Genomic DNA, 110,551 nt, shown 5'->3' with positions numbered 1-110,551 from the left:
AGTTGTTTTATTAATCTCTCTAAGTCTCAATCTCCTCATTTTAAAGTAAGAAAAGTTAGTTAAGTTGAAGTAAGAAAATTATTGCAAACTGGTTGTAGGTTTGAGAAAATTGGTTTAGGAGGAAGGCAGAATTCCTTCTGGAGAAATAACTGAGATTATGTTTAGGAAAAACACCTAAATGAATTTATGTGTTTACTAAAGTCAAGATTCCACAGACATGTAGAAGGGAAGAAGTTTAGATGGAGAAGTATTAAGTTGCTCTGCTTAGTAAAGTAATAGAAATGTTTAGCTTTCCCCTGATAAAATGAAACTTTGAGAGAGAGTTGAGAAAAAGTAAAGGGATGAAAGAGAGGGTTTCACTCAAGATGAGATTACTCCGAGTATCTGCTCTGCTAGCTTTTCTGATCCTTTTCTTCGAAAACCATAAATCTGATCATGTTGTCCCTCCTTCCCAAGCACAATGCCTGATACTTAAAAGTTTTTCAGTATCAACTAGCTGAATAAACGAATGAATACATGAATGCATGAGCAGATGTCAGGTGAATCCCTAAAGAAAAGGACAACCAAGAAATTCTGTAGCAAGGGTGGCTTTGGGCAATGATGTTTAATATTCATTTTTAAGTAGTTGCCTATTTTGTGTTATGCTGTAACCCCCATCCCCGCCCCCCACCCCAAATAACCTTCAGTAAAAGCTTGCTACATAAAACTGTCCTGTTTGGAGGGAGCATTTAAAGAATGAAAGAAGAAAGAAAGTATTAGGGCCAGGCAAAACCACGTCCAAAGATGGCAACAGTAACCGGAGGAAAGCTAATGACCAATGAGATCCGGAATTGAGTGGGATCAGGCGTTCCCGGTGAGAAGAGACCAGAATTCTCTGATATTTTGGGAAGGGTTTGATGTCTTAACCCTTCTTTCTGATTATTAAAGGGAAGAATAGGCTGGAGGACTTTGGGGCAGTCACAGCCTCTCATATTACATAAAGATGGTGAGTACTTAACTCATAGAGTTGTTGTGAGGATTAATTGGGGTAATTCATGTAAAGTGCATAAAGCACAGTGTCTGGCACATAGTAAGCACTCAATAAATTTTGGTTTTTTTCCTTCACTTTCCTCCACTCCCTCTACTCCCCTTCTGCCAGGCTCCATTCATTCTTTTCCAAGGACATGCAGGGGGCGTGTCCACTCTCGCCCCCCAACCCGCCTCCCACAAGCCCCGCCCCTCGTCCCTCCCAGGATTGGTTCCTAAGAGGCGGGGCCTAGCGGAGAGCCCAGTACAAAGCGATGGGGGCGGGGCGCATGCGCGGGCTGGGCTGGGTGGCGGTGGGGAGGAAGAGCTGCCGGAAGTAGGCGGCAGTGGTGGCGGTCCCGCCGGCTGCAGCTGCCGGGGAAACCAAGGCGCGGGACGCACAATTAGTCGACAGGCAGGCCGGGCTGACCATCTCTCCGTCCGGCACCCAGGAGGCCCAGAGCCCCCTCTGTCTGGACCAAGGGTCCCTGGTCCAGCAGCCTCCTCTGACTCGGGCCTTTCCCTAAGCCCGCCAGGGGGCGCCGTACTGAGGGGCTGCAAAGTGGAGGGCGGGCGGCGTTGACTGGAGAAGGGGCGCGGGGCCAGGCGGAGGAGAGAGCTCCGCTCCACACAGAAGGTGCCCCTGGACGGGGGACTGGGAGTCGTCACCCCAGGACTGAGGCAGGGCCTTCTGGGGGCGAGGAGGGCGCATCGCCCTCTGCCCCCGCCGGCACCCTGGCCGTCATGACGGGCAAGTCGGTGAAGGACGTGGATCGGTACCAGGCGGTCCTGGCCAACCTACTGCTGGAGGAAGATAACAAGTTTTGTGCGGACTGCCAGTCTAAAGGTAGCGCATCCCTCCAGGCGGGCGCGGGGTCCAGCTGCCGCGCGGCGCGTGGGGGTGTTCTGCGTGAGGAGGGGGCTTCTGGAGCTTAGGCCGCCCCAGTCATCTTTGAATAGTTAGGCGTGCTGCTCTTTGCTGATGAGCCCGCTAGGTTGTCTGCAGTCGGGAACTGGTGTGGGGAGAGGTTGCAAGGCGGGGGGAAGGGTGGTGGTGGTGGAGGTGCGTGGTGTGTGCAGGTGAGAATGTCTGTATTTCAGGGCTCTGAATGAGTTCAGTCCAAAAGCAGTACAGAGCCCTCAGCCTCTCACTTACAAACCTGGGGATGAACTGCAATGTGTGTGTGTGTGAGAGAGAGAGCGAGAGCGCGAGAAAGAGGGAGCGAGAAAGAGGGAGGGGGTGGGGAGGGAAGTGAGATGACGGGGCCGAAAGCTGCTTAAATAATTTTTAAAGGTGGTGATTCTTGCTGTCTGCTATTTGGTTAGCAACTGCTTCTGTCATTTACAGCCTTGCTGAGATCTGACAGTGCTTAGATGGGTTTCTTCTTCCTGGAAGTATGCAGTGGGAAAATGCCTTATGCAGTGCGGATTTCTAGACAGCCTAGCCCTGGCTTGTGGAGTGCGCTGGAGGCCTAATGTGGCAGAAACTAGCAGATATTGGCTGTAGTGCAGGATCCATTTAATCAATCAGTGGCGAGAAGGAAGCAAGGGATGCACCGAATTTGTTGCTTCCGTGGTGATTACGCTTCTTAAGGTGAAACTTGATCATAACAAATTGGCAGAACCATTTAGCTTTGTTTTCTTTGCCCTCAAAGAGTCATGGTTTGATACAATTAAAAATCGACATGATAGGAAAGCTTGCTTATGAATGAAATGTTTGCACTCTAAGTTATAGATTCATGCTTCTATAAATATTTTGTGTACTTTTTTCTGATTTCTTTAGTATATAATTGAAAGAGTTGGGAAATTTCTTTTCCTTTTGGTTAGGGAGAAAAGGATAATTATATTTTGAGGGCCCTTGCTATTTTTACTTTTGTTCCTAATGCAGTGGATTTGCCAGGACTGTTTGCTATATAGCAGTTGGGTATTTATCATAAAACAGATTCAAATGTATTTGCATTTATCTATATTGAGAAAGGAGGTACATGCTTGAGTGACACTTTCACTTAACTATATTTTATTTTGGAAAAATAAAATTATGTAAGAGAACAGGGAAATGATATATTGATTTAGACATCCAATAGTATGTTTTAGTGACCTTTCCCAACAGATAAATGGCATGTGCTTCAGTAAGATAGCAGGTCCCCAGACTTCTTTCCTGAATGCTTACATTAGCAAGAATTCATTTTAAAAGGTAGTTTAGAGTCAATTTATGTTGAGTAGGTTAATTTGTTATAATAGATTCTTGTTAGATTTTGTTTTAGATCTATTGGAAGATTCGATTTTAAAGTTAGGAGTGCATCCTGGCTTTACTTAAATTCCCTTAGGTCCTGGGTTGACAAATCTTGAGTCATGGTAAAGCAACCCACTGGAGTGAGCATTGCTACATTTGAGGAGTCAGATGCCATTTTGATGATTAGCACTACCCCGCCAGCCCCTTCATTTCTCCTACTATTCTTACGCGTACTTACTCATATTCCAGTAAAATTCAGCATATAAAAGTGGTTGATTCAGCACTTCCTCCAAATTTTCCTTTGCTCCTTATTAACAGAGTTACTAGGGATCAGGCAATGAAACAGTAACTGTTGGTTTTTAAATTTTATTATCTGCTTTGTTGTTAGAATCCTGGCTTCTGAAACAGTTTATTTGCAAAAGTGAGTTCTGAAATTTAACTTGGTTGCTTCAGTAACTTTGGCTATTGTATTAAAAATGAGATGACAATGTATCAGTCATCTTTCAATTCAGTCAAATAAGGCATTTGGTGAGACCTCAGTTTGTAAATTATTTAGGCCCTGTTTCACTCTTTCAACCCCTCTTGCTTGTTTTCTCCCCTCTTTTTTTCTAATTTTGGTTGTTGCAGTGATCATGTGAACAACTATCAGGTCATAGAAAGAAGAGACACTTGCATCAATAGATTAAGTTACCTGTATAAAAAATACATTTAGTTGGAAGAGGAATTTACAAAGTGTTGGCTAAAATGAGATTTGGGTTTGAGTTCATTTGTCTTTACTTCTCAGGTCCTTTATTGCTTAGAAAATTGAGAGCTAACTGGTGAGTGATTGCTAATCCATTAATTTGATGATAAAGCCCTGTACTACAGACCCCATGTGTAGGTATTTCAGTAATGTTCCAAAATAACTGTTTGATGGTGACTCTTCTTTTTAAAAGCCTTTGCTTATTTAATAATCATATTTCTTTATTAATTGATTTCTTAATTTATTTTTAAAATAGACTTTACTTTTTAGAGCAGTTGTAGGTTTACAGAATTATGCAGAAAATAGAGTTCGGGCACATTAATTGACTTTTTATGTATGTAATCTGAACATCAGAATAGAGAACAAGGATGTTTTCTCTTTACATAGTTAGAAGAGTTTTTTCTTTTCGTCCTGGGGCTTTTAACTCTTTTGAGCACAAGGTTTTGCACTCACCAGTTCTGGGACTTCTATTGGAGTGATGTTTTATGGGAAAGGAAAGTTCTTTAGTACAGCCTAAAAAATGTTTTGCTCTTTATCCAAAGCCCACAAGTTAATGTGTTCTTTAAGGTAAATTGTTGGCCTAATTTAAGCAGTGAAAGAACAGAGGACAAACATACTAAAAATTCCATATATGCCAGTGGCAACCCTAGCTAGTTGAGGTCAGGCTCCATTTTTTTGGGGGGGGGGGGGAATGCATGGTCTGGGAATCGAACCCGGGTCACCCACCTGAAAGGCGAGCATTCTACCACTGACAGGCTCCATTTTTGAGTAGACCCTTGGTGGGGTCCTAAGTGTCCAAGAGTTGGTCTTCAACTCCACAGTCCAGGAATAATTCCTAAGCAACCTCTTTGGAGACTGTGGTTTAAATTAGACACTTAGTCTCTGTGACAAGATCTACCTCTCTAATGACTTGTGTCCACTCATGAAACTCCCTCTTAAGTATCAAGGTATGAGGAATTGAAAGCTGTTTGATGAGTAGTGAATTAGAATGGAAGAAAGTTGATGGACTTGAGGAATACTCATTCCAGACTGTGAAATACCACAGAATTCTTGCATCCAACAGAAACCTTGCAATAATTATAAAATTTCCCTTTAATCTGCTATGTCCTTTGAGATGCTTCACCTTAAATCACTTAACCACTGCCTTTTTACCAACTCCCATTATATGTATATATGTTATATAACATGGGCAGGCACCAGGAATCGAACCCGGGTCCTCTGGCATGGCAGGCAAGCATTCTTGCCTGCTGAGCCACCGTGGCCCTCCCTCCCATTATATATTTTTAAATTTAAGGTTTTTTTTTAAGGTTATACTTTGATGTGGTTCAAAATTCAAAGTGCCCAAAAGAGAATATGTACAGTGAGAGTTGTGCTCCTACTCTTGATCCCTTAGATAGCATTTTCTCTTCCTGAAGGTGACCAGTGTTAGCAGTTTCTCATGTGACTTTTAAGAAACAATCTATGCCTAGACACACAGCTACATTTAAATATATTCTGTTGCAGCTCTTTCATGCTTATAGTAGCATACTGTCCACAATTCTTGGCACCTTGCATTTTTCAAACAGTAAACAGATTCTTTCTCCATATACACTGAAGAGCTGCTTTATTTTTATTTATTTATTTATTTTGCATGGGCAGGCACTGGGAATTGAACCCAGGTCCCCAGCATGGCAGGTGAGAACTCTGCCTGCTGAGCCACCGTGGCCCACCCCATTTTATTATTTTAAGGCATTTTCTCAACCCGGTTTCTATACACAGGTATAACGATCTACCCAGGTTATCTTGATTAAGTTGAAAGATAGTCTTAAGTGATTTGGAAGACATCTGCTCTTTTGAGGGCATTTTAGAAAGTGTCCTATACTCATTCATAGCACATATAAGCCCACCTTTCAGGTGGCAGAAAAGCAGAATAATAGAAGCGGCTGTAGACATCATATTGAAACATCGGTTAACTCTTCTCCTCCACTTATTAGAGCCTTATGAGTTTCAGCACATGACCTAACTTTCTCAGCTAATTTTCCTTGTTTGAAAAGTGAAAATGCCTTGTAAACTAACATGTAGGTATTGTTACTATTGCTGACCTAATTTATTTGATCTTTATTTTATTAGTTTCACTTTCTTATTTAGGTTCTAATTTGATTCAGAGAGAACTCTCTGAAGATAACAAATGGCTTCAGTGCTGTAAGGTTTCATATGTCCTTTCAGCATGACCATAATTGCTTAGGTAGTATATGAAGACCAAAATGGTTGAGAGGCCAAATTGACAGGGGTGGGAGACTGGCATTGTTACTATTGTGGTAATTTTTTTTTAACCAGTTTGTTCTTTTATGGAAAGCCAGTTCTGATAAAATTAATTGGCTTAGCATTTCAGAGCCTAGTTTTCCAGATGAATTTCAAGTCAGCTTAAGTTTTAAAAATTGCTTTATTCCCTTGGGTGTATATGAAAAACCCACAGCTAATGTCCTACTTATTGGTGAAAGACTGAAAACTTTCCCTGTAATATCAGGAACAAGATAAGGGTATCTGCTGTCACCACTGTTATTCAACATTGTGTTGGAAGTTCATGCCAGAGAAACTAGGCAAGAGAAAGAAATAAAAGGCATCTAAATTGGAAAAGAAGAAGTAAAACTTCCCTATTTGCAGATGACATGATCCTATATACAGAAAATCTTGAAAAATCCACAACAAAGTTCCTAGAGCTAGTAAATGAGTTCAGCAAAGTGGTGCAAGATCATGACCCAGCAATCAATAGAGTTCTTCTACACAAGCCATGAATAATCAGAAGAAGAAATCAAGAAAAAACATTCCATTTACAATAAGCAACAAAAAGAATCAAATATCTAAGAATAAATCTAACCAAGAACATGAACTCAGAAAACTATAGAACATTGCTAAAAGAAATAAAAGAAGACCTAAATAAATGGAAGGGAATTCTGCATTCATGGATTAGAAGACTCATTATTGTAAAGACATCAGTCCAACCCAAAGCGATTTATAGATTCAATGCAATCCTAATCAAAATTCTAATAACTTTCTTGCAGAAATAAAAAAGCCAATCTTCAAACTTTTTCGGAAAGACAAGAGACCCCGAATAGCCCAAGCTCATCTTGACAAAGAAGAATGAAGTTGGAGGACTCATCTGTCCAATCATAAATCTTATTGCAAAGCCATAGTAATCAAAACAGCATGGTGCTGGCACAAGGACAGCCATATAGATCATTGGAATCTAGTTGAGAGCTCAGAAATCGACTCTTACATTTATTACCAACTGATTTTTGACCAGGTGGCAAAGACCTTTTCTCTTTTATTATTCTCTTTTGGGAATGAATAGCTTCTTCAACAAATGGTGTGGGAAAAATGGATCTCCATTTGCAAAAGAAAGGAGGACCCCTACCTCACACCTTATGCAAAAATCAACTCAAGATAGATCAAAGAGGGCCACGGTGGCTCAGCAGGTAAGAATGCTTGCCTGCCATGCCCGAGGGCCCGGTGCTTGCCCATGTAAAAAAAAAAGATAGATCAAAGACCTAATATAAGAGCCAAGACCTCTAGAACACCTAGAAGAAAATGTAAGGAAACATCTTCAGGATCTTGAATTAGGCATTGGTTTCTTAGCTTTGCACCCAAAGCATAAGCAACTGTAGAAAAAATAGATAAATGGGACCTCATCAAAATTTTTAAAGTCTGTGCCTCAAAGGACTTAAATGAAAGTAAAAAGGCAGCTCACACAAAAGGAGAAAATATTTGGAAACCACATATCTGATAGAAGTTTAATACCCAGAATATGTTAAAAAAAAAAAAAAATCCTTTAACTTAACAACAAAAAGACATACAACCCAATTTTTAAAAATGGCAAAAGACTTGAATTAGACATCTCTCTAAAGGAGATACACAAATGGCCAGAATGCCCTTGGAAAGATGCCCAGCATCATTAGCTTTTAGGGAAATGCAAATAAAACCACAATGAGATGCCGTTTTATACCAACTAGAATGGCCACTGTTAAAAAAACCCCAGAAAATTACAGGTGTTGAAGAGTATCTAGAGAAAGAAGAACACTCATTGATTGTTGATGGCAATGTAAAATGATGCAGCTACTATGGGAGACAGTTTGGCAGTTCCTCGGAAAGTTAAATATAGAATTACCATATGAACTGGCAATCTCACTACTTGGTATATACTCAAAAGATTTGAAAGCAGGGACTTGAATCGATACTTTCACACTGATACTCATAGCAGCATTATTCACAATGCCAAAAGATGGAAGTAACCCAAGTGTCCATTAACCATGTGCTGGTTTGAAAGAATATATGTCGCCTAGGAAAGCCATGTTTTAATCAAAATCCTATTTCATAAAGGTAGAATAACCCCTATTCAATACTGTATGTTTGAAACTGTAATCAGAGCATCTCCCTGGAGATGTAATTTAATCAAGAGTGGTTGTTAAGGTGGATTAGATGACGACACGTCTCCACCCATTTGGGTGGGTCTTGAGAAGTTTCTGGAGTCCTATAAAAGAGGAAACATTTTGGAGAATGAAGGAGATTCGGAGAGAGCAGAGAATGCTGCAGAACCACGAAGCAGAGAGTTCATAAGCCAGCGACCTTTAGAGATGAAGAAGGAAAACGCCTCCCGGGGAGCTTCATGAAACCGAAAGCCAGGAGAGAAAGCTAGCAGATGATACTGTGCTCGCCATGTGCCCTTCCAGCCGAGAGAGAAGCCCTGACTGTTCACCATGTGCCTTCTCACTTGAGAGAGAAACCCTGAACTTCATCGGCCTTCTTGAACCAAGGTATCTTTCCCTGGATATCTTTGATTGGACATTTCTATAGACTTGTTTTAATTGGACATTTTCTCGGCCTTAGAACTGTAAACTAGCAACTTATTGAATTCCCCTTTTTAAAAGCCATTCCGTTTCTGGTATATTGCATTTCGGCAGCCAGCAAACTAGAACTGATAAGTGGCTAGACCAAATGTGGTATATATACACGCTGGAATATCATTCACCCGTAAAAAGAATGAAGCTCTGATACATGTGACAACATGGATGAGGCTTGAAGACATCATGTTGAGTGAAATAAGCCACACAGAAAAGGGCAGATACTGTAAGATCTCACTGATATGAAACAGTATAAGCAAACATGTGGGTCAGAATCTAGAATATAGATTACCAGGGGATGATGTGGGGATAAGTAATGGGAAGTTAAGGCTGAAAATGTACAAGTTCCTATTTGGAATGATGGAAACATTTTGGAAATGGATGGTCGTGATGGTAGCCGACAGCATTATGAACATAATAAACAGCAATGGATTGTATATCTGAATGAGGTTAAAAGGGGAAATGTTAGATTGTATATATGATAATAGAATAAAAAAATTGAAAATCCTTAGAATTGCATTACACAAACAGTGACCCCTAAGTTAAACGATAGGCCATAGTTAATGGTACAGTTATAAAAATGTGCTGTCATCAGTTGTAACCAATTGTCTACACCAATGGAAGGTATTAATAATAGGGCAGTATGTGGGAATTCTGTATTTTATGCAAGTTTGTTCTGTAAACCCACAACTTCTCTAATTAAAAAAATGCTTTATTCTCTAAAAATACTCTGGTTACTGGAAGCCACTATAAGGATGACTCACCCAATAATTCCCTAGTCTTTAAGCCAAAACCATTTCCTATTTATGGGTGTTCTGACACTTCACAAATGTACTTTGTGGTACCCTTGAGGATGGTCTCTGAATATTTCCTGACTTTTCAAACTTGTATGAGAGTAGACCAAGAAGTTTCTATGTGTAAAAATTTTCTATTAGTAGTACTAAATTTTAACTCTTATAAATTAATTTCTAGCTTTGCTTTACATTTGTTTTCCTTTGATAGGTAGATTATTGCTTGTTAAATATTATTCCTTTGAATGTGAATTTTACTGTCAATTTTAAATTATTTTATCTGTGGCATATTTTGAGAGAAAAAAAATTCCACTGGATATAGACAACTTAAGGATTTCTTCTGTTTGTAGTAAAAATCTTTCTCCGGCCAAGATCAGTAACTTTTTGGTTTTTACAGCTAATGCACCTTAACTTTGACAGTCATGGTGAGGTTTGACACAGTTTTGCTAAAAGTAATTTGCCAAAGTCCCCATTAGATTGCTTTTTATTATCAAAATGTTAAACCTATTCCCTGGAAGATACTTTCCTATTCATTCTCCTTGTCCTTTAAATATCATTTTGTGTCAGTGGGATAGAGTACAAAATACACATCCCTTAGGGGGATCTCTTTGCAAGCTCAGGAAATATTTCTTGAGCACCTGTTTTGTGTCAGACATTGCATGAGTATATATAAATGAAAAGACAAGCTCTTTGATCTCAAGGATTGTATAGTCTAATAGGAAAGCAGATGTGTAAACTGATATATGAGGCAATGTAATGATTATCATTATGGCATTGTGTGCATGGAGAAAGAAAGCATTGAAGAAGGCAAACAAGTCTGCCTCAGGAAGCCATGGCTTCAAAGAGAAAATTAGGCTGTGTGTTGAAGGATGAGTAAGACTTCGCAGGTGAATTTAGGGGACTTTGCGTTCTGGACAAAGAAAATATGTGGAGAGGCTCCAAGGAGTGCTGTATCGTGGGGGGTTGGGAAGAAAGATTCTTTAGTATATTTTTGCAATGTGTTGGAGAATGGCGAGAGGTAAGGTTTGATAGATAGGCAAGGGCCAATAAGGTTAAAATCCTGGCCCTGCAGTTGATTAGCGCTGTGGCGTTGAGATAATGAATATGCATAAAGTCTCATACTCCCTGTTGTATAAGAAGCCCATAGTTTTGGAGGTTCACCTGCCCAGGTAGAATTATATGTATTGCAGACAGGAAATGCTTTTTTTTTTTTAACTTTTTTAATTAATTAAAAAAAATTAACAAACAAAACATTTAAATATCATACATGAAATACTTTTAATTGCCAATCATTAAGAAAAGTCTGAGTACCATGCGTACAAAGTCTCCATGGAAGTTGTATTAAAAACTTCCATTGGTGCATTGTCTTCGAAAAGCCTAGCGAAATGCCAGCTGTAGATAATGTCATTTCTGGAGATGATGGCATTGATTTTTGAGACTGAATGTATTCTTATGCTCCAGCAGGTCATCATTTTGAATATTTGATATCTGCTCTTGGATACTCAGTGCTAAGGATGCATAGACAAGTAGCTTCAGCAGCACCTCTCAGTACACTTTTCAGCAAATCTATTCCGTTCAAATAATCTGATGTCATTATGGTATGTAGGTGGCAGCTTTTTCAGGCAGTTATCTATTAACTTTTTGGCACATGAGTCACTCTCTGTTTTTTCTCTTCTGCCTGAAATTCCATCTTTGAAATAATGTCATGCAATGGATCATTACAACACTTTACTCATTATGTACATTGCAGCTGGCTTTGTTTGTTATGTTGATAGAATCTTCCTGTGCCATAGAGAAGGGATGAAATAACTTATTAAATTTAAATTAAATTGACTCAATTGCTCTAAATGATAGCTCCCGTGAAAAAGACACCATGCAGGAATTTGCATAACACATACATATGTTCTACATTCCAATCATGCAATACCTAACTTTTGTTACTGTGTCTGCTTAAATCCTTATCACAGTTGTAGTTCTGTTTGAGCAAGAGGTCAGTTTAAGTAGATAACTACGAAGAAGTTCTGTCTTGGCCCTGGAATGTGACAGTTCAACATACCACATTGAAAAGATAGGAACCAAGTCTATGTAGAGTAGAATACTTTAAAGTTCATCCATCTTTACCAAAGTCTTCTATCATTAAGGCAATATTCCTGTATTGGTTAATTTTTTAAATCATAATTTCCCACAATTGACGTATCCACTAGAATGCAAGCTCTATGAGGGCAGGGGTCTATGCCTGTTTTGTTCACTCTCATATTACCAAGACCTAGAGCAGTGCTTGGCACTCTTCATGCTTTCCATAAATATTTGTTTGAATGTATGAATTGATTTTGGTGTCTCTAAATCTTTTGTTTCTTATTGGAAGAAATCTTTTAAAGGGTACCTGAATAATTGTTTAATTCTTAGGAAAGCTATTAGTTTTTTGGAATAAATAAGTTTTAAACTGTGTTTTAAAGGATGTATCAGTCAGGTTTTAAAAACAGAGGGAATTCAATATAGGGAGTGTGTTACAGATAATGTTAAGAACTGAGAAGTTAAATGGGCTGGTGAGGCAATCCAGAGATTAGTTGTTAGTCCCTTAAGGACAATAGAAGATGCTGATATTCCCAGAGGACGAGAGCCTGAGCTCTATGGTATGAGCCAGAAGCATGGGTAGAGGAGCTGTCTGGTGGCAGCTGGAGCCCAGGCAGAGTAAGGGAGGTGGCATTACTCTGACTTCTACACTCCCCCTGCCCTTTTATCCCCGCTAGTGCCTCCCATTGAGAGAACCTACCCAGAAGTCTGTTGGCAAGGGAACCTGGGAAATGTAGTTCCCTCTCTGTGGTTGCAGAGTGGAGCAAGGAGAGGATTTGAAAGCAAACAGGCAAAGTCCTGAAGGTGCTTACAAAATCTCCAAGATGTAATTCTTTCTCCTTGTAAATAAACAGTTGAATTATTTGGGACAAAGAGATAAGAAAGGTTTTCAGACAACTACAACATTTTGTGCTTCTGAAGGATCTGAACTGTCACTGAAACAATAGTTAGTCCCAGAAAGTAATGTGACAACTTAGCCACAAGTCGTAGAGTATATGACTAGGCAAATTGGCTTCTGTTGAATCTACATTAGATGGTTGGCCATTACCCAGAGCCATTTATCGTTTGGTTACTCAGAAAACGGGTTCTCACCCTATCAATTCTGAAAAACCTTTACACATGATGTATACACCTTGTCCCATCTACATCTGGATGATTTGAGTTGGTAACACTAAGAGGTATAAAGATAATTTTGAAGATTGCAGCCTGGTACAGTTGTTCTTTCCTTCATAGTTAGGTAATTAAGTTGGGGCTTATTTGTCTTGTGCCACATACTGTTTTAACTAGTCTTACTGTTTTCTTCTTCCACGACTTCAGATAGGTTTGCAATGGGTAAGGGATGTGACATCACTGATCTATTCTCTTCTATACTGGCCCTGACAAGTATTTGGTACTGTAAGGAATATTTCTGCTACTTTGTTTAAATGCAATGCTTCCTACATTATTGCAATTAATTGTCTTCTTGATTATGAAAATGTTTAATGAGTTACATGATTGCAAGTTCTGCCCTTTCTGAAAGTGCTTTTTTTGTCAACCAGGTCACCTGCATTTGGGTCCTTGCTACATTAATGAAATTGGTAGAACTAGGCTAGCAATGGTTTTCAGTGAAGTGTATTTTGCTTTTAGGCTGTTATTTTCTGTGCAAACACAGATAAGGAATCCTCATTGTTTGAGCTGTTACAGTCTGTAAAAATTACAGAGGTTTTGTTGTTTTTCTCTTTTCTATAAAATGAATTTCCTCTTGGCAGGTGCTTCTATATTCCATAGATGCAATTAAAATGTAATTTGGTATTTTAGAAAGCATATCCAACTGCTTTCCAGAGTACCAGGGTTTTTTTCAGCCAGTCCATTTCAACTTAAGAGGTACATCTAGGCATTTTTAAAGCCTCATGTTTAATAAGTATGATATTTTGTTACTGTATTTGACTCTTCCCTTTCCCAAACTTTCTCCTTCCCTACCCTACTCTTCTGGATCCTGTATTTCCCCACAGGCTTTGTGGCTGCCAGTCCATTGATGGCTGAACTGCAGGTCCCTCCTCAGTGGAAAACCCCACAGATGAGCCAAATCTACCTACAGCTGTGGCCATCCTTCAGCGTAAGGTTGCCCTAGTGGTTGTTTCCAGTTTGTCTAGCTTTTGCCCTGCCTCTTATGCTCCCTCATGTGTGGCTGAAACTTGCCCTGAAATTCTGCCCTTGTAACATATTGCTGGTTAGTAACAGGATTTTATTACTGTTGCTTTTCATTTTCAATTAATGTTAATTTTCTGAGATTCTTGTTGACCATAGCCCTGTTTTCCCCCAATTTGTATATTTCCTACGGGTATTCTGGTTTGCTTTTAATGACATATGGAATACAGTTTATTTACACAGTACTGGATTTCGCGAGGCTTCATGGAGAATGTTTTATTGATTTATTTTTCACTTCAAGTCACAGCTTTCAAAAAGAAATTTCTTAATATGAAACAATGAGAACCAGGTCTCCTAAGACTTTGTGTCATTTCTCCTTACCCCCAAAAAACAAATGCATAAACATTTCTCATTTCATAATATATTGAAAAACAGTTAGCAAATGTAGAAGTGGGAGAGGACCTACTGTTAGCTATAGCTGATAAACATGCCCTAACAGTGATTTAAGCAAATAGAGCATCTTTTCTTTTCCTTTTTTCAAAGAGCCGTGTTGCCTTTTGCAGCGGTGGCTAGTGATGGAAAGACCTTAAATCCCCAAGCTTCTACCCCACAGCTTACATCTATAGGTATGGTTTTACATGTTAATCCTGCATTACTTCACCTTATTTGTCTGAAGTACACACCCAGTGAATTTTAACTTCCTCTTTTCTTGCCTCATTGGAAGTCCCCGAATGTGTGGATTTAGAAATGAGTTCTCTAGTTTTTCTAGCTTTGAATTTAAAATCTGTCTTGGGATGCATTGTTTAGATGGTTGTTTTTGTTCCTATGCCTTGGAAAAGTAATTTCCTAAAGACCTTTCCCAATGAGCTGGTAACAGCCCGTGCTGCACTGTAAAGACTGGTGGGTGGGTGGGTGGGTGTGGTGGTTTTGTTTTTTTGATACTTTACCTCTCCCCTTTTTACTGACAAACTCTCAGATGAGAAACAGGAAGGAAACTCTCTGTTCTCACCATGATTTTTTTTTTTCTCTTTCAAAATAGCTGTAAACAACAGAGTTAATGGAACCCAATTTAAGAGTGACAAATGATTTGAGGGGAAAAAAAAGAATTTAAAAATTCAGCCTATCCTGCTATGCCAAAAACCATTTTTACTGAAAGAATAGCTCTTTGGAACTGGAGTTGAGCTTTGTCTACCTGAAGGTAGGCGTAAGAAGTTTGGTTAGAGTAATTGTTTCAGGTGAGGAAACATTCAAGGAAAAGTCTTTCCTACAGTGTGGATTGATCTGTTAACCTTCCCAGCTCATACATGATAGAAAGAAGTGGAGCATTGGAATCAGGAAGACTCTAGCTGATTTATCCTGAACACTCTGACTTGGTTCTCAGCCTAGTCTGTGAAAAGAACTGGCCCGACACAAGTGACTCAAATCATGGGTCTGATATTATGGGCAGAGTAAAAATAGAACCCAGTTTCATTAGACTTCTCATGCATTTGAGAAAAAAAAAGATTTGTTGCCATGGGAACAGACTCCTAGACTAGTTCTTTTTTTGTCTTGTGGGTTTTTTTGGGGGGTGGGGGGCAGTAGCCTTTGTATTTGTTACCTAAACATCATTAAATGCTGTAAACCTTTATTTTTTTCTGATTATGAAAGTTAGCCATATTGCTGATAAAAATTATTGGAAAGTATGAACAAGTATAATTGTGGAGAAGGTATTTCCCTGTAAACCTTATCACCCACTTTTTTAGTTGAATTTATACCATACAGTAATTTTATATCATTATTGTTTTGCTCAACATTTATCATAAGCATTTGTTTAAAACATTTAATACCGATCATTTGAATATATCATTATTTATATAACTTTTGCCCATTTGTTAGACATTTTGGTTTTTAGTTTTTTAGTATTAATGTTACAATGTGAAATTTTGTGTTGCTATTACATTTTTAGGTTATATGCTCAGATTCAAGTAATTATATGGACCCTCAAATTTTAAGAAGTTGTCGGGAGATTCCTCTAGGTTGAGCCCAGGTAGCAATGGCCTTACTATAGGGTTGTCATTCTGAGCTGTTTTATTGGCATGGACTTGTGTTGAGGAAAGGAATGGAGAGATGGGGAGAGTCCCAGTTTGACCATAAAATAAAGGCCAGCTTCATGAAACATGCACAGCAAGATGGGCCAGTGCTCCCACATCAAATACCTAACGTGTAGAAATGTTGTAGTGCCATTGATTAGCGTCTTGTATGGTTTATACAGGCCTCCTTCATTTAAATTCAGCCCCCTGATAAGGTAAATTATAGGCCCTACATTTTTAGACATTTGTCTCATGTATCTCTGTATACCCGGTGCACAGTGTCTGGCACATATTGCCATGTCGCCATCCTGGTCAGTATTATTCTGTTAAGGTGTGTACAGATCACATTCTTTGTTTTGTTTTCTGGCAGTCACTTCATACTATTAATTCATGTAGTAGAATATCTGTGACATTCTAGGAAGTTGGACAGGTGAATCTCATGGTTGCTTTGTGATAATTGTTCATTTATACCATTTCCTTTGTGTGCTTCTGGCATCTGTGTCGCATCGAAAGCTAGAGCCAGTCACAATGCTAGTAGTGCTGGGCCCTTTCAGCCGAAAGTTTTAGTGTAACACGTCTTGGGAAAAATCTAGCATGGGGTGTGAAACAGGAGGCTAAAATAGCACTCCTTTAGCCCTTTTGTGGGATGGGAGTAAATATTTAGACACTGTTCTCAGGTGCCATAGAAATTAATAACAACCTTGCTGCAATTTCAGAATCTTTCCTTGTACCCCTGGAACAGGTTTGTTGAATTTGAGGAACCTTAGTTTGGCTCTTTCAGAAGCTGTGATTTTTTTCCTAGAGACCTACATAAAGTTTCCTTTGCAGGATCTTTTTATCCACCTGGCTGGCTGGCATCTCTGCCTATTTCCCTTGCTTCACACCTTTTGATCTGCACCTCAGTGTATCCAGGTCTGAAATGGATCCCTCACAGAGCAGGAAACACCTAGGTTTCGAAACATGACGGAGATTTTTTTTTTTTCTTCTTTTTGAAAGGCAAATCTCTATGTTTGACTTTACTCTCTTACACCAGGGCTGTTTTGATGACTGGCATTCAGTGTGCCACTGGCCTTACCATCCTGTACTTTGATCCCAAAATTCATTTATATTCTGCGGTTTGTTTAGAAATAGAGGTCTAGCTTGTTTGGATACAGTTGCGATTCGATTAAACTGGCACTAATTTTTCAGTCTGTTTGCCTTGGGTTGGAGCTTCTCAGATCTGTCAGGAAAACTGCTGCAATCATTTTTGGGGAGTTCACATGTTTCTGTTCTTGCGGAAGGTTTTATATAAGGTCTCTGCTGGGTAAAAGGTATGCGTTTTCTTTGAAACAATTGAAGAACATTTTCTGCCTGGTCACTTTTTCTTGAGCTGTAGTGTGTTACACTCTTCTCCCCTTCTGGCCTTCCTTTGAGGAAGAGGAGTGAAGGTGTGTGTGTGTGTGTGTGTATGTGTGTGTGTGTGTGTGTGAATAAGCCTTCATACCCAGTAGCAGAGAATGAATTGTTCGTTATAATGAAAAAGAAAATCTAAAGAATAGGATCTCAGTTTAGTGACCGTTTATTGTGTGTGGTTCCTCTAGAGAAACGTCTCTCAACCTTAGCACTATTGACATTTTGGGTACTTCTTTATTGTGGGGGGCTGTCCTGTGCATGGAAGGATATTTAGTAGCATCCCTGGCCTCTGCCCACTAGATGCCAGTGGCACTTCCTCCCCTCCAGATGTGACAATCAACAATGTCCCTAGACATTGCCATTTCCCCGGAGGGGCAGGGGTGGGCAAAATGGCTCACTGACCTTGCCTACCATGCAGGAGGCCCAGGTTCGATTTCCAGCCCATGCACTTGTCAAAATAAAAATTTGCTCCTCTTGAGACCACTGCTCTAGTGGTAGTGTTTGAATGTGGACTTTTTAAAGATCCACTTTTATATTATTCCTTTATTGCTTAACTTTTTTAAACAGTTAACATATATTAAGTGCTTACTCTATATAGATGAATGCCAGTACTTTTAATTATAACATTTTTTTAAGTCCAAAAATCAAAGTTTTATTATTTATCAATAAGAATCAGTTTGAAAATACAATGGAAAAATAGCCCATTCATAATAATCAGATCTCTAAAAATACCTGGAAATAAAATTACTAAGAAATGTTCAAAACCCATAAAAAATTATAATAGTTTACTGAAGGACGTGTCAAGATTTGCATAGATGGATAATTAAATCTGCATAAGAAGTCTCAATATTGTTAAAGACAAAGCCAATTCTTCCCCAAATAGTCTGCAAATGAAATACAATTAAAAAAAATTAAAATCCCAGTGGAGTCTTTTTTTTTAATTTAAAATGTTATTTCTGTTTTATGTGGAAGAGTAAGTGTTTGAAAATAGCCTTATAATTCTGGGGGGAAAAAACTGTAAGAAAATAAAACCTGGTCTACAAGATATTATAAAGAGCTATAAAATTATAAAGGGCAGAGTGGTGCCAACTAGGAAAAGACACCTAGAGAGCGAAGTAGAATAGAGTCCAGAAAATAACCCACGTCTATCCATATGGGATTTCACACATGCTGAAGGTGACATTTCAGATTAGTGGGGGAAGACTGAATTATTCAATAAACATTTCAGGGATAACAGTCTATTTATAAAATTAACAGAGTTTTCAAGATTTAAATGAAAAAAAAAAAAAAAAACCAAACCAAAGCAACAACCACCAAAAAATCATTTGAAAAAAGTACAAGAAAAATATCCTTAGGAACTAGGAGTGGGGAAGAATTTCTTTTGACTGATATAAAAATCAGGAGCCATGAAGAAAATGATGAGTTGATTAGATTACATGAAAATCAGAAACTTTTGTAAAACTCTGCTTCATCTTACTCCATCCTTCTCCCCTAGGAATTTCCTGAAGTTAATAGGTGAAGTAATAGCAGTGGATGGGAGATGGGAGCTGGAAGGCAAGGAGAGCGAGTCCTGGCAGGACACACAAGGAGTCTTTGCTATGCTTTGCTTTGAGCTTGGACATTGCTCCCTGTTCAGATAAGCACAGCAGATTTCCCACTTGGAGTCTGATAAATTTTGAAATGTCCTTTAAGTTCCTAGTGGGTTTTTTGTTTTTTGTGTGTGTTTTTTTTATTGTGAAAAATAACATATATACAAAAAAGCAATAAATTTCAAAGCACACTGGAACAATTAATTGTAGAACAGATTTCAGAGTTTGGTATGGGTTGCAATTCCACAGTTTTAGGTTTTTACTTTTAGCTGGTCCAAGACACTGGAGACTAAAATATCAATATAATGATTCAGCAGTCATACTCATTTGTTAAACCCTACGTTCTCTGTATAACTCTACCATCTCCTTTGATCTTCCTCTCAATCTTTAGGGGTATTTGAGCTTTGCCCTTTCTAACTTTTTCACGTTGGAAGGGGCTGTTGATAATATGGAATAGGGGATGGAATTAGTTCATGCTCTGGAGAGGCTGACCCTTCTGGGTTTCAGGACTTATCTGGCTTAGGAACCTATCTGGAGGTTATAGGTTTCTGGAAAGTAATCATAGTGCATGGAACCTTTGTAGAATCTTAGATAAAGCTCTAGGTGTTCTTTGTAGAATCTTAAATAAAGCCTTAGGTGTTCTTTAGGATTGGTAGGATTGGTTTTGGTAAACTATGATAGGTAGCTATCATAGTTTGTATCTTGATTGTGTCTTGTATAAGAGTGATCTCCATTTGAACCCTCAGCCACTGATACCTTATTTGTTACACTTCTTTTCCCCCTATTGGTCAGGATGACATTGTCAATCCCACAGTGCCAAGGCCATGCTCATTCCTGGAAGTCATGTCCCACATTGCTGGGGAGACTTTCACCCCTGGATGTCATGTCCCACATATTGGGGAGGGCAATGATTTCACTTGCAGAGTTGAGCTTAGAGAGAGAGAGAGGCCACATCTGAGCAAAAAGAGGTCCCCTGGAAGTAACTCTTAAATATAACTATAGATAAGTTAAGCTTCTCCACTACATAAATAAAATAAGCTCCACAAGAACAGCCTCAAGATAAAAGGCTTGGCCTATTAACTTGGGAATCTCTAATGTTTGACACAGTATCAGGGATTTCCCTCGTGGTAAAGTTTAGTATTTCCTTATTTTTAGTTCCATCCCTCCAGGGACTTTGCCAATACTTTCTCGTTATGCTTAACATACTCTAGGATGTATCTGGGCATTTCATTAAGCTTTACAGGATTATAGGCCCTCCTTTCATTCTGAGTGTGGGGGTTGTTTAAATGATCTATCCAGACAAGTTGAGTTAGATTATGTGATACAGAAAACATCAAGTTTTGAAATATTAGGTCCACATAGCAGAATTTGAAAGGATTGCCTAACTATTAGCTCAGCAATCCCTCTCTACAGATCTGCTCTCCAAACCTGTTGTTAGCTGTTGAGGTTGTGACTGAGATGCATAAAAACATGTATTTGTAAATGCTGCCAAGTCTGCAACCTAGGAAGCCCTGGCTGTGAGTTATAGATCTGGGCTAGGCCTTGTGCTTCCAGAATCTAGTGTCATGGTGCTATTCCTTCAACTAAAGGCAAAGAAATTAATCCTTTAGTCAATGTGATTGGGAGTCATGGGGGAAGGAGGTTGTCCCAGAGATGGAGGGTGAAGAGCAATCTCTTTGGTTGGTGACCATACTAACTTCTTTAGTAGTTTCTTCCAAATATATGTGCCTCGTACCCCAAGGGGCAGGTTTACTTTCATCTTCAGTGTTTTTTTTTTTTTCTTCAAAATGTAAGCAGATATTGACTTTTGCAAGAGGAAGTAAGACTGCATCTTGACATAACCTACAAGTGTAAAGAACTAAATGTCCCCAGGTGGTTAAGAGAGTATTTCCTAGCAAACCAAGTTAGCAGAAGTGAGATCATGACGGATAGGAAATCAGTTTAATTATAATGTCAAGTTTTAAAATATCTGATCCACCTGGCAGCTTTGAAATGATTTCCTAACTGTTAGCTCAGCAACCCCTCCTTACACATCTACTCCCCCCATTCCCCCCACACTTGACTATCTTTGAGGTAGTCATGGAAATGCATTAGATATCTTATGAGATCTAATATTTGTACTTGTTATATTAGCTATAAATGTCAATTTTAGGGAGAATAACTTTGAATTTGCCCCAATGCCATCTTTTTCACATCTCTCATTCTTCACTGGGTCAGATGCAGAACAGTGCTGCTTGCTGATTGGGGTAGCGTGTGTGCTGTGAGCATCCTCGCTGGGATATTTTGGGGTGTAAAGCCATGATACAGACAGACACTTATGCCTGTGTCAGTCCCTATTCCTGAGTCCTGGCAGGCTCTCTGTTCCATTCCAGCTGAGCTTTTGCTGGAGTAATTGCCCACATGGAGCCTTCAAGCCAAACAATTGTTTGTAGTGAGATGGTCTCACTGTTTAGCTCCCAATGAAATAATCTCCTTCCTGCCCCCTATGAAAGCAGCTATTTTTTGTTTCTCCCTCCCCTTTCCAGAAAAGCCGTATCTCAGCCACCACTCTTCTAGCTTATTCATAAGTGCTTTAAGCAGGGTCTTTGTGTAGAGGAAATTGGCTAAAGCCAAAATATCATGCGTGGGCTAATGAGGAGACAAGGAACATTAAGGACACCCTTTTTCCTAACTTTTTATGTACAATGTTTAAATTAGATTTGTGTAATTGTCTAAGTAATAAATGATTTAATACCTCAAATCCATGTAAGAAAAATATTTATGCTAGATTTAAAAAAATATATATTGAATTAGGCAGTTGTTACCTAAAGGAGCTCACAAAGAATGACAACAATCAGAAGTACAATACCAACAAAGAAACAACCATAGATTAATGCCACAAGACGGACAAAGTGCTATGAGAGTCAGAATAGGAAGGAGAAAGTGGCTGGAGCAAGATTTTCACCAGAAGAGGTCCTGCACATAGAGAGAAAAGCCTACAAACACTGTTTGTGAGGATTTTAGGTTGACCAGGAAAAATATAAGTAGTCCAGTTTTCCTTATTGGTCAAGGCTTAGGACCTCTGAAGTATGAATTCAAGAAGGAGAATATAAAATGGTAACCTGCTAGTCCCATGTCTGTCCTGTTTCTCTTTCCTGTTTTGAGTTGCTTCATCTGGATTTTTTATGCTTTCTGCACATTGTTGCTGCTACCTCTGCATAAAGCTCCGGCTTGTATATGGATACAAATCACTTCCTTTAATTCTTTCCCCTGAGACCCTGTTGAGACCGTTAAGAACTTTGAGTACAAAGGGGGATAAAGAAAAGGAAGTTTCATATATCACAAAATGTAAGAAACTAAAAAATAGGCATCCTTTAAAGATTTAGGTTGCTGATCCTACCTTAGCTTATTCCCAGGCCCTGCTCCATTTCATGATTCTGAAGTCTCCGTGCCCTAGCTTTTTAGGGCCGACATAGCTTCTTAGTCACCTTGCTTGATATCTTTTTTCTCCTCCATGTGAAAGGTGCCATTTAATGAACCACCACCCTGGAACTTGCTCCAGTTGCTGTAATTCTAAAGAATTAGATCTATAGAGGTCAAAGCCAAACCCACTTTCTTATCCTCCTGTCCACTGAGGGCTCTTTACTCCTTTCTCAGATAGAAGTATAGACCTCTTCCTGGGGTTATTGGCTTGATGAGCCCCGTCCTTTTATTTAACAACTGTATACATACTATTTATTTTAAGAGAAAACTTTTATTTTGACTGCATAAGTTTTAGAAATGTTTAAACAGCAAAGCATATTCTAAAAATAACAAAGGTTAAAAAAAGTAAAAATAAAAAAACAAATAGTTCAAAATATCAATTCCCTTAAATTAATCCATGAATTTAGGGTAAATTAATAGAAATATTACCAAGTTTAGCTGGGGGTGTTGTTGTCCCTTAGTTTTTGCTTTGTGTTATTTTTAAAACCAGCCAAAATTTATTGAGGTCAATTTTAAGTTACTTTTACAGTAATGGCTATTTGATTTATAAGATGCAGCTATTGCTCTAATAACAGCCCATTGCATATACAGATGGTCTTTATTGTTTCAGATATCTCCACCTGGTCATGTCAGACTTCATTTAATGTCTTAAGTAATGGTGGATCTTTTATTTCAATCAAAATACAACATTTGCACTGTCCAATTATAGAGGTTCAATGAGTGGAAATTATATATTCATAGGAATTATATTAAACACTACCTTAGGAATTATAATAAGGGCAAATGTAGCATCAATTAAATAACAGCAGTTAAAATAAGAAAAGTTAAAATTACTTGTAAACGGAGAAAAGAAAGGCAAACACCCTGCTGTGGTTTTAAATATTCAGGGGATCATCTGCTTTGAAATTTGAATCAAACCTGAAGGTAACCCTGGATCCCTCAGCCCTCAAGAGTTTAGCCACTTCCCCTTCTCAGTACTTTCTGCAGTACTGAGTATTAGGTGTTCTTGTTGCAAATTTAGTCAGTGAAGTTTAAACTGAATTTTTTTTTAATTGTAGAAAAATAACATATATACAAAAAAGCAATAAATTTCAAAGCATACTGCAACAATTAATTGTAGTACAGATTTCAGAGTTTGATATGGGTTACAATTCCAGGTTTTTCCTTCTTGCTGCTCCAAGACACTGGAGACTAAAAGAAATATCAGTGTAATGATTCAGCAGTTGTACTCATTTGCTAAATCCTTCTTATCTGTTATAACTCCACCGTCTCCTTTGATCTTTCTCCCAATCTTTAGGGGTATTTGGGCTGTGCCCATTCTAGTTCTTTCATGTTGGAAAGGGCTGTTAATAACATGGGATGGGGGATGGAACTAGTTGATGTTCTGGAGAGGCTGACCTCTCTGGGTTTCAGGACTTAGCTAGCCTAGGAACCCCATCTGGAGGTTGTAGGTTTCTGGAAAATAATCATAGTGCATGGAACCTTTGTAGAATCTCAGATAAAACCTTAGGTGTTCTTTATGGTTGGCAGGATTGGTTTTGGTTGGGAGTTTGCAAACCATGATAAGTTCAATTAAAGTTTTTGAATCTTAGTTTTAAGCTGTGAATTTCCAGACTGCAAAGATGTTGCTCAGTTTGGAGATTTTTCACTTGAGCATAATTTTTTCTTTCATTTGATTTTCTTCACAAAATTTTTCAAATATTTCTGTTTTCCTCTTTCAAGTTTTTTTTGGTAAGGGAATATTTAAGTTAGTAGCATTAATGAATGTCTTCAAATTGACCTCTGGCTGATAGTTTAGGTGGTCTCTATTTTCTGATTCACTTTTTGTCTAATTCCAAACTACCCACCCACTTCACTCACATCACCTCCAGTGCAGGCTAGTACTTTGATGTTACAAACACTAAGTAAAGCAATGCTTAATAAAAACGGGAAGAAGTGCACCTCTAGAGGACACAGTAGATCTTTCTGAAAAAGAGAGAGTAGGCAAATTGATCCTCTCTAGCACAGTTTCTGTCATTTATTTTTAGTTGGCTCTCTTTATCATTTACAGTGTGTTTCATTTGTGTGTTTGAGTTTTCATGAAATTTTTTCCCCTTCTTCAGTTCCCACACTCTGCTTCCATCCCACAGCTCCTTGGGAAAGCAGTTTTAGACTTTTCAGAAGATGAGTGTTTTCAACCACACTATCTATTATTATCCTCTGAAGTTCTGCATTCTTCTGAGAGTCACTTGGGATTGGAGGGATTTTGATGCCTCTTTGAGTGAGTATGTCTGTCCTTGAAGGCAAGCCATCATCATTCTATGAAATGAAAGCTTAGGGGGCTTGCCTTTCTGTTCTTTTTCAGAAAGATCAACTGTGTCCTCTAGAGGTGCACTTCTTCCCGTTTTTATTAAACGTTACTTAGTGTTTGTAACATCAAAGTATTAGCCTGCACTGGAGGTGATGTGAGTAAAGACTTTATCGGCTTGTGTAATCAGTCTAATCTTCTCACTGACTTTACCGTACTCTTCCATGCAGATAGAAAAATCTTTGACTAGCTCTTTTTTCTCTCCTTGAAGTATGTGAACTCTTTTCTATGAAAACAATCATAGCAGCACATACCAGAATCTCCCAGGGAAACCCCAAGAGACTTGGGCCTTTTCTCAGGCTTTCAGACAGCACCACCAGGGCACTGCACAACTGCTCCACAACTGCATAGAAAGACATTTTTGTGGCAATCAGAAAGTCCACAGTGGTTCCAAAGGGTACTGCAGCTCTGTCTCTGATTGTCAGTATTCTGCGGGCTGTGACTGACCACATGGAACCCCATGGGGTGTTCCATCTCTAACCTAAACAAGTGCCTGGCAACTGGAACAGAATATCTTTGGAACTGCGGGAGAGAGGACAGCCAGGGTCTATAAAACAGTACTCTCTAATTTTGCTCTGCTCACTGCACAAATACAAAGTAATAATATTTGTGCAATACATTTAGGGAAGTGAAAAGGACTGATTGCAGCCAGGGATCAGCCTTGCAGCTTGGGCTGCTCTAGAACCCAACTAGCTCTATAGCAAACCTGGGGAATAACAAAGCAGGTCCAGGCTATAATCCCTTCCCTGCACCTGAGCATGTCAGAACATAATGGTGGAGCATGTTGCACTCAACAACTCATATGCCTTGTGTTCCTGGGGAGGCTCATTCTCCTGATTTAAAGTTTCCTTCTGCAGCCTAATCCTGCCTACCGAAGTCACAGGGATAGCCCTCCTGAAAGTGCTCTCTCCCCTGTGATAGGACAGCAAAGGCAGAAACGGGCAGAGGTCTAGAAGGCTTCACCAAAGGTATAAACTTAAGAAATCTAGATTTCAGTCTTAAGAACTCAGGAGCAGTCAGTTGCTCCTGGCAGTGTCTTAACGTTTCATAATTTTTAGTGAAGCTAATTTGTCCTTGTTCAATCCAAGCATTTCTGAATGTGAGCAACTCTCTTCCAGTGGTGGCTCAGTGACCCAGGCCCTTGTATCATGGCCCTACCATCTTGAGCACATGTTCCCAAGGTTGTTATGGGGATGGTCTCCCATCTACCAAGTCATCTTCACAATGGTGGTTTACTCTGTGGAGGGAGAATATCCTTCTTTAGCTGAAGTTGCTACCTATTTTTTCTTTAAACTGCATCTCACTCTACTGGTATCTCCCTGGTAGACTCAGACCCACTGCCTACTTATCTGTCCATTCAAACTCTATTCTGAATGACTTGGTCCAGTACCTTTACCTATACAGGAAATGAGAGAACCACTAGCAGAGGCAGTTCTGAGGGTTTGGGCTGCAGATCCCTCTATGTATGTGGAGAACAGAGGCTCTGTTCAGTCCAGATGGTGTGGGGAAGAAGTGGCCAAATGCCTGATTAAGTAAGAAGTATTTCTTTGTTTTTATTTCATTCATTTTATAGCCATTTAAACATTTATAACCTGTTTCTGAAAGATTTAAGACACTGATGTGGGTGGGGGGGGTAGACATTGGAGAGGATTTTAGTCAGTGTTTTAAGTTGCAAGTAACAGAAACATAACGGAGAGTAGCCTAAACCAATTTAGGGATTTAAGTATATTGAGGTAGCCCACAGATGGCAGAGCTGCAGCAGTCAGGACAGTCCCCCACCCCAACCAAAACGTTGGGTCCCTCTGTTTGGGTCCCATCCCTGTGTCAGGAAAAGGCCTTTGAATATCTGAGGGTAGGTTTTTCTGTGTGGCAGAACATGACAGTGGCATCTGTACAGTTTTAAGAGGACATGATGTTTTTGCTAGTATATAAAAGTAATAAGAATTGATTCTAGAAAGAATTGATTCCAGATCATGGAAGAATTTAAGCCACACTTAGAAGTTTGGAGTTCACTTAGCATTGGAGAGGCCAGTTACATATCTTGACTGGGGCAATGACATCAGCAGAGCATTTCGTGGCAGAAAGTCCTTTCTGGAGCCTACAAAAAGCCCAAACTTCCCAGAGCCTACAAAAAACCCTGTCCTTTCCTTCCTGAGGAGTACAGATGAGTAATAATGGCATAGGCTGGTTGATTTGATAGTTCTTAGTTCCCAGATGTATCACCTAAGTACCCTAGTTAGCATTCACTTCTGGGATAGACAAAAAAGGAAGTTACAGACTAACCTAGAGTGAATCCCTACCTACTACTAATAAACTAGGGAAATAAGATTGATAATGAGCTAAATTTACTGAAGTTAATTTTCCTTACTTCAGTCATTTCAGAGTAGCTTGATGAATTTGAGGTAGAGTTACTATCTTTTAGAACTGAAATAGATTTTAGACATAATCTAATCCAGGTAAGGAAGTTGACTCAGAGATGGATTGATTGAACTAAAATCACACAGCTTTTGTGATACATCTTAGATAATCTTTAGCTCTGTGGATAGCAGGGGCCAGGCAAATGACATGAGATATGTAAAAGCATGTTACCGGACTAGTTCAGAGCAAGTATTAGTTTCCTTGGACCTAAAGGAAATGAATAGCCAATAAGTAGAGTTGCTGAGCAAAGCTGCTGCACCCAGCTATGGACATGTGCTCTATTTTGCCCTCTCACTTTTTACTGTCTTATTTCTTTAGACTTTTATTTCTTCCTATAGGCTCTTTTTAATTCTGTGTTCTTCTCTTGCCCAGGACTGAGCAAAGTCAAAGAAGATCCATTATCTGTAAATAATGCTAATAATTAGAGAAAGATGAAGAATGTCTCTTTTTCTTCCATTAGACCCCAGTCTGCTTGTGTTGATTTCAAAGTGTTTCAGGCTTAATGTCTTTAGAGAAAAGCCATTTTAAGTTAACTGCTGAAATGATGAAGATGTTGATTAATTAATCCTTTCACTAAATGAGTATAGCAGCATTCAACTTCACTAACTTCCTGTTTTAGTTTCCCAGATGCTAAAAAAAAAAAAATACCATACCATGGGTTGGCATAGACAATGGGAATTTATTACCATTTGACCTAGGAGAAGTCCAAAATCTAGGCGTCAGTGATGATGCCTTGCCTACCCACCCCCCCACATACACACATTCCCAAGATTGGCATTCTGGGGCTGGCTGCTGGCAATATTTGGGCCCTTCACTTTTCTGTCTCAGGGGAATGCACATGGTGATGCATTCTCCTTCTTCTCTGGGTTCAGGTGACTTCTGGTTTCTCTCCGGCTTTCTTGCTCGAATTTTATTCTCCTTACAAATGACTCCAGTAAACTGGATTAAAGCTCAACCTGATTCAGTTGGCCTCACCTTAACTAAAAATTACACCTTCAAAAGGTCCTATTTATGATGGGTTCATACCCCCAAGAATGGATTAAGACCATGTTTTCCCCCCCCACCCCTGGGGTACATAATTCAACCTATACATCTCCTTTTTTCTGGTTACCTAGTGGAAGGATAACCTTGCTTTGCTTCATCTGCATTGATGTGGTAGCAATCTGATTGCTACATCTGTTATATCATTGATCTCCTGGATCGAGTTGGTTGAGCTGGCTTATATTTCATTTGAGTGTTTGAGTAGTTGCTCTCTTCTGCTAGAATCTGTAAACCAACATCTTTATTTTGCATATTTTTATATCACAGAAGTACAGAACAGGACCAGGAGTTAAGAAATGTTAAGAAGGCAGGTTAATGAGACTCAGTATAAATAAAGCATCTCTAATAATCGGTGCCATCTAATAAAAGAACTGGCCATATTTTGAATTGTGGTCCGGCTTAGCACTGGTCCTGCTGGTCACTGTGAAAGGGGCTCCAGCATTCAGGGAGAGGTTGAACTTGACTTACTTTAGATTCTTTGGTATAGTATTTACTTTTATTTTTTTAATTAATCTCAGAAATGTTTCAGTTTACTTTGTTTCAGACATCTAAGGTTTAACTTCTGCTGTATTTTCGAATATGTGAATGTGGACAGTGCCTTTTTATGACAAACGGAAACAGCATTCTTGCAAGATTGACTGGATGGAAATGGATTTCTCTTGCAAAGCATTCTGAGAGCAGGGGTTGATTGAGTAAGCCCTTATTTTGGTCTCATGGTTCCTCAAAATGTTTGAACTTTCAGAAGTTCGAGGTTTTAGAATAGGGAACTGGGTGAATTTTCAACAGCCCTACTTAATTTCTCCAAGACGACACTGGTGTTTCTATACATTTTTCTCTATAGTGAATCAGAGAATCTATCAGGTGATAGAGGGATATAAAGAGTGAAACTGAAATAACTGGAATTAGAATTGTTTTTAAAACAAATACTACTTATCACTTTTACTTCAAAATATCATGTCTGACTTAATGAAAAGTGTAAAAGGGTATTAGCTTCTTTTTTAAAATCAGAGTTTATTATGTTCTTCCCTAGGTGTCTGTCACATTTAAATCAGTTTTCAGTACATATCAGACTCCATGAACTGAATGTGATCCTGTTTTTTAGGTTCATCAAGACCTAACATCTTTATAAATTGATTCTCCCTCTTTTGAATTTTCAGAACCATTGAAGGGTAAACAGGAAAGAACTTAAAATTACCTGGTAATTATTGAATAGAACTGTTGTAGTGAAGGGGCCAGGGCCATCTGTTCACCTGCCCTCTAATATGGAGCATTTCTCTACTATCCCTGAGGGTTGATCATCCAATCTTTGCTTGAACACCAGCACTTACTGGGATTTTACTATTTCTGGATAGACTGCACTTGTTTTCACACAACCTTAATTGTTAGAAAATTCTTCCCTAGAGTGTGCTAAAATCAACGTCTACTCATTGGCACTAGTTCTGCCTTCACAGACTCAGCAGAGTAACCTAATTCCTTGCCTGTGTGAGAGCTTAGCCTTGAAGTGTTTTAAAATGTTTCCCTTCATTTTTCAAAGCAAGAGACATTTGAATGAGTCTTTTATGTTGCTTATTGACGAGTACATTTAAGAAATATTATGTATTTTCTATTTGCTACGTTATGCTAAGTGTTTGGGATAATGATGAAGGGGCATGGTTCTTGCTCTCTAGAGCTCACAGTCTACTTAAGGCAAGAGGGACCTGTAAGCAACTAAATAATAAGATATTAAGTAATACAGGGCAAAACATACAGTGGGCTGTGAGCCTTAGAGAAGGTCAAGCTTTACTCCACAGGAGGTCCTCACAGAAGAGGTGATATTGGACTGATTGGATTTTGAAGGTTGTCAAGCAGAGAATGGAGGAGAAAACCATTCCAGGTAGGATGAATGACGTAAGCAAAGACAAGGAGGTGTGAGTGCATCTCAGAGTGATGATTTGTGTAGCATATGTGACAAACAGACTTCTAAAGGGCTTTATGTGCCATGTGAAGGAGCTTCAACTTCTCCTGCAGCCAGGAAGAAGCCATGGAAGGTTGTGTTGTTTTGTTTTTAAAATATCTTTGCTGCTTTTCTCATTTCAAAAGTAATATACAAGCTCATTGCAAACAATTCAGAGAATATTTTAAAATACAGAGAAGAAAATAGATATTTTATAAGCTAGCTCCCCAGGTATACTAGTTTTTAATAGTTTAAGCATATTCTAGACATTTTTCTTTGCTTACATATATATTTATTCATATTTTAAACAAAAATGCAACTTCTCCATACTTATTTTTAACCTAGCCTTTAAAAATTAATATATCAAAGCATTATTTCTCTATAAAATAGAGAGCTATATAATTTTTCACCATTGTATGGAGAGATTTCTTTACATAATTTCCTGTTGAATTTTTACAAGTGGGACTTTTTAAAAAAAATGCTATTTCACTGAGATATATTCACATACCAAATAATCAATCCAAACTATACAATCAGTGGCTCACAGTATCATCATATAGTTGTGCATTCATCAGCACAATCAATTTTAGAACATTTTCATTATTCTGGAGAAAAAAATAAAACTAAAAAAGAACACCCAAAACATCCCATATCCTTTATCCCCCCCCATTTAATTTTTGTTTTATTACTCATATGCCCATACACTGAATGAAGGGAGTATCAGTCACAAGATAAAAGCTATATAGTTACACAGTCATCATCAAGAAACAAGTCTACTGGATTACAGTCAACAGTTTCAGTTACTTCTTTCTAGCTTTTCTCATATATTAGAAACTAAAAAGAATATCTGTATAGTGCATAAGAATAACCTTCAGAATGAGCTCTTGACTCTACCTGAAATCTCTCAGTCACTGAAACTTTGTTTTGTTTCATTTATTTCCCCTTTTTTGGTCAAGAAGTCATTTTCAGTCATATGATACCAGGGCCAGGCTCATCCCTAGGAGTCATGTCCCACGTAGGATAGTATATTTGCAGAGTTGGCTGAGAGAGAGGCCACATCTGAGCAACAAAAGAGGTTCTCTAGTGGTCATTTTTAGGCATAATTTTTAGTAGGCTTAGCTTTTCCTTTGCAAGAATAAGTTTTATAAGGGCCTCAGGTCCCAAGATTAAGGGCTTGACTTATTAAATTGGGACTCCCTAACACTTGAAAGATTATCAGAAATTCCCAATGTAGGGAAGTTTAATATTTACACATTTCCCTCATTTCCCTCTATAAGAAAGGATTATTTTTTTTTCCTTAATTTTTATTAGTTGTTCCAAACCCTGTGTCTCCTATGACTTTTTTTTTGTGCATGGGCAGGCACTGGTAATAGAACCCAGGTCTCCAGCATGGCAGGCAAGAACTCTGCCACTGAGCCACTGTGGCCTGCCCGGGAAAGGATTATTTTTAATTGTTTTTTTCTAAACAAATTTTACCTCCCTGATATATCCTAGGAACTCTTCTGTGTCTTAGGAATATGATAATTAATGACATGGATCTAGTTTCTGCTCGTATGGCACTTAGTTTATAGTAAGAAAGGCAGATGTTAAACAATCACACAAATAAACATAATTACAAAATGTGATAAGAGGAGGGTACAATGAAAGTTTATGACCTGAAGAAAGGCCTTATGTGTTGGAGATATATACTGAAGCATATGCAGATGAAATGGTATGATGCTTGCACTTTGCTTCAAAATAACCCAGGGTTGAAGATGAATGGATAAACGAAATGTGCACAAACATACACACTCCCACACCCATACACAGACACACACACACACACACACACACACACAATGGAATATTATTCAGCCATAAAAAGGAATGAAATTTCTGATACATGCCATTACATGGATAAACCTTGAAGGCATCATGTTGAGTGAAATAAGCCAGGCGCAAAAGGGCAAATATTGTATGAGCCCACTTACATTAAATAATTAGAATATGCAAATTCATTGAGATGGAAAGTAGAGTACAGTTTACCAGGGGGCAGGGGAATAGGGAGTAAATGCATAATGGATACAGAGTTTCTGTTTGGGATAACAGAAAAGTTTTGATAATAGATGGTGGTACTAGTAGCCCAACATTGTGGATATGATTAATATCACTGAATTGTATGCTTGGGAGTAGTTGGGAAGGAAGTTTTATGTTGTATATATGTTACCACAGTTTTTTTTAAAAGAGAGAGACAAAAGAGACAATGACAAATGCAATAGATGATACTGTTCTAATAATGGAGGAGAGAAGGACATTACTGGGGCAATTGAAAAATTGAAATTTACACTTTATATATTTCTATGCTTTATGTCAATGTTAAATTTCATGAACTTGATGTCTATACCTAATTTGGTTATATAAGTGAATATATTTATTCTTAAGAAATATACATAGAAGTATTAAGTGTTAGAGGAGCATGATGTATGCAACTTAATCCCAAATACTTAGAAAATAGAGAGATGACATGTAGGAAGGTAGAAAGCAAGCATGATATAACAAATGTGGCAAAATGTTAAAAATTGGTAAACTTGGGTATCTGGATAGGGGATATTGGCATTTTCTCTATATTTTCTATTGTTTTTGTAACTTTCCTGTATGCTTGAGATTATTTCAAAATTTAAAAAAAAGCAGTTTTGCAAGGATATTTGCAAGTAAGACTTCAAAATAAATTTTGCGCCATTAAAATTTACTTGTTTAAATATTATAAGTTGATTTTCAAATTCAGAAACTTATTTTGAATTACACTAAAATGTTAACAAAATATAACTTTATGCAATAATATTACTTTATGCAATGAAATAAAAATGATAAGAATACTTGTTACTATCTGAGCTTTGATTTGTCTGAATACAGTACACATTCGTCATGCTGTTTAACTCATTCTAATAATTCATATCTCTGTTTAAATGATAGGGAAGAAAATTTGTGAAGTATGTTCATAAAGTTAAATAATTTAAAGATCTAATAGGCATAAAATAGCTCCAATATTTTGGGAAACAGTACTTCACAGCTTTTCTTATTTTGTTTTTAAATACTTTAAGATTTTGTTGAAGACGTTTTACTTCCATTTGCAGAGGATTTGTACCTGTTTATGCTGCTAAAATCTTCCAGTTCTCAGTTGCTTACTGCTGATAAAGGCTTTACTGTTCAATCTTAGTTGTTTTTCCAAGCTCTGAAAACAATATAGATTTCACTTTTCAGTAACCAGTATAGTATTATTTTTAAATTTCCATTATAATGGTATGAACCATATTTGTGAAAAGTTAAAATTTTCAATACAGTTTTAGTGACTGGCTTGAATAGGGGACATATATTAGTTCTAAGTATAACAACCATAAAAGCCAAAAATCCTGGATCCTGACTCTAGATAATAAATATCAAATGTTTTGAGCCCAGTGTTTCTTACATACTCTGGAGTTTGATAAAAAATTTTTATAACAAATCCTGAAAATCAATAAATATAATTTAAAGTTTCCTTAAAACTAAACCTAAGCAATTCTGCCAAATTTAAACAATTCTAACCATTAAAAAATAATCCAAGAATAAGGAAAAGAGGTGGGAGTGTAACTGAAACAAGATTAGCCAGGAGTTAATAATTGCTGAAGCTGGTGGTTTATTATACTCTCTACTTTTTGTATGTTTGAACTTTTCCATAATAAAATGTAAAAACCAAAGCAATGTTGGAAGAGAGATTATAAACTGGTTTAGATTGGGGGTAGGAGCAGGCAAGGGAAGGTTCCTTGGAAGAAGAAACATTTCAGCTGAGACCCTTGTGATGTTTAGGAGATTGCCAGGTTCTGAGTGGCTGATGGTAGGAGGAAGAGCTTTTTCTGTAGTGGGATCAACATGTACCAAAGCCCTGAGGAAGGAACATGTTGGTGCCCAGAGGAAATGAAAGAAGACTGGGGTCGCAGGTGTTGAGGCTGGAGAAGTAGGCATGAGCCAGAGCATAAAAAGCCTTAGCGACCATGTTGTGTACTTTGTTCCTTATTCCAGCAGTAATAGAAGGAGGCTCTCCATGGGAGGATCATGACGAGGTCACGTTTCTTCTTTAAGAGCTCTTTTATTCTTTAAGCTGCCTGTTTTGTGGAGAATGGTTTTGGTTGGGGGTTGAGGGGAAAAGAGAAGGTAAAAGTATAAATGGAGAGATATTTGGAGGTTATTGCACTAGTTCAAAAAGGATTCTGATGACTTTGGGTTAGAAAAATGGTGATATAGATGTCAAGAAGAAAGATCAATCTGAGAGATATTTTGATCTTGGTGATTGTCTGGATATGGGGGCGAAGAAGAGAGAGGTGTCAAAGATGATGCAGAAATTTCTGACTGAAGCAGTAGGAAAGATGGGGGTGTAATTTACCAGGATGGAGAAGAATGGAGGAATAGCAGGTTTTGTGGCACGAGATCAAGAACTCAGTTTGGAATATGCCCTTCAGAACATTTGCACCACTTTACATTTTCATCTCTACATATAAGATGACATGGAAGGTACAGATTTGTACTTTAGAAAGATCATTCTGGTGGGAGTATGGAGAACAATTAATAATTCTGTCAGCTCCTTGAGGCAGGAATTCTCATCTTTATTGTCTGTGCCTTTGTATCCCCGGTACTTAGCTGGCAGAGTGCTGGGCAAATAGTAGATAATAAATAATGTTGAAAGAATAAATGCTTATAGGTGAGATTTGAGCACGTCCAGGGTAGAGATGGATGAATTCTGGAAAAGTTTCCAAAGTAGATTCAACAGGGCTTGGATATAAGATAGAAGAGTTTTCTCCCCTTACCCTCACTCTTCCCATTGAAGAGTTTTTCAACAGCTCCAAGATGTTAGCAAGTCTAAGTATAGGTTAGACTTCAATTCATTTAGCCTTCAACTTATCAGTGTTGTTTATTGTTCAATTCTATAAGGCAGGTATCGACCCACAAAATGTATTTAATTTTTAAAGGAGCTATCATTCTTGTAATAGTAGCTTCAAGCCATCTGAAGCTCCACTTCTCTTTGCTGAGTCCTCAAGCCCAGAGCCCTTCTAAGCCTGGCAGCTCTGTTGCGGGGTGGGGGGCAATTTTAGCAGAAAAGGAAATTTGCAGCAGGGTAGTAGTAAGTAGAAGCTGTCTAGAAGTTGAGTGTAAGTAGGAGATTATCTATATGCTTTCCATTTTACAAATGTGGAAGCTGTAGAGAGAATTGTCAAAACACATGCAATCAATGTAAACCCAGATTTCCCTTATACTGGCTGGTACCCACAACAGTCAGTTTCTTGACTAATCAACCAAATCCATATGCATTCTCCATTTTCACTGATTCCTATTGCAGAGTGATTATATGTTAATTTAATATTGTGATAATGCTACCTGAGCTCACTCTTCGGTTGCTGCTGATTATGTTCACTTAGCTGTCACCTTATTCTTGTGCCTCACATTACCAGTTTATATCGTTTGTCGCTCTCTTTGCTTTCATTGTTCGGAATATTGCCTCCTAGAATCTCTTTCCATTTTCAGTTTCAAATAGTGTCTTTTATATTTTCTCCTTGGTTGACATGACCAATGTATATTGAACAATTGGCTTATCTTTGCAAAATATACCAGGTTAAAATAGGCTGGCCTTGGCGCAGCAATACCAGATTCAGGTACTGTGGAATTCAAGTATTTGCCACTCAAGCTAACAGGTTTGGGACTACTTCCTTTGTCTGTGTAGGGGGTTATCTGTGAGCATAAGAGCAGGGTGGGAATGTATAGCAGAGAAGGGGACAGGGAGGAGTGCAGATATTGCCTTTTCACGGAGTATTTTGAGGGAGATAAAAATTTCGTGTTTTCTAGAAGACTTTCAAATTGGGTCCAGGGTAGATTTCTTCTTATATTCAGTCAATTTAGATTCTGCAATTTAGGACCAGAACTCATATTCCTGTCTAAATAAAAACATTGTTGCTTAGAGTCTTGGTATATGTGTGATTTAATTAATTGGCCCTTACCAGTGGAGATGAATGAGAAATGGTTTCTGGAAATCTCATTCTATACCATGTTCTTATATGTAGCTCTCATTTGTTACTGTCCCTCTATGTTCTAGGCACTCTGAGGTAGATATTATTGTGCACATTTTTATAAATTAGAAAACTGAGGCTTAGGAAGTTTAAGCAGCTCGCTGGAGGTCACACAGTTAATCACTGATGGAGCCGGCATTCAAATCTAAATCTTTTCTGGCTCCAAAGCCTGTACTTCTAATAATTCTATCATTTGCCCACATTTCAGCCATAAAAGTAAGCTTTGTCTCTTTTCTTTTCTTCAATTTCAGAATCTTTTCTAGAGAATAAGGTCATTGACTAATAAACCCAGTAGCTTAAACCTAAAGGAGACTAAATATCTTAGATAGTACTGTCACTGTTGTACCAGGAAAAGATGGAAGAGGGATGTCAGATGAGGAAAGAGGAAAATCCCTCTGGTTTTTCCATGAAAAATTGTTGCCTATTTTTCTTTTTAACTTTTTAAATTGTGTGGTATAACATATATAGAAAGCAAAGAAAGAAAAAAACAATAGTTTTCAAAAGCACTCTTCAACAAGTAGTTACAGGACAGATCCCAGAGTTTATCATGGCCTACCATACCATCATCTCTATTTTTCCTTCTAGTTGCTCCAGAATATAGGCAGCTAGAAGGAATAAATTTTTTTTTATCATCGCAATCAACAATTTTTTCTTTTTTGTGAAAAATAACATATATATATGCAAAAAAGCAATAAATTTCAAAGCACCACACAATTAGTTGTAGAACAGATTTCAGAGTTTGGTGTGGGGTACAATTTCACAATTTTAGGTTTTTACTTCTAGCTTCTCTAAGATACTGGAGACTGAAAGAAATATCAATTTAGTGATTCATATTCATTTGTTAAACCCTATCTTCTCTGTATAACTCTACCATCACCTTTGATTTTTCTACCCCACTCTTTAGGGGTATTTGGGCTATGGCCATTCTAGCTTTTTCATGTTGGAAGGGGCTGTCAGTAATATGGGATAAGGAGATGGAACTAGCTGATGTTCTGGAGAGGCTGAACCCTCTATGTTTCAGGACTTACCTGGTCCAGGGACCCATCTGGAAGTTGCAGATTTCTGGAAAGTTACCCTAGTGCATGGAACCTTTGGGGAATCTTATAAATTGCCCTAGGTGTTTCTTAGGATTGGCTAGAATGGTTTTGGTTGGAGGTTGGCAAGTTATGATAGGTAGCAACGTCTAACTGAAGCTTGCGTAAGAGTGACCTCCAGAGTAGCCTCTTGACTCTATTTGAACTCTCTCAGCCACTGATACTTTATTAGTTATACTTCTTTTCCCCCTTTTGGTCAGGATGGCATTGTTGATCCCACGGTGCCAGGGCTGGACTCATCCCTGGGACTCATCTTCCATGCCTCCAGGGAGACTTTCACCCCTGGGTGTCATGTCCCAGGTAGGGGGCAGGGCAATGATTTTACTTACAGAGTTGGGCTTAGAGAGAGTATGTTGTCACTTTTCCTGCACTGAGTCCTTGCCGGTGGCTCCAGTAATCAGATAATCAGATCATAGTCTTATATTTTTCAGAGGCAACAAAACCTTAAATATTCTGAAATGGGATCCAGTGAAACTCCAGAGTTGTGATAGTGGTTTAGATAATTTGGAATTGCCTTTTCTGGACTTAGGTCCAGGAAGCAAAAAGGGCAACATTCCACAGCCAACATCTTTTTTTTAGCTTTTCATTGTGAAATACTTACAAACTTACAGAATAGTTATAAAAATAATGCGAACCATATACAGACAACTCCAATCCACCAATCTTAACATTTTGTCACATTTGCCGTATCATTCTATCTATATAACTATCTGTCTCTCTGTCAGTCCTTTTTCTGAACATGAATGTAGGTTATATATATCATGCTTCTTGAACATTAATGTCACCATGTACATTTCCTAAGAAAATGGATATTCACTTGTCTAACCACCTTAAGTGTAGTTATCAAATCCAAGAAAGTTAATATTCAAATAAAGTTTATAGTCTGTATTCCAGTTTTTTCTTATGGCCTAATAATATCCCTTTGAGCCTTTTTTCCTCCTTTACTAGATCCCAGCCAGGAGTATGTATTGCATTTAAATTGTCAGTCTCTTTGGTTAGTCTTTCTTTCTTTTTTAATTCTCGGAATATATGTTTACAACACAAATTTTCCTTTCTCAACCATTCCCAAGCATACCATTCAATAGGATTAATCACATTCACGATATTGCAGTACCCTCACCACACTATCCATTATTAGAACTTTCCTATCTTCCCAGAAACTCTGCATCCATTATGCATTAGCTCCCCATTTTCCCTCTCCCTGGTCCCTGGCAACCTATACACTAATTTCTGTCTCTGTGAGCGTGCATCTTTTCCGATATTTTCTTTCTAGTTACTACAGGGCTTAAACTTAATATCCCAAATCTATAAAAATCTCATTTGCTTTGATACCAATTTCAAAAATATACACAAATTATGTACCTATACCCCTCCTTTCCTTCACCTTTCTTGTTACAAATTACATATTTATATATTATGAGCCCAAACCCACTGATTTATTATTACATTTTATGCAGTTGCCTTTTAGATCCTATATGGAGTTAAAAAAAGTGAAATTATAAAAACAAAAATACAGTAAGTTGACATTTATGTTACCCATGTTGTTACCCACTGGACATCTTTATTTCTTCTTGTAGCTTTGATCTGTTGTCTAGTGCCTTTTCCTTCCAACCTTAAAGAGCTCTCTTTAGCATCTTTTGTAGGTCTAGTTAGTAGTGATGGACTTCCTTAGCTTTTGTTTGTGTGGCAATGTCTTAATCTCACTTCATTTTTTAAAAATAGTTATGCTGAATATAGAATTCTTGGTTGGCATTATTTTGCTTTTACACTTTAAGTATGTCATTTCACTACCTTCTCGCCTCCATAATTTCTTGTGAGGAATTAGATGTAGTATTATTAAGGCTCCCTTGACTGTGACATATTGCTTCTCTCTGTGGCTTTCAGAATAATTTATCTTTGGCATTTGGCAGTTTTATTATAATATGCCATGCTGTACATCTATTTGGGTTTATCTTTTTGGAGTGTGTTAAGCATCTTGTATGTATATATTCAAGACTTCCCATAAATCTGGGAAGTCTTCAGCCATTATTTCTTTGACTGTTCTCTCTGCCCCTTTCTTTTTTCTTCTCCTTCTGGGACTCCCACGTGTCTATACGGTGTGCTTAATGTTGTCCCATAGGTTTCTCAGGCTCTGTTTACTTTTCTTCTTTGAACTTCTCAGACTGAATGATTTCAATGATCTTATCTTCAAATTCCCTCATTGTTTTTTCTGTCAGCTCCAATCTGCTAAAGAACCCCTTTAGGGAATTTAAAATTTCTGTTACTGTTTTCTTCAACTCTGATTCTTTTTCATAATTTCCATCCTTCTATTGATAGTTTCTTTGTGTTCATCTGTAAACTTCCTGATTTCCTTTAGATCTTTATTCATATTTTCCTTTAGCTCTTTGAGTATATTTAGGACCTCTTTTTTTTTTTTCTTCTTTTTTAGAAGTCTTTGATATGTCCCATGTTTGATCCTCCTTATTGATGGTTTCTAATGCTTTAATCTTGTCCTTTGCTCGCTTTTTTTTGGGTATATATTGTAATCTTACGTTGAAAACTAGACATTTTCATCTTTTAGTGTGTAATTGCTGGAATTTAGATTCAGAGGCCTCTGTTCCTTAAGCTTATATCCAACTAATATTCTGGCAGAGCTTTCCCTGAATGCCAGGAGCCAACAAAAAAAGAAGCAGTAGCAGCATAAGAAGGAAAAAAAAGAAAACACCTTTCCCAATCTTTGCATGTACTCTCCTTCAGGATTTATCCATGCAATGAGTTTGAGAATAACTCCAGGCCAAGGCTTAGGGGCCTCTCCGATCCCTTCTGGTTGAATGTCTCGTCCTGGACATCTCTGTGTGTGTGCGTGTTGCCCTAAGGGATTCCCCCATTTACACAGTTATGAATGTCCCCTCTTCCCCAGGAAAAGGAAGCAGTTTCCTCACAGCTGCAGGCACTACACAGTGTGTTCTTCACCCAGGAATTCCTGCCCCAGGCAGCATTACTGACTGCTCTCCCACAGTGTACTGTAGAGAGCTCCTTGAACTGCCTTCTACATACAGGGCAGGTTCTGGAACATCAGGGCCCTCAGGCCACCACCATAGAGCAGATACATATGCTCCCAGTGTGTACACAAGGGTTGCTGTGCTCCTTTCAGGGATCAAGAGGATCAAGGACCTGCTCTGGGAGTGTAGGCTAAGCTTTGGGGGAGGGGCCAGCTCTTCAATCCTACTGCTTTAAGTAGTCTTTTTCTTGATTTGGCGCTTGCCCTGTAACTGCAATCCCTGTTGTCTAGAGCTTTGAGAGAGATGTTTCTGCCAGTTCTTGGTGGTTGTTCAAAGCTACTATGGGGAACAGAACTCTGGAGCATCTTACTCTGCCATCTTGATTGGGGCAGGGCTCCACAACTAGCTCCTAATTTGCATTTTGGCTTGGATTTTGTTAGCAAGCAAATATATTTTAACTTATCTTTTTATGAGTTCTTGATTCTAGAATCTAGAATAGAAGAAAATGGTAAAGAAACATGAAATATTGTCTTTTAATCCTATTTTTAATCCCTTATAACTTAAATCTTATCAGAATTCCTTTATGAAGACTGTAACTTAAAAAACATCATAAGGCACTCTAAGAAAGTTCATTCACATCTGTTTAGGTTTTTCATTTTGCGTTTGTAAAACTCCCCACCACCCAAAAATTAATGTGCATCGTGTGTGTTTATTAGGTGTATGGCAGACCTACTGTGTAAGTCCATCTAGGGATTTGAAGAGACCGAAGGTCATTTCTAAGATAAATCTGATTCTAACAAAACAGTAACAGAAAGGCATTGGGATATAGTTTCAGGCAGAGATCACCACCTGGTGGTAACAATGAGGATTTGAGAGTTCTTTGTAGTATTTCCCATAGTATAAGATTGGTATCTTTGTCAGAAAACTGCATTCTCGTTTCTAATAATTGTGGAACCAAATTTTTACAAATAATTTTCTATCATGTGATTCTAATATATCTTCTTTAAAACTACTGTCAAAACTTGCAAGCTAACCAGATAATTGTCTTTGTCCTATAAAGCTGGAGCTATTCTAAACACAGCTCTTGTTTATTTCTCTGGAAAAAGTCTTTTCATCTCTTTCTTGCAACCTTTAACTCTGACACCATGTTTATTTTATATGGTAAATTTCTGCTTAGTAAAATGCTAGAGAAGAAAATGTTTCTGATTTTTCTGTAAGTCTTTGGCAGGTGTCATATAAAAGTTATTTTTTCCTCTTAAAATTATTATGAAGAGGAGTTTGATAATATTCCAGAGTGATTATTAGGGTGAGTAAGGCTGGTAGCAGGAGATGGGAGATCTGGTAACATTTTTTTTTTAATTAAAATACTTAGATCTGAGATTTCTTTTTTATTGCAATGGGCATCTTTATTGTTCGGAAATCTTGAATCAAGATAATTCTGTAATTGGTTAAAGTAGGGACTTAGGCCAAGGGAAAAGGATCCTTTTTAAGTTAAATGGATGCATATTTTATAGGCTTGAAGGGAGGAGTAAGGGAGGATGAAGTTTTAAATTTCAGGTTGTGCCTTGGGCTGGCATGGCATGTCTGTATCTTTTTTCCTAGTAGGAAAACTGAATCCAGGTCACCATCATTGAAAAGTTTCTTGGGGGTGGAGTGTTTCTGTAAGGTACTAGAATAAATACGATGTGACATAGCTCTGTTCTTCTGGGATTTTTCTTTATAAGGTAAGTAATAGAGTATTATAACATCTGGGTTTCAATACTCATAACACACTGTAAGAAGGTGCTTGTGACATAAAAGCCTGCATATTATTTGATTCCATTTATATGAAAAGGCCCAAATCATCAAATCGATAGATATAGTAATCTCATGCTGCCAGGGGCTAGGAGGGTTGGGAAGATATGAGAAGTGCCCGCTCATGTGTACACAGTTTCTTTTTGGGGTGATGCAAATGTTCTGAAATTAGATAGTGGTGATAACTGGACAGCTGTGTGAATATACTAAAATCCACTGCATTGTATACTTTAAAACATTAAAACTAAACTTAAAAAAAAAAAGAATAAACAAAACCAATTGTGATGGTTGGGTTCTGGTATCAACTTGGCCAAATGATCGTGCCCAGTTGTCTGGTCAGGCAAGCACTGGCCTGACCATTGCTGCAAGGATATTCTGTGGCCTGCTGATTATATCATCAATCAGTTGATTGCATCTGTGGCTGATTACATCTGAGATCAGCTAAGCCATGCCTTCCACCAATGAGATAATACAATCAGATGAAGGCTTTTTACGGAAGAAGAGAGACTCTTTCAAAGTTCCTTCAGCCAGCGAACCTCTCCTGTGGAGTTCATCCACACACTTCATCAGAACTCCCTGCCCCACAGCCTGCCCTACAGATTTTTGGCTCTTCCTTTCCCAAGGTTGTGTGAGACACCTTCATAAATCACTTATTTACAGATCTGTCCTGTTGGCTCTGTTTCTCTAGAGAACCCTGACTAACACATTTGTACTTTATTGCCCTGTGCCTGACCTTCACAGGACCAAGATGGGCTTCCTGGAACATTGGTGTCTTCATCTGCATTCGATGCGCCGGAATCCACAGGAATCTGGGGGTGCACATATCCAGAGTAAAATCAGTTAACCTTGACCAGTGGACTCAAGAACAGATTCAGGTACTTGCACAATCCAAGAACGTGTCAGCTGCTCCCATATTTCTATGTAAAAGTAGTTCCAGATGAATTTCACCCAAACTGGGGACAAAGGTGAAGATAAAAGAAAGTTTAGTTGTTAAAATTTACATCAGATTCTCATACTTTAATACAGAACTTTTAAATCTTTCTTGTTTGCGATATGAGTTATTTGACCTATATTTAGCCATATATGGTCTAGGTCCCCATGGGTTCATTAAAGTATTAAGGGGGATCTTTGGATTATTTTCTATGACACTTAGTATTTGCATATCTAATATTTGTAGTTTTATAGTATCACTAAAAGCAAAAGCCCAAAACATAGACTTATAATAATACTTCATTGCTAAAATGAATATACATATTTTGCTCATTGTTAGGTTGATAGGTTGGGAATGAGTCACTTAAGTTAGTGAGTGGGTCCAGCTGGCTGAAGATCGAACCTTGTTGTAATTGCATTTGTTCTCTATTCAGTTCCTATACTGATACTCTTTAAAGTGATGTAAAAAACAAACAAACAACTTTCTTTTTTTGGGGTGGTGGGAGGAGAGGAAGGAACCCTCAAGAAAGCCAATGACTAATATTGGTGGTGGAAGTAAGAGGCCATTGTTAGCCAGAGAATGGCTTTAGAAATTACTGTACTCTACAGATTCATTAAAGGTCTAAAAAGGTGGGTTGCATTTCATTTCTACTTTACTGTATCCATGTCATGGAGGTATTGGAGAGTTTGAAGATTTTAAAAGATCCTGAGATTTATCCTTCACTAGTGTTAAGGCTCTACTACATCTCAAAAGTCTATTGGAAAACATACATTTATTGGCAATGAAGTTAAATAGTTAATTAATAACAAACTCAAAATTGTAACACTGATTATTAGACATTTTGATTGGTAATTATGTGTCTTTGATTTCCAAATGAAATCTGGAATTAAATGTACCTTGGGTGGCAGACCTTCAGACAAGGGACTCAGAGAGAAAAAACAAAACCCAATAAAAAACAGCTGTAAGGCAAATGATGAGAACTTCTAGGAGAATAGAGAGAGTCATGGATTGAAAATCAAAATGCCTGGGTTTACATCTTGGGTTTGGCGACTCTCTGGGTTGGTTCTCCAACTGTAAAATGATGGAACTGGGTGAGGATTTTTTCAGTTCTTTCCTGATCTGACATTCTGTGTTTCCACATTTTCTTTGGTTTCAGTGCATGCAAGAGATGGGGAATGGAAAGGCAAACCGACTTTATGAAGCTTATCTTCCTGAGACCTTCCGGAGACCTCAGATAGACCCGTATCTTTTCTGGAGCAATATAAACTGAGCTGGAGGCTGAGTGGTATTTTGGTGTTTGGGGAGGGTTACACGAAACCCGAGGCAAAAGATCTGACTAGGACATCTCAAAGACCTTGCTTTTACTCTCTTGCAACCATGACACACAAAAAAGGACATGTATTCATGTATTCTTCCTAATGTCACAAGTGTCATGTTGTGTCACACAGGGAATCAACTCATTCAGAAATTAAGACTGCAGTGGTTTCACTGGGAAAATTTTTCATAACGTGTCATATCAAATAGTTTTTGGATCTCTGAAACTATTGTTTGATAGAAGGAATAGCTTACTGTGCTCTTTTGAACCCTAGCTGTCAGCAAAACTGCCATTCCCATTTTTATCACCTTTTTATGTCCTCTCTGAAAGAATTCACAGTTGTTGACTGGTTTATCAGTAACTTTCTTCCCCTACTCCCACAACAGGAGATAGCATCCAGCACACAAAATCAAACCCTGTAAGGCAGTGTTTTTCAGAATGCAATTGGTAGTTTGTCTTGGTGGATGCAGGATGAACCGGTTAAAATGCAGATTTGGAGGCCCTGCAAAAGACCTACTGATCAGAATCTTGCAGTCAGGCACAAGAGTTTTGTTTGTTTTTTACATGGGCAGTCACCAGGAAGCGAACCCGGGTCTCCAGCGTGGCAGGTGAGAATTCTGCCACTGAGCCACTATTGCGCCACCCAAGAGTTGATATTTTTAAGTGACACTTCGGTACTTCTGTTTGAGAACCACTGATCTAGGGGCTTTGAAAAAGTTTATTATTGCTTTCCCTGTATTCTACTACAGCCACAGCCACCTCCAGATAACAATGTGAAGATTAATCCCATTTGCTGTTGTCATCACTTTGAAGGAGAATCATGGGAAATAGTGATTCCCTGCAGTAACTGTGAAAGAGGCACTTCAAAGTTGTGGTCAGAGAAACTTTGTATGAAGAGACAGAAGCCATATGGGGGAAACAGGCAGGAAGGAGGGAGGAGAACAAAACTCTGTGGGATACAAATTGACCTTTCATACTCATGCTATTGGCATAACTTGTTTAATTCATCCTTAATAAGGTTTTTGTAGAGCTGTTGAGGGATTTATCCGAGATAAATATGAGAAGAAGAAATACATGGACCGAAGTGTGGACATCAATGCTTTTAGGGTTGGTTGTAAATCTTTCAAGTTTTGTTTATAATAAATATTTTCTTTATAAATCAGGCCAGGAAACAATTTGTAAAATATCTACCAATGTACTTCAAAGTCATCATTTAAAAACTGCAAAAGTCGAAAGGGATCAGTTATTGAATCAAGAGCATGAGGTATCATGGAATTAAATTTGCTTCAGAAACGAGTATGAGTGAATTCTTTGCTTGATCTTTACAAGATGTTAGTGATTCCCAGTTTCAAATTATTTCTTGAAATAGACATATTGGGCATACTAGATCTAATAGACTATGTATATATGTTTATATGTGTCTCTATATAGAGTATGTGTGTATATGTATATATATACATACATATATACATGTAGTTTTTCCTATAAATGATGCCAACAAAATTAGACACAGTTAGATTACCAGAGTTTCTTCAGTTTGACCAAAGTATATTTTCAGCATTACCTGCCAAAAACCAATATGTAGGTGGACTGATTGCCGATGGAACCTTTGTTCTTGACAAGGGTTTCAGAGGGGGATCACCAGATGCCATGTACACTTTCTATTCTAGGCATATGGAAATCTGAAATATAGTGTATGTAAGGTGAACAAGTATAATGCCCAGAAGGAATAAAACATGGTTTCTAGAAGAAGGAAATATGCCTTTCTAATGACAGCTAAAGGAGAACAAACAAATATAACTGTTTAGACTACTAAAAAGCCTTTGAAAATATTCTACAGTAAATTCTCTTAGGAATAACTGACTACTTCTCCAGTCACTGAAGTACATAGAGTATGCAGTCTCCAGGTCTAGTAAAAGTCTTGTCTATATATCTATATCTGTATCTATATCTATCTATCATTTTTCTACTTACCACCTCCCTACCTATCTTAATGGAGGATATACTAGCCAGTGAAATTCCTGAGTTCTCAGGGGCTTCTGGCCTTTCTGGGCAGTGAAAAATCAAGCTAATTGGAGTCAACTCCAGATTGATCTTTTGAGGTTGCTTGAAAAGGGGCATTAAATGATAGATGGGTTTCACTGTAGGTAAGTGCAAGATAATACATATGTTAGACAAAAAGAATTCTTCCTCAATTTAGTATGAATGACTCAATCTCTTCATCATCCAGAAAAGGGAAGTTACAACTGTTCCAAAAAGGAACTAACTCAGTGTACACTATGATTTGGGTAGTATCATCAAAAGGGTTTGGAACCAAAACACACATTTCCTACTGTTTGTAGAGAACTGTGGTCTGTCTGCCTAGCTCTGTTCATTGTACCTGAAGATATGAAATCAAATGGGTCCAGAAAAGGGTATGAGGTAGTCCAAAAGATGCTGTATAAATACAGATAGAGTCCTTTAGGTAGTCTTTCATTATTAAATTGCTGATGGGCCCTACTCATGAAGATAAGACTATTTTGTTTACTGGATATTTTAGTTAATTAGGAAGGAAACACATCCTATTTACAAAAAGGCTATTTCAGAATTTTTATTTGATGTTCTTAGATTTTTAAAAATATTTTTGTGCAGATTTTTTATACCAAGAATTAATACTTGGTAAGCAAAAACATTTAATACAAATGGAAAATAAACTGGCTTTGCTAATAGAAGAATATCCTTTTTTTCATGGACAGATAAAACATTTTTAACTTCAACATTGAAAATTTTAATAAGTTTACTTTGAAAGGCAAATAATGTATTCTGTGGTAAAATGAAACATATGTAGCTGCATGTGTTCTTTGTGATTATAAAATTACAGAAAATATGAAAAATAAAAGGAAAATACATGCATAATCTTACCATCTTCACTAAATGATTGTCATCTTGGCATGTTCCTTCTTTTTGTCTTTTATTCAGTAGTTTTTGGGGACACATAGACTGTCTTCTGCTTTTTTTTCTACTTAGACATATTGTGTATTTCCTTGTTACTTATTTGGTTTTCATAATTTTTAATTGTTGCATTATCTTTCAGTGAGTGGCTAAATCACAGTGTATTTTACTATTCCACTTCTGTGGCATATAGATTGTTTTTTAAGTTACCTTTAGCATAAATAATTCTGAAGTGAATTTCTTGGTGCATGTAACTGTTTCAATATTTTGGATTATTTTCTTAAGATAGGTATTCCCAGATATGGTATTATTGAGGTCAGAGAGTTTCAGTATTTGTTTCTTCGTACTTTTGCCAACTTTCCAGAAGTTGTACCTCTTTAAACTGTCTTTCCCAGCATCGCATAAGAGTTCGTGTTTCACTTCATCCCTACCAACATTAGGTGGTGGTGATATTTTCATTATTGTTGTTGGTTTTTAGATCTCTCGCCCCCAGAAATTTGAAATTGCATTAAAATTTTTTTATTTGAAAAATTTTTATTAGAGAAGTTTACAGAACATGCATAAAATACAGTATTCCTGTACACATCCCTCAGCCAACACCTTGCATTGGTTTGGAACATTTGTTACAGCTGATGATAGCACTTTTTTTATGTGTACTATTTTTTTTTAACAGTAGAAGCCAGCATTTAACAGATTCTATGTTCTAGGCGCTGTGTGAAGGTATTTACATGGGTTACCTCATTTAAAACACCCAATGCACAGTCCTGTGAAATATTTCCTGTTATTTTTGTTCTTGCTATTATTATTATCTAATTAGAGAACTCGCAAATTTACAGAAAAATCATGTAAAAAATAGAGCATTCACTTTTATCTTCCTGTTGTTGACACTGTGCATTAGTGTGGTACTTTTGTTAAAATTGATGGAAGAATATTTAAATAGTAATATTAACTATAGTCCATAGTTTACCTTAGGTTTATTTTTTCCCATATACCACCCTTTTATCAACACCTTGTATTAGTGCCGTACATTTGTTATAATTCACGAAAGAACATTTGTGTACTTGTATCATTAACTTCAGTCCAGTGTCCATAACAGGATTCACTGTGTTATACAGTCCCACGTTTTATCTTCTACCTTTCCTTCTAGCAACTTACATGACCCAAAACTTCACTCTTCAACCACATTCACATACGTAATTTAGCATTGCTAATTATACTCACGATAATGTGCTACCATCACCACCATCCATTTCCAGACATTTACAATCAATCTAAATAGAAAGTTACATATCAGCTCCCCATTCTCTACCCTCAGTATATCCCCTGAAAACCTATATCGCAGATTCTAATTCCATGAGTTTGCGTATTATGATTAGTTCAGGTCAGTGAGCTCATACAATTTTTATTTGAATCATCTTTTTTTTTCTTTGACAGTCTAGCTAAGTGTTGGCCAATTTTATTGAGCCTCCCAAAGGACCAATTTTTGCTTTTGTTAATTCTATTTTTATTCTCAATTTCATTTTTTTCCTGCTATAATCTTTGTTATTTGCTTCCTTTTGCTTACCTTGGGATTAGTTTGCTGTTCTTTTTCTAGTTCCTTCAGGTGTGCAGTTAGGTCTTTCATTTTACTCTATCCTTGTTTTTTTTTTTTAATGTGGGCATTTAAGGCTATAAATTCCCTTCTCAGTACTACCTTCACTGCATCCCATAAGTTGTTTTTTTAAGATATTTTTATTGACAAATCATCACACACATAGTTCATACATGGTGTACAATCAGTGACTGTATCCCATGAGTTTTGATATGATGTGTTCTTGTTTTCATTCGTCTTGAGATGCTTACTCATTTCTCTTATAATATCTTCTTTGTCCCATTGATTGTTTGAATGTGTTGTTTACCTTCCATATATATGTGTATTTTCTAGTTCTCTGTTATTGATCTCCAGCTTCATTCCATAATGGTCAGAGAAAGTGCTTTGTATAATTTCAGTCTTTTTAAATGTATTGAGACTTGTTTTGTAACTCAACGTGTAGTCTATCCTGGAAAATGTTCCATGAATACTTGAGAAAAATGTATATCCTGCTGTTTTAGGGCACAGTGTACCATATATGTCTATTAGGTCTAGTTCATTTATATTATTCAAGTTCTCTATTTTCTTGTTGATCCTCAGTCTAGATGTTCTATCTATTGATGAGGGTGGTACACTGAAGTCTCCAACTATTATTGTAGAGATGTATTTCTCCCTTCGGTTTTGTCAGTGTTTGCCATATGTAGTTTGGGGCACCTGATTAGCTGCAGAAATATTTATAATTTTTATTTCTGCTTGGTGGGATTGCCCCTTTTATTAATATATAGTGTTCTTTGTCTCTTATAACGGTTTTGCATTTGAGGTTCTATTTTGTCTGATATTTGTATAAACACCCAGCTCTTTTTTTTTTTTTTTGGTAACTGTTTGTGTGGAATATCTTGTTCAGTTCTTTCACTTTGTGTCATCCTATTTGTGTCTTTAGGCTTAAGGAGACTGTCTTTTAGACAGCTTATAGATGGATCATATGGTTTTTTTTTTATCCATACTGCCAATCTTTGCCTTTTGATGGGACGTTTAATCCATTAACTTTTAAAAAATCTTTTTTATTTTTATTTTTTTCCTTTTTTTGTGCATTTTCTTTTTAATCCTTTAACTTTTAATGTTATTAATATAAAGATAGTACTTACTTCAGCCATTTATCCTTTGGTTTTTATATGTCATATCGTATCTTTTTTTACCCTTTTATTCTTACTGGTGATTGTCATTTCTACACTCTACTCCAAGCCTCTCTCTCCTGTCCGTTTTTTTGGGAGGTGCATGGTCCGGGAATTGAACCCGGGTCTCCCACATAAAAGGCGGGCATTCTAACCACTGAACTACTTCTGCATCCTCTCTCTCCTGTGTTTTAATTTCAGCCTGCAGAACTCCCTTTAATATTTCTTATAAGTCTGCTCTCTTGTTGAAGAACTCTCACAGTTTCTGTTTATCTGCAAATATTTTAAACTCTCCCTAATTTTTTTAAAAAATATTTTTATTGCTAAAACTTAAGATACAAGCATACAAACATTTTAAACATGCATTTCATACACGATGTACAATCAGTGGCTCACAGTATCATCACATAGTTGTGCATTCATCACCATGATAATTTTTTTGAACATTTGTATCACTCCAGAAAAAGGAAAAAAACTCTTAATATACATACCCCTTACCCCTCCGTCTCATTGAACACTAGTATTTCCACCTATTCAATCTATTTGAACCTTTGTTCCCTCTATTATGTGTTTATTTTTTATCCATATTTTTTACTCGTTTTTCCATAGAAGCATCAGACACAAGGTTTTCACAATCACACAGTCACATTGTAAAAGCTATATCATTGGGCGGGCCGCGGTGGCTCAGCGGGCAAGAGTGCTTGCCTGCCATGCCGGAGGACCCCGGTTCGATTCCCGGCCCCAGCCCATGTAAAAAAAAAACAAACAAACAAACAAAATATAATAAAACAAGAAAATGTTTAAAGATGTTTCCCTTTCTTCCTCCCATCCTTCCTTCCTTCTCTGTCTTTCCTTCCTTTCCTCCCTAAAAAAAAAAACAAAAAACAAACAAACAAAAAAAAAGCTATATCATTATCCAATCATCTTCAAGAAACAAGGCTACTTGAACACAGCTCTACAGTTTCAGGTACTTTCCTCTAGGCATTTCAATGCACCAAAAACTAAAAAGGGATCTATCTATATATATAACATATGTAATGCGTAAGAATAACCTCCAGGATAACCTCTCGACTCTGAAATCTCTTAGCCACTGACACTTTATTTTTTCTCATTTCTCTCTTCCCCCTTTTGATCAAGAAGTTTTTCTCAATCCCTTGTTGTCCCAGCTCATCCTGGGATTTCTGTCCCATATTGCCAGGGAGATTTAACCCCCTGGGAGTCATGTCCCATGTAGGGGGAGGGCAGTGAGTTCACTTGCCAAGTCAGCTTAAAGAGAGACAGGCCACATGTGAGCAAGAAAAGAATTTCTCTGGGGGTGGCTTTTAGGCCTAATTTTAAGTAGACTTAGCCTTTCCTTTGCAGAAATAAGTTTCATAGGGGAGAACCCCAAGATCGAGGGCTTATCACTGCTTATGAGAATATCAGAAATTCTCCAAATGGGGAAGTTGAATATTTCCTCCTTTCTCCCCATTCCCCCAAGGGGACTTTGCAAATACTTCTTTATTCATTGTCCAAATCACTCTGGGATTTATTGCCTTCCTCATTTTTGAAGGACAGTTTTCCAGATAAAGAATTCTTGGCTGGCTATTTTTCCCTTCCAGTACCTTAAATATATCATTATCACTACCTCCAAGCCGCCAACGTTTCTGATGAAAAAGCGCACTTAGTCTTACTGCAGTTCCCTTGTGTGTAATGAATCTCTTTTCTTTTACTGCTTTCAGAATTCTCTCTTTATCGTTGGCATTTGACATTCTCATTAGCATGTGTCTCAGAGTAGGTCTATTAAGATTTATTCTGTTTGGAGTATGTTGCACTTCTTGTACATATATATCTTTCATAAGAGTTGGGAAGTTTTCAGCCACTATTTCCTCATATATTCTTTCTTCCCCTTTCTCCTCTTCTGGGATACCTGTGACATGTATGTTTGTGTGCTTCATGCTGTCATTCAGATCTTTGAGACCCTGCTCAATTTTTCCATTCTTTTCTCTACCTTTTCTTCTGATTTTAAGATTTCAATTATATCTTCTGGTTCACTGATTCTTTTTTCTGCCTCGTCACATATTCTGTTATATGCCTCAGTATATTTTTAATTTCTTCTGTTGTGCCCTTCATTCCCATAATTTATGTTATGGTTCTTTTTTTTTTCTTTTCAGGGACAACTGGCTATTTATCTAGAAGATTGGAAAGTTAATTGCTTATCTCACACCATGTATAACAAGAAGTACCACAGGGAGATATAGGAATAATTCAATTTAATATCATGTCTGCTCCATACATGTCAAAGGAGAGATACACCTGCCACAGTGCCAAGTTCCAATAGTAATTTACTTATACTAATACAAAAGCACAGTAAAGTAGAAACACTTAACTTTTAAACAGTAGAATGATTTCTAATACTTAGCCTGTTGCATAGGAATTTACAGGATAAAAACAGTGTGTTGCTTATTTTCCATTGGTCCACTGAGACCCTCTCTCCACTTTTCTTTGTGCTTACTTGGACTCCCCAGCAGATGACATCTGTTTAGATTTTTTCCAAGGGAGGCACCAGCAATTTGTCACCACTAATTTGGTAGTGATGCTGTCTCCTGGTAGGTGACCCTTCCTCCATGATGCAGTTCACAGTGGCTCTGATAACACTGTTTCTATCCTTTGTTCCTGTAGGCCTAAGAATGGTACTGTCTTCCTGCTGATGCTGATCGCTGGGTGCTTCAATATCCCTTGTTTCTGGCCTATCCATGTCTAATAAGTTTGCCATTAAAATCTTAGTTGGAATGAAATTATGTTTTCCACCAGAACCAAGGCTGATGCAAACAGCCATCATTATATTCATTTATTCATTATATTCATTATATATTATTCCTCTCTGTTAACTGGAATGCCTTCAGGTCTAAGTAACAGGCAATGCTAAGAATAAATAAGAAACAGCTATTATCACAGGTGATACAAAGTCCCATTAGAGAATAGGACCAGAATGAACAAGTTGAGCAGTTTGTACCCATCACTGATTTTCCCATCCTGTACATTGCCATCTTCAGGCTCCTGCCCCTCAGGGTTAGAAGCTATAATCTAGTATCAGAATTAGATGTGAAAACTTCCAGCAGAAGGGAAACAATCTCTTCTTATGTCTCCTTTTATTATTAAGATCTTTTTTAGAAGTATGGCATATCTACTCCAAACCAATCACTAGAATGAAATTTCCATGATTATCTTAGACTAATCTGGATTTACTCCTAAATCATCTAGGGGAAGGATGGACAGAGACAAAACATGGAGCCCACCAAGGAAGAACTAGGGAATGCTGTTGGGTTGGCAGTGTCTCTTAGGACTGCATACCAGTGTGTTCCAGGGAAGTGTGGGAAATAGAAGAACAAAGGAGGCAGGGACAGTATTTGACACACTATAATGTTAAATACAAATCCATAGTTCCTGGGTTATATAAAACTCAAATTACACATATCATGCTTACATAAATACTGCAGTGAAATACCAAGAGTATGAAAGAGGCATTTCATTAATATTATCACCTTTTATTTGTAGAGGGCAGTGAGTTTTATTATTTATAGCAGATGTTAACCCATGTTAACCTTTGCAAAACTTTTGAAATTCTGTTCTTATTAAAAGCATTTATATAATTTCTGATTCAGGGATAGCTGAAACTTCAAAAAATATTGTTTGGCTTCTTTCTTGAAGTGGTAGTTCAGTAATAACAGCACATCTGTTCATTTATGACAGGAAACACTCAGAAAAGGTAGGCAGTGTGGTTCTTTGTGAAGTAATAATTTCATTTAAAACATACGGTCAAGCTATAAAGAGACACTGGTGTTATTTAGAACAGGACTGATCAAGAGAGGCAAAAACCTCACAAAGCATTGTTTGGCTTATTTATTGAAGAGGCAGTTTCAGCAGTATGACCATAGTCATTTATTTATGTCAGGAAATTGGAAAAGAAAGGATATGTGACTTATACTTTAAATTTGCTGAATATATTTTCATATATACACAGTGATGTGCTGGTAAATGTTTGACAACAGGCTCTCTTGGAAAATATAACCCCTGATTTGTAGAGTTTGCCAATTTTCAGTGGGTGTAAATACTCCTATTATGTCCTATTTTAAGCTACAAGTGTTATTGCACTAAATGCAGAATTGGTAAAAGATGTGCAGTAGCATGCTAATATATACAATTTTTACCCTCTGGATTCAATAGTATAAGTAACCTAGAGAGCATAGGCAGTAGTAAAACACAGCAAAATAATTAGGAAATGATGAACGTTGAATATTTATTACCTTTGTTTTTAATATGATTTGTGAGTTTACATAATTTGATTTTTAATAATAGCTATAACAAGTAGTTCACAAAATTCCTGAAAATTTAAGTTAGCACTTGCAAGCCAGTGTGAGCTGACTCTAACCAACAAATGCACACACTTACAAAAATGATTATGGCAAGCTATAAAGACATTGGTGGTATTTAGTGTGGGAAATATTAATATATATCATAGTTATTACACTGAAGGTTCATATTTTCTCCTTATATCCATGTTGGGCTCCAATAGCATACCCCATATTTGTTATATTACCATATTCACATAATACCTGCAAACATCAGAGACTTTTCATTTGTTTAATGCTGCTGTCATTCAACATTTTTTAGGCTTTAGAATCCACTGTGAACATGGGTGTAGATGAATATCACCTATTATATTTACAATAAGATTTTGGAATCACGTCTAGAACATGACACTATACAATATAAATTCTAGATAAAGATTCATATAGCATTTCTTAAATGGATCATTTCACCTCAGGACAAATTTTCTGATGAAAAGTTTTAATTTTTCTTGTAAGCTTTCACGTAGCCAAGACATTTTAAAGTTTTTTTTTCCTAGTACCAATTATTTGAAATACAGTGAGATGTCATTCCTTAGTAATTTGTGGCATTCTTTGGATGTCTCTAATCTCTGTTAAATTGTCCAACAAATTTGAAAGGTGAATAAAGCCTTCTGAACATTCAGGATGTTGAGATGGCTTTACCCTTCTTTGAATTTTCTGATGTTTACTAACCTCTGGCTAAATGTTTTCCACATATATTACATTTATTGGATTTCTTCCTTGTGTGAATTCTTTGATGTACAATGAGGTTTGACTTCACACAGAATTTTTTCCACGTTGTTTACATTCATGAGGATTTTTCCCCTTATGTGATTGCTGATGGTTGATAAGGTGTGGTTTCTGGCAGAAGGATTTCCCATTCAGTGCATTCATAGTGTTTCTCACCTGTGTATTTTCTCTGATGTTAAGTGAAGTTTGAGTTCTCCCAAAATATTTTCCCACATTCACCACATTCGAAGGTTTTTTCTCCTGAGTGACCTCTCTGAAGTTGGGTGAGATGTGATTTCTTGCTGAAGGTATTCTCATTTTCATTGTATAGAGTTTCCCACAATGTGTACCATCTGATGTTTAAAGTGGGTTGACTTTTCCCAAGTTTTGTCACTTTATGTTCATGGTGAAACTTTCCTGTGAAAGCTCCCTGATAGATAAAGTAAGTTGAATTTTCACAGAAGATTTCCCCATATTCATTATATTCATAAGACTTTGCTCCTGTAAGAGGTCTCTGATGTCTAAGTCTTAAATCCATATAGAAGGACTTCCCACAAATATTGCATTCATATAGCTCCATTTCCAAATGGATTCTCTGAGATATACTCAACTTTAAATTTGGGATGAAGTCTCTTCCGCATTCATTATATTTAAAGAATGTCTCTGCTATCTGAGGTCTCTTATTTGTAAAACAGGCGACCTCCTCATGGAAGCCTTTCCCATTTTCATTTTACTTAAAAAAAAATGGTCAGAAACTGGCTGGGTTTATAGACCCTAGACCCTTGCTATGATTGAGCACATTTCTTTTGTGATTACAAGATTTCTCTCCATTAGGATTTTTCTCTATCCTAATATCATGGAGCAATTTCTGACATATATTGAGTGGAAATATATAAATATATTGAATTGGTTTCTGTCCTGAATAGTTCTTCTTACTCGTAATTAAGTCTGAAATATTTTTCAAACTCATTTCACACAAATCACGTATTTTATAGGAAGTATTTCTTGAGGAACAGGGTCAGTGCTCAGATTAAAAGCTTCTCTACTCTGTTACCACTCTCTGTGCGTAATGTTTTGTTGTTGATGAATACAAATTGCCAAATGTATACAAGTTGATGAATACAAGTTGCCGACAATGTTAATTTTGATCTTCCTGGTTGTTCTGTATCAGATCATCAACTTTTCAGTCTTCTGAGTAGCACTGACTTGAGAATCCCTCCTCTAATATCCAGGGCTTTTCTACTTGCTCCTTCTTGAAAATCACCTCTGGCTTAGTGGTACAATAACCTACTGAGATAAGGTGGCTATAATTTTCCAGGATCACATCTCTGTATAGTATCTTCTGAGCAGGGTCCAGTAGATACCACTCTTCCTAGTTGAAGTCCAAACATATATCCTTGACTGACCCTTGTTCTTGGGATTTGTACATTTTCTGCTCTTTCTGAGAAAGGTAGAGGTGTCCATTTGTGACTCTGATATTTGTTGAGCTTAGATATGACACTTTTTGCTCTCTTCTTTAATTTGTTCCTGACCTTTGTCCATAACACAGTTGAAGCTTTTGGTGGTTTCAGGACACTGTCAGGATTATATATGACTAATTTCAAATGAATACATAGTAAATAGATGAGCAAATGGTAACTGTGGACGTGGGAATGTCAGAGCCAGGAAACGGCCTTGGTGGCTAGTTTCCATTTTGCAAATGAGGAAACTGAGGCACAGAGGGAGTCGTGACTAATCCAAGCTCCAGCAGCAGGAAGGCCTGCCTTCCTGAAATCCTTCCACAATAGCAGCTCACAAAACATAATGCTTAGGACAACCCAATACAGCAGGTATTATAGTGGCTCCAATATTTCAGGAAAGGAAACCAAGTCCCATGTTGGTCATCCTGCCCCAGGTAATTCATGTATAGCCAGCTCCCCTGAACTCCCATGGTGCCCCCACAGTACCTCCCCTCACTTACAGGCCACTATTTCTTTTTATACTTACAGTTCTTCTTTATGCTCACACCTTGTCTTAATATCCTTTAGTTCTTTATCCATATTTTCCTTAATCTCCTTGAATTGATTTAGAATATATATTTGAACATCTTTGGTTAGTTATACCAATGTATGAGTCTCCTCTGATGTTTTAATTTGTTCCCTTAACCATGCTGTATCTTCCAGTTTATTCATATGGCTTGGTAATATTTTGTTTTTGTCTAGGTATCTGATTATCTTGATCATTTAACTCTAAAGGTACGCTCCTTTCTCTTGGCTAGGGTTTTATTGTTTGACTTTGTGTTAAGGCTCCTCTTTGATGCTTGGTCCAGCTTATTCTAGACCTTTATAATAGCCTGTGTTTAATTGTTCAGATTTCTCAGCTCTTCTTCATCCGATTCTCACCCTGGGTATGCAGTACAATTTTTAAGATTGCACTTTTTATGCGATTATTTTACCTCCAGGAGAAAGCTTCCTTTCCTCTGTTCCTTCTCCGTGAATCTTGATCTCTTCTGTTTGTTTTTGTGCAGAGTTTTCTCCCCAACTCCTATGATTTGTTTCAATTCTCTCCCTCACTCAGTGCCCCATTTTCCTTATACTTTTCAGTTCTGGGACACATCCTATCTTACAGCAGTTCAGTTTAAATCCCCCCCCCCCCTTTTTTTTTTCCTGTGAGGTATTTCTGCCTCTTGTTTCTTCTCTGTTGGAATATCTCACCCCAGGGAACTAGATGGGATCAGTCCAGAAAGATGGATCTGTTCAGAAAAGTCCATTTTGTATTTAGGTGGTTCAGCCAATAGAAGCTGATTGAGTGAGGGCACAGCTGTTCTTGCCAGCAGTTATAACATGGTCTCTCTTTTTCTCCCCTGGGGGCTCTTTTAGATGTAGTACTCATCAGCTTGTCTTCCACCCTGGGTCTATGCAGATTTGAGTCCCAATGCCTGGATATGCGTGGAGTTCTAACTGGCTGCTGTGTGTGTCTATAGTCTTCGTCTGTGGTTGGAAGGGACCCCGGCTGTGCTGCCAAGTGTGGGGAGTGGGGGAACAAACCCATCAGTGCAGATTGGAATTACCAACCTGAAATTTTCCTTTTCTTCCATTCAGTGTTTGTGGAGTCCTTTCCCAGTCTCTACCATCCTCCAGAGTTCTAAGCAAATGGGATTTGTCTTTTATTCACTAAATCTCTTGGGTGGCTTTTTCAGGGGATGCCTTATGTTGCCATGTTGATGACATCATCCTGTTGATTTTTGTCTATTTGAAATTTTGGTTTCAGAGTTCTAGAAAGCTTGCTCCCAGGATTTGTAGCATTTGCTGCTGGATAGCTGCAGTTCTTGGGTTACATGCCTTGCATCTCTGCCTCACGTTACAGTGCACTGCCTTCTCCTTTCCAGTCCCTGCAATGTTTTTTTTTTAAATGCTAGTAAGACTGAACATTTTTTCATTTGCATGTTTTACATTCTTTTACATGCCTGTATTTTAAAGTTTACTTTGTGATTTTGTTTTGTATTTAGGTGTTTATTTGATGTTTGAGATGTAATTAATGACATTGTAATTCGTGAAAGCATTATGAAACTGCCTCTGAAAACCTGAGAGACTTCTAATAATTTATTTTTTGATGTGCTTTGCATTGTTATACAAGCAACTCATACAGGATGCCCTTAGAAGGATACTTTAATCCTTTCCTTTTTTGGGTCTTATTTCCTTATTTTTTGTTTTTCTAATCCTTGAGCTTGAAATGAAGGTTTATGAGCTAATTCACTGGCATATCAAATGGAGGGAAGACCCCTCAAAGCACGAGCAAGTGAATTTAGGGGCAAAGTATACAGAAAACTGAGGAGATTTTGTAGCCTCAGTAGATAGCCTACACTGAAAATGTCCAGAGTCGTAAGTAGGTTAGAACTGGGGGGGTGGGTTTATTATGGGTTGCTTCACATGTTTGGAGGGTGTGAGGCTAACATGGAAGAGGTCAACTCTCACACCCCCACATCAAGAACCATCCCCATCCAGATTTGTCAGATTCTGACCACTGAATCAGTAGGGATTTTTTTTTTCATTGTGCTGTCTTTGGACACTTGAAATTATAATTTATCAGAATTGTTACTCGCCATGTGACTTATGTTCCTTGTCTTGTTTTGTTAAATCATTAATAGAAAGAAAAAGATGACAAGTGGAAAAGAGGGAATGAGCCAGCTCCAGAGAAAAAAATGGAACCTGTTGTTTTTGAGAAAGTAAAAATGGTAAGTGGGGAAGTATTTGTACAGTGTGGACAGCCTCAGGTATGTTACCTATATGGAGGGTATGGTTGTGAGGCCTTATGAGGGATAGAATGGGGTTGATTCCATACTTCACCATTGCACCTGTCACTAAATGGTTCTATACTTAGATTAAATTGCCTGCTACCATTTCTGCTTCTTTCCCATTGCCTTGATACTGCCAAATCTGCTCTGTAACACTTCTCTTTGGGGCCAGATGGAAGCTTTGAAACTGCATCTGTCCCTTTGAAGCAAGAGGCACATTCCATGCCAGAGTGTCCATGCTGTGTGACACCTTCTAAGCAGATGCCACCCCATTAGTTCTTCTCTGTGTCAGACCTTCTGTACCTCATTTTCCTGTTGCAATTAAGAATAGTCCAGAAGCCAGGCCATACTAATCTACTGTAAATGATCATTTCTTGTATTTTTGCTTTGCCATATTGAAGTAGACACCTTTCTTTTTCCATAGGAGATATTATGGCTATAGTGGTAGATGCTCTTATATAAGAGCTTGGAAACTTGGAGGGAGGACTTTTTTACTATTACTTAAAGGAGATTCTTTTATCATCATAATGAATTGCATTGTATGCAGAACATGGTCACTATTGATGTTGGCAGAGTGAATTAGATAATCTTTAAATTGATCTCCCTCTTGCATTAAAGTAAAAGGGTTTCTAACCACCGGGAGATGTGTTGGCTCTTGGCTCTCGTACTATCAGATAACTACTTTTCTTCCTGGCTTTTCCTTGAAGCAAAAGCTACTACTTTGGTTGGATCCCCCAATCTGTGGTTGTCTTGGTTTCAGAAAGCTTTTCTATCTCTTCAGAAAGCCAAACCCACAGATGATATCTTTGCTTTTCACTTTAAGTTTGGGTTAGGTACTTGTGCCTCCTGACTTGATTCTTTCTCCTGAACTTCCTGAGTTTTGTTTCTTTGGTAACCCTTTTTGAATAGCTGAAACCATAGCGCAAGAATACTTGTGGCTTTGCAGAGTAGAGGGGGGAGAAAGAGTTCAAGAATACTTGCTTATTTCTTTCTGTAACATATTTTCACCTTAGCCACAGAAAAAAGAAGATCCACAGCTACCTCGGAAAAGCTCCCCGAAATCCACAGCACCTGTCATGGATTTGTTGGGCCTTGGTAAGAGTTAGTCTTTTCAGTCTCCATGTTCTTACACATTGTGATGAATTCTCAATGATAGATAGAAATGGGATTCCCTAGTTTGTATCTTCTTCACTAAGATTATTCTCCCATGTTCTTACTGCTTTGCTTTACATCTAAGCAGTCTTTCTGAGGAAGTGTTTCCTGTGATATTTTTGAGAATGGCGGTGCAGTGTAGTGATTAAGAAGATGGGCTTTGGAGCCACAGTCCAACTCTGCCACTTACTATCTGTGTGACTTTGGGTAGCTGACTCAAGATGTGAATATCACGCTCTTAATCTATACAGTAAGGATGATAAAAGTCTCTACTTCAAAGGTGTTGGAAGGATTAAATGAGAAAATGCATCTAAAGTTCTTAGCGCAGTGTCTGGCACATACTAAGCACTTAGTAAATGTTAGCAGTGTTCAGTATGCCAGCACTTGTGAGACCTGTGTCACTTCCCTTTACTTCACCCCTTGCCCTCTATTCCCGAAATGGCCTATCACTTTGTGGTTAGTTTTCTCTTTGAAACCTTTGAAACCTGAACTAGAGATTCTCCCCTTTAAAGTCTAGAGCATAGACTTTATCTTTCATAGTACTGATGGTTGTACTTTCAGTGCATTTCTGATTAGGTTTTTGTCTACTTAAGCTTCTAATTTCTGTAGCTTTCATTTCTCTCTGAAAATGAGTCTTATACAGCTTTATTCCTTAAATAGCCAGTAGAGAGCCAGCCATCCCCCCTGCTGTGGTGTTGATGTGGCCTTCAGGCCTGGATTTCTGCAGCCTTCAGGCCTGGATTCCTGATGGCTGGGCTGCAGGCTTCCCACAGAATGCCCTGGGAAATGTGGGATGAGGCCTCCTTTGAGAAGCCTTATCCAAGCTGGACTGTTTCAGAAGTCTAGATTCCCAGGTCCACAGTGGAGCTTGAGGGCCTTTTCTGTCTGCTTTTTGTCTAAATAAAAAGGAAGGTATGCACTTAATGAATAGTGCTTCATTTTAACTTTAATCTCTCTTTTTAGATGCTCCTGTGGCCTGTTCCATTGCAAATAGTAAGACTAGCAATACTCTAGAGAAGGATTTAGATCTTTTGGCCTCTGTTCCATCCCCCTCTTCTTCGGTTTCCAGAAAGGTGAGTCTTGGGACACCTCAAGATTAAAAAGTATTCTAGAAAGGATGGCTTTGGTAACTTAATCATGGAACCAAGTCATGATTCCTTGGTGGAATTGGACTTTGCTTTTCTTGATTCTTCCTTAAACACCGTCATCTCCATCACAACGTAGGATTACTGTTCATTCCATTTTGTCTTCTGTCCTAAAATGTGGTCCCTTTGTTTGGGCTTCCATCAAAGATATGTCAGACTGTAAAGACTGCTTTAGATCAGCTCAGTTACTGCCAGGGAATTTGTAGGTATGAAAGACTTTAAACTGTTAATGGTTACCATTTGTGGAATGCCTGCTATGTACCGGGCACAGTGCTAGGTGTTTTTTTTTTTAATGTCATTTTGTATATTTCATATATAATTTTGAATCCTCACTACAGTCCTGCTAAATGGATATTTTACAGCTGAGGAAATATTTGTTCATACAAGTTATGTGACTAGCCTATGGTAATACAGGTAGTAAATGGCTATGCTGGAATTTAACTCTGTTATCTCTGGCTACATCATTTGTGGTTTTTGCCCTCGTCAAATCATATTGCCTCACTACAGAGCAAAAAATTGTACCGGAGCTTAACTATCAGGTTATTTTCAGATATATAGATGGTAGAAATATCAGAAAGCTATTAAATTGAGCCATGAATTTTTATTGCAAGTGTTAGAAGCAGAAGAGAGGTCTTTAAAGAGACTCCATGAGGACCATTTCATTTCTCCTCTTGCTCTTTGCCCCAAGGTTGTAGGTTCCATGCCAACTGCAGGGAGTGCTGGCTCTGTTCCTGAAAATCTGAACCTGTTTCCTGAGCCAGGGAGCAAGTCAGAAGAAACAGGCAAGAAACAGCTTTCTAAAGACTCCATCCTTTCACTGTATGGATCCCAGACACCTCAAATGCCTGCCCAAGGTAGATTTTGTGGGGAAATAAGTCATGGCAATGTGCTAGGTAGAGACATGAGGACTGAAATGCAGGAAATACACGTTGTAATAGGGGCATTGCTTTAAGGGCTGTGACATCATACTCCAAACAAACCTGAATATAACATTTCTTGTAAAGCCACAAAGTGTCAACAGATAGATATTAGCATAACTCAGAGTTGTACTTTTGTGGGATCTGGTGTTGCACCTCGTGAAGTCTGACTGAGGTGTGGATTCTGGACCCTAAAAGAGAGGTGGCTAGGCCAGCAGCCCACTAGTAAGCCATAGTAGGTCTTGTAGGTAATCTAACTGATTGCCTGTCAGAGTGTTCTGAGTTGAGTATCCCTGAGAAATTCTAGCTGGAAAGGAGTACCCGGTGAGGGTTTGGGCTGATTTTGTGTCCTTTCCTCTTTAACATATCTGTATGTCTGTTTTCTTGGCAGCAATGTTCATGGCTCCTGCTCAGATGGCATATCCCACAGCCTACCCCAGCTTCCCTGGGGTTACATCTCCTAGCAGCATCATGGGGAGCATAATGCCCCCACCAGTAGGCATGGTAGCTCAGCCAGGAGCTTCTGGAATGGTTGCCCCCATGGCTATGCCTGCAGGTTATATGGGTGGCATGCAGGCATCAATGATGGGTGTGCCGAATGGAATGATGACCACCCAGCAGGCTGGCTACATGGCTGGCATGGCAGCTATGCCCCAGACTATGTATGGTGTGCAGCCAGCTCAGCAGCTGCAGTGGAACCTTGCGCAGGTAAGTCACCCCACTTTACTCAGGACAGAATTTTGAGCCTTCCTCAAGGCCATCTCAGTTCTGAGAGCATTTGTGTCTCTCTTTTATCCTTTGGTGAGATATTATCAGATATTCATAGGTTTGCTCTTTTCCCCCCCTAGGGGGGAAAAAGTCAGATTTTCTGAGGAATTCTGGGCTCCTATAGAATTATGGTAGTTCTCTAAATTTGAATCTCTCCACATATTCTCCCAAAACAAAACAAAACAAAAAACCCACGTAAATTAACAAGGAGGGTAAATAAAACCATCCATAACTCAAAACTACTGCACCTAGTAGGCAAAATACTACAAGGTTCAGATTTCATGGCAACAAGCATATATATATATATACCCAAATCCAGCAGAGTCACTGTCAGAATGAAGAGTTCAGAGGAGACCATGTGAGAAGAGGAGAGGCAGCAGAGACGTAGAGTTTAACAGAAACCAGATAAGAGGATGAGAAAGACCTACCCTAAGTGAGAATATACTCAGAACAGGTCTGAGACCTGGTAGAGAAAAACTCTAGTTTCTTGGGGAATAAAAAATAAGAGATTTGAAATATGCAGGATTAGAGATCAAAGACTTGGAAAAGCATTGCTTCTAGGAAGACAGGTATGACTTAGGAGGAAGAAAGGTGCCCTTTGGAAACCTAGTAGTGAAATGAGAGCGAGAAACAAGAGATAGAAAAAAAGAATCACAAAACCAGAAGGTACCCCATCTCCTTCTCCTAAAGTAATCATTTCACTGTACTCTGTGCACTGTACAGAAGGTACTCTTTTTTTTTTTTTAAGAAATCATTCCATTCTACATATGCGATCAGTAATTCTTAATATCATCACATAGATGTATGATCATCATTTCTTAGTACATTTGCATCGATTTAGAAAAAGAAATAGCAAGACAACAGAGAAGGTACTCTTGAACTAAGAAATCTAATAAGACTCCCATAACCCTCACACTTGACTGTATTATTGCTGATCCAGAAAAATAAGGCAGTATAAAATGAACAGAAAGTGGCAGATAACACTCATACAAAACTCCTATGAGAAGAAAAGAGAAAATCAAAATATTGGGGATAGTGAAAATTCTCTCCCTCCCCCAAACCGTCATGAAGTAGAAGAAAACTACTGTACAATCCACCCACCTGAATTAAATATCTTTTTTTTGGGGGGTGGTATGGGCAGGCTCATACCTGCCCATGGGACTCAAACCCAGGTCTCCAGCATAGCAGGCAAGAACTCTGCCTGCTGAGCCACCATGGCCCACCCTGAATTAAATATCTCTAAACAAGCATTTGCAAATGAGATAAAACCGTTTGAATCAGAAATTCAAAAACTTAGAATCAAAATGGACAAACAACTGGAAGTTGTGAAATGAAAAGTTAACTGGACTCAGGAAAGAAATTGAAGAAAAAGGCAAAATTATCTTAGAAATAAAGACTGAATTACAAGTTATCCAAGCGAGAATAGATTCAGCCAGTGATATATGTGGTGTTGAAAAAGGCATGCAAACAGCTAAAAGAATTAAAATTAAATACAGAAAGCAGTAAAAAGGATCGACGAGAAAGTGATATGGAAGATAGTTGAAGAGGGCCTTATATACATATTTTCAGAGACCAAAGAAGTAAAACAAAATAGTGGGACAGAGCTAGTATATTTAAAACCATAATACAAGAAAAGTTCGTAGAAATAAAAGACTTGGATCTAATGTTGAAGGGTCATCTGTGTATCTGGGAAAAATTAACTCAAAATGGTCACCTCTTAGCACATATCCTGGTAAACTTTTAGATCTTAAAGAATTTAGAGCCCTAACCCTCTCCCCTCCTGTTACCCACCCAAAATCCATGTTACTTACAAGGGGATGTGTGTGCAGGAAGCCCAGGTGACATCAGACTTTTCCACAGTAACATATAAAGCAAGACAATAGCATTTTCAAGACACTCAAATACATGTGAGGCAAGGATTTTATAGTCAACCAAGCTATCATTTGTCTATTAGGACTATAAGAAAACAACTTAAAACCTTTTTTAAATTTATAAACACTCTATAATCACCAGATAAAAACTCCCCCTTTCCCACTTCCCCTGGTAACCTCTAATCTACTTTCTGTCTCTGTGAATTTGTTGAAGAAAGCAATTTTAAACATGCAAGAACTCAGAGAATATCATAATTACAAGTCCTTCCTGAGGACTCTACCAGATAAGCTTCATCCATCAAAGAGATAACTGGGAACATTTTGGCAAAAGGACTAATGGTGAACATTGTATGTTTACTTGAGAATCTAAAATGAAAACAAAGGTGGTGATAAGGGTGGAAGAATGTGTGTTATATTCTGAGGAAGATAAATAATACATTTTTCTTGAAAAAGTGAGGAAATGGGAGCAATAAAGGGGAAAGTAGAAAAAGTTGACTGTTAACAGAGAAAATAGGGTGAAGTCAAAGGATTTAATAAACTGACAAACCAAACAAAAGCTTGAATAAGGGAAAAGGGAGGTCAATGGCATAAAATGTATTAGTTTAAAAATAACAACTAAAATAAACATATGCTTTTTAAATACAAAAGTAATTTTTTTTTAATCAGAGGAGGTATTACTTTTTATTTATTTTACTACCCCATGCCAATGCTGAAACAAGCAAGTTTCCTTATTGGCTTCCTGTGTCAGAGGACAGCTTTTTTTCCTGGTTATCTCTTTCAGAGACAATCTTTGAACATCCTGGCTTTTATGTAGGTGTCTCAATTTCAGTTCCCATGTTGACCAAGCTAAAGTTGTGACCGAGAAATCCAGATTTAAGGGATGATGTTTTTTCTATTTTTTTCTTTTACTTCTTTTTATTTAGGGATGATTTTGATTACAGAATCATTACATAGATAGTCCTTTTTGGTATATTGGAGTTAGCAAAGCGAAGTTCCTGAAATTTCTAAATTGTAATCCAACCACCTTGATCTCTGATAATGATTGTATAGCCTTTATCTTCTGCCCTTGTGACCGTAAAAACCTTTTGACTCACCCTCATTTTTACCCAGTTATCCAGTTTTTCAACTTTAGTGTCTTGTAATCACTAAAGATAGCCCCTAATGTTCATTAATGAAGGGTCTTGGGTCAGCCCATAACTAACCCACCCCAAGTCCAAAGTTATCTTGATAACCAAGACTGGATCTAACTACAATAGGCCTGCCTAACATGCAAAATAGCTGAGACTTTAACCTACAAGTTACCTATACTTCATTCTGCCATTTTCTCCTCTTCCATTTCTGATCTTATTTATTTGCATCCTCTCTCTTCTTTTTGTCAATCTTGCTAAGGGTCCATCAATCTTATTGATTTTCTCATAGAACCAGCTTCTGGTTTTATTGATTTTCTCAATTTTTTCATGTTCTCTATTCCATTTATTTCTGCTCTAATCTTCATTATTTCTTTCCTTTTGCTTACTTTGGGGTTAGTTTGATGTTCTTTCCTTACTTCTTCCAAGTGGACAGTTAATTCCTCAATTTTTGCCCTTTCATCTTTTTTGATACAGCCATTTAGGGCAATAAATTTCCCTCTTAACACTGCCTTTGCTGCATCCCATAAGTTTTGATATGTTGTGTTTTCATTTTCATTTGCCTCGAGATATTTACTGATTTCTCTTGTAATTTCTTCCTTGACCCACTGGTTGTTTAAGAGTGTGTTGTTGAGCCTCCACATGTTTGTGAATTTTCTGGCACTCTGCCTATTATGCAAAAGTAATTTTTAATAAAAGAAAACAGAATATAAAGATGAAGTACAGCAGGTATAGTAAACAGCAAAAATATAATATGATGAGATCAAGACCAAACATATTAGTCATGTCAATAGACTTATCTCTACTATTAAAAGAAAAAAGATGTTCGCATTGACTTATAAAGCTATGGTCTAATTTTATACTAGATATAAAAGATATAGCTGAAACAAAGTGACTCAAAGTCTGAAAATTAAGGGATGGGCAGAGGAATACCATGGGAATGGTTTGTGTGTGTGTGCATGTGTGTGAGCACGTGAGCATGCGTGCACACGCTATCTTTATCAGATTTAGATATCAATGCTATCCATGCTTTATAGAATGTATTTTTAAGTTTTCCTTTTTCTATGGCTAGAGTACTTTATGTAGTATTGTTCTGTTGAGGTTTTTGTAGAATTTCAAATGTGAAATTGTATCAGCCTGTTGCTTTTTTGTGTGTAGTAATTCTTTGATAACTTTCTCTATTTCTTATAAAGAAGTCAATTTTGGAAAATTATTTACCTAGATAATTTCACTTAGGTTTGCAAATTTATTTATCAAAAATTATACCAAATATTCTCAAGATTTTTTTAAATTTCCTTTTTCAATGTTTATTTCCTCATTGTCCTTCTTATTTTGTATGTTTGTGCTCTTCTCCTCTCCCACCCTTTTTCTTGATTAGGTTAGTTAGTGGTTTGTCTGTTTTGTTAGTTTTGTCCAAGAACCAAGATTTGGATTTATTAGTTCTACATTTTTCTGGTATTTTGCCTCGATTTCTGGTTTATCCTTACTATTTCCTTCCATATGCTTTTTTTGGTTTACTTTCTGTTCTTTTTTTCTGAATTTCAATGTTGGGATTTTAATTCACTTCTTTTCTTTCATTTTTGTTGATATAAGAAATGAAGTGCTGTATAGCTGACAGGAGCATGTCAAAAGTAGACATGAGCCAATTTCTAGAGGCTCCCACGGGCCGAACAAAATATAGGCCAATTTGAACATCAAAAAGAGTAAGAACAGTAATGGATAAAAGCATAACTGAATACTTTTTAAAAGCTGAATCTAAGGTGATACTTATAAAAATTTGGTATGGGATGAAGGTGGGGAAAGCCTTCTTTACAGAAGAGTGCTAATTAATAAATATAGAAGGAACAGGACATTCACCCATTCTCAGAGAAATACTCCTAGATTATTTATTAATTACAATGAAAGAAATATCACAGATACTACCTGAACCAAGAATTCAAACTTAATATCACCAGTAATGGAATAAATTGATATTGTGTGCCTCCTGATACCTTGTACTAAGGAGGACATAATATCATCCTATGTAGAATTCCTGCCAAAAATAGTTAACTGAATCCAATCATGAGGAAACCATGAGCTAAATCCAGTTTGAGGGATAATCAGCAAAATAACTACCTGGATTCTTCAAAAATGTCGAAGTCAAGAAAGAAAAGACGTGGGGAGGGGGCTATTCTAGATTAAAGAGATATGATAAATTAATGTATATTAGAATAGTGTATCAATGTTAAATTTCTTGAGTGTATTAATGGTTTTGTGGTCCTAGGAAAGTGTTCATTCTCATGAGATATCTCTTGATTATTAAAGAGTGAAATACAACATCTGAAACTTACTCTAGGAGCTCATCAAATACTTTTTGACATATACAGAGAGAGAGAGAGAGAGAGAGAGAGAGAAAATATACCAAAATAAACAGTTGGTGACTTTAAGGAAGGGATACATGGGTTTCTTTCTACTGTTTTTTTAAATTCCTCTATTGGAAATTTTCTTTAAAAATTGGTAGAAGAAAATAGACCTCCTAGAGAAAAAGAACCTAATGCAGAAACATCTGCTAGGTTTAGGATACTTAACCCATTTTTCTTTGAAACATTCTTTCTTCTTTTCACTGCCAGGGGCCAGTTTTTCAGTCGAATTCATAAAGGGCCCCCATCTCCACCTAGGCCTTATCCCACTGACTTTTCTCCCAATCCTTTCCCTTCCCATATACTGAAGACACTTTGGTCTTTGTTTGCCTTTCTTTGTTCAATTCTGAATAGTCTAGTTTTCTTTTTTTTCCTTCTTCCCTCTGCAGACGCATGTACAAACACTTTCACTGACACTGACAGTAGTAATCACAGCTGGAGATGAGATTGGAGCTCTGGGCTGGGGGCTTTTCTTTATATCCTCAGGCTTGACTGTGGCAACTTAACAATAGGCCCCTTCTATTTAAGATGGGGGGCTGGGAAAAGAAAAAGAGATGAACTTCTCATGCTGCTTTTATGTTGTCCTAGATCCAGGATTCCTCTCTTATCCTAAAAAGCCCTCCATTTGTGTCGTCCCATAGCCTTGAAATAATCTATTATGGTCCAGGGCAGTTATGCAGTACGACAAAGTTTCCCTTTGTCTCACTCTCCCCCTCCCTACAGCCAGAGGACTCTTACCCTGCCTTTTGTACTAATTGGCAGAGTGCCCATCGCCTGATCTGACCATCTCTTCTCTCCCTTTCAGATGACCCAGCAGATGGCCGGGATGAACTTCTATGGAGCCAACGGCATGATGAACTATGGACAGTCAATGAGTGGTGGAAATGGACAGGCAGCAAATCAGACTCTCAGTCCTCAGATGTGGAAATAAAAGCAAAACACCTGTATGGTTACCACTGTTCTCAACCCCTTCTCCCTTTTCCTCAACTCCTGTTACCCCAGCCCCCTCCCTTACCTCTCTGGTTTTAGAAATTGCTCAGTAAGTCATTTGGAGTTTGGCATTCTGCCCAGCTCTGCCACCCCCCACCCCCCAACACACAGACCTCTCTGTGGCTTTATGTTGTAAATGTCCTCTCGCCATCCTCACTGCTCTCCCCAGCCTCAGCTCCTAGTCCTTTCCTGGAACCAGCACCTTAGAAATTGTTGGCAGAAGGCACTTAAACTGCGGGAGACATGCACTTACCACTGTTTCTTTCCCTCAAGGATAAACCTCTTGTCAAACTCTGAAAAAGGTCTGTAGGTATTGTGTTTTGGGCAAAGAGAAGAGGGTTAGAGGTCCTTCTCTAAGTGTCAGTAAGCTCTCTCTACGGGTTTAAATTTTGGGTTGAGGAGGGAGGCATCATGCTGCCGTGATTTATAGGAATTAAAGTACTGAAATCAAATTTAATACTCCATGGGTCTCGGATCAAGTTGTCACTAACCCTGGGGTGAAGCAAGTGCCCTCTTAGAAGGGTGAGCTGAAATATCACTCGACTTTGTTTGGAGTTGCTTTCTGGATATGAGGCTTCAGGACTCGCTGCTTCAGCCAGCCTCTAATAGCACCAAAGACTTTGTGAAGGCCCCACGCACAAACACACACCGATTCCCCACCTCCTGCCTGCCTTCAGTAGGAGATGGCTCCATGGCTGGAGGACCAGCCCCTACAGTGGGAATGCAGAGTTTAAGGTGTGTACTTTCTTGCGTGTGCATATGTGTGGATTCCACCTCCCACCCGCTCCCCATCTGCTCTGGGTGTTTTTGTGTTTTTTGTATTTTGTTTTGTTTTTAATTTTCAGTTTACAACAGAGAGGAATTAATTTACCAACAGCTTAAAACTGTTGCCAGTTTTTCTTACAGTGTAAAAAAAAACCCACAATCTCATTTATTGTTACTTACCTCCTTTTCCCTTTTCCAACGTGCCAGTCACTCTTACATGCCCATGTTTCCTAGAGTGCTCTATTTCCCACCTTTTCCAGTATGAGGCAGAGAGTCTGGACAGCTTTCCTCTCAGTCACTGTTCACCCCACTTGAAAATTAAAACAAGAAAACTTTGCTGAAAAGATCTCATCTCTGACAACCACAATTCCTGGTTGTCTTTCTCCTGTGTATGTGTAAATTCCTTAATAAATATTGCAGGGAAGGACTGTTTGCTTACTGTTTCATTCTTGGAAGAAGGTAAGTTGCACCTAGGTTTGCTTTTCATGGGCAATTCCTTCACTTCCTATACTTAAGTTCTGTACTGGGAGTACCCAAGGGTCAGGGCCAGTTTAGACGGTCAGAAAGCAGGTCTCTCTCCAGTGTTCTGTAGAGTTGTAGGCTGAGGGAACTATGGAGATCTGTACCTGCCAGAGTTAAAGAACACTGAAACTAGAAGCATGGTTTGTTTTTTCCTCCCCAGACAGATGGAGAAGCTGAGCTCTAGAGAAAGGAAGTGGTTGGCCAGGAGTCTACTGGAGAACCCTTGGCAGAGCCAGCAGTAGATTCCAAGAACCTGGACTTCAACTTCTCTATACTATGGCAATTAGTGAGTCTAAATTGCCCCCTGCCAATTGAGCAACACTTTTGCCTGGTAAAAGTTTCTGAGCTATTGGAGCATGATAGGAGTGGGCCTTCTGAATTAGTGTCAGGAATTAGAGACAGAACTCTCCTCCTGGGGACAGTGTAAATACAAAAGGCAAATAATCTTTATTCTATTTCCTTCCCCTCTCCTTTCTGTTTTCAACAAAAGGGATTTTCACTGGCCCTTCTTTCCTTCCTCCCTCTTTTCCTTCCTGCCTTTTATCATGCCTTTGAGTACTAACAAATATAAGTGAGAGAATATCACAGTGGCTGAGAAACTGAGCTCTGGATCTTGCTGCTAGTATTCATATCCCATCACACTTTGTGGCCTAGCCAAGTTTGTAAAGCTCTGTGCCTCAGTGTGAAATGGGGCTAATATTAATATTTAATATAAAATGAAGCAATTCCTATGATGCACTCAGCACAGTAATGGACATTTAATAAATACTCATATGTTAGCAAGTATTATGTGCCCAGCCTGTTAGGTATTAATTCATTCAAAAAATATTTAGTAAGTGTTTATATGTGCCAAGCACTGTCTTAGGCTTTGGAGATAAAGAATTGAGCAACAACTCCCCAATCTCATGGGATATTCTGGTAGGAGAAATTGACAATAAACAAATAAATAAATTATTTAATTTCATATAGTACTAAGAGCTATGGAGGAAATAGACAAAGTAAGGGGAAAGAATGGTTATGGGGCCATTTAAATGGAGTAGTCAGGAGGGGGTTACTTTTGAAATGAGATGCAATATAAGTGGCCAGTCATGTGGAAGTCTGGAGAAAGAAGTGTAAAGGTCTGCAGTTGTTTGGCTAAGGTATCAGGTTAGAAACTTGTCATAATATTGATAGATCTAAAGCCATGAGACCAGATGAAATCACCTGAGAAGGAGGCATAAGGACCAAAGGATTGAGCCTTGGGGCCCATAGCTTTTAGAATTTGGGAAGAATAGGCAAGAAAAACAAAGAGATGAACCTGACGTAGTTCTTACTCTTCAGAAGCTCACAGTCTAGTGGGGTAACTGAATCATAATTTCTTATACAGTATATTATGAGAGCTCAGAAGGGGCATCTAGCCCATCAGGGAACCCTTCCTAAGGGAAGTGGACTTGAAATGAGTTTTAAAGGAGAGGTATAGGAGTTAACCAGCAGGTGAGGCTGAGTGGGGCAAAGAGTAATCCCAACATATAGTACCACAGGAACAGGTACGACATATAGTACCACATGAACAGGTACAGAGACTTGCAAGAGCATGGAACATTCAGGGAAATACAAGCAGTTCAATCTTTCTAAGATACGATGCAAGTCAGGGTTTGGTAATGAGGAGAGGTTAGGGACCAGATCATGGGAAGCTTCTTATGCCCTATGAAGGAGTTCAGTGCAAAATGTTGTAAACAGTGGAGTGACATGGTCAGATAAGAGTTTTAGGTAACGCACTTGTGTATTCTTCAAACAATGTTTGAAGAAATAAGACCAGACCTAGGGGACCAGAGAGATGGTAGGAGCTGGATTGAGGAATGAATGGGAGTTGGGGGTAGGAAAGAACAGAAAGGCAAAGAAGCAATTCAAGAACTGTCTATATGTTCCATAAAAATGCTTAAATAAGTTTAGGAAAGACTGCGTGTTTTATCACCTCATATGTTGAGAATATATACTCATAGTAATGACTGAAAAGCCCTACAGTAAAGACTTTTTTATTTTTTACATGATTTGCTAGCACTTATTTTACCTAGAATCTATTTTTGGGGGGAGATCTAATAATCTAAGAATATTATTTGGGTAAAGCAACCAGAATATTATCTTAGGAGATCGAGTTGGAAGGTCTCAGTAATGAATGAGATATGGGGATGGAGAAAGAAGAAAGAGTCAAAGAAGTCATTGTGTTTGTAGTTTGTATGAGAGGATTTACAGCACTAAAAACTGACTTTTCTAGGCAGGGAAAAGAAGTAGATATTTAGGATCTCAGTTTTTAGGCATGTTGAGTTTTTGATGCCTGTGATATATCCAGGTATGGTTGAGTGATTGGAAATTGGATTTAAGATGCTGGGGTTCAAGAAAGACGTTAGGCTGGAAAAATGAATTTGGGACTCAGTCCCATAGAGGTGGATGACTTAGGGTGGGTTTGTACAATCAGAACAGTGGATTTGAGACAGGAAAAACATTCATTTTTAATAGGAGCTGAGGGGGAAAGGTCCAGGAAGGAGAGGAGATGGAGTTGGGGGTGAGGAAGAATGGGGGGCGGGCAGCAACAAACAGGAAAGTGCAGTGTCGAGAAATCCTAGGGACTGCAATATCAAGCAGGAGGGGATGATCATAAATGTCAAACACAAGGGAAATTCAGCAAGGTAAGGACTAATAAAAAGATTACTGAACTCAGTCTTCAGAAATGGCTGCAAATACAGTTTCAGTGGGTGGTGGGGTCAGAAGCTAAATTGTGGTGGGTTGAGGAATGAACTGGAGTTAAAAAAAAAAGTTGAGAAACAGGCTCTGTTAAATTAAATAGGTGTATAGTAAGATTTTAGGGATTACTCTAAAAAATAGAAATACAGTATATAAATACCAAACTGATAAAGAGGAAAATTTTGGAATAAGAAAATGCAAATGAAAATAAAAATTTCAGTTAGCCATGAAAAAAGAAGCTGTAGGCACCACATTCTATGCCTACAACACAATTAACATGGAAACCATTAATTTTTTCTAAAAAAAATAGAAAATATCTATGTATTTGGAAATTTAAAAAACATAGCAAAGGATAATGCAAGAGTTCAAAAAGAAATCATTGTTGCAAGAGCACGGAACATTCAGGAAATGTTTTTTCCCCCGTGGGAAAAAAAAGTACTAAATAATAATGAAAAACTACGCATCAGAACTTGTGGGATGTCGTGAAAGTGATACTTTAAGGTAAGTGTGGAGTCATAAATGTTTATATTAGAAAAAGACTGAACATTAATGATTGGAATGTCAAATAACCAAAGAATGTTATCTATAGTAAAAGAAAGGCTTTATATTAGATCAACAAATTGTTTTTGTTAAAAAATGTTCGTCTAATTAAATAGGCAAATCTTTAGAAAGACTGATCTAGAAAGACTTCTGTTTCTGGCAAATACTTGGAACAAGTCTCTTTCTGAAAACAACTAAAAATTTTGGCTAAAAAATTTTAAATTCTGTTCAAACAAATCTACTAGCTTGCAAAACCACAAGGAATACTCAAGTCAAAATTTAGTGAAAGCAAAAAACCCCAGGGAGTGAATGGAATAATGAAAACTGCTTTTGCTTTGAGTTCATTTCCCAAACTGGGTGAATTTCCTCATTAGTTTTGTTTGTAGAATATTTGCAGTATTCACCACAGAAGTCACCATAGGGTTCACTAGTTATACAGTGCCATGTTTCATCCTCTAGCTTTCCTTCTATTAGTATATATGACCTTAGACTTCCCCTTTCAACTTCATTCACATGCATAGTTCAACACTGTTATTTTACAATAATGTGCTACAATCACCACTATCCATTTCTAAACATTTACAATCAACCTAAATAGAAATTCTGAACAAATTAAGCATGAACTCCCTATTCTTTACCCCACTTCTATTTCCTGGTAACCTATATTCTAGTTTCTAACTCTAGCAGTTTGCTTATTATAATTAGTTCATATCAGTGAGATCATGTAATATTTATCCTTTTGTTGTCTGACTTATTTCACTCAACATAATGTCTTCCAGATTCATGTTGTTGCATGTGTTCTTAGTTCGTAAGCTGCCAGAATGCCATATACCAGAAACTGAACGGCTTTTAAAAAGGAATTTATTAACTTGCAAGTTTACAGTTCTTAGGCCATGAAAGTGTCCAAGTTAAGACATTGAGAGAAAGATATCTTAACTCCAAAGAAAGGGCCAATGAAGTTCAGAATTTCTCTCTCAGCTGGGGGACACATGACAATGTCTGCTAGCTTTCTTTCCTCATTTCATAAGGCTTCCCTGGGGGCATTTCCCTCTGCTCCAAAGGTCTCTGGCCACATAGGCTCTGGTAGCTCTAAAGCTTTTTCCAAAATGATTCCCTCTTAAAGGGCTCCAGTAAGGAACCCCACCTTGAATTGGTGGAGGCACATCTCCATGGAAGCAATAAAAAAGATCCTACCCAGCAATATTGAATGAAGATTAAAGGAAATGACTTTTTTGGGGTACATAATAGCTTCAAGCCAGCACAACATGCATCAGGACTTCATTCCTTTTGGGGGCTGAATGATATTCCATCATATGTATATACCACATTTTGCTTATCCATTAATTGGTTTATGGGAACTTGGGTTTTGGCAGCTTGGAATAATGCCACCACGAACATCAATGTGCAAATGCCTTTTCATGACCCTGCTTTCAGAAGTGGGTACATACCTAGAGGCAGGATTGCCAGATCATATGGCAATCCTATATTTGGCTTCCTGAGCAACCACCAAATTGTCTTCCACAATGGCTGCACCATTTTACATTTTTACCATCAGTGAAGGAGTATTCCTCTATCTCCACATCCTCTTCAGCACTTGTAGTTTTCTGATTTTTAAAATAATAACCATTCTAGTAGGTGTGAAATGATATCTCATTGTGGTTTTGATTTGCATTTCCCTAATAGCTAGTGATGTTGAGCATCTTTTCATGTGCTTTTTGGCCATTTGTATTTCCTCTTTGGAAAACTATCCATTAAGTTTCAATATTATTACTGCATAGCCAGTACTGACTTCAACACTTTGATCCTTTGGCTTTTATATGTTCTACTAGTTTGTTAAGTGCTGGGCCCATGTCTAGGCATCTGCTCTCTCTGTTGGTACTCCAAGCATCTCCAAGCATCCATGTCTTTTGTCAGTTCTAAAGCATCTGTTCTCCAAGCATCTGCATCTAAAGTTTCTTCAAAATGTTTCCCCTTTTAAAGCACACCAGTAAACTAATCAAGACTCACCTTGAATGGACGGAGCCCCATCTAACCAAAAGCCTGCACCCACGATTGGGCACGCCACATCTTCATGGAGATAATCTCATGAAAGGACACCCACAACTGGTAGCCCTACATCTCCATGGAGATAATTTAGTCAAAAGATTTCTGCTCTACAATACTGAATCTAGGGATTAAAAGAAATCGCTGCCCCCACAAAATTGAATCAAGATTAAAACATGTTTTTTCTGGGAATATATAATAATTTCAAACTGGCACCTATGTCATATAATATTTTTTATCTCTCTAGTTACCCTTTTAAACTCTCCCTCGTTTTTTCCAGTGATTTTTTTTAATTGAGATATAATCATCTAAAGTGTATAATCAGTGGTTCACAGTATCATCATATAGCTGTGCATTCATGACAATAGATTTTTGAACATTTTCATTAGTCCAAAAACATTAAAAGTTAGAATAAAAATAAAAGTAAAAAAAGAACAAAAACACCCCATAACCCCCATGCTCCCTATTGTTTTTTGTTTGTTTGTTTGTTTGTTTTATCTTTTTCTTACTCATCTGTCCATACACTGGTTAAAGGGAGTGTCAGTCACAAGGTTTTCACTCTCACATATTCACACCTAAAAGCTCGATAGTTATTCAGTCATTTTCAAGAATCAAGGCAGTTCAACAGTTTCAGGCATTTTCCTCTAGCTACTCCAATACACCAAAGCCTGAAAAGGGATATCTATATACTGCATAAGAATAACCTCCAGAAAGACCTCTTGACTATATTTGAAATCTCTCAATCACTGAAACTTTCATTGTTTCATTTCTCTTTCTCCTTTTAGTGAAGAAGGCTTTCTCATTCCCAGGATGCCAGGGCCAGGCTCATCCCTGGGAGTCATGTCCCTTGTTGCCAGGGAGATTTACACCAACGGTAGTCATGTCCTGCATAGGCAGGGAGGGCAATGAGTTCATCTGTGGAGTTCATGGAGTTGGCTTAGAGCCACATCTGAGCAACAAAAGAGGTTCTTTGGGGATGACTCTTAGGCATACTCATAAGTAGGCTTAGCTTTTCCTTTGCAGGAGTAAATTTCATAAGGGCAATCCCCAAGACCAAGGGCCTTCCCATCAGATTGGCAGTCCCCAATGCTAGCAAAAATATCAGGTCTTCCCCAGATGGGGAAGTTTAATATTTCCACCTTTTCCCCCAGTTCCCCAAAGAGACTTTGCAAATACTTATTAATTTTCTGCCCAGCTTACTCTGGGATGTATCAGGGCATCACACCAACCTGTACAAACCAAATGAATCTCACTCCCTATTCAAGATTCCCTGTAATTATGGCGTTCGAATAAGCGGACCATACAGGTTAAATTAGATAATGTGCTACCAAAAGTATAAATTTTGCACCAAATACATACCCCTTCTTTTGGTCTCACACAGAAGTTGAAGTTTTTAAAATACAGCCAACATCATCCTTTACCCTTTAGTCTGATTAACCTTAGTCCTACCCAGATCAGCTTCATTCATTTCTCTAATTGAAGTCTGATCACTTTTTCAGTGTTTTAAACAGTTGCTATATGGGGTAATGCTGACGTTCATAACTACAGAACTCTAGCCCTATGTCTCTGGTGTCACACAAATACCCAAAGTTCCATGGAATGACCAGGTTATACACAAAGAGCTCAGCATCTCAGAATTTAGAAATAACAGCTGCAAGTACAGAACAGATGTGACTGCTGTAATAGCTTACAATCTAGGGACCTTTACAATAGGCCTTCACCTGATAGCCTGTGCTCTCATGTTCATTTCTCAGAGTTTGCAATTATAGTTAGTGAGGCATTATAATATTTATCTTTTTGTTTCTGGCTTATTTCACTCAACTTACTGTCCTCAAAGTTCATTCATCTAGTTGTAAGCCTCATGCTCTCCCTCATTTTTAAAAGACAGTTTTTCCAGATAAAGAATTCTTGGCTGGCAGTTTTTCTCTTTCAGTGCCTTAAATACATCATACCATAGCCTCTCATCCATAGTTTCTGATGAGAAATGGGCACGTAGTCTTATTATGATTCCCTTGTATATGGTAAATCACTTTTCTCTTGCAGCTTTCAGAATTCTCTTTTTCTCTCTTGCTATTGACATTCTGATTAGTAGGTTTCTTGGAGGGGGCCTATTAGGATTCATTCTATTTGGACTATGTTATGCTTCTTGGACATGTATATTTAAGTCTTTCATAAGAGTTGGGAAATTTTCAGCCATTATTCCCTGAAATATTCTTTTTACCCCTTTTCCCTTCTGGAACACTCATGGTTTATATATTTGTGCATTTTGCGCTGTCATTCAACTCCCTGACATTCTGCTCAATTTTTTTCCATTTTTTTCTCTATCTATTCTTCTGTCCATTTGATGTTTGGATGTCCTATTATCTAGTTGTCTGGGTCTTTTTTCTGTCTGTCCAAATCTGCTGTTGTATGCCTCTAGTGTATTTTTTAAATCTCTTCTATTGTGGCCATAAATTCTGTTGTTTTTCTTTGCGTGTTTTCAGATTCTTCTATATGTTCACCCAGTGTCTTCTTAATATCCTTTATCACTTCAGCCATATTTTCTTTCATCTCTTTTAATTTATTTAGAAGGTTTGTTTGAACATCTTGATTAGTTATTCCAAATCTTCTGTCTCCTCCAACTTTTTAAGTTGTTCCTTTGACTGGACCATATCCTCCAGTTTCTTGGTATGGCTTGTAATTTTTTGCTGGTATCTAGGCACCTGATTTTCTTGGTGAGTTTATTCTGATGGTCAGTTTCTCTCTCTTGCCTAGGGTTTTATTGTTGATTGGCTTTGTGTTAAGTCTTTTCTTTGACACTTGGTTCTACTTATTCTAGATCTTTAGAATTGCCCATGTTTAACTCATCAAAATGGGTCCATGAGCCCATGAAGGGGATGCAGACCAGTTCCAAAGGGCCCTGGGGCAAGGGTCAGGAAAGATGCCAAAATGCTTTTTTGGGGGCCATGTTCCTGAAGCTGTGCTTTCCTGTCCAACTGAGCAGATGGCATTCTTCAGCAAGCTATTCCCCAAGCCGCTATGAAGGGCTTGTTTTTTCAACCTCCACAAGGCCCACCCCTGGTGTAGGCAGTGTTGAAACAATTTCTGTGGGGAACCCTGTCAGGGCAGGCTAGAACCATGATTTGGAGCCAGTACCCAGCATTCCTAAATTACCAATCTAGAGGCCACACTTGATCCTTAGCCATGCCACCCCTTTGCCTGGGATAGAAGACCTCTATACTCTCATTAGTCTACAGCCAGCCATGGATGGTCCCTGTGGCTGCTTGTCTCAAGGGTGGGAGATGGGTAGTGGCCACTGCCACAGAATGATTACTCAGAGTTCATTTGCTTCAGTTTTTCAGTCTCTCCATTCCACCCTTTTCTGGATTCTGTGCAGTGCTCCTCTGGCCTCTGGAGCCTCACAAAATTTGTTTCAGGAAATATTAGCTGTTTTTGGAGGAGGAGTGTGTTCGGTAGCTCCCTACTCTGCCATCTTCCCCAGAAGTTCTCTTAAGCATTAATTTCTATAGTCTTATGGACCTTGGACATAGTCCAGGGCTTGCTCACATGGGACATATAATAGGAGACCGCCCCATAAAACTGTACCTCAACGAGCCAAAAACTGTTCTATAAGAATGAAGTAGAAATAAACCCTTCCAGACGGTAAGAAAATTTCCTGTCTCAAACCTTGGGTGCTGAATTGAAAGGTAAAAATGAAAAAACAATTTCACCTGAAAATTTATAAAAGCAGAATAGCTTTTATATGAATTTGAAGCCTGAAATCACACTTCCTAAAGAAATGTAAATATTTTTCTGAAGGAGGTGTGAAAAGAAAAACTCAGGATAAGAATTTAGTTTTAAGTAGTTCTGAACTGTTAGTGTCTCCCAGCTGCCTGATAGAAGCAAATGCAAATCTTACCTGGAGAAACCCTTCTTCATTCCAGGCTGCAAAAAAATTTCACAGATAAAATTACCAGGAAAGAGGAAGTTAAAAAAAATCACTGAAAACCAACAAAAATTGCTGATTTAAGAAATAAGTCACTGTGTTTGTGAACCAGCAGAATCAGGCCTGCAAAAACTTCAGGTACTGGAATTATGAAGTGTAGAGCATAAGTTAATGATGGGTTATGTTTCAAGAAATAAAAGACAAGTTTGGAAATAGCAAAAAGCAGGAAGATTTTTTTAAAAGGCTGAATTCCTAGAAGTAATAACATTAAAATTAAAATTAAATGGTTACATTTATTAGCAGGTTAGACACAGTTAAGAGGATTTGTGAACTAAAGAATAGCTCCATTCCCTATTCCCACTCCCATACACCCTCTATGAATGTAACTCAAAAGAAAATATGGAAAATATGAAAGAGAGGCTAAAGATAGGGAGGAAAGAGTGAGGAGACTGATAATCTAATTGGAGAAGGAAAGAAAAAGAGTCGAGACAAAGGCAATAATTTAGAAGATAATAGATGAGATTTTGCCAGATCTCAGGACCAAGATATAAATATTTATTTACTATAAATATTTGTAGGACATTTATCCTAAAAATCCCAGGTAGGGTGAATAGAAAGAAATTCTCACCTAGACATAGTGATAAAGATAAAGAGGATCTAAAAGGCAAGCAGAGGAAAAAAAATCAGATTACCTTTAAAGGAGCGTTAGACTGCCATATGACAGTTGAATGATATCTTCATTGTACTGCCCAGCTACTGTTTTATACTCACTGAAAGCATGCATCGTTCATGTTAAGGGAGAATGAAAGTGTTTATAGATAGGCAAAAATGGAAAGAATTTGTCACCAGAAGATCCTCAATAAAAATTCTAAAGCATAAACTTAATGACAGAAGAACTATGAACCCAAATGACAGATCCATTATGCAAAAATGAAAGAAAGTGGTAAATGTAGGAAAAACAAAACACATATTGATTATATAAAATATAACTAATTTGTGAAAGATTGAGAATATAGCATTAAAAATGCAGTACAACATAGCATAGAATTTGGGACAGGGTGATTGGCATTAAAGTGTTGTCTTCATATTTGTGAAAATCACAAATACATTGATTAATTTTATTTGGCAATTTAGGTAGTATGATTCTACAGTAATAGTACAAACATGACTAAAGTCTTAGTAAACTAGAAATAGAAGGGAACTTCTTTAATATGATAAAGAGTATCTACAAGAAACATACAAGCATCAAACTTAATGGTGTAATATTCAGAGCTTTTCCTTTGAGCTCACAAAATGTACAAAATTCCTGTAATTGCCATTTCCATTTAACATTATTCTGGAGATTCTAACCAGTGCATTAAAAATTTCCACCAGTTTGTGTGTGTGTGTGCAATTAAGCTGATTCCAGAATTTGTATGGAAATGCAAAGTCCCAAGAATAGCCAGGATCATCTTTAAAAAAAAAAAAAGAACAAGAAAAAGAAAGAACAAAGTTGGAGGGATTATGCTAACAAATTTTAAGATTGATTATAAAATTATAGTAATAAAGTCAGTAATTGATGCAGAAAAGAAGTACAGACCAATGAAACAGAACACAGAGCCCAGAAACAGTCCCAGGCACATATTGATTTATGAAGATTGTAACACAGGACAGTGGATTCAGAGAAGTCTTTTCCATACATGATGCTGAGACCTTAGATACACATATAGAAAAAGGTGAACGTTGATCCCCTACCTCACACCATAACACAAATGAATTCCGGGAGGGGAAATGGCGGCTTCAGGAAAGGGCGGGACTTGGGGCGGTGGAGGCGGCACAGAAGTGTTTGTGACATTTTACAGTGAAATGAAACAAATAGAGGAGGGAGATTTGGTTCTGATGTTCAAAAACAAGATTGAAAGATTGACCCGTCCTGTTTCCTCCCACTTCAATTTGAATCCATTTGAGGTTCTTTAAATACATCCTGAAATGACATAAGGAAATAAAAAAGGACTGGGCAGTTATCCATATTGGTGCATCCTGACAATAATCAAGAAGATGCTGACAGAGCACAAGACTTTTGAAGCTGTGGACAGAGCTTACAAGTTGCTACTGGATCAGGAATAAAAGAAGAGAGTCCTGGATATAATTCAGGCAGAAAAAGAATACATGGAACACACTGTGAAAAGCGGAAACTGCAATTAAAGAAGGAAGTGGAAGATGATCCTGAACTGTTCAAACAGGCAGTATACAAACAGGCCGTGAAAACTCTCTGCCGAACTGGAAATTAAAAGGAAGGAGAGAGAAGCCAAAGAGATGCATGAAAGGAAGTGACAAAGAGAAGAGATTGAAGTTCAAGAAAAAGTCAAACGAGAACAGGAGTAGCAAGAAAACTTTGAGGAAAGTCAAGATGGTCGTGTGGACAGCTGGCGAAACTTCCAAGCAAAAACAAAGGGGAAGAGAGAGAAGAAAACCGGACCTTCCTGAGACCACCAAACGGCAAAATGGAGCCGTGTGAGTGACCTGAGTTCACAGGCTAAGAACCCTCACCTGACTGCCTCCCCTCCCCACCCCCGGGGAAGGATTCTTTTTTTCCTCCCACCTCCACCCCCCATGGAGTAGCATTTGCTTTTTAGTCCATTTTGTTTTCAATACAGTTTAATATCGATCAGAGAAATTCTTTTGTACATTGAAATGAGAGGCTCAGTTTAAAAAAGACTTTCCCCCAGCCCCTACCCCCAGAGCAACCAGGATTGGAAGGTGCCAGTACTGTGCTGCCTTCTCTTCCCACAGCCTGTAACTTAATGTTTTGCACTTCACTGAATTCTAACGGTAAGAAATTTCATGTATTCTTTGTGGAAATCATCTAATTAAATATGTTGCTTAAAATGGTTAAAAAAAATTGGGGTGTGCTGCAGATTCTAAATGTGAAATGCAAAATAATAAAATTCCTATAACATAGGAGAATATCTCCAAGGTCGTGGTGTAGAGGAAGACTTAAACGGGAGCCAAAAGGCACTAATCATAAAGGGAAAGATTGATAACGCTGATGAGATTAAAATTAAGAGTTTCAGTTTAAGAGAGTGGAAGGGCTCGCTACAGAGTACGGGAAGTTAGTCAAGACATGATAAAAAGGGCTGGCCCCGCGCGGCCCCAGCGGCCGTCTACTCGGGTGGACACGGCGGGCCAAGGCGAGCGCGGCGGCCCCGTCGTGGGAAGGTGAAGCCGGCTCGTTGGAACGCCCTCTGTTGGACGTCGCTCCGAGGCGGGTTCCGGGGCCCACGGCCAGCGGTGGCGGCGGGTGCGTCCCAGTCTGGCGGACGACGCGCTGACCGTGAGCCCAGCCCCAGGCGAGTCGGGTCCTAAACCCCGCGCAGCGCAACTGGGCTCCGGAGCAGGGTAAGGCGCCCCGCAGTTGCCTGAGGCGTTGCTGCTCTAGCCGCACTGCGTGACCGCGGGCAAGGCTGCAGGCGACTGGCTGGCGGTCAGCATCAAAGGGGGCCGGCAGAACTGGACGCCCATTCTCATTTCCAAGATCTTCAAGGGCTGGAGCTGACCAGATGGAGGCCCAACTAGTGGGAGTGCCATCCTGTCCATGAAGGAGGGAGACCTGTCCTTTGCCACCCATGGTAAGGCGGTGCAGGCCCTCAAGAAGACAGCATGCCCGAGGCAAATACATATATTTCAAGAATCACAGTGAGACATCACTAAATGTGCCAGTTTGAATCTATTGTGTACCCCAGAAAAGCCATGCCCTTTAATCCTCATGGATGGTATCTTTTTTTTTTTTTCTACATGGGCAGGCACCAGGAATCCAACCCGGGTCCTCTGGCATGGCAGGCGAGCATTCTTGCCTGCTGAGCCACCGTGGCCCACCCGGGTGGTATCTTTTTTATTGTTTCCAAGGAGATGTGACCCATCTGATTGTGAGTGGTAACTTTTGATTAGATGGTTTCCATGGAGATGTGTCTCCACCCATTCAAGGTGGGATTGCTTACTGGAGCCCTTTAAGAGGGAACCATTTTGGAAAAAGCTAGAGAGCCCATGCAGCCAGAGACTTTTGGAGATGAAGAAGGAAAATGACCCCCAGGAGCTTCATGAAACAAGAAGCCTGGAAAGAAAGCTAGCAGGTGGCCATTTACCCCATGTGCCTTTCCAGATGAGAGAGAGAGAGAGACCCTGAACATCGTTGGCCTTCTTGAACCAAGGTATCTTTACCTGGATGCCTTAGATTGGACGTTTCTATAGCCTTGCTATAACTTGGACATTTTCACAGCCTTAGAACTTCAAACTTGCAACTTAATAAATTCCAGTTTTTAAAAGCCATTCTGTTTCTGGCATATTGCATTCTGGCAGCTTTCAAACTACAACACTAAATACCTACCAGCATGACTAAAATGAAAAAAAGAAAAAGATGCTCCAATGTCAGCAAGAATGTGGAGCAATGGGAGTCCATACACTGCAGGTGGGAGGGTACGCTAGCACAACTACTTTGGCAAATGGTGTTATCTGTTAAGGTTGCTAGATAGACATACCTACTACTCAGCAATTCCATCCCTAAGAATACATGAAATAGAAATGAATGTATTTGGGCGTTAAGAAACATGCACAAGAGTGTTCACAGAAGCATTATTTAAAATAGCTCCAAACTGGAAACAATCCAAATGTCCACCAGCAGAAAAATGGATAATAAATTGTGGTATATCCATACAATAGAATACTATACAGCAATGGAAATTATCAAGTTGTGGTTATCTGCAACCACATAGAGGAATCTCACAACTTAATATTGAATGCAAGAAACCTGATAAAAGAATACATATTGTATAATTCTGTTTGTAAAGAAGATATTTGAACAATCCAATTAAGCTTGATGAAAATTGTATATATATATATATATATATATATAAATACAATCTGAGGGATTTCTGAAATCATAAGTTATTCTTAAAATACATTTTGCACAATTTTTATTCATTATTATGAGGATCTAAAATTGTTTAATAAATAAGAAATGTAGTAGTATTTTGCAGATAGATATAGCTTATGGCATATATTCAAACACTGGAAAATGCCAGTAAACATTCGGTAGTATTAAATAATGTAACATTTGAATCTCTTAGCAAAGTTAACAGCACTACACAGAAGCATATGTTGAAATTGCCAATTTAAGGTCTTTAAAAATACCATTCAAAGGATTTGCATAAAGAATACTATACATATAAGCATATTAATATATAAACCTACTAATATTTATTTTATTGGTAAAAATGACTCACGATGAGCAGCAGACAGCATCATGAATGCACATTTAAAACATGACAACTGCTACAAGCAAGGCTGCCCGACTACATCATGACTCTTTCTCTCCCACGTGCTCCTCCCCAGTTCCAGGAATTGTTGTCTGTTAACTTTTGATTCTGTCAGTGTTTTCTCCTCTTGCTTTCAAACTGATCTCAGTGAATTCCTTCTAACCAGTAATGTCTGTATGTTGCTTGTTAAGCTTTGATTCTTGCAAGAGAATTATAGTACTTTTCCCCATTTTCCTGATTTCTCAACTGAATTTTCTAAGGATCTTGAAGATCATAAATTTTCTGGGAAATGCCAGAAGAAATTCTTGCACAGAAATACTACCTATGAGAGGCAGGTACTGTGATGGAATTAGACCTGTTAGTGTTTTATTGAGGGAAATAAAACACTGCGACTATGAAAGATAATGAGGAAGAAGCAAGAGTAGGAAGAGAGAGCCTGAGGTGGTGATGCATTTCTGACACAAATGAAGAAGAGAGGGAAGGAAAAGTCAGATTTAAATGCAGTGTTAAAAATATTTTCACCAAGCCAGTGGGAGTCTTTGAGCCAAAGTTGCCTGTTAGAGGAGTCCCACACCTCTCCAAAGTGGACCTGCATTAATTACTGTGGAAACCGGTTTGGCAGTTCTGCAGAAAATTAAGAATAGAACTAACATATGGTAGAGGCCTGGCAATCTCACTTCTGGGTACATACCCAAAAGAATTGAAAGCAGTGGTTGGAATAGATATTTGTACATTGATATTCATAGCGGTATATTCACAATTGCCGAAAGATGGAAGCAAATCAAGTGTCCATCAAAAGTTGAATGAATAAAATTAATGTAGTATAGAAATACAATGGAATAAATACGCAGCCATGGAAAGGAACAAAGCTCTGATACATGCAACAACATTGTGTCTTTGAAGACATCATGTTGGCAAAAATAAACCAGACACAAAAGGACAAATATTATATGATCTCACAGATATGAAATAGAGTAAGGAAATTCATAGAATCAGAAACTAGAATACAGGTTATCAGAGGCCAGAATAGGTATAGAGTTTCTGTTTGGAGTGATAGAAAGTTTTGGTAATGTAAAGTAGTGATGGTAATACAATATTGTGAATGTAATGAATACCACTGAATTATATATCTGAATGTGGTTAAACAGGGAAATTTTAGGTGGTATATATATGTTGCTAGAACAAAAATTAAAAACAACAACAACAATGATAGGGCTGAATAATATAAGACAGTGAACACTAATGCAAACTGTGGACTATAGCTAATGGTATATGATAATAATATTCTCTCATCAATTGTAACAGTTACCACACTAATGCAAAATATTAAAAATGGGGGTGGGTAATTGGGTACTCTGCACCTTGTGCATGGTCTTTCTGTAAATCTAAAACTTCTCTAATAAAAAAAAGTGAATCTGCATTATTATCCCCACCATATTCAGCCATTGGAAGCACAAAGGGTGACCTTGAACATGGAGTTGGATCCAGGGGGAAAGGAGTTGGGGAGCATCGTCAATGATGCTGTCAGCTGCAGGAGATCCAAGGGGCTATTTTCATGGTCGCTTTCACACAAGGAAACTTTCTGGGGATGAGTGTGGGTGTGGAGGTGGAAATATTCTATACATTGATCTGGGTGGCAGTTATGGGAAGGTATGCAAATTCATTGGGTTGTACAACACTCATAAATGTTCGTTATACCTGAATTTAAAAATAAAAGGGAGCATGAATCCATCATGCAGGCAAGGGAGGATGAATCCATCAGCAGATAAATGTGCTATATACAATAACTTCCATCACAAATCCAACCAGCAAACCCTCCAATTGGATATCTAATAAACTTCTCAAATTTAATTTGTGGAAAACAGAATCCCTGAATTCTACTTCTCGGTGTCCCCAATCTGTTTCTCATACTATTTTCCTTATCTCAGTTAAAGACAACTTTGTCCTTTAGTTACTCAGGCCAGAAACTTTGGCATCATCAGGACTTCCACTTTTCTGTCATGCCCCACATCCACTCTGTCAGAAAATCCTTCAAATAATATTCATAATCTAGTTACCTTTACCCCCTCCATTGTTGCCTGTCCATCTTGCCTAGATTATTGTAACAATCTTTCTAACTATTCTCCCAGCATCTGCCCCCTCCCTTCTCACATCTGTTGTCAACACATTGGCCAAACTAATAATATAAAAGCATAAATTATATCTTGTCTTTCATCTGTTCTTACTCTCCCTTGATTCGCCACTTCACTCAGAATCAGAGTGCTAGGCCTACCATAGCCTAGAAGTCTCTACCTGTTCTATCCTCCCACAACCTCTCAGACCTCATCGACCATCCTCCCCTCATCCAGGTGTGTTTTTCTTTTGACTTCCTTGGTGTTCCTCGAAAAAGCCAAGCATACATCTGTCTCTGTACCTTTGTACTTGTTCTTTGTTGGCATACTCTTCCTCTGTTTGGCTTACATCCTAACTGCAAATTTTCACATTATGATAATATTCAAACATACAGAAAAGTGGAAAGAATGGCACAATAAGCACCTACCCATATATTCCACACCTAGATTCAACAGTTATTAATATTTTGCCACAGTTTTATGCACATAAGAGCTCTGCCCTCCAGCTTAATCTATATTCTTATCTACTTTTCTTCTTTCTTTTTCTTTCCTTCTCTCTGTCTCTTTCCATCCATCCATCTACATATACACATTTCTCCCTCCATCATTTGAAAGTATGTTGAAGACATAATGATGCTTCATTGCTAAATACCCCAACATGTACCTCCTAAAGTTAATATGCTCCTATGTAATCATAGTACCATTATCACATCTATGAACATTAACACTATTTCCATAATATCATCCCAAATTTTTCCACTTTCAACCTTCATCAGTTATCCCCAAAATGACTTTTTCCTTTTTTAAAAACCAGATCCAATTTAGGTTTATGCATTGCATTTGGTTATTATGTCTTTTATTTAGAATAGGGCCACTAGCTTGTTTTCCTCATGATGCTGACTTTTTGAAAAGCTCAAGCCAATTGTTTGTTACAAAGTTTTTCATTCTATGTTTTTTGTTGTTGTTGTTTTTACATGGGCAGGCACTGGGAAACCAACCTGGGTCTCCAGCATGGCAAGCGAGAACTCTACCTGCTGAGGCACCATTGCCTGCCCTCAATCTATGTTTTGAGTCTATCTATTTGTGTCCTCCATCCCCATATTTTCTAAAAACTGGAAGTCTGTCTAGAGGTTTGATTAGATTTAGGCTAAATATTTTTTGCAAGAATATCTCATAGATCATGTTGGGTACATCGTATCACAATCGGGAGGCAAAAAACACCCAGAGGAGGGGGGCTTATATACTTACTGGCAAAAATCTGAGGAATTCGTATGAAAATACTGAGGACGCTCAATGAAGAAGGGAAAGATGTAATTTAAGATCTGTGCACCTACCACAGATTTTGGATTTAATGTCCTGGATCCAGCAGCTGGGCATTTTTTTTCACCACATAGTTGTGTATTCACCATCATGATCATTTTTAGAACATTTACATCACTCCAGTAAAAGAAATAAAAAGAAAAAAGTTATACATCCCATACCCCTTACTCCTCCCTCTCATTGACTACTAGTATTTCAATCTACCCAATTTTTACCCATTATCTTCCCCAATTATTTGTCTATTTATTTTTCCTTATTTTTTTAAACTCATCTTGGGCATGTTTTTAATAGATAAAGCTGAATCTAACATTGGTCCACCCTAAAGGATGAGATGATGGGAATTCCTTTGTGGAACGAAGAGAAAAAAATCCAAGGGGAGAAATTCTGGAATGAAATTATCATTTATCTCATCCCTTTTCCTAGTCTGTCCCTAGCAAGACCCAGAAGACATTCGTCTTATTAAAGACATGAGACATAATTTGTTACAGAAATACTAGAATCATTAAAACATGATTTAGTAGTTGTTCTCAATAGGTCAAGAATGCTAGTGAAGTGTATTGCCTATTTCCATTGGAGATATTTCTAATAGTAGCCTTTAGCAGTGGCCATTTCTACCTACCAGTCCACCTGCAATTTATGATGATCAGAATGGATAACAAGACCTTTGAGGGGGTGAGTTGAAGATACAGTCCGAGATCAATGTTGTCTCACTGAAGTCCTACTTGATCTGTATCAAGTAATGTTGCTGACATTAGTGTTACCAAATTTCTCTAAGTTTGGAAACAGAGGCCATCAATATAGAAATGTAACCTTATATCCTATTGTTAGACCTGAGTCAGTTCACGGATCGAGAACTTGTTGAATAATAGGGAGGCCACGTATCCTTGAAGAAGGAGCTAATAAAAGCCCTACAAGTGCATAATGTATATCTTATTCCTGGCCTTCCCCAAAGGGATTCATTACTATTGTATCTGGGTAATTGTACTCTGGGGAAACTACACGAACATTTGGACAACAATTTGACACGGATGTTAGCTCTCACTAATTCCTGGGTACTCAGGATGTTGTTGTCCACTTGTCAGGTGGACATTTATGGGAATCAGGTAATGATGGTGTTTTGACCTAAGCCCCTGTTCTATTTTGCTAGCTGCTGGAATGCAATATACCAGAAATGGAATGGCTTTTAAAAAAGGGAATTTAATAAATTGCAAGTTAACAGTTTTTAGGCCATGGAAATATCCCAATTAAGGCAAGTCTATAGAAATGTCTAATCTAAGGCATCCAGGGAAAGATACCTTGGTTTAAGAGGGCCGATGAAGTTCAGGATTTCTTTCTCAGCTGGAAGGGCACATGGCGAACATGGTAATGTCTTCCAGTTTCCTCTCCAGGCTTCTTGCTTCATGAAGCTTCTGGGATGCATTTTCCTTCTTCATCTCCAAAAGTCATTGGCTGGTGGGCTCTCTGCTTCGTGGTTCTGCAGCGTTCTGAAACTTTCTCCAAAATACTTCTTTTTATAGGATTCCAGTAAACTAATCAAGACCCATGTAGAATGAGTGGAGACACATCTCCGTCTAATCAAGTTTAATACTCACAATTGATTGAGTCACATCTTCATGGAGATAACCTAATTAAGTTTCCAACCTATAGTGCTGAATAGTGGTTAGAAGAAACCGTTGCTCCCACAGGATTGATTAGGATTAAAATGCAGCTTTTCTGGGGTACATAAATCTTTTCAAACCAGCACAGCCCCCCTCACTCTAGGCCCAGGGGAAACCTTAAACATTTCCTAAATTAGTTCCATAAGTTCCTGAGTGTCTAGTTGCAAAAGACGTCCCTAGCAACTGATAAAATCCCCACATTGACTTATTGACCTGTGAAGTAAGGGCTAAGAAAAAAATGGAGAAGAAGTTCCTAGAGCTCTTTCCTGCCCAAATAAATAAATCAACAGCAGCACTGTAGCATTACTGTTAAATACTTAGATGCAGCAGTGGTGATTCTGATCATATTTCTTTTAACTTGCCAGTCTGTCTGGTGCAGAAATGCGTGTATTTGGGAGAATAACAGTGGATGATCATGAACTTAATCAGACGGTGGTGCCCATTGCAGTTGCTGTTCCAAAGTCATTTCTTTATTGAATCAAATCAGGATAGTGCCTGGCACCTGATATACAACTATTCACATGACAATTTAGGAGGAGGGACTATTCTATATTTCCTAAAGATGACTGCATCAATATATATCCCATACCAAGTGCTCATCTTATAATGTGTCATTGATGTTTTTCCTTCAAAAGGTGGGGTCTATTTTCTCTTCCCTTGAATATGGGTAGACCTTTGTAACTGCCTTGGCCAAAATAACACAGCAGAAATGAAACCATGTGACTTTTCAGGCTAGGTTACAAAAAGGTAACATGGCTTTCTCATGGCTCGCTTTCTCTATTAGGAGTCTTGCCCTTGGAGCCCAGCCACTATGAAGCCCAGGTAACAGGGAGAGGTCATATATGTGTGTGACAACAGCCCTAGTGGGGTCCACATGTGAGCTGGTCTGAAACTGTTTCATACCCCAGAAAAGCCATGTTCTTTTAATCCAGTCTTGGAGGAGAAGAGAATCCAATCTCGGAGGGGAAGACCTATTGTTGGGTGGGACCTTTTGATTAGATTGTTTCCATGGAGATGTGACCCTGCCCATTTAAGGTGGGTCTTAATCTGAGTACAGGAGTCCTTTAAGAGGGAGACATTTTGGAGAAAGCACAGACACTTGGAGACAGAAAACACCCCCAGAGATGCTAAGCTAAGAAATGAAATCCAGAGTTTGCCCCAGAGAAGCTAAAAGAGGACCCACAGAAACTGAGAGAAAAAAATGCCCTTGAGATGCTAAGAGAAAACCCACAGGATACAGAGAGAAAGCCACTGGAACCAGAAGCTGAAAGCAATGAACCTGGAGCAAGGACCAGCAGACTCCAGCCACATGCCATCCCAGCTGAGGAGGTGGCCCAGATGCTGGTGGCCTTTCTTCAGAGTCCAGGTATCATCTTGTTGATGCCTTAATTCAGACATTTTCATGGACTTAGAACTGTAAATCTGTAGCCTAATAAATCCCCTTTGTAAAAGCCAATCCAGTTCTGGTACTTTGCATTCCAGCAGCTTAAGCAAACCGAAACAACATAGTAATGAATAAACCCTCAGATGATTGTCTCTCTGCATTGAGTCTTCCAGGTATCCTCAGACAACTTGAAACAAAGAGAAACACTATGCTCTGTCTGAATCGCTGACTCATGGAAATTGTAAGAAATAATAAATGATTGTTGATTAAGCAGGAAGTAACAGACAATCTTTGAATATATTGGGTCCTGCCACATCAATGAATTATTTGAGGCATGTTAGGATAATACTTGTAGTGTGAGGCACAAGTTGCTGAAATTTTTACCCCTTCTATGAATAAAGAAGAGCAATAGTTGGGACTTTGGATTTGTGAAGTATGTATTTTGTCTGGCTGTGTGTTGGTTCAGTTGATATTTTGGTTGACCTGAAAAGCTATCTCCATTGCCTGTAGCTCAGAATGGCAAAAGTCTTTTCTCTTTCAGGATGGACAGCTCTATCCTCAGCCCTTATGATTAAATAGCTCAGTAGCAAATTAGGATACTATATAGCATCTTCTTACAAGTCCTGACAGAAGAATCACAAAGGAGGCAACCATGGTTTTCAAAATAATGCCCTGTTTGGCAAATAACTATTTCCCCCATGGGCCTCGGTAGGAATTGAACCTCTGATTATGAGAGCCCAGTTTCCAGGGAACAAGAGTTGCTCATCATGAGTTGGATGGTGGTCTGGCTGGGTCATATACTTGGGGAACCCCCAAAGTCAGTAGCCCTAGGTCTTTCCTGTTAGGTCGATTGGATTGGCTGGAGGAGTTTCTTCATATTTGCTGACCAGAGAATAGAGACCTGGGTGAGAGCGTTCTGGGAGGGCAGTTAGGAGTCCCACGTTCAGTGTGTAAACTTTCATTAATCCTTGTCCTTTTAAACCCTTTTTCCCCCCACCCATGCTGTTTTCAGCATGTACCCTGCCCCAACTGTGCCTGGTGTCCCTCAGTCCAGAGACGTCTCTATTTTATCCTCTCCTGAGACTACAGAGGTAAAAGGACCATTACCTGACTGGATAGGGTTGTGTAGGGATGCTGGGAATCTAACTGCTTCTTCAACAAATTTGCAACTTATATTTTACTTTTAGCCTTGTTTTCATTCCCTATTTACAGAGGTACCCCAGGCAACCAATTTCTGTGCCTTTTGCGATTCTGTGATGTAAGTGGGGTCACTTCTTGGCTTTCTCCATTGCTCACTTAGGATCCAGCCCTTTCAAAACTCATAAATCCACCACCATTCGTTCATGTGCTTTCCAGTTTCCAAAATTGTATTGTCTCTCCTCTTCCATTCAATTTTTCCCTGTGGCTTTAAATCCATTTTTAATATATTTTTGAAAGTGGAATTATATGAGGGAGTGGAACTAAATTCTCACATTCGATCTGCTCCCTTTAACTAGAATTAGAACCCCAAGACTGAGACTAGGAAGGAACAAGTGCCAGGGGATGAGACCCTTCCTTTGTGAAGTGGTGTTCCCAGGGAAGGGAATTGTAGACTGAGAACTCGAAGAAAAGGGCACCTGTGAGACGAAGGTTGTGACTACAGTTCTTCAAAGTCCCACATTACCGAACACTTTCCCTTAAAGACAGTTCAAGTCAGCTACAACTTTAATTCTGAAATTTCCCTAATCCTTCCATAAAATTAGCATAAAACTGTTCTGTTTGGGCTATTAATTTTGGAGAACTTAAGAGAAGCTACATGAAGATAGCTTTGTTCTGTCCTATGGTCTTCCAGGATGGAGAAGATACTTTAGCATTGAGTACCCACCTCAGTGAAACCAGTAGCTGCAAGAGACTCAAGACCCATTAGGATTGTTCCAGAGAGGACATGAGAAGACAGAATAATTTTGTTTATCCTCATGTATTAGTGAAGGTTGATTGTTTGAAGAGAAATACTGACTCCAGTGAAATTTTAGAGTATTTAAGTGGTGTAAAAAGATGATATATAAACTTTTTTAATTCATTGGAAGCAGGGGCTCAGAGATAAGAGTGATCATGACTCTGAAAGTCATGCATTTATTTATTTATTTATTTTTGTGGGTTTTTTTGTTTTTTTGTTTTTTAAATTTTTTATTAATTAAAAAAAATACAAGAAACACAAACATTCCCAACACATACACTAGCAATTCACAATATCATCACATAGTTGCATATTCATCATCATGGTCATTTCCAGGAACATTAGCATCAATTCAGAAAAAGAAATAAAAAGACAACAGAAAAATATAACAAAGAAAAAAATTTTACATGCCATACCACTTACTGATCCCTTTCATTGATCACTAGCATTTCAAACCAAATCTATTTTAACATTTGTTCCCCCTATTATTTATTTTTATTCCATATGTTCCTCTCATCTGTTGACAAGGTAGATAAAAGGAGCATCAGACACAAGGTTTTCACAATCACACAGTAACATTGTGAAAGCTATATCATTATTCAATCATCATCAAGAAACATGGCTACTGGAACACAGCTCTACATTTTCAGGCAGTTCCCTCCAGCCTCTCCATTACATCTTGGATAAAAAGGTGATATCTACTTAATGCATAAGAATAACCTCCAGGATAACCTCTCGACTCTGTTTGGAATCTCTCAGCCATTGACACTTTGTCTCATTTCACTCTTCCCCCTTTTGGTCGAGAAGGTTTTCTCAATCCCTTGATGCTGGGTCTCAGCTCATTCTAGAGTTTTCCTCAATCCCTTGATGCTGAATCTCAGCTCATTCTGGGATTTCTGTCCCACACTGCCAGGAAGATCCACACCCCTGGTAGTCATGTCCCACATAGACAGGGGAGGTTGGTGAGTCTGCTTGCTGTGTTGGCTGGAGAGAGAGGCCACATCTGAGCAACAAAAGAAGTTCTCTTGGGGGTGACTCTTAGGCTTAATTTTAAGTAGGCTTGACCTATCCCCTGTGGGGTTAAGTTTCATATGAACAAGCCCCAAGACTGGGGGCTCAGCCTATAGCTTCGGTTGTCCACATAGCTTGTGAGAATATCAAGAATTCAACTTGGGGAAGTTGAGTTTTCCCCTGTTCTCACCATTCCCCGAAGGGGACTTTGCAAATACTTTTCCACTCACTGATCAAATCGCTCTGGGATTCATCATGGCATCACCTGGACAAACCAACAAAATCTCATGTCCTATACAAAGTTCCATGTACTTAAGGTGTTCAATCAACTATCTACATAAGTTATATTAGGAGATGCACTAGTCAAAGTATAGATTTGTACCAAATAAACATTTTTTGCTTTAGTCTCACACATTAGTTGAAATTTTAAACTATTAAGTGCCATCTATTTTCAGCACACTGCAGTAATGACATTCTTTTGTTCTTCCTCATGCAAAAACATTTTTTAAATTTGTACATTTAGTCACCATCATTATACACTCTAGGCATTCCTAGATTACACCATGTCAATCTTTATCGTCTATCTTTCTTTGTGATTTCATTTATGCCTCTCTATCATTCTCATATGCAGCTTCATTCAGTGTTTTAACATAATTGTATTACAGTTAGGTAATATTGTGCTGTCCATTTCTGAGTTTTTATATTCAGTCCTGTTGCACAATCTGTATCCCTTCAGCTCCAATTGCCCAATTTCTTACCCTATTTCTATCTCCTGATGGTCTCTGTTACCAAGGAAATATTCCAAGTTTATTCACTAATGTCAGTTCATATCAGTGAGACCATACAGTAGTTGTCCTTTTGTTTCTGTCTAATCACACTCAGCATAATGTCCGTAAGGTCCATTCATGTTGTTACATACTTCATAACTTTATTCTGTCTTACAGCTGCATAATATTCCATCTTATGTAAATGTCACAGTTTGTTTAGCCAACTGTCTGTTGATGGACATTTTGGCTGTTTCCATCTCTTGGTAATTGTTAGTAATGCTGCTATAAACATTGGTGTGTAAATGTCCATTTGTGTCCTTGGCCTCGTGTCCTTTGAGTAGAGACAGCATATAGATGGGTCCTGTTTTTTAATCCATTCTACCAGACTATGTCTTTTGATTGGAGAGTTTAATCCATTAACATTCAGTGTTATTACTGCATGGGTAGTACTTTCTTCTACTATTTTGCCTTCTGGATTTTACATATCATATCTAAATTTCCTTCTTTTTACCTTTACTCATAGTCTTCCTTTCTACACTCTTCTCCACACCTCTCTCTTCTGTCTTCGTATCTGTCTCTAGTGTTCCCTTTAGTATTTCTTGCAGAGCTGGTCTCTTGGTCACAAATTCTCTCAGTGATTTTTTGTCTTAAGTGTTTTAATTTCTCCCTCATTTTTGAAGGACAATTTTGCTGGATATAGAATTCTTGGTTGGCAGTTTTTCTCTTTTAATGATTTAAATATATTATCGACTGTCTTCTCGCCTCCATGGTTTCTGCTGAGAGATCTACGCATAGTCTTATTGGGCTTCCCTTGTATGTGATGGATTGCTTTTCTCTTGCTGCTTTCAAGATCCTCTCTTTCTCTTTGACCTCTGACATTCTGATTATTAAATGTAGTGGAGTATATCTATTTGGATCTATTCTCTTTGGGGTACACTGCACTTCTTGGATCTGTAATTTTAAGTCTTTCATAAGAGTTGGGAAATTTTCAGTGATAATTTCCTCCATTAGTTTTTCTCCTCCTTTTCCCTTCTCTTCTCCTTCTGGGACACCCACAACATGTATATTCATGTGCTTCATGTTGTCTTTCAATTCCCTGAGTCCTTGCTCATATTTTTCCATTTTTTTCCCTATAGTTTCTGTTTCTTGTCAGATTTCAGATGTTCCGTCCTCCAGTTTAGAAATCCTATGTTCTGTCTCTCGAAATCTACCATTGTAGGTTTCCATTGTTTTTTTCATCTCTTCTACTGTGTCTTTCATTCCCATAAGTTCTGCAATTTGTTTTTTCAGACTTTCAGTTTCTTCTTTTTGTTCTTTCCTTGCCTTCTTTATATCCTCCCTCAATTCATTGACTTGGTTTTTGATGAGGTTTTCCATGCCTGTTCGTACATTCTGAATTAATTGTTTCAGCTCCTGTATGTCATTTGAATTGTTGGTTTGTTCCTTTGACTGGGCCATATCTTCAATTTTCTTAGTGTGATTTGTTATTTTTTGCTGGCATCTAGGCATTTAATCACCTTAATTAGTTTATTCTGGAGATTGCTTTCACTTCTTTTATGTATGGTTTTCTTGCTGGATGAATTTGTTGTCTATCTGTTCTTTGACATTCCGTTCAGCTTTATCTGAACCTTTAGCTTAGGTTTTTTTTAACAGAGGAGAATTTTTCAGTTCTTGTTTTCTTGTTTCTCGCCCTGCTTGTGTGGTGCCTTCCCCCATACACACACTTAGGAGGGTCTGCTTAGATATTATAGACCCCAGCCAGATTTTCCCAGACCAAACTGGCCTCCTATCAGGAGGAAAGAGTCACTTGCATCCGTTTTCCCCGAGGGTGAGACCCAGCAGGTTGAAAGACTTTCCTGTGAAGTCTCTGGACTCTGTTTTTCTTATCCTGCCCAGTATGTGGTGCTTGTCTGACTGCAGGTCCCACCAGCTTAAGATGATGCGATACCTTTAACTTTGGCAGACTCTCCCTGCTGGAGGTGTGGTGGAGACAGAGGAGAGGTTGTAGGCTGGTTTTAATGGCTTCAAATTAGCAAGCACTGGTGTCTGAATTCCTTGATGGAGGGATTCCACCTGGGTGGGGCTTCACCCCTCCCCTGGGGAAGGCACAAGCTCCAGATAAGCCCCCAAAAGAGCTCACTTCTGTCTATGCCTGGGGCAGTTGCAGCCTGAGAAGTCCTGCTGCTGTATCCAGAGGCAGTCAAGCCTTTGTAGACACACAGCCACAAAAATCTCTGTTTCCTTCTTTTTTTTTTTCCCCCTTTTTCTGTCAGTCCTGCCCCCTTGGCGCTGGGGCAAAAATGAGCAACCTCTGCTTTGGTCAGGTTCACCTAAGCTGGGGGCCTATTTTTAGTAGTCAGAATTTGTTAATTAGTTCCACAATTGGCGTTTGATTGTGCCCAGTCCCTGCTGCTAGTAAAGTCCTTTCCTTTCCCCTCTGGGAAGTGGCCTGTGGGGGAGGGGCACCAGCCGCCACAGCTTTAGGAACTCACGGTTCTGGGGGGTGCTCGCAGCCGGTCCAGCTGGTCCAGACTGGGGTACGCTGTGTGTCCAGTCACTATCGTGGCTCCGGGAGCTGTTCTGTACTGTTTCTGGTTATTTAGTAGTTGTTCTGGAGGACGAACTAAAATGCGCACGTTGTTAAGCCTCCATCTTGACCTGGAAGTCCCATGCGTTTATTTTTTAACTTTTAATTGAAGTATGTTCTACATTAGGAAAGTACATGAGTCATAAATACACACCTTGATGAATTATCCACATGTTTATTTCTAATATGTATTAAAAGAAATATAACTGGTACATTGAACATGAAATTTCAAGGATATTTCTTGGGTTTAATGTAGTGTAGGCTGATAAGGCATGATAACTCACTTTACAAAGACTAAACGATGGATAGGCTCATTGTTCACATATTCAGTGACTGATTTGGGTTCTCTCAGAAGCAGATCCTGAGATCTGCCTGAGATCCTGACAAGGATTGGAGTACAAGTAGTTTATTTGGGAAACTTGGGAAGTACCAATAGGGAAAGTGGGTGAGATATGGAAAGGATGATAGCCCAGAGAGAGTATGCTATTAAGCCAGCCATCCTTGAGGGAAACTGATGTTTAATGTGAGCGAAACTCTGGGAAACTTTGCAAAATACATAACCTCAGAATCACGCCACCCAGGGGGTGAGCAGGCCGAGTGTTTATGTACCAACTTCCAAGAGACATTGGCTGAAGGATGATGGTGGAGAGGTTTTTCAGGGTTAGCTCCTTGGCATTTGGATCAGCACAGCTTCAGGCACAGAGATACAGATCCTGGCTTCTGGTAATTCATAGAAGGTCTGAAAGATAAGTGCAAGACACAAACAGCACTGGCTATGGTAACTAAGATTTCTATCACAATTACTTGGCAGCATGGATATAGTATAGATGATATTAAACTAGTCTGGATTTCTGCATTCTTTTCAGAATTCCTCTGCTGGAAGTTGACAGTCATGTGCTATGGAAGATATATACAAGGATATACAATAGTAAGTTGTAAATTTGGCCTTAGTCAGTCATTATTGATAGTGTTAATTTCCCTTTGACCCTAACCTGGGGAAGTCATGGACATGCTGATGGACACTTCTAAGCGGTCGCCTACACCCCTCCTTTAGCCTCTTGCTTGTTTGTTTGCAGATGTTTCGATATGTTTCCAGTTCACAGTCTGGGAGAGACCTTAGGTCTGATGGAACAGCCTGACCGTACCTTGAACCCGAAACTAGGAACAAGCAGCTTGCCAGGGCAGGAATTCTGCACAAAGCTTGCTTAAGCATTTTTGCTCAGTGGCAGGGCCCCCTCCTGTGGTGAATAAATACCCATCCCTTGAGCAGCACAGGGCTTTTCTTTACTTTTCCTGTCTTTGCTTGGACCCTTATTTTGCATATAAATTTTAAGATCTTTATACCAAGTTTCAAAGTCAAAAACATTGGGCTCTGGTAGGAATTGCAATGAAGGTTTATGTGACATTTTTTATGATATCAAATCTTCCTCAAGAATGATAAGTCTTTTCATTTACTCAAATCTTGTTTAATATCTTTTTATTGTATAGTATAACATATATATACAAAGCAAAGAAATAAAAAAGCAATAGTTTTCAAAGTACTCTTCGACAAGTAGTTACAGGCCAGACCCCAGAGTTTGTCATGGGCTACCATATGATTCTCTCATATTTTTCCTTCTAGTTGCTCCAGAATATAGGAGGCTAGAGGGCTTAAATATTTTTAAATTATCTCAATCGACTATTTTTTTACTTCTTTTTTTTGTGAAAAATAACACATATACAAAAAAGCAATAAATTTCAAAGCATAGCACCACAATTAGTTGTAGAACATATTTCAGAGTTTGACATGGCTTACAATTTCACAATTTTAGGTTTTTACTTCTAGCTGCTCTAAAATACTGGAGACTAAAAGAGATAATTTAATTATTCAGCACTCACATTCACTTGTTAAATCTTGTGTTCACTATATAACTCCACCATCACCTTTGATCTTTCCATCACTCTCTTTAGGGTTGTTTGGGCTATGGCAATTCTAAATTCTTCATATTGGAAGGGTCTGTCACTAATATGGGGTAAGAAGATAGAACTATCTGATGTTCTGGAGAGGCTGGGCTAGGTTTCAGGACCTATCTGGACCCATCTGTAGGTTGTAGGTTTCTGGAAAGTTACTGTAGTGCATGGAACCCTTGTGGAATCTTATATACTGCCCTCGGTGTTCTTTAGGACTGGCTGGATTGGTCCTGGTTGGGGTTTGGCAGGTTATGATAGGTAACAAGGTCTAACTGAAGCCCGCATAAGAGCAACCTCCAGAGTAGCCTCACGACTCTATTTGAACTCTCTCTGCCACTGATATTTTATTAATTACACTTCTTTTCCCCCTTTTGGTCAGGATGGAATTGTTGATCTCACAGTGCCAGGTCTGGATTCATCCAGACCACTTCGCCGGGGAGAGTTTCACCCCTGGATGTCATGTCCCATTTCGTGGGTAGGGCAATGATTTCACTTGCAGAGTTGGGTTTAGAGAGACTGAAGCCACATCTGAGCAATAAAAGAGGTCCTCCAGAAGTATAGGTAGTCTAATCTTCTCCGCTACCTACGTAAGCTTCACAAAAGTAAGCCTCATGATCGACGGCCTGGCTTATTAATTTGGGTGTCCCTAAAGTTTGACACAGTATCAGGAGATTTTCTGATGGTAAGGTTTAATAGCTCCATGTTCTTTCTCCCCTCCCTCAGGGGACTTTGCCAATTATTTTTGATTATCTGCTTAATATACTCTAGGATGTATCCAGGCACTACAATAATCTATGCAAGATTAAAGGACCTGTTTCTTATTCTGGGCTCCCTGTGTTCAATTGTTCAAACGAGCTATTCAGATAGGTTGAATTAGATTATGCACTACAGAAAATTTTCTTTCCAGACCAAATAAACCTTTCTTCCTTTGGTCTCAAAGAGTATTTGTGGTTCTAAAGTATAGACACTGTCTTCCTTACCATTACGTTCTGAATTACTTTGGCCCCAACCTGTTTGGTTTCATTCTTATCTCTGTATATCAGGTTATATATATAAAATAGTTTCTCAAAATCCCCACTCTGGACTTAATATGTCTACTCTAAAAGCTTATAATCTAGGCCCCTGTTTTCTTATAAGCATTTTCTAAAGGTGACCATACCATTCTTATTCTTTTCTTTCTGGCTTATTTTGTCTCACCAAATGCTCCATATGTTCATTCACATCGTTGCATGCTTCACGATTTTGCTCCTTTTTGTAGCAGCACAACCTTCATTCATAAGTATACACCATTGTTTGCCAATCTACTTCTCCGTCAGTGCATCTTTTAGCCACCTGCATTCATTGGGCATCATGTAGAGGGCCCAAAGACTACAGTCCATCAACATTCTCAATTTTAGATAATTTCATTGTTCCCAAGAAAAAGAAAACCAATAAACACACCCTCACTAAATAGAAAGTCTAAATCTCCTCTTAACTCTTGTCTCCCCCCCCCAACTATTTACCTCTGCTGTTGCTGTGGTAGTGCTGATGGTTTCTTTTCTAACATAGCTCATAGCATGCAATGGCAATTTTCCTCCTGTGCCCCGGACTTAAACACTCTTTGTACAAGAATCATATCTTTGAAGTAATTCCTGTGAGAACTAATTTTTATTTCTAGTGTTAATCAGTGGGACATGTAGGTCTATACAACCCCTTTCAATCTTGTTAATCTTCAATATGTTAATATTACTTATAGACCCACTAGAGAGCCATCTTCACTCCTATCTATTCCCTTACATTGGCTAATGGTTCACCCATCTCTATCTTCTATGTAACTCTAAGTCCCCTATATTCTGTATTATAAGCCTCTGATTATACCTTTATGCTGGTCATAAAAGTGAAATCATACATTATCTATCCTTTTGTGTCTGGCTAATTTCACTCAGCATTATGTCCTCAAACCTCATCCATTTTGTTATGTGCTTCAAGATGTCATTTTGTCTTACTGCTGCATAATATTCCATCATATGTATATACCACATTTTGTTGATCCACTCATCTGTAGATGGGCATTTGGTTTGTTTGCAGCTTTTGGTAATTGTGTATAATGCTGCTATGAACATCGGTGTGCAGATGTCTGTGTTGTTGCTTTCAGCTCTTCTGGGTATATACCAAGTAGTGCTATTGCTGGGTCATAGGGCAACTCAATATTTAGTTTCCTAAGGAACGGCCAAACAGTCTTCCATAGTGGCTGCCCCATTATACACTCCCACCAGCAGTGCATGAGTGTTGCAATTTCTCCACATTCTCTTCAACATTTATAGTTTCCTGTTTGTTTAATAGCAAAACAAGATGTGAATTGGTATCTCATTGTAATCTTGATCTGCATTTCCCTTATAGCCAATGAAGATGAGCATCTCTTCATGTGCTTTTGAGTCATCTACATTTGTTCTTCAGAAATATGCCTATTCATATCTTTAGCCCATTTTATAATTGGATTGTTTGCTCTTTTGTTGTTAAATTGTATGATTTCTTTTTATATACAGGAAATCAAACCTTTGTCAGATATGTGATTTCCAAATATTTTCTCCCATTGAGTTGGCTGCCTTTTCACCTTTTTGACAAAGTCTTTTGAAGTGCAGAAGCATTTGATTTTACATTTGTCCATTTTTTCTTTTGTCGCTTGTGCTTTGGGCATAAAGTTTAGGAAGCTACCTCCTATTACTAGGTCTTAAAGATGTTTCTCTACATTTTCTTCTAGAAGCTTTATGGTGCTAGTTCTTATATTTAGGTGTTTGGTCCACTTTGAGTTCATTTTTGTGTGGGGTGTAAGATATGAGTTCTCTTTCATTCTTTTGGCTATTGATATCCAGTTCTTCCATGCCAGATTATTGAAAAGACTATTTTTTCTCAGTTCAGAGGATTTGGGGGCCTTGTCAAAAATCAGTTGATCATAGATTTGGTGGTCTATTTCTGCACTCTCGATTTGATTCCATTGGTCAATGCTTCTATCTTTGTGCCAGTAGCATGCTGCTTTGACCACTGTGCCTTTATAATAGGCTTTAAATTCAGGGGGTGTTAATCCTCCCACTTCGTTCTTATTTTTTAGATGCTTTTGGGTATTTGGGGTCTCTTTCCCTTCCAGATGAATTTAGTAATTTAGCAATTGGCTTTTCCAAATCTTCAAAGTAGGTGTTGAAATTTTGATTGGTATTGTGTTGAATCTGTAGATTAATTTGGGGAGAATGGACATCTTAACTATGTTTAGCCTTCCTATCCACGAGCAGGGAATGTATTTCCACCTATTTAGATCTCCTTTGATTTCTTTTAAGAAGTCCTTTACATCCCTGGTTAAGTTCATTCCTAAGTACTTGATACTTTTAGGTGCTATTTTAATGGATTTTTTTCCTTGACTGACTCCTCAGCTAGATTATTGCTTGTGTAAAGAAATGTTCCCGATTTTTGCATATTAATTTTATATCCTGTCTCCTTTTTTATTAGCTCAAGTAACTTTGCTGTAGATTTCTCAGGATCTCCCAAGTATAGTATCATATCATCTGCAAATAATGAGAGTTTTACTTCTTCCTTCCCAATTTGGATGCCTTTTATTTCTTTGTCTTGCCTGGTTTCTCTAGCTAGAACTTCTAGCCCGATGTTGAAAAATAGTGGTGACAGAGTGCATCCTTGTCTTGTTCCTGATCTTAGAGGAAAAGCTTTTAATCTCTCTCCATTGAGTACAATGCTGGCTATCTGTTTTTCATATCTGCCCTTTATCACATTGAGGTAGTTTTGATTCCTATCTTTTAGAATGTTTTTATCAGAAAGAGATGCTGAATTTTGCCAAGTGCTTTTTCAGCATCAATCAAGATGATCATGTGATTTTCCCTTTCAATTTATTAATGTGCTGTATTACATTAATTGATTTTCTTGTGTTGAACCATCCTAGCATTCCTGGTATAAACCCCACTTGGTCATGGTGTATAATTCTTTCAAGGTATTGTTGGATTTGATTTGTTAATATGTTATCGAGAATTTTTGCATCTATGTTCATTAGGGAGATTGGCCTGTAGTTTTCCTTTCTTATAGCATCTTTACCCAGTTTTGGTATTAAAATGATATTCGCTTCATAAAATGAGTTAGGTAGAGTTCCTTTTTCCTCAATTTTTTTGAACAGTTTGAGCAGGATTGGTGTTAATTCTTTTTGGAGTGTTTGATAAAATTCCCCTGTGAAGCCATCTGGCCCTGGGCTTTTCTTTGTAGGAAGATTTTTGATGACTGATTGAATCTCTTTACTTGTGATTGGTTTGTTGAGATCTTCTAGTTCTTCTTGAGTCAGTGTAGCTTTTTTGTGTGTCTCCAGGAATTTGTCCATTTCATCTAAGTTATCTAGTTTGTTGTTTTATAATTGTTCATAGTATCATCTTATGATTTCTTTTATTTCTTCAGGGTCTGTAGTAATGTACCCCTTCTCATTTCTGATTGTGTTTATTTGCATCCTCTCTCTTTTTTTCTTTGGCATCTTGCTAGTGGCCCATCAATTTTATTGATTTTCTCAAAGAACCAACTTTTGGTTTTATTGATTCTTTCTATTGTTCTTTTGTTCTCTCATTCATTCATCTCTGCTTTAATGTTTATTATTTCTCTTCTTCTATTTGCTTTGTGGTTAGTTTGCTGTTCTTTCTCAAGTTCCTCCAGGTATGCTGTTAAGTCCTTGATTTTTGCTTTTTCTTGTTTTTGAATATAGGTGTTTAGGGCAATAAATTTCCCTCTCAGCACAGCCTTTGCTGCATCGCATAAAATCTGATAAATTGTATTCTCATTTTCATTCATCTCCAGATAACTACTGATTTCTCTAGCAATTTCTTCTTTGACTTACTGATTGTTTAAGAGTATATTATTTAATCTCCATTTATTTGTGAATGTTCACATTCTGTGGTGGTTATTGAGATCCAGCTTCATCCCATTGTAATCAGAGAAACTGCTTTGAATAATTTCCAAAGTTTTTAGATTTATAAAGACCTGTTTTTTGTCCCAGCATATGATCTATTCCTGGTGAATGTTCCATGAGCACTAGAGAAGAATGTATAACTTTGTGCTTTGGGGTGCAATGACCTATATGTGTCTGTTAGGTATAATTCATTTATCAAGTTATTTAACTTCTCTATTTCCTTGTTGATCTTCTGTCTGGTTGTTCTATCCATAGAGGAGAGTGACGTATTGAAGTATCCTATTATTATTGTTGAAACATCTATTGCTCCCTTCAGTTTTGCCAATGCCTGTCTCATGTACTTTGGAGCTCCTTGATTGGGAGCATAAACATTTATGATTGTATATCTTCTTGGTGAATTAACCCTTTAATCAGTATATAGTGTCCTTCTTTATCTCTTATGATGTTGTTACATTAAAGTCTATTTTATCCGATATTAGTATAGCTACTCCTGCTTTCTTTTGGTTACAACTTGCAAGAGACAGACATTGGCAAAACTGAAGGAAGCGATAGTTCCAACTTGCATGGAAAATCTTCTTCCATCCTTTCACTTTCAATCTATTTGTATCCTTGTGTCTAAAATGAGTCTCTTGTAAACAGCATGTAACTGGATTAGGTTTCTAATCCATTCCGCCAATCTTTATCTTTTAATTGGCAAGTTTAGTCCATTAACATTCAAAGTTATTACTGAAAAGGTGTTTCTTGAATCCACAATCTTATCTTTTTAATTTTATTTGTCAGATCTATATATTCTTTTCCCTCTTTCTCTTTGTATTCTTTAAATTACCCTTAGTGGTACTCTTCAATTCTGTGCCCTTCTCCAGACCTCCTTCTCCTGTCTTTTTTTTTTTTTTTTCAGCCAGCAGATCTCCATTTAATATTTCTTGTAGGGCCCGTCTCTTGTTGGTAAATTCTTTCAGGACTTCTTTGTCTGTGAAAACTTTAATCTCTCCCTCAGTTTTGAAGAGTACGGAATTCTTGGCTGGAAGTTTTTCTCTTTCAGGATCTTGACTTTATCATACCACTGCCATCTTACCTCTAGGATGCTAGTTGAGTAATCTGAACTCAGTTTTATTTAGTTGCCCTTGTATGTAGTAGATTGTTTTTTTCTTGCCACTTTCAGGATTTTCTGCTTCTCTTCAATATTGACAGATTGATTAGTATGTGCCTTGGGGAAGGCCTATTGGAATTTATTCTGTTTGGAGTTCGTTGGGCTTCTTTGACTTGTATATTTATGTCCTTTATGAGGGTTGGGAAGTTTTCCCCCACTTGGGGTGGGGGTGTAGGGCAGGTATGTGCACTGGGGACTGGTGAGGTGGGGGCGCCTGGAGGGCAAGAAATGGGAGTGGGTGATGTGGTTTGGGTGTGTGGGGTGTGGGGTGAATCGCCGGTCATGGGGCTGCACTGGTGAGGGTAGCGCGCTGAACAAACATGACCTGGCTTACTTCCTAGTCCCACGCTCTGGCCAGTGCACTCCCCTGGGCTCCATGGTTCTGCACCTCTGCACCAGGCTCCAGCTTTCTGCCTCTCAGTTCCTCGGCTTCTGCAACTGGGGCTGCCCATGTAGTGCAGAAGGTTCTCCCAGGTCAGCCACACTCCCGAATCGCTGCCTCAGTCGCCCTCCTGTCCCTTCCCTAACTTTTCCATGGAGCAGGGCTAATCTTAAGCTACTCTATTCAGTCATCTTCCTGGACGTCCTTGTTTAATGTCTTTTAATAATTTTTATTTTCATTTTCTTCATCTATATTTCCTCATGTTAAGTTTATTCTAAATATTTTATAGCATCTTGCTGATACTGAGGATGGAATATTTTCCTCCATTCTTTTCTAGATGCTCATTGGCAACTACCTGACATCAGATTCTTCTATTAACTCTAGTATTTTTTAATTAGCCACCTGGGTTTTTCTAGATATTAATTATGTCATCAGCAAAAAGAGGTAGTACTTTTCCCAATATTTATTCTTTTCCAGTACTTGTTTTCCCTTCCTTATAATATTGCATTTGATAAGTACTCCAAGATAATGTTAAAAAATAATGTGATGGCAAGTTTCTGATTTTAATTGAAATAGTTTTAGTGTTACACTATTTAGGATATGATTTGATATTGTTTTCTGTAAATAGTCTTTCTTATATTTAAGTAGTCTCCTTCTATTTCTGTTTTGTTTACAAGTTTTCATAATTAGAATAATAGTTGACAAATAATAAGGGCTCTATAACTGTTAAACAAACACACATATATTAGTAATGACTGCTGAAGTTTATTAACATCTTTTCAGTAATTATTGACATGATCATATGACTTTTCCTCCTGAATTTGATGCAATGGATTATGCTAATATAGTTTCTGTTATTGAACCCACCTTATATTCCAGCCAAAACCTTGCTTGGTCATATGTCTTATTTCTTTAGTGCATTGCTGGATTTTAGTCTTTAATATTTTATTTAGCATATTTGCATAATGGTCATAATTAAAGTGTATATATATATTTTCTTTTTTGTACTTAAAAATTCATGTTTTAGCATTTGACCAAAACTGTTTTTCTTTCTCTTGACCAAGCTGCCAGCCTTGTTCCTGGTGTGTCCTACCCATACATTCCCCCATCCTGGCTATCTTGAAATTAATCTTGCAGTGGGGGATTGGAGAGAAAAACAACTTGGACTTCAGAGCAGGGGTAGGTGGGGGAGAGAACGTCAGACCTTAACTATTTTTTTCTTTTTTTATTATTATTATTATTTTTTTTTATTAATTAAAAAAAGAATTAACAAAACAATTAGAAATCATTCCAATCTACATGTACAATCAGTAATTCTTAATAACATCACATAGTTGCATATTCATCATTTCTTAGTACATTTGCATCGATTTAGAAAAAGAAATAAAAAGACAACAGAATAATTAAAACAATAATAGAAAGAAAAAAAAAACAAAAAATTTATACCTCACATGCAGCTTCATTCAGTGTTTTAACATAATTGCATTACAATTGGGTAGTATTGTGCTGTCCATTTCTGAGTTTTTATATCCAGTCCCGTTGTACAGTCTGTATCCCTTCAGCTCCAATTACCCGTTCTCTTTTTTTTTTTTTTAATTAATGGAAAAAAAGAAATTAACCCAACATTTAGAGATCATACCATTCTACATATGCAATCAATAATTCTTAACATCATCACATAGATGCATGATCATCATTTCTTAGTACATTTGCATTGGTTTAGAAGAACTAGCAACATAACTGAAAAAGATATAGAATGTTAATATAGAGAAAAAAATAAAAGTAATAATAGTAAAATCAAAACAAAACGAAACAAAACAAAACAAAAACCTATAGCTCAGATGCAGCTTCATTCAGTGTTTTAACCTGATTACTTTACAATTAGGTATTATTGTGCTGTCCATTTTTGAGTTTTTGTATCTAGTCCTGTTACACCGTCTGTATCCCTTCAACTCCAATTGGCCATTATCTTACCCTGTTTCTACCTCCTGCTGGACTCTGATATCAAGGACATATTCCAAATTTATTCTCGAATGTCTGTTCACATCAGTGGGACCATACAGTATTTGTCCTTTAGTTTTTGGCTAGACTCACTCAGCATAATGTTCTCTAGGTCCATCCATGTTATTACATGCTTCATAAGTTTATCCTGTCTTAAAGCTGCATAGTATTCCATCATATGTATATAAATAACGCTGCTATAAACATTGGTGTGCAAATGTCCGTTTGTGTCTTTGCCCTTAAGTCCTTTGAGTATATTCCCAGCAATGGTATTGCTGGGTCGTATGGCAATTCTATATTCAGCTTTTTGAGGAACCGCCAAACTGCCTTCCACAGTGGTTGCACCATTTGACATTCCCACCAACAGTGGATAAGTGTGCCTCTTTCTCCGCATCCTCTCCAGCACTTGTCATTTTCTGTTTTGTTGATAATGGCCATTCTGGTGGGTGTGAGATGATATCTCATTGTGGTTTTGATTTGCATTTCTCTAATGGCCAGGGACATTGAGTATCTCTTCATATGCCTTTTGGCCATTTGTATTTCCTCTTCTGATAGGTGTCTGTTCAAGTCTTTTTCCCATTTTGTAATTGGGTTGGCTGTCTTTTTGTTGTTGAGATGAACAATCTCTTTATAAATTCTGGATACTAGACCTTTATCTGATATATCATTTCCAAATATTGTCTCCCATTGTGTAGGCTGTCTTTCTACTTTCTTGATGAAGTTCTTTGACGCACAAAAGTGTTTAATTTTGAGGAGCTCCCATTTATTTATTTCCTTCTTCAGTGTTCTTGCTTTAGGTTTAAGGTCCATAAAACTGCCTCCAGTTGTAAGATCCATAAGATATCTGCCAACATTTTCCTCTAACTGTTTTATGGTCTTAGACCTAATGTTTAGATCTTTGATCCATTTTGAGTTAACTTTTGTATAGGGTGTGAGAGATGGGTCTTCTTTCATTCTTTTGCATATGGATATCCAGTTCTCTAGGCACCATTTATTGAAGAGACTGCTCTGTCCCAGGTGAGTTGGCTTGACTGCCTTATCAAAGATCAAATGTCCATAGATGAGAGGGTCTGTATCTGAGCACTCTATTCGATTCCATTGGTCGATATATCTATCTTTATGCCAATACCATGCTGTTTTGACCACTGTGGCTTCATAATATGCCTTAAAGTCAGGCAGCGCGAGACCTCCAGCTTCGTTTTTTTTCCTCAAGATGTTTTTAGCAATTCGGGGCATGCTGCCCTTCCAGATAAATTTGCTTATTGGTTTTTCTATTTCTGAAAAATAAGTTGTTGGGATTTTGATTGGTATTGCATTGAATCTGTAAATCAATTTAGGTAGGATTGACATCTTAACTATATTTAGTCTTCCAATCCATGAACACGGTATGCCCTTCCATCTATTTAGGTCTTCTGTGATTTCTTTTAGCAGTTTTTTATAGTTTTCTTTATATAGGTTTTTTGTCTCTTTAGTTAAATTTATTCCTAGGTATTTTATTCTTTTAGTTGCAATTGTAAATGGGATTCGTTTCTTGATTTCCCCCTCAGCTTGTTCATTACTAGTGTATAGAAATGCTACAGATTTTTGAATGTTGATCTTGTAACCTGCCACTTTGCTGTACTCATTTATTAGCTCTAGTAGTTTTGTTGTGGATTTTTCCGGGTTTTCGACGTATAGTATCATATCGTCTGCAAACAGTGATAGTTTTACTTCTTCCTTTCCAATTTTGATGCCTTGTATTTCTTTTTCTTGTCTAATTGCTCTGGCTAGAACCTCCAACACAATGTTGAATAATAGTGGTGATAGTGGACATCCTTGTCTTGTTCCTGATCTTAGGGGGAAAGTTTTCAATTTTTCCCCA

General features: G+C 38.1%; 1 protein-coding gene and 2 pseudogenes across 3 annotated transcripts; 2 read left to right on the top strand and 1 right to left on the bottom strand.

The window, feature by feature from the left end:
* Window positions 1-1,307: 1,307 nt before the first annotated feature.
* SMAP2 (small ArfGAP2) lies at window positions 1,308-70,897 on the top strand. 3 transcript variants are annotated; one of them, XM_077150131.1, is made up of 10 exons: window positions 1,308-1,852; window positions 42,781-42,914; window positions 44,127-44,212; window positions 45,314-45,392; window positions 59,184-59,270; window positions 60,344-60,425; window positions 61,446-61,555; window positions 62,316-62,481; window positions 62,936-63,252; window positions 69,515-70,897. In XM_077150131.1, the coding sequence occupies exons 1-10, from the start codon at window positions 1,750-1,752 to the stop codon at window positions 69,638-69,640; spliced, it is 1,290 nt and encodes a 429-aa protein (XP_077006246.1). In that variant the 5' UTR covers window positions 1,308-1,749; the 3' UTR covers window positions 69,641-70,897. The 3 variants fall into 3 exon arrangements, with proteins under 3 accessions (XP_077006246.1, XP_077006247.1, XP_077006248.1); XM_077150132.1 differs by lacking the exon at window positions 1,308-1,852 and adding an exon at window positions 2,341-2,599; XM_077150133.1 differs by lacking the exon at window positions 1,308-1,852 and adding an exon at window positions 8,119-8,770.
* On the bottom strand, window positions 55,017-56,486 carry LOC143654770 (zinc finger protein 248 pseudogene; annotated as a pseudogene).
* Window positions 70,898-81,985: 11,088 nt separating the features above from the next.
* LOC143663549 (dnaJ homolog subfamily C member 8 pseudogene) lies at window positions 81,986-82,716 on the top strand (annotated as a pseudogene).
* Window positions 82,717-110,551: the final 27,835 nt, after the last annotated feature.

The sequence above is a fragment of the Tamandua tetradactyla genome, chromosome 2 (assembly GCF_023851605.1).
Source record: "Tamandua tetradactyla isolate mTamTet1 chromosome 2, mTamTet1.pri, whole genome shotgun sequence".
In the NCBI taxonomy this organism is placed as follows: Eukaryota; Metazoa; Chordata; class Mammalia; order Pilosa; family Myrmecophagidae; genus Tamandua; species Tamandua tetradactyla.
Note: the sequence above shows the minus strand (reverse complement) of the source record. Positions and strands in the feature narration are given on the sequence as shown.

What these genes read in the sequence shown, in the direction of transcription:
- SMAP2 (XM_077150131.1), top strand. Translation starts at nt 1,750, where the DNA reads ATGACGGGCAAGTCGGTGAAGGACGTGGATCGGTACCAGGCGGTCCTG. An exon ending in CATGGATTTGTTGGGCCTTG is followed by an intron (nt 60,426 to 61,445) that starts GTAAGAGTTAGT and finishes CTCTCTTTTTAG; the next exon opens with ATGCTCCTGTGGCCTGTTCC. An exon ending in TGCAGTGGAACCTTGCGCAG is followed by an intron (nt 63,253 to 69,514) that starts GTAAGTCACCCC and finishes TCTCCCTTTCAG; the next exon opens with ATGACCCAGCAGATGGCCGG.